Here is a 144,179-nt window from a genome sequence, read left to right as displayed (position 1 = left end):
TATTTATTTTTAAATATTTTATTTATTTATTCATGAGAGACACAGAAAGAGAGAGAGGCAGAGACACAGGCAGAGGGAGAAGCAGGCTCCACGCAGGGAGCCTGACGTGGGACCCGATCCCGGGTCTCCAGGATCACGCCCTGGGCCAAAGGCAGGCGCCAAACCGCTGAGCCACCCAGGTGTCCCCCCAGCTCCGATTTTTAAAGACAAACAGAAATTCAAAGACACTTCCCTGTCGGGGGGAATATAGATTTTATGTTACTTCTTTTTAGCCCTGGGTAGTTATCCAGCAGCACATGTTGTGATAGTTTATTTTTAGTTTGTGACGCTTCTATCAGTGGTTCTAGAATCCGTAGAACCACACACACACACACACACACACGTGGCGTGCATGAGTAACCTAGGTAATCTAGGGCTTTCTGAGCCTTTTTTCTGTGTCCGAGGCCTATTGATCTCTCGGATCCTTAGCAAAGTTGCAATCATTTTATGTTCTCTTTCTCCCTACCCGCATAAATTCTACTCCCCTTTCCTGCATAAGGACTGCCAGGAGACAACTTTGGCCATTTGGAAGCTGGTCTTGTGAGAAGACCCCAAGAGATCTCCCTGGGCCGTTGGCTATATCTATCCCTCCTCCACTTTCATTCACTGAGGACTGTGGTCTCCTCTCGGGAGCACAGAAGGGCCACGTCCAGAGATGAACACACCAATCGCTTCTTCCAACATGTAGACGCTGTAGGCCCAGGCCTGCTTGGTATTGCGACATGCCGTGCCTCACATTGGTGTCTCAGGATGGGACCGGCTCATTGACCTCTGATCTAGGCTTCCAGATGTTCCAGGACAAGAGGAAGGGCAAGATCTCTGATGGGATGGCTGAGCTCCGAGCTGGGGATTCTCCAGGCCTTATCGCTTGGAAGCCCTACAGAAAGCAGCCCTCGCTCTGGGAGCCCATCATGGGATGCAGGAAGCCCTAACAGAAAGCGAATGTCTACTTGGGCCATGGCCACAGCTGACGTCAGTTTGTTTTCCTCGCCACTGCTAATGGGAAAAAAAAAAAAAAAAAGGTATAACAAGCCAGTTCTGTGGAATATGCTAAATACCAAATTGTTGTGTGTGACTTTGATCATTCGTGCTTCCTAAGACACACAGCATATGGCAGCAACCTTAGCCTGTGACTGTAGCAAGTGATTGGTTTAAATATCTCTTCCACAAAACTTGATCGGCTGGGGAAGAAGATGCCAAGGGACCAAAACCAAATAGAGTTACTCCAGCAAAGACACGAATATATGTTTGAAATGATACAATAAACTCGATTCCATTTGTAACCCTGGTGCCCCCCCCCACCCCCATTCTCGTGGTTTCTGGTGCTATTATACTTTAACATGCAAATGAGATGGCTGGAACCCCCAGCACCCATGCTGCGGGAAGTCTCCCTCCAGTCTCCCCCCGGGATTATTGGAGAGCAGAGGGGAGATTCTCATTCTCTGGACGGGTCCTGGCTGCAGCCCTCTTTCTGGCCATCACATGCAGTCCTACAGCTGTCACCTTCTTCCACTAGCCTCTGGTTTTGTTTTTAAGATTTTATTTATTTATTCATGAGAGACACAAAGAGAGAGGCAGAGATACAGGCAGAGGGAGAAGCAGGCTCCCTGCAGGGAGCTGATGCAGGACTCGATCCCAGGATCCCGGGATCATGATCTGAGCCAAAGGCAGACGCTCAACCACTGAGCCACCCAGGTACCCCCGGTTGTGTTCTTTCCCTTAGACTGTAGCTTGTCACCAATTTCTTGGCTTCCTTTACCAGTCTGAGACCTACCTTCAACTCTAGCTCCCAGCCTAACCCTCCTAAACAGTGTTTATTTTTTGACAGAAAGCCATTACTTTGTCTACTGTGGTGCATGCCTGTGCACACATACAAATGCACAATCATTCTCTGAGTCTGATTTTGCAATTCTAATACCCTCACTTATGTGCGCTCTTCTAAACAAAGGATCACCTGCTCTAAGGCTCCACTTTTTCATAGCAGAAAGCCCTCACAGAAGCTTCCAAGTTCCAGATTTCCATTACCTGGTCATATCCTTATTGATTATTATTATTATTATTATTATTATTATTATTAGGAGAGGATTTTGGGCAGTAAAATGCATGCAACATAAGATTTACCATTTAACTGAATTTTACCGTTCTGTGGCATTAGGAACATTCACATTATTGTACAACCATGACTACTCTCCTTTTCCAGAACATTTCATTATTCCTAACTAAAACTCCCCATTCCAACCCCTTTTCCCCAGCCCTTGGTAACCACTATCCCATTTCCTGTCTCTGTGAATTTGACTACTGTAGCTACTTCGCAGTAACATGTATCAGAATTTCATTTTTTTTATGAGGCTAAATAATGTTCCATTGTATGTTTGCACCACATTTTGTTTACCCATTCATCCATCAACGGACATTTGGGTTGTTTCCACTCTTTGGCTATTACGAATCATGCTGCTATGAACGTGCGGTACGCAAGCATCTGTTCAAATCCCTGCTTTTCAGTTCTTTCCAGAAATGGAACTGCTGCATCATGGTAATTCTGTTTAACTTTTCGAGGAACCATCATAGTGTTTTCCACAGCAGCTGTACTATTTCACATTTCCAAAGGCAATGTGCAAGTGTTCTAATTTCTCCATATCCTCTCCAACACTTACATTTTATTTTTTAATAGTAGCATCTTTGTGTGTAAGAAGTGCTATCTCATTGTGGTTTTCGACTTGAATTTCCCAAATTATAGCGATGTTGCGTATGTTTATATATACTTACTGACCATTTGTATATCTTCTTTGGGAAAATATCTACTCAAGCCTATTTGCTCCTTTTTAAATTGGGTGGGTTATTTGTTTTTGTTGTTGAACTGTAGTTTCTATACGTCCTGGCTATTAGCCCCTCATCGTATGTATGATTTGCAAACATTTTCTCCCATTCTGTAGACAGTTTTTTCATTCTTGATGGTGTCATTTGATGTAGAAAGGTTTTAATTTTGATGATGTCCAATTTATTTTTTTCTTTTGTCGTCTGTGCTTTGGTGTCATACCCAAGAAATTATTGCCAAATCCAATGTCATGAAGATTTTTCCCTAAGAGTTGTTTCCTCCTAAGAGTTGATAGTTTTAGCTCTTATGTTTAAGTCGTTGATCCATTTTGTGTTAATTTTTCTTGTAGTGAGATTCTATCTTTATTCTTTTGCATATGGGTACCCAGCTTTTCCACGTACCATTTGTCAAAAAACTGTCTTTTCAGGTCACCTGGGTGGCTCAGTGGTTGAGTATCTGCCTTTGGCTCGGATCGTGATCCCGGGGTCCTGGGATCGAGTCCCACATCAAGTTCCCTGCAGGGAGCCTGCTTCTCCCTCTGCCTATGACTCTGCCTCTCTGTGTCTCTCATGAGTAAATAAATAAAATCTTTAAAAAGAAAGAAAGTAGAAAGAAAAGAAAAGAAAGAAAGAAAGAAAGAAAGAAAGAAAGAAAGAAAGAAAGAAAGAAAAAAGCCTTTTCTCCCACCGAATGGGCTTCGCACCTTTGCTGAAAGTCATTTGACCAAATATGCAACGTTTATTTCTGGGCTCAACCATTTTTACAAATCTTCCTAGATTTACAAAGAACAAATATTTTTTATAAATCTTCCTAGAGGAATTAAAATGAACACTAAATAATCCTATGTGAGTACTGACAATTTTTCCTTTTCATGAAGTAGTTGCTGCTTCTAAAATTTGGGAAGAAGTCATATTATTTGTTTAACTTTATTTTTAAAATATGATTTAATTGATCAAAAATATTTTTTTCAAATTATTGAGTCCAACTATAGCCAAGACCAATGTCTTACCGTTAGCAGCAGAATCAGATTAAAATACATTAGACACCTTCAACTGAACAGAAATCGGTTATCAATGTGATGGCAGTGACACTAGAATCTTCTCAGAGGCCTTCTGTGGAAAGAGTTATGGTTCAATAGCTATATCTGGCTTCACTGCTCTATTCAGTTTATCAGAATGAAATTTTCAGAATATGCATTTATTTCCTATGTAATTGCATATTCCCATGCAACAAATCCCTTTAAAAGGTTCATTATAGCTGTTGAAGGACTTCTACATTAAATTAGCTTGAAATTTTAAATTCAGAAAGTCAAAAAATACCATTGATTTTTTTAATAGCCTAAGATAAGTTAGGCTACCTAGAGTTTGTGGAATGTGCTAAGTTAACCTATGCAAATATCCACAAAAGCAAATAATTTTTGACATCTGCAATTCCTGCAGCCTCCTGAAGATTCATTTTTCTAGCAGCTCCAAAGAGAAAAACCAGCAAGGAAAGAACCATCATAATCTCAGGGAGAACATTTCACAGCTTATGTTTCATTTCGGTTATCTCTTTGCTTCCTGTGGATGTTTGATCTATTACTGCTGTCAAGAAAACTACTCGATTTCCAGTAAGACGCGGAAGAAAGCCTGAGCCGCCCACATCCCAGATGTCCAAGGTTCCAGCCACATGGCATCTGTGAAAATATGAATGATAAAGTTCTGCTTTCCAATTTTAGTTGAGGAAAATCAAGCTTTCAATTTTTCCTATTCATCCATTGACCATATCCTTTTTGAAACTCACAGTTTAAAATAATAATTCCAAGAATATTATAAACCAAGGAGCCAAAGAATTTATTTGAGAAAATAAAATTCTTTTAAAAATATTATTCCACACATAATAACAATCCCCCAAATCCCTATGAAGCAGATTTAGTAAAATGATCCAATCTCAAATATCCCGAAGTCTCAAGAAATAAAACATCTTTTTCCCAGATGGAGAAAGATATATCTGAAAGAAAGTCTATATTCAAAAATTTTCATATATGTTCACTGCAGCATTATTTACAATAGCCAAGATATAGAAACAATCTAAGTCTATCAGTGCATGAAGGAAATCTTGCCATTTGCAAGAACATAGATGGACCTCAATAGCATTATGCTAAGTGAAATAAGAGAAAAGACAAATACTGTATGATCTCTTTTATATGTAGAATCTAAAAAGAAAGAAGAAAGAAAGAAAGAAAGAAAGAAAGAAAGAAAGAAGAAGAAAGAAAGAAAGAAAGAAAGAAAGAAAGAAAGAAAGAAAGAAAGAAAAGAAAAGAAGCAAGTTCATAGATACAATGAATAGGTTGATGGTTGCCAGATGTAGGGGGTGGAAGAGGGAAGAAATTTAAAATATATTAAAGCAATAAAAAAGAGATTTATAAAATGTAAAACAATTTCATTCTTCCCACTAAATTTTTGTTTTGATAAATACAGTATTTTGAAATAAAAAATGTGTTATTTATGTTAAAAAATAATTTTTTTCAATATGAAGCATACTGGCTAAATTAAGCCTCAGAAGTTCATAAAGAAGAATTTGTATCTACTAATTATAGCCATCAAGTTTCCAGATGGTCTACAATTTTGGATTTTGTGAGAAAGTTTGCAGGTTTGAATGTATTCTTGGCAATACTGGGACACAATCTTAGTTGTGAGGTCATATAGGGAGACCATGATTGGAGATCAATGAATATAAACCTTAGGGAGTTTTACAAATGGTTCTAGAATCTCTGCATGCCTGAAGTAGATATTGTTGGTTTCCTACACAGAACTCTTTTCTCCTTCCTTCTTACCAGCTGAGGCTGAGCTCCCCTAGAAGGAGACCCTGAGGCAAGGATCTGAGGGTAAGTTGTTTGTCCAAAGGATGATACCAGGCATCACTGACACTACCTGAGGAAGTGACATAGGAAAGGAAGGAAGTCAGTACAGAGTAGGTATGCGAGCAGATTATCACTGTAGGCAACTGGAGCTCAGTGTTATTGGGAGCCTAAAGGAGATGGGGTAAAAAACCTCCAAGTTTTCCCACCAAGGGGCAAATTCAGTTCTCCTCCATCATTGATTGACAGCCACTTCCAGGATCATAAACTTCTCAGCACTTTCCAGGCTGTCCCACACACAAGCCAAGCAAGTTTCTGTGAAATCCCTGAGAGAAAGGAAATCCCAGAGAAATCTCAGAAAGAAAAAGAGAGAAAAACAGACACTTGCAACAGAAACTGTGCATAACAAGAAGACAAGGGCAGGTACCAATGGCCTTTGTTATACTAAACAAACTTCAGTTTTGTCCAAGTATCTACTTCTCCCCCAGAAACTTGCTTCAGGAGAATGAGGCATCTCCAGCTCCAAGGATGAGCCAGATTGATATAAAATAATCTCATTTATATTTACAGCGTTTCAGAAATGGACATGCAGCTTAAGTCTGGCCAGTAGGTATGGTCAGAGGTCATTAGGACAGAAGGAAGATTCTGGGAAAAGTTTCCTTCTCCTAAAACAGACTGTTCAAAATACATTCTGTTCTTTTTCCTCAGACATTGTCATGTCTGGAGGTGAGTGCTGGTGCCCCTCAGCCATCCTGCTGCATAACTGAAGGGAAGCCAACATTGAGGACAGATGTAAGGAACCTGGGTTCTAAAGAAGACATCCAGATGGCCAACAGACACATGAAAAGATGCTCAATATCACTCATCATCAGGGAAAGGCAAATCAAACCAGCAATGAGATATCACCTCATACCTGTCAGAAGGGCTAAAATCAAACAATGGGTTTTAGAGAAGCTGTGGAGAAAAAGGAACCCTCTTGCTCTGTCAGTAGGAATGCAACTGGCGCAGCAACTGTGGAAAACAGGATGAAAGCTCCTCAAAAAATTAAAAATAGAATTACCATATGATCCACTAATTCCATTACCAGGTATTTACCCAAAGAAGATGAAAACACTAATTCAAAAAGATATATACATTCCTGTGTTTTTTAAGCATTATTTACAATAGCTAAATTATGGAAGCAGCGCAAGTGTCCATCAGTAGATGAAAGGGTAGAGAAGATGTGGTGTAGATATACCATGGAATATTATTCAGCCATAAAAAGAATGAAATTTTGCCATTTGCAACAATATGGAGGGATCGAGAGAGTATTATGCTAAGTGAAATAAGTCAGTCAGAGGAAGATAAATACCATATGATTTCATCCATATGCAGAATTTAAGAAACAAAACAAATGAACAGAGAAAAAAGAAACAAACCCAGAAACAGACTCTTAGCTATAGAGAACAAACAGATGGTTACCAGAGAAGTGGGGGGGATAAACAAAACAGGTGAAGGAGATTAAGAATACACTTATCATGATGAGCCCTGTGTAAGGTATAGAACCACTCGATTGTAAGCCTAAAACTAATATAACACTGTATATTAACCAACTGCAATTAAAATTGAAGAAAAAAGAAGAGCCTAAATCCTGATATCATTGAGCATGAGAATCAACCAAGCCTGAATCCTCTCTTACTTCTGTACAGGCTATAAGTGTGATATTGTATTTCTTCGTATTTAGGCCAGTGTGTTTCAAGTTTTCTGTTACTTGTAGCAAAAAAGCATCTCAACACCAGTTTCCATAGACTGAATGGGTAATACAATTAGCCACAAAAGTTCCACTGTTTCCACCGTTCCCATGATTGAAAAGTATTCATTCACAAAATATTCATTCACAATATTCATTCAGTCATTGAAGTATCCATACTATCTATCCCATTTATTCCATCAATCAAGAGATAATAAAAAAATATCACCAAGCATATTTTTTATCTTAAACAAGGATCTTTGTACTCTAAAAAAATGTTTTATATGGCTGATGATAATAAGAAATATGCTATTTTATGATTAGAGAAAGCCAACCCATTGTTAACATTGTAAGACTTTTCTCATTTATAAAGCATTTTTACACCTAAAAGAACCCAAAGCTAGGGGATCCCTGGGTGGTGCAGCGGTTTAGCGCCTGCCTTTGGCCCAGGGCGCGATCCCGGAGACCCGGGATCGAATCCCACATCGGGCTCCCGGTGCATGGAGCCTGCTTCTCCCTCTGCCTGTGTCTCTGCCTCTCTCTCTCTCTGTGACTATCATACATAAATAATAATAAAAAATTTAAAAAAAAACCCGAAGCTAGTATTTTTGTCCTGCCCAAGTTATACATAAGGAAACAGGGATTCTAAAACGGTAAGTAACCCATCTGCAGTCTTATGTCTATGAGGAGCTTACTCTAAGTCTTAAATCCAGCTCATCTGATACCAAGACGTCTTGTCTTCTTAGCTGCAAAGCCTGAGATCGAGTGAAACCTTATGCATTCCATATTCTGCCCATACTGCCAAAAAAAATTACACACCATTCTTAGGTAGCAAGGATGGGATCCTATGAAGAAATGAAACCCAAATAGAAGCATGGAGTAGTACAAATGAATCTCTAGGCCATTCTGGTAAGCAATTATACTTAAAAAGGCTGCTTTGAAAAAATAAAAAAAAAGGCTGCTTTGAGCAACACTGGAGTGTTCAACAGCCACCAACTTGCTTTCTGGAAATCATGTGCCGTGGGGAAGTTTTCATGAAATTTTCAAATAAACAAAAAAGTCCAACTTAACAAGCAGATTTTTTTCTTTTATTTAGGCTCACCCTGGGTTTACATTTCTGCATTGTTCCGTAATACTTTAATTGCCTTGGTGTTGTTTTTGTCTTATAATTCAAAGGGTAACACATACTTGAAACACACAATATGTAAAACAAAGATAAAAACAGTCTTTGAGGATTTTTCAAATGCTTATTGTAACATCAAAGAAGGCACGAATAAGTGAAAGCGCCGAGCGTGTTCCTGGTTGGGAAGACAATATTGCTAAGAAGTCAATTCCCCATAAATTAATATATGACTTCAGTGTCATTTCCAATTGGAATCTCAACAGGATTTATTTTTGTCAAAATAATTCTGTAGTTTATGTCAGTCAGGATTAAGTTGAGTTCTGAGTAATAGAAAAATCCAAAATAACAGTGGCAAAAACAAAATTTAAAAAAATATAAAAGCCTATTTCTCCCTCAAGTAAGTGTAGTCCAGAGGTGATGGCAAAGGGCTGGAATCATTCCTCTTCTCTCTGAGAACCTGGCTCCTCTCATCATCTTGCTCTGCCATTTCCAGACCTGGCTTCCACCTCTGATCCACGCTGTGTGCTCAAGCTCCAACAATGGTGTCTACATGGGGAAAAGAAAGGAAAAGGACAAGAACAAGCTCCTTTCCTTAAAGAACTCCTCCCAGAGGTTGGAGACACCACTTCCACTTAGAATCCGTTGGCCAGACACCGATCACGTAGCCACACTTCCAGGGAGATTTGGAAATGTAGTCACTATACTTGGCAGCAGCGCTCATCTTAACACTGAGCTTTAAATGCATAAAAGAAGGTGAGAATGGGTTTTGAAGAGCCACTAGCAATGTCTAACGCATCATTTGCCTTCTTATATACTAAACAGCTACAATTATTAAGGTATATCCATGCTTCCTGTAGAATAAAAGAACAGAGACGTAGATCAAAATATAAAGCACAAGAGTAGGAAAGAATTTAGTATATGACAAAAAGGGGCAGCTGAAATTACAATCCTGGGTTGGAGAAAGACTTTAAAGTACGACATCAATGTCAGAAACAATGAAATACTGCTAAATTTGACTATATAAAATTTAACACAGGATTCCTATACACAAGACCATCAAATAAAACAAAACAAAACTGAGAAGGGAAAAAAAAAATCCAACATAGGGGATGGGAAAAAAAAGTTAACTACTTCTAATATGTAAAGAGTTCTTTAAAACGAATGATGCCAGACCCCCACTTGCAGCGAGGATGGAGTAACAAAGATCAGGTTTATATTCTCCTACATGAAACAATTAAAGACCTGGACAGATATAGGACATAATAGTTTTCAATTGTACATTTGTGCATCACATGACAAAGGACAGTGATCCTTGGGGGACGAGACATAAGCAAGGTGAGCCTGAAAGTTGCCCCAGATAGAGGGCAACTACAACAACCTTGGTAGAGTTTCCAGACTGCAGCAGGGCCAGGGGAAAACCAAGTGGAGCCCAGGGTTAAGGAGACAGAGATGAGAGACAGGAAAGACCCAGGAAGCTGGTGTCCACAAGGCAGAGGACCTAGACGAGAGAGGTACACAAAGACGTTGGAGGAGATGTAGAAGATCCCCTCAAGGAGGCAAGAGTACTGCTCAGTGGATGTCTTTGAGGAAGCGACCTGAGCCTGAGGAATGAGGCACCAAAAGAATCTGAGGTCACAGCATTCGGAGCCCACAGAAGCAGTTGTGCCCATTCTTGTCAACTAAATTGAGAATCCAAGTAATTCATCAAGCAGGTGAGCCCTAGAACAAACGATGCCCTGCACCCTCCTAACAAATCCCAAAAGCAAGCCCGCAAGGTTCAAACCGTTTGCCGTTAACTACATCTCAAAACAAAGTTCAAGAACGTTCATAAGAGTGTAAAGACACGCAGCACCCGGTGAGTTAAAATACAAAATGTTCAGCATCTCTTAAAATTACGAGGCAGACCAAGAAGCAGGCAAATATGACCCAGGGTGAAGAAAAAAAAAGTCAAAACCAAAACTGACACAGGTGAAGGCATTAGCAGACAAAGACATGAAAGCAATTATTGTGACCCTACTCCATATGTTCAAAAGCTAGAGGAAAGACAGGATACGCTAAGTGGAGACACAAAAGATAATTTTAGAGACTCAAAATTCTACAGGTGCAAACTAAAATGCCTGGGATGGAATACAGACTGGATGGGATTAACAGCCAGTTAGACATTGCAGAAGAAAATATTAATAACCATTAATATTTTATGGGGTTTTCTTGAAACCTCCCATAAAATGTTATGGAAGGCACTATCCAAGATGAAAACTATAAACCCACCAATCTGAAGCTCAAAGAGCCTCCTACACAAGAAGGAAATTTACTTACAACCAATAATAAAGAGAAAAGTCTTAAAAGTAGACTTGACCCTCCGGGGCAGTACCGCAAAGGAGCCCGGCCTTCAGCCTGGCAGGCTCAAAAGGTGATTCTCCTGTGCCCTCCCTGTGATGGGAGCCAGAGAGCAGGAATGACATCAGTCAAGCTTCTGAGAGTCCTTCAAATAAACTCTGTGCTCAGGGCAGGGCATCTCACGCAGTTCACTCTGAGTAAGCGTTGCTCAGGAAACACCAAGCTTTGAGGTAGGCTGATCCTGAGTTTCCATTTTGTCATGATATTAGATCCAGGGTTGGACTTAGATAAATGAGTGTTCTGGCCACTTTTTGGATAATATTCTTTCATTTGCAGTTTATGAAAAGCCATTTGGACTGTTTTCAGTGGCAAGAATAGTTAACGCGGACCTGAGACAGAGCATGATGTACTTCCTCACTCCTTGGTTGTAAGCCTCCCAAAAGCACAGAGTGTTTCCTCCTTTTCACCTTTGAGAAGGACCATTGGACGTGGCAATATCTAGAGTGGAAGAGTTTTCTTCTGGTGATGCCAAAAGAAATAGATGGCGATGCCCTCAAAGGCTCAGGTATTGCCATTAAAAACCCTTTCCATGCCCAAGGTAGCAGCTGCATTGACTTTGGCCTCGACTTGGCCTCAGGACTTGGTTCAGGGATCCAGGATGGGGACCGCACCCTCTGTCAGCAAGCAACCCCACCAGGCCCAAAAGAGCCAACACTGCCAGGGCTCTCCTACTACCCATGGCCGTTGCTCAACAGCCAAGGTGAAGGAAAGGAAAGGAAAGAGCCATGGAGGGGCCTCCCCAGGAGGAAAGCCACACACATTTCCCTTCACACGAGCTGGAAAGGATGCTGCTTTCTTCTCTGGTTCCCACCAGGATCCAAGGACAACCTGCAAACACTTTCATGAATACTTTCCCTTGACCTTAGTCTCTCATAGGCCCCACTGATTTCTGGTTGAGAACAGAACCCCAAATCAAAGCACTAGCTGCCCTGTCTTAACCTGCCATTCATTTATTCTTTCAACAAATATTTCCTGAGCACTTATTATGAGTCGAGAACTCTATTGGGAATTCAGTGTGTGCAAAATCAGGTATGCTCTCTCCCCTCGGGAAGGGTGGGGGGTTTATAGTCCAGTGAGAGAGAAACACATGAATCAAACTATTGCACAAAATGATGTAAGATGGCACTGGCGATGGGCACGGTGAAATGTGCAGGTGGTATGAGAGCAGTTGAACAAGTGTGAGTGGGAAAAGGACCGATATTGGTGTTACGCACTTATGGCACATGAGTTATTTCATAATACGTGTTTGTCACATTTATGCAAACAGTGGCACATGAGGTTCAAATGAAACCTTGTGATTTTTAGCTGTGCGTCAACGGGACACTATCAAGAAAGATCTGTAGTCAGAAGACTCGAGCTTGTGTTCTAGCTCTGCCATTTGTTAGATACGTACTCACAGATAAGCTTTGCGTTCCTCTTCCCCTGTGTACAAAATATAAATAATAATACTATCTGTTCTCCCTAAATTACAGATTTATTGAAGAAATAAATGTGCAAAAGCCATCTATAAACTCTGTATGGTTTCAGAAAGATTCTTTTTTATGAACATATTTTTAATAATATAGGATCACATGGAACATATCACTTTGCAATCTAAGTTTCACTTAATAAAGGGGGGGAATAATAAGACCTAAAACTTTATCAGTGGTATATGTTGGTCAGTCCTTTAAAATTTTGGTCTCTTGTTGACAGATTCGTTTTTATATTTTTCAATGATGCTTATATCTCTTGGCTTTGTCATTATCTAAGTACATGAAGGATTACATGTTGAGGAATACATGTTGAGGTGATAAATTCGGGATTTTCTCTTCCAGAATGAAGGATATCCATATGAACCAAGTCTCCTTTAAAATGAATTTGCTTTTCCTTTATTTGGCTCATAAAATCTGCATCCTTGGGGGAAAGCCTGACTTTATCATCTAGAAAGAAACCAAAGGGGGGGAGATGTTCCAGTCAAAGAGTCAGAGGGTTTTGAGACATGATGTCCTTCTGCAACCTCACTGCCTGCTGAGGGAACACCCTCAACCCCCTCCTCTACCCCAGGCCCTGGAGAGCAGCCCCAGACTCCAGGAGAGGAGGTGGAGGAGCAAAGGGAACATGAACCTCAGGCAAGCCTTAGATGAGAAACAAAACAGGTCAAACCAAGAGTGAGGCTCACTCAGAAATCAAAGGAAAAATCTCAGCAGGGATGTCATCAGGAGCAACCCGGATGCCAGCCAAAGAAAAAACAAGAAAGGATTATAGGCTTGTGTTAAAATAAATCCACACGAGTAAGCAGATCTATTTTTCCTAATGAGAAGATGGTGGTAGCAGTGCTGCCTTGGTTCATTCAGAAACATCCCACTCACTCCAGCTCACTTCACAGGGGAAGGATGTCTCATCACTATGCCTTGCAGCACCAAGCGTAACCACACACATTTGTTGTGTGAGTCTAATTGAGCCCAATAACTCAGGTGGACAAAAAGAAATCACTAACATTATCTGAGCACACACCACGCATGATGAACTTGGCAAGGTGTGTACAAGGTACAACTACGAAGCAAAGAGGCAGACTTCCTAGTGCCGTCAGTGTCTTACGGTTCCATTTCATGCTTAATCCACACCAAGCTTTGTTTTGTTGCAAGAACTGGGGGCCTCATTTGAAGATAAAAATGCCTGAGAACATCAAGAACCCTCTTCAACGACCTTGGGCTTAAAGATCAGCCCTATTTCCCTTTTCGGGCTAAAGCACATCCTATTTGACAAATGAGGAAACTGGGCCAGGTAGCCACATGATGAAATCGGATTCAAACTCAAGTGTGTTAGATCCCAGGGTTATACGGACCACTAGGGAGCCTCTGGCATAGAGCAGAGGACCGAGGAAGGAGGGCCACTAGGTCATGTCCTCTGACCTGAGAATACCCTCCAAATAGATTTGAGCACACAGAAGCAGCAGCACTCTGGCCAACAGAAGGTGACATCCAAGCAGCTTGACTCTGCTGTAGGGATGAAGCTGAGGGACCTGCCCATGCAGGTTCTGGGTTCTTGGGAGGGTCTTCTAATGATCCACCTCTCATGGCCCACTTCTTCCATCCAAAAGTTCCTTCTTCTTGAATATCTCCTTAAATATCTACAGGTTAGGAATGACTGTAGCTGTATTCCAGAAGGTATTCTAATGTCTAGGAACCAGGAGTATGTGATCTTCTGGTTGCTCAGACTCAGGGAGCACATGCCAATCATTGGAACCAGGAGTTTGTCAACAACACCCAAACCAACTAGAAGCTATTTCCAGAAGAACAGAAGTAATGGAATAGAGGAAGAGGAAATGGATGTTGGAAGGAGGGAAGCAACAAGCATCTACTACACTGACTGGTGAGTAAGTTGCATACAGTCTCACTCCTCAGTCCGTGGGAAGGTAGTACAGGCCTAGACAGAGAAATAAAATGAACAGGAACAACAAACTTCCTCATTGGTTTCTGGTGGAAGATAATTCTATGCTTCCTTTCTTTTTTGGCTACCTTCAACATTGAAGGTATTTTTTACATTTATATATTTTTTTCTCAAATAATTGTGCAAATTCTGGATTGAGGGCTTGGAGTAGAACATGTTTAAAAATGGCTTCTTCAATCTTGGGGTAGTGAACATCTGTCCATTTTTTTATCAGATTGTTTTCCATTGCTCCCCACCTGCACCTTATCCCCAGTGAGGGGGGTTGGCTGGTTGTATAATCTTGGCTCAGCTATTAATACACCCCTTTTGGGACACTACAGCATAGGTAGAGGTGACTTTGTGCTGTTGGTAGCCATATCCAGCTCACAAAGCAGCAATAGCATACCTGGCACTGGGGAGTAGTGCCCTCAGATTCAGGCAGATGAAACTCTACCCTAGGCCCCAGTTTAAGGGACCCCATTCTGGCTATCTTCTTGCTGTCCTTCTCCCATGCAAGGAATCTACAAGTCCAATAGGATACACCCACTCAGAGCCTAAACTCCATCCCTGATTTTCGACTACACTCCAAATACACAGGTCCCTAGAATTCTCTGCCTAAATGACTCCAAGGATATTTCCAGAACCTGTGTGGTCCTCTTCCCTGTATCCATCCCCCTGAAAGGAGACCAGTCACACTTCTAGACTCAAAGAGTGGTCAAGAGAGGACTTTTGCAGGAGATGTGGATGGTGCTTATATGTTCAGGCTGAAGTAGGGGGAGAAAAGAAGGATGCGCTAGGGTGTGGGGGACAGGAGCCAAGGGCTGGATTTCAACCCACGGAATTCTAAGGAGTCAAGAATTCTAATTATGAGGTTGACTTTTCAGTTGACTATGAATGTATATTTGTCAAAGAAGGAGGATTTAACATATTTCATTTAACAGATTATTCATTTGATTTATAACTTATTTATAATTTTTAAATATTTAGACATATAGTACTGGGCCTCCATCTATATTCTTGCCACGGGTCCTGCAACTCTTAAGGAAAGGCTTGGCCTTTGTCACCAGAGGTAGGGCAAATCAGAGGAACCAGATTGTTCCTAGGGCATGGTTTTGCTAACGTTCTCTACCTGTCTTCCTTTGCTGCCTATCTTCTGAATCTTATTCTCTCAACTTGCCAGACATTGTCTTTTAGTAATGCTTTTGTCAGTATTTTTTTTTTCCTTTCATCAGTTTGTTGAATGCAACTAAGCACACCAAATGAAGAAAAAAATTTTTTCAGTGGCCTGAAAATTAGCTGAATGGCATGAACTATCTAAAGTAGACCCTCCTAACAAATAATCTAATTTTAAGATGAGCAGAGGACCCAAATAGTCATTTTTCCAAAGGAGACACACAGATGACCAACAGACATATGAAAAGATGCTCAACATTACTCATCATCAGGGAAATGCCAATGAAAACCACAATGAGATACCACTTCACACCTGTCAGAATGGCTAGGACCAAAAAGACAACAAATACTAAGTATTGGCAAAGATGTGAAGAAAAGGGAACCCTCGTGCACTGCTGATGGGAAGGTAAATTGGTGCAACCACTTTGGAAAAACAGTATGGAGGTTCCTCAAAAAATTAGAAATGGAAATGCCATATGATCAATTCAAAGGAAATGAAAACATTAGTTTGAAAAGATACATGTACCCCTATGTTCATGTACCCCCAGCTATTTACAACAGCCAAGTTATGGACCAACCTAAGTGTCTGTCCATAGATGAATGGATAAAGAAGATGTGACAGAGGAAGACATAGACCTGGCCAACAAGCACATGAGAAAATGCTCTGCATCACTGGCCATCAGGGAAATACAAATCAAAACCACAATGAGATCCCACCTCACACCAGTGAGAATGGGGAAAATTAACAAGGTAGGAAACAACGAATGTTGGAGAGGATGTGGAGAAAAGAGAACCCACTTGCACTGTTGGTGGGAGTGTGAACTGGTGCAGCCACTCTGGAAAACTGTGTGGAGGTTCCTCAAAGAGTTAAAAATAGACCTGCCCTATGACCTAGCAATTGCACTGCTGAGGATTTACCCCAAAGATACAGATGCAGTGAAATGCCGGGACACCTGCACCCCGATGTTTCTAGCAGCAATGGCCACAATAGCCAAACTGTGGAAGGAACCTCGGTATCCATCGAAAGATGAATGGAGTCCAACGAAAGCTGAAGGGATAAAGAAGATGTGGTTTATGTATACAATGGAATATTCCTCAGCTATTAGAAATGACAAATACCCACCATTTGCTTCAACGTGGATGGAACTGGAGGGTATTATGCTGAGTGAAGTAAGTCAGTCGGAGAAGGACAAACATTATATGGTCTCATTTATTTGGGGAATATAAATAATAGTGAAAGGGAATAAAAGGGAAGGGAGAAGAAATGTGCAGGAAATATCAGAAAGGGAGACAGAACGTAAAGACTGCTAACTCTGGGAAACGAACTAGGGGTGGTAGAAGGGGAGGAGGGCGGGGGGTGGGAGTGAATGGGTGACGGGCACTGGGGGTTATTCTGTATGTTAGTAAATTGAACACCAATAAAAAATAAATTTAAAAAATTTATTAAAAAAAAAGAAAGATGAATGGATAAAGAAGCTGTGGTTATGTATACAATGGAATATTCCTCAGCCATTAGAAACTACAAATACCCACCATTTGCTTTGACGTAGAGGGACCTGGAGGGTATTATGCTGAGTGAAGTAAGTCAATCAGAAAAGGACAAACATTATATGGTCTCATTCATTTGGGGAATATAAAAGTTAGTGAAAGGGAATAAAGGGAAAGGGGAAAAAATGAGTGGAAAATATCAGAAAGGGAGACAGAACATGAGAGACTCCTAACTCTGGGAAATGAACAAGGGGTAGTGGAAGGGGAAGTGGGCGGGGGGTTGGGGTGACTGGATGATGATCACTGAGGGGCACTTGGCGGATGAGCACTGGGTGTTATGCTATATGTTGGCAAATTGAACCCCAATAAAAAAAGAAGATGTGACATACAGATATATGTACAATGGAAAATAATCCTCAACTTTAAAAAAGAATTAGTTCTTGCATTTTTTGACAACATGGTTGGAACTACTGGGTATCAGGCTAAGTGAAAGAAGTCAGAGAAAGACAAATGTTATAATATTTCACGTACATGTGGAATATAAAAAACAAAACAAATGAACAAACAAACAGAACCATAAATACAGGGAACACACTGGTGGTTGCCAAAGGGATGGGCTCGTAGGAATTGGCAATATAGGTGAAGAGGATTAAAAGGTGCAAACTTCTAGTTTTTAAAATAAGTAAATCATGGGGATGAAAAGCACAGCATAAGGAATCTGGTCAATAATACTGTAGTAACTCTATACAGCAACTACACTTATTGCGGAGAGGATAGTATAATGTGTTGAAATGTCGGATCACTATGTCGCACACCTGAAATTAATAATAACGTTGTATGTGGACTAGACTTCAGTAAAAAATAGTATATCCTCCCCTTCTGCTAGCTGCCTCTCCCTAGGATCCTTACTCTCAATTTATGAAAAACCTGGCCTTTCTAGCACTCACATGTTCCAGAGAGAGCAAACTGTTCTCAATAATCACAGCCACAGTTAGGGGGCCTCTGGGGATTATAACCCACACAGCTGTGGGTCTGGGAAATATTGTTCTGATTGTTTCCAACCCAGGTCTTAAGCTTGAGTCACCTTTGGGACTATTATGCAAAGGATCGCTCTCCAATCACAGGTCCAGGATCTGGTCTCTAGGGATTTCACAAAGGTGAAAAGCTGGAGACTTAGCTCCAGAAGAAAAAACAATTTATAAGAGCATACCGTGTCTTGGTAGGGGCCCCTCCAACCCAGATTCAATAAAGTTATTAGGGTTTCCCCAACTGTGCCATGATTGCAAATGTAGTAGGAATCTATCTTATGGCATTATAAACTATTCTAGAATTATACATCACACGTGTGCACACCCACCCACACCCACTCACAGATCACATCATCCACACATGAACACAAGTCACATTATGCTCACATAAATGCACATATATACTTTATTTGTATAGGGAGAAGGCAAAGGCCATCAGGATAGTCATCTGTATGTTCACTGAGATTATTGATTAGTGGTAAGATTATAGGTTTTTTTTCTTTCTGCTTACTTACATTTCCTATTTTTTCAACAACAAACAGATTTTATTTGTGTAATTAAAATCCAACAAGCGTGAGAAAGAAAGAAAGAAAATTGCTGCGAAAATGTTCAAATTTTAAAACTGAAAGCTTCAGGTTTACACGGAAGTAGTACGAGGTTAAGGCTCATGAGTCTCCCCTATTGAGAAAACTCAGTCAAAATCTTATGAGTGTTACTTGATGAGAATGTCAGAATTATAACAGACTCAAAGTTTCCCCTGGAATCAACCCCTAAACTGTGTGTTAATAATCCCCTTAAACAAGTATTTAATAAGTTTGTCTCTATTTTTGTGTCATTTGTGCTGGCCTGAGTGTCTTTCCATTCTGTGGTGTTTTGTTGAGGATTCCTGGAACCACTATAAACACGCATCAGTAGATCTCCCAGTAGAGAAAACTTCTTGCCAGTTTTTACATAAAGGCTGGAAGCAGATTTGAAATTTGGACCTCATTTCTCCTTCCATTCAAACTGTAGGGACATCTTCACATTGTCCTCAAAGAGAGCTAATTTTTTTTTTCTTTTTCTTCTTATTTCAAAGAATTTGCCATCATTTGGTCAAAGCTAATATGTTTATGATAGAAATGCATTATTTTGTAAATTCTCGGCCTAAATTTGCTTCTTTGTTTGTGGGAACAAAAAGTTAGGATCCCAAATAAACAGCTATTCTGTACAGAAGGAAAATCTGAAGTCGATGTCTAATATTATGGAGACTGCAGAGTTCTCCATGTGGTACTCGTTAGAGGGAGAATGAAAAGTCCAGAAGAATAAGTAACTGCAGAAGGTGGGCAAAAGGCAAAAGCAAGTCAGTTTTCGGTTTCCTTCAAGAAGCAAGAGTTAGATGTAAAAGGTCCACAGAGAGACTGGTTAAAAGCTTACTTTGGGCAACCAAACAGATCTGAATGCAAATCCCAATCCCAGCATGTATATTCATTCGCTTTATGATCTTGAAGAAACTAATGTCTCCGTATCCTGATCTCTTCATCTATAAAAAAAAAAATGAATTCTAGTAGTATCTACTTCATAGCTCCTTCTTTCCTTGTTTTTCTTGTACATTTTTGTTTTGTTTGGGGGGATTAACTAAGATTTAGCCTGTAAAATACCAAGCGTCATATCCGAGACAGGTTCCCCATAAAGACCAGCCTTTCAAAGTCTATCTGGGGGATACTTCCAGCCAACAATGGAGTAGCAGAACCAGATTTACCATCCTGTCTGGACAATTTAAAAACCAGGCAAAGTATATGAAGCAAAATTTTTCAAGACATTGGACATCAGGCAATGAAGGACAATGATCCCTAAGAGATGAGAAACAAATGAACCAAGGTTTTTAATTTCCCCAGCTTACTAGCTGGAAGGAGTTTCCAGACCACAAAGCAGGGACGGGGAAACCAGGTACAATTTGGTAATCTCTCTCTGTTGAGACAGAGTTGAATGTCTGAGGAGAGAGCTGCACGGAGTGAGAAGTCTGGAGGTCTGCAGAGGGTCCCCCAGGGTCTCCAGGGGAACACCAGTCAGCACATACGTGTGAGGAAGCTGCTCAAAGTCAGGAAAAGAACCGCTTGAAAGAATTAAAGTGAACAGACCCCAAAGATCACACCAGGCATAGCTCATGTTCCTACCAGCCAGAGGGACAAAACCTCATAATTCATGGGCATTAGGTAGAGTACGCAGAAGGGCTTTGCCTCAATAATGGGACAAAATTATCCCTACACTAACTGCTGCTTTGGTATCACTTAGTAAAGTGATAGTAAAGCTTAAAAGTAAGCCCCAGAAGGATCAAACTGCTTACCAAGTAACTTAACTAACATTTTAGTTTCTGTTCCCTCATTAAAAATTACCCTAAAACTTAGTGGCTTGAAACAAAAGTGAATATTATCATCTTACACTATTTCTGTGGACCAGGAATCCAGGAAAGACATGTATGATGTAGAGAAATTTAAGTCAGGATTATCTTCTGGCAATCAGCAACCACAAGTGAATACTAATTGAGGTTTTTGATGCTTAAAGAGCTTAAATGTAAAACCTAAATTCTAGGAGAATATCGAAGAGAAAATATTTGTGATCATGGGTTAGACTGAGATTTCTTAGATAACATCAAAGGCATGAGCCTTAAAAAGAACACAAATTTATAACTTGTTATAATTTATAACAATATCAAAATTGCAGATGTCTGTCCTTTGAAAGACATTCATAAAAGGACGAAAAGAAAATTCACAGATTGAGAGAAAATATTTTCAGATTATATATCTGATAAGGAACTTGTGTCCACAGTTTAAAAAAGATCCTTGAAACTAAGCAATAAGAATACAAACAAATGAAAAAAATTAAATTAAATTAAATTTAAAAATAAAATAAATTTTAAAAAGAATACAAACAAATGGAAACTGAGCAAAAAATTTAAATAGACACCATCAAAGAAGATATATGGATGATAAAAAAAAGAAAAGTATAATCTCAGCTTCATTTGTCGTTAGCAAAATGCAATTTAAAATCACAATGACATACTATCACTACACATCTACTAGGATAACTAGAACAAAAAAGATTGACTATACTAAGTGTTGGCAAGAATATGGTGCAACTGGAACTCCCATACATTGCTCAGGAGAATGTCAGATGGCCTAACACCTTGGAAAATAATTTGCTAGTTTCTTAAAATTTTTGCTATTGGGAAATCATAAGACCCAGACGTTCCACCCCTAACTATTTACCTAAGAGAAATGAAATCATATGTTCCCATGAAGACTTATACACAAATATTCATAGTCGCTTTACTTATAAGAGCCCCAAACTGGAAACAATCAAAATGTTCATCAAGTGAGTAGATAAACAAATTGTGCTACATCCATACAATGGAATACTAGTCTGCAATAAAAAGAAGGTACTATTGATATACACAATGAATGAATCTCATAATAATAATACTGAGTAAAAGAAGCTTGTCTAAAAAAAAAATATATATATATATATATACTGCATGATTCATTTATATGAAATTCTAAAAATGCAAATGAATTTATAACAGAAAGCAGATAGGTGTTGTCTGGGTGTGTGGGAAAGGGTCCTGACAGAGGGACTATAAAGGGGCACGAGGAAGCTTTGGGAATTAATGAAAATACTCATTATCTTGATTGTGTTGATAGTCTCATGGAAGGGTCAAAACATAGTCAAAACTGAGTCAAAAACTCACCAAATTGTATACTTTAAATAACTGCCCTTGACTGTTAATTATATCTCAATAATGATGTCCTTTTTTAACTGAAGAATAATTAACATACAGTGTTATATTAGTTTCAGGTGTGCAACATAATGATTCAACAATTCTACACATTACTCAGAGCTCCTCAGGTGTAGTCACCATCTGTCACCAATGTTAGTACAGTATTATTGACTGTATTGCCCATGCTGTACTTTTCATCTCTGTGACTTATTTATTTTGTAACTGGAAGTTTCTACCTGTTAATCTCCTTATCTCTTTCATCCATTCCCCCATCCACCTCTTCTGTGGCCACCAGCACTTTGTTCTCTGTATCAAAGAGCCTGGGTCTTTTTGTCTCTCTTTTTTATTTGCTTGTTTGTTAACTTCCACATATGAGTGAAATCCTGTGGTGTTTGTCTTTATAAGACTCATTTTACTTGCCATTATACCCTCTAGGTCCACCCATATTTTTGCAAATGGCAGGATTTCAAAAAAGATAATCTTAAAAACTCAAGTCTAGGGGACACCTGGGTGGCTTAGCAGTTGAGCCTCTGCCTTTGGCCCAGGGCGTGATCCCAGGATCTGGGATAGAGTCCCACGTCGGGCTCCTTGCATGGAGCCTGCTTCTCCCTCTGCCTAGGTCTCTACCTCTCTCTCTATCTGTGTCTCTCATGAATAAATAAATAAATAAAATCTTTTTAAAAAGAAACCAAAAACCTCAAGTCTAATCTTAAAAAAAAAAAAAAGTTTGCATGATAAATAATTCCTATCCAACTTATTCATTGCCACATTCTTTTTATATATTTTTAATTTTTGTACATCAGAAAATTGAAACAAGCCGTACCATATCTGGATAAACATGCCATGGTACATTCATACAATGTAAAAAAACAAACAAACAAAAAACAAATAAACAAAAAAAACCGTGAAGAATATCTCTATGTACTGATATGGAAAGATCTCCAAGATGCTCTGATAAGGAAAAACAGAACAAAACAAAAAATATGATGCAGAACACTCTCCTAGAGGCCTCTCGAGTAGACATTCTTGTTCCCTCCTGTGTGCCCAGTGGAAAGTCTGGAGGTTTTAGAGTACTGGGAAACTGTATCCAAGTGTTTATTTAGAAATGTCAGTTGATTTTGGATTCTGACTTTTGTCCTGCAATTTAAATTAGAATTTTATTTTTGCATGTGGGTACTTAAAGGGTGAAAATAAGAATGTGTATTCATATGTCCTCATGTATGCATAAAGACATGCTGGGAGGATACCAAAAAATGGAAAACTGTAGAAGAGAATGGGCAGAGGAGAGAACAAGTATAGCTGGGAACTTTTTAAAGTTAAATTGGAAGTCTGTATCAAAATCTTCAGTACAATTTTTTTCATTGAAAAATCTGTCTAGGGACTGAACGAAAGGAGAATTTCTGCTGATGACTGAGAAGACTTATTTATTCGGTAATCCAGAATGAAGACTTCACATCTTCTCCAACCAACAACCAAAAAGAAGGTGAAATAAATAAACTTTAAAGATATAGACTCCATTTAAGAACGTTTTCCCAGTTTCTTAGACCTCTTGCTGAGTTTCACAAAGCTTATTTCAGTTCCAGTTTTCTGGTATATGTTTAGTCTTACAATACCTTCATAAGTGGATTAAAACAGTTAATTTCATAATTATGTTTGTAACATAATTTCATAATTAAACAGTTAATTTCAAATTTTTGTTGGTGTATTTTTAACAGATAATAATCAACTGTTCAAGATATTCACAGGACATTTAGCTGTTCTCTTTCTCTCTTTCCTTCTTCACAGCCCCATCCTCTTTTCTTTTAGGTCACATTATCAAATAGTGAATGTCGAAAGTCACTAGAAGGTTAACAAGGAAACAAAATAATTTGTTTAGTTTTTTTTTTCAACCAACTATTTAGTGCTAGAATCCACGTGCAGATAAGTGGTTAACTGTGTTTGATCTTATTAAGTGAAAAAAGAAAGGATATTGAAAGCACTACACATACAAAAATAAAGGAATTATTAAGTCTCATTTATAACACAATGAAATCTACACAATCCAGCTGAGAAATATTTGCCTATGGATGGCTGCCTCATTGTGAACAGATGTTGCCTTCAAAGAATTTTAGACAACAATGAGTGAAGAGCTTTCTTTTTTTTTTATTTTTTTGTTGGAGTGAAGAGCTTTCTAAATATAATTTAAATATATATATATCTATATATATATATATAAATATATATCTTTATATGTATATGCCTTTATATTTACATATTTATTTATATGTTACCCAATGGTCCAGTAGCATAGATCCATTTTTTTTAGTTGAGATTCAATTTCCTCTGACTGCCTTGATCTATCTAATAAGTTTTAAGTAATCGTGACTTTCACCATCTCCCAAAACTGAACGAATTTGGCAAGAAATAAATATAACTTTGATTTTCTCTTCATCTACTCATCAAGGTTATTATTTACTCTTTGTTCATTTCTTTATTCCTCTAGCTCAAAATCTGTTTTATTGGAAAGACATGCATGATGTAGAGAAATTTAAGCCAGGATTATCTTCTGGCAATCAGCAACCAAAAATGAACACTAGGTTAGTTAGGTTTTTGATGCTTAAAGAGCATTTGATGGAAAGAGTATTTCTTTTTCTTATTTCATTTGTGGAAAATTCAAAAGTAGAGCCTGGAAGATTGTCTCCTCTGACACTTAGGTTTTTCTTTCTCTGTGAATCTCGTGGAGGTTGCAACATTTCAGCTGAGATGGCCCATACACAGCTTCGTAAAGGGACAATTCTAAGTTTCTTAAATGGATTTCTTCATCATAAATAGTCCCTTTTCTTCTTTTAAGAAAACAAATTTCATTGGCTTTTCCAGACAAGAAACTATCAACTTGCTTTGTATATGTATTCTTCCAAACACCTAGTAGTTTCTATAATTTGGTTCCAGAGCCAGCCTCATGAGTGTGTGATCTGGGCCATGGCACAGCTCTGCCCTCAACTCTGAGGGGCCCAATGCTTGGTTTAACACTCTACTGTCGCCATCTTGAAATGTTTAATAATAATTGAAAAGGAGAACCCACGTTTCAAGTTCTGCTGAGTCCAGGTAATCAATCATCAAAACTCAAGTAGAAGAGTATCATGGGCCTTATAGGGTATAATAATAATAGAGAAGGTTGGTTGAGGATTATGTGCTATTCTAAGAACTTTATGAGTATTAACTAATTTGAGCCTTGAGAAGACCACTGCAAGGGAAATGTTATTATTTGCCTCATTTTGCAGATGGGGAAATTGAAACACAAAGGTTAATAAAATTAATCACTCACTCAGTTAATTAAGGGACCAGAATTAGGCCCCAGACAGCCTGACTCCAAAGTCTGCTATATTAAACATAGTGAGAGCAGTTAAAGACGACTTTAGAATCACCTGGCTTCCATAACACACTCCCTACCCCAGAAACTTGTAAAGCCAATCTTACTTTGTGCTTCTATTTCCACTGCTCCCCCACCAGTTTCAGACTTTATCTGAGTTTTAGCAGAATTTATAGGATGCCCCCTATTTTTTTTTTGATCCGTGAGGTATGCACCCATGCATACCTCATGATCCCATGCACCAAAGAACCACATTTTAATTCTTCTGGGAGCATCCATGTTACCTTCAATGCATTGGGTGGGGGGGGGGGGGTGGTTAAGGTCGATTTCCTAACTCATGTATTTGTTAACCCAAGAGATACTCTTACTTTCTACTTAAGATGGGCTCAGTGCCTTGGCCGAACTAAAAATGCATTTTGCCCCATAAAACTCGCTCCAACAGACTTCTAATTAGTTTGCCTTCTGTCAGCAATGGGGAAACCAGCTTCTGGACACTAATATATTTCAGGCAGGGAAGGTCATAAAATCTGGCAGTTAGCATCTATGAGTAAAAACAAAAGAAAGCAGAAAGGAATTCCCATTTTGTGAGACATGGCAATAACTCACAACCAAAACATCTATGCAATAAGTGATTTATTTAAAAGTATTTTTAAACAAAGAAAAAAAAGTGTAGCATAAATACGTCACTGGAAGGAATACGACTGAAGATGATAGAAAGGACTGCCAACATATACCCCAGAAAAGACAGTGAGAAGAATTTAGAATGAGCTCTGGAGCCTGAAGATCTGGCTTTAAATCCCGGCTCTACCACAGAGTGATCTGCACTGGGATGTCCATTCTGGTTTCTGAGACCTTACTCCCAATGACAGATAGAGCTCACTTTTCACTTAAGCACTTCTCAGGAAGGGGGTCTTTCTTTCTTTCTAATATGTTCCAAAGACATTTGCTATGGCTTTATGATGCTGGAGCTCGCTGTGCCTCTAACCTGAGCGTTACTGCGTCCGGGATCCCTGTGCAGAACGATTCCAGCCACCTGCAGAAATGTGAAGGTGTAGCTAAGCCTTTGTTGACAAGAGTGACTTTCCACCGAGCATCTAAGCTGAGAACAATGCTGCATTGTGAAAACATGCATCACTCTGGTCAACATCAGGAAACATCCCCCGTATAAACACGTTGCCCCTTAGCAACTGTGTATTTGATATCCACTACCAGGTAGACTCGTATTTCCAAGGAATTTAAGGTGTAGCATGAACACGTGAAGCCTCAGGAAGTCATCTTCCTGAAGCATCGATTCACTCAAAGACCTAGGAAGGAAACGTACATTTGGCATTTTTATATTCTTAGACTTATGAATCTCAGTTACCAAAATCTGACATCAATACAGTAGAGAAACCACCAAATGTGCAAGGTTAGTTCTTTCCATTCAATCCAGTTCCCCAAATTGATAGACTTAATATATCTCATCCTCTGACCAGCAGGACAATTAGGAATTGTTTAGGGGCTCTGAAAATAAAGTTGGAGCTCTCCAAGCTTCACGCTTCAGCTACCTTTACAGACTCGGCAGGCGTGATATGATAGGATTGTATGGTAATTCTTTCTTGTGTTCTTAGATATTTCAATGAATAATATGAGAAAAACATTGATCTGGGTTATCCTTATGCACTGTGGGTATTTTTGATTCTCACAACACCAAAGGTAACACTAGAATTTTCAATCTACTGGAAACCTTAGAAACTATCTTCCCTACGGGTTCTTCCAACTATACTTGGGGTCCACAGTGGAGGATGAAGTGAGGCTTCAACCCCTCTCCCCATTACCCCTTGCCCCCATCAATCACATCGATGGGCTCCACTTTGATCTTATTTTCATTTGTCCAGAATTTCCAAGTAAGATTTGATTTAAGGGAGAGCTTCCAAGAAAAGAAAAGAGTTGAAAGTAGCCAATCTGACCCTAATTTTTCATTTATTTTTTCATATTACTGAAGTCACATTAGGCCCGACCCAGCCCCGCCCATCCCAACCTGAAACCAGTAAGCATCCCGCTTTAGGGCTAGGCAAGAATCTCCAGTTTCATTTATGTTGGTGTCGCCAGGATTCTTTGATGAAGCATTATGGTCAATCAGCAAATTGAGTGAGTTTAAGGAAGTACTGCTTCCCGTTCATTTGTGTCAGTTGGTGTGTGGTTTCCCATCATTAGGAAAAGGGAGGTGTGGCCCTTCCTCCCTTTAGGAAACAGCCATCACCCTTCTCTCTTCCAGGCTCCACCCTACTTCAGAGCCTAGACTCTGACAGCTTGTGATAAACTGAGTGTTTCCCTAAACTCCAGTCAGACATATACCATTTTTTATGATTTTCATTATACCTACATGTCCATTGCTCTTGATTGATTTAACATTTTCTTTAAATCAGCACACATCTTAATGTTAGCTGTGCCCAAAGCAATATCCATTAAATCATGAAAAAAAATGTGTCTTTTTACTAATGTAGTATAATTGTAGTATCATTAAAATCATATGAGACCATGTAGTATCATTAAAATAAAAAACTGCCAATTTGCTGGGTCAAATCCTCTCGTAGAGCATGCTTTGGAAAACACTCATCGAATTCAATCATTCAACAGAGTCACTGAATCTTTGTTCTCTGCCAGACAGTGTGCCAGGCATTAGATATACAAAAGTTAATAAGAAGGGGCACCTGGGTGGCTCAGTGGTTGAGCGTCTGCCTTTGGCTCAGGTCATGATCCCGGGGTCGTGGGATCGAGTCCCACGTTGGGCTCCCTGCATGGAGCCTGCTTCTCCCTCTGCCTGTGTCTCTGCCTCTCTCTGTGTGTGTCTCTCATGAATAAAGAAATAAAATCTTTAAAAACCACCACAACAACAAAACTTAGTGAGAGGTCATGGCCAGTGTGTTTTTTCTGCTAAGGTATACAAATGGTACAGGGGTCCCAGGTACCTAAAAGAGTTTCTTTGTCCCCATTTTGTTGCCCAGTGAAAACATGTGCCTTGAAAAGAATTTCAGTGTTGTGAGTGTGTTGTTTGGGGTTTTATTTGTTTGTTTTTACCATTATTCACACAACAAAGAGATACTGGCCTTGGAGACCCCTGTCTGAAATGAGAAGGGGTTGCATGCTCTGAAAGCAGGATTGTAAAGAAAGGGAGTGCCTAAACCCATGAGTCGGGGACGTAAGTGGTTGTTACAGATTGAATGCATGTGTTCTCCCAGAATTCATATATTGAACTCTTAACTCTGAACGTGATGATGGTTTTAGGAGGTGGGGCTCTGGGAGGTGAATAGGTCATATGACTGGAATTAGTGTCCTTATAAAAAAAAAAAAAAAAAAAAAAAAGACCCCAGAGAGCTCCCTCCTCCCACCTCCATATGAGGTTACAGAGAGAAGATGGCCATCTATGAACCAAGACAAAGGCCCCCACCTGCCATAGAATCTTCTGGCATCTTGATCTTAGGCATCTGTGAGAAATAAATGTTTACTAAGTGATCTAGTCTATGATAGTTCTGTTATAGTAGCCCAATGGACTGAGACAGTGGCCCAAACTCCCCCCCACTAGCTCTACGTTGATGTACAAGGAACTTAACACACTGTTTAAAGTATTAGGCAAAATAATAATAACTACCATATCATTATAACTATTCTTAAAATGATTCCCTGGGTAAACAAGTGGGAAATACTGAATTGACAAAAAAAAAAAGTATATTTCTTTACTGGGAAACTTCTCAGAGCTTTTACTTGCTAATCTCATTGCAGCCCTCCAAGAAAAGAATATGGTTTACATGGTTGCTCAATAATTATCTGACCATAGAACACTTTCTTGAGAATCATTTCATGAGACTTGTGTTACATGGAATATACTTTGGGCAACGCGATTCTAGAAACATCCAGAAGCAGTATCAGAGAAATGGGACTTCGTTGAGCGTTCACACCCTCCCCTAGCAGAATTGAAGAAGTGGATTATGAAGCACACTCAGAGACACCGCCCCCCCACCCCGGGAAATAAAAAGAGCTTCACCTCACTCAGAGGAGTCTCCTATACCTGGGGTCAAGAGAAGACAGACACATGGATGTCAGCTACACAATACTTGCCTTCAACCACTGATGGTGTTTGGGGTTCTTCCCTTGGAATATCTGAAGTACTGAGCCAATGAAGAGGATTCTGAATATTTTCTTAGGACTAGGACTGTAAACTCAGCTACAAAATTGGAAAATTTTCAAACCTATTTCTCCATAACGTGGGTGTTTGGGATTTTTAAAAATGCTTTTCTAGTAAATTGCGCACTACTTGTCCACAGAAGTAAATAGCAGCCCAAAGGCCCTTGGTCCATGAGTTGTAAGAATATTTCTCCTCAAACATCACTAAACATCTGCAGCCAAGTACAGCACAGCATGTGTGCTGTATTAACTCCCAGGGTAGCTTCTACCCTTTTTCCCGCCTGTAAAGGTTATGAGTCATGTTTGGGTGTCTTGGGGCTTTGTAAATTGTGGTAAATTGAGTCAAATTTTCTTTTTTCTGCTATAATTGAGCAACAAAAATGGTTGCTCTTGACAACAAAAAATTAGAGTTTGTCGACATGCTCACAGGGCATGTGACAGATCTGTAGGCCCCTTCCACAAGATCTTCCATATTTTAAGGTCCATGTTTTTCCAGTGGGTGCCAACTTGAATGATTCCTGTGTTCTTTTAGTCTCTCTGGATTACAATCATGGGCTCTGGTCAAGTTCAACTTTCCAATTCAAACTTCCAACTAAATGAAAGAAATGTGCCAGTGATATGGTCAGCTAAATCTGGGGCATGGTTGAGGAGTGACCTCCGAGGGGTAGGTAAGAAGCAAACTTCCATTATCATCAGTTTGGTAGCTTGTCAGGCGTGGCGGCGGCGGGGGGGGGGGCGTGGAATGGTTACAGTTATTCCTCTCTCTGTATCCATGCCCTTTGCAATATGATTGCAGTGCGGTATTGCAGCTGCTACCATCAAAGGCTATAGCTTGTTTCCCCAGTCCTCGGATCTGAGCTGGCCTTGTAACTGGCTTTGGCCACTAGAATGTGGAAGAAGGGTCAGTGTAGGAGTCCTTGCATACCTTGCCTCACTTTGACCCTGACTTCACCATGTGAACAAGCCTGAGTTAGCTTGATGGAGAATGAGAGGACATGTGGCCTATGTTCAGTCAGCCTGGTTGTACCAGCCGTGGTCCCAACTGGTACCTGTGACACTTGGTTCAAGAGCCCGATGTGACAAAGTCTAGCCAACACGAGCTTGGAGATCTGCAGCTGACTGTAGATGCATGAACAAGCCCAGCTGAGATGAGCCAGCCTTGGCCCAAATCGCCAGAACCTCCCGGCTACCCCATCAACTTGTGAGCAATAGTATATAGTTTATTGACTCACACCACCAAGGTTTGGGGTGGCTTGGTATGCAGCATGACTAACTGAGACAAGCGTAAGCACCATAATCTCTTCATCATCAATAATCATCATTTATTTTAACATTTTTTTCCATATAGTCTTTCAGCCTACCCTTCGTTTCTGCTATTATCAGCCTTCCGCATTAGCGTGGCACCTTGTTACAACTGATGAGCTAATACTGATACGTTATTATCAACTAAAGTCCTTTGTTATATTAGGAGTTCACTGTGTTGCACATTCTATCTGTTCGCTGTTTGACAAATGCATGACGACACGTATCTACCATCACAGTATCATACAGAAGAGCTTTGCCACCCTAAAAATCCCCTATATTTTACACATTCACCCCTCCTTCCCTCCCCCTAAACCCCTAGAAACCACTGATGTTTTTACTATCTCCATAGTTTTGTCTTTTCCAGATTGTCACATCATTGGAATCATAAAATACATATCCTTTCTGATTGGTTTATTTTAACATTTTCCGTGTGTCTAGCAGAGTGCTACTTTTCCCTAAATTAACGCGCTTACCCTACAGGGTGCTATTTTTTGCCCCGTTTACAGCTAAAAGAGCTGAGCTCATAGATGCTAAATTAGTTGGCCCACAGACAGCTAATAAATGCTAGAGTTTGAGAAACTCAGGCCTTTCTTACTGTAGGGCCAGAATGCTTCCCTACCCCAGGAGAAGCTGTGAAGTGGTGACCCAGAGGCCACATTCGGCCTACAGCTTTGTTTCTTTTGGCTCACCTACAATTTTACATACCGGAAAATTTTAGCTTTTCTTTTAAAAATTGTAAGGTGTGGCAATTATATGCCTGCCTTCTCACACAGCAATTGTCTTAGTTTGGGCTGCTATCACAAAATACCATCCATGGGGTGGTTTAAACAACAGACAAATATTATTTCTCACCTTCTGGAGGCTGGAAAGTTGCGATCAGGGTGCCAGCAGATTCAGTTCTTAGTGAGAACTCTCTGGCTTGCAGATGGCCAGCCACCTCCTCCCAGTGTCTTCAGGAGAGACAGGGAGCTCTACTCTCCTTTCTGCTTCTTTTAAGGACACCACTGAGCATACCGTGGGGACTTCACTCTCATGACCTCATCTAAACCTCATCACCTCCCAAGGACCCCAACTCCAAATATCATCACTTTGATGTTTACAGTGTCAACATATGAATGGAGGGGGCAGGGCACAAACTTTCAGTCCATAACAGCAATAATTGGCTAAAGCTAAATAATAGCTGCCTCATTAGGGCATGAGATTTTATTTCTCTAGAGTCTGCACTTCTTAATTATATCAGACCTAGTTCTATTCATTTATTTACACGGTCCCTTGGCCCCAGTAGTTTTTGAGTTTTCACTATACTCTGCCCAAGAGATGCTATTGACCCTGGCTGGGAGTCTTGCTGAGTTTTGGGTCTTGGAATAAAATGGTAAGGTAGATATCTTGCTGCCTCAGGACACTGCTGAACACAGGGGAAGTCCTGATGTAGACTATGAAGGACTTTAAATAATTGATAGACTGGACTAAATTAAAATAAAAAAAACTTCTGCTCTGCAAAAGACAACATCAAGAGAATGAGAAGACAAGCCACAGGCTGGGAGAAAACATTTGCAAAAGACACATCTGATGAAAGACTATTATCCAAAATATACAATAAACTCTTAATGCTCAATAAGAAAACAAATAACCTGATTTCAAAAATGGGGCAAAGACCTTAACAGACACCTCCCCAAGGACATATACAGATGGCAACTAAGCACATGAAAAGATGATCCACATCACATGTCATCAGGGAAATGAAAAAATGAGATATCGCTATACACTGCTTAGCCAAAATTCAGAACAACGGCAAATCCTGGCAAGGATGTAGAACTATAGGAACTGTCATTCACTGGTGGTGGGAATGCAAAATTGTACAGATACTTTGGAAGATAACCTGGCAATTTCTTATAAAACTAAACATATGCTTACCCTAAAACCCAGAAATAACACTCTATGGTATTTACCCAAAAGAGTTGAAAAAACGTGCGCACGGATGTTTGTAGCAGATTTATTCATAACTGCCAAAACCTGGGAGCAACCAAGATGTCCTTCAAGGTGAATGGATAAACTGAGGTACATCCAGGCATGGAATATTATTCAGTGCTAAGAGGAAATGAACTGAGGGCTCATCAGGCTCCCTGCTCAACGAAGAGTGTTTCCCCCTCTCCTTCTGCCCCTCCCCTTGCTCGTGCTCTCTCTCTCTCTCTCTCTCTCTCAAATAAACAAAATCCTTAAAAAATAATAATTTTAAAAAAAGGAACTGAGCCATCAGGTCATGAAAATGCATGGAAGAACCTTAAATGCACATTACTAAGTGAAAGAAGCTAAGTTGAAAAGGTTATTCCTTCAGTATATTTCCCACTATCTGACATTCTGGAAAAGACAAAACTATGGGAACAGTAAAAAGACCAGTCATTGCCAAGGGTGGGGGTTAGGGAGAAGAACAGAAGGAGCACAGATTTTTAGGACCTTGAAAATACTCTGGATGGTGTTATAATGATGGATACATGTCACTATATATTTGGTCAAACCTATAGAATGTACAACACCAAGAATGAACCCTAAGGAAAACTATGGATTTTAGGTGATTATGGTATTTCATTATGGTTCCATCCTTGGTTTAAAAAAAAAAAAAAAAAGGACCATTCTGGTAATAATGATATTGATAATGGGCGAGAACTTGGAAAACCAGAGGCAGAGATGACAGTGAATTGCAATATCTTGGATGGATATTGAATTTTATTTGAGGTCCTTTTCTGGAGGTCTAAGCCACTCTCATCTAGATCATAAGGGTCCAGGAGATCCCAGATCATATCCAAGCCTTTGCGTTTGATCAAGAGCTTCCCACTAAAATCTCCCATCTGGTTCCATTTGCCTACCCCAGGCAAATGCAAACCACAGGCATTTGACCCTAACTGAGGAACGGAGTGTCCAGACAAAATGAATGTATAGACCATGGTGTGTGCATTTTCCCAGCAGTCTCTGCAATTAGAGGACTTTGTAATTCAAGATTGGCATAGCAGTTGTATGAGAGAAAAAGGAATTTGTTTGTGGTTCCTAGATGAGGTACGAATAACATAAATCCCTAACTCACATTGAGCTTTTATTGAGCTTTACTTCTAAAAGTAATGTCTTTGGAATACAAGACACTTTGTCATCTTGACCCAGTGGAAATTTTGATCTCAAGCTCTTGACGCTAAGGACCATTTCTACCCATGTTTTAATTAGAAAGATATCGATATTGATGAAGAACCCATTTTTCAGAGCGAATACAATTAAGCCAGCCAATTAGTTAAGAATTATATTCAGCTGTGAGTAAACTGAGGCCTGAAAAAAATAGTGTGTGGATCACACAAGAGTTTATGCTCTCACGGGAAAGAAGTCTTGGAGAGAGTTTCTCCAGGGAAGAGACTAGGATTCTATGAAGTCATTAGGACCCCCGACTCTCCCATTGTCCTACTCCTCCATCCTTGGCCCATGGCTTCCATCTTTAAGGACTCATTCCAGCATAGGCTGCTGGCAATCCAGCTATGACAGAAGGAAAAAGGAAGAGCAAGGGCTAGTTACCTCTTCTTAATGAACCTCTTCAGAAACCCCACCTACCAACTCTGCTTATACATCATTGGGCACATCACAGACACTTAGCATCAAAAAAAAAAAACTGGGAAATGTAGTTTTTTGGCAGGGTACCTCACCCAGCATCCCCCTGAGAAAGTGGGGAAAACAGTTATGGAAGGCCACCTTTAATCCAACCACACCCGTTTAATTTTTTTATTAATTTTTGACTCATCATAGTTCAAAACTTCCAGTTTTTTCCATATTTTATTTTACTAAAATTATTTAATTCATATTAATTCCTTCTTTTTTTGAAATTTACAACAGAAATTTCATTCATTCCTACGTTTTAGTCTGTAACTAATTTTACGATCCACAGTTTATGCCATCGTGAGTCTCCCTTTGTGTATATTATTTCTGCCAAAGTAAAATTTTCTATTATCAAATATTGCACTTTTAAATTATCTCAAGAAAATTTTATTCTATTCCTACTGATATTGTGGAAAACAACATTGCTTTACCCTATGATTTTTCAAACCCCAGAATGTTTAAAATTACAAAGGTAACTACTGTTAAACATTTCTTGTGTATCCTTCCACAAAAAGCCAAATGTATATTATATTTATTTCTTAGCTAATCTGGGAGAAAATAGAGACTACTTCGGTAAAAGAGATCGTTAGAAAAGCAAAGAGAAGAAGACTGCGAAGAGAAGAGATCCACAGAAGAAGTTTGACCTGAGGAAGCCCAAGCAGACAGGAAGGGCAAGTGAAAGAAAAGCCTTCCCCATCAGTCCAAAAGGATTACAAGGTGAGGCAGGTGAGACAGAGGCTGGGGAGAGAGAAGGTGGAAATGTGCCCATCTCCCTGCTCCTGACTGGAGGGAAAGTATAGTAGGTAAGTCTGGAGGACCTCTTGCTTTGCAGGCCATTTGGACCTCGCTAGAGACTGCTCTGCAAGATTTGCCTGTACCCCTGGTGGCCTCTGTGACAACAGACAGAATGCTCAGGCAGAGATGGGATTTAGTTTGCCCTCCTGACCATCCCCTTGCTTTCTGTGTTTCCTGAATGCTAGATTGACCAGCTGGTCAGCGATGGTGCCCACCTTCTTGGGAGACCCACACTGCCCCTACTACAGGCTAAACAGCTGGACCAAGAACTGGATGGATCCATGGCAGGGACTCCCAAAGGGGGATGGAGATAAGGGAAGACAGGGGAGATCTTCTAGGTCCTAACCTGTCTGAGAAAGACTAGAGACTCTATACGTAGAACCCACAAACACCAACAGAGATACCAGTGGAACATTCAAGGCCAGGACCAGGCCAGCCGTATCTCAGGGGACACAAGCTGCACATAACAAAAGTCTAGCACAAGGTCACAAGACCCCTTTCCTATAGGACCATGAGGTTGTGGAAGCCTGTCTTCCACATACTCGGGTGCCATCTTGGAGAAGAGTAGAGGGAAAAGGGAAGAGATCTGAAATACTAGGAAAGTATCCTCCCGACACCCTGGATTGACCATGCATAACTTTAAAGTGTGGAATCAGACCAAGTTTTAAATTGAATTGGGTTAAATCAGTTCCCATTCCCCAAAGGAATGAGAGATGAGAGGAGTTCTCGAGGCAGGATTTATCAGTTATATTTAGCTCCATAAACTTTCTTTGCAAGTAGGATTAAGGAGAAGCCATCTGTGACTTCACCAGCGCTGGTAAATTCTTTAATAATCTGAGGGTCAAAACGTTCTGCTTCCTCCCATAACTGCTGTTGCATGTGAGCCTCACTTGAGGTAGGTCTGGAGACATTGTTACCTCCATAGACAAATAAAGAGAGACCAAGGAAGTGGGTCATAAAAGAGGAAGTAGTGGAAATGGTGGAAAGGGCACAGTTTCTCCAGAAAGTGCTCTTTCCACTGGGCAAATGAATGTGAGGCTCCAGATTCACCATCAAAGACCAAAACAAAAAGAAAGAAAGAAAGAAAGAAAGAAAGAAAGAAAGAAAGAAAGAAAGAAAAAGAAAGAAGAGAAAAAAAAGAAAAGAAAAGAAAAAAGAAAAGAAAGAAAAGAAAAGAAAGAAAAGAAAAGAAAAGAAAAGAAAAGAAAAGAAAAGAAAAGAAAAGAAAAAAGAAAAATCCAGTTTTTCAGGGCTAATGGTTATATCCCGGGCACTGCTCTCTAGATACAGTGAAGTTTCTCACTCCAGCCAAAGAGTAGGTTTTTGGACAGAGGAGCCCCCACACACCAAGGGGACCAAAGCAGCTGCCCTCCTTCTCAGTGTTCTGTGCTCCCCAGGCATTTACGAATTCTGTTAAAGCTCCAGACCGTGTTCCTCATTTCATTTTGTGCCAAGGACAATTTATTTGCAGCTTCCCCAGCTCCCACAAGACCTCACTGTACCTCCGTTGATCTGATTTAATTAAAATCAAATTTTGGAAAAGCTCACACACAGGATTTGACTTAGAACAATGTTCATTGTTCTTCCTTGCTAATTTACTGGAAAGCCATATTTAAGCCCCGTTGCACCCACTGACTGGAGACCCGACAATATATGATCATCCAAAGATCACTTCTAAAAAAAAACAAAAACAAAAACAAAAAAAAACAAAGATTCACTTCTCACTTCCTAAACTAGTTATATGGCCAGGCCCAGGTTCATAGGAAGCTCCGAGATCTCATGCACCTTTTCCAGGAGCCAGAGATTTGAGCTCTGTTTTCCTTTAAGATGCCCTGGAAATCTCAAGCATGGAGATGCTGTTTCTAAATCACATTCTCTCACTCTGTGGGCTCCAGCTGCTCAAGTTTCATGAGGATGACTTCTCAGGGCCTTCAGATCTTATTTCACATCCAGCTAAGTCTGGTCTTGATTAAAGTTGCAGTGGGGAAAGCATATGGCAGTCAGAGATGCAGAGACTGGCTAATAAGCCCCTGCAGGTTCACGCTGCAGAAAGTAGGAGCCCATAAACTGTCTGCCGTGCATTGAAGTTGGGCTCCAAATGAAACACGAGCTCGCACATTCCCTGTGTTTATATTTTGGGGTTAATTGAGTTCTTAATTATTAAAAGGGATTCCAGCCAGGCAAGGGATTTAGTGAACTAAGTATTAAAATAACACATCATCGAGGCAAATTTTCTCCAAAGTTCCCCTCATACAATAGGTTTGGAGACTCTCTGCTGTCCTATATTTTTACAGGAAAGGAGGGGTGGAGCTGAGACCATTCGAACTTCACTAAGCTTTTGCATCTGCAGAGTGGAAGGGATAATGCCTTTAGCCTTCGAACTCTGTTAGGACCAGACAAAAACACTTCTCGGAAACACTGGCATTTGCTGCAAGTACCAGCCATGCGAAGAGGAAATGGAGCCTCTCTTCCTGTCGTCAAAGTTCCAGGCCAGACCAGACCAGACCAGACCAGAAATTGCACTGGGCACTTCTACAGACGTGGCATGGGGACAGTCTTTGCAGAGAGATGTCCTGACGGAAGGGATAGGTACATGGTACTCTTTGTCCTAAATTCTGAGGAGCTCTTTAGGCTGTAGGAGAAAAGACTTAAGAGGCGAAGTTCCCCTGCTTCATAAATATTTTGCTTTTTTATTACAATCGTGTGGAATATTTCAAAATAGAAGGCTAGTCTTGCAGCAAGGCGCTCCTGGTTTTTAAGACGTCTGCTTCCTTTCCTGTTAAAATAATGTGCTAGTCAGTCTTTTTCTTCTTATGCGCAATTTTTAACCACCACTTTTCAAAAATGTTCCTTCCGAACAAAGAACAGTGATGTGTTTTCACTGCAGCCCATAGGACAACCAGGCTTGACCTGGTAACCCGTACACTCGACGGTGGATTTTTCTTGGCTACCAGGGTCCTGCCTTCGCTGGGCAGCTTTTCACAAGTCAAATCCCAGGATTTCTAGAAGTGTCCACAGTGACGCATGTCTGGGACCTGAAGGCCGGAAAACTGAAAACCTAAGAAGGAGGGAAAGGGAAAGGAGCCCCATCACTAGGGGAGAAAGGAACAGCACTGGGGGGGGGGGGTGCGGGGGAGGCAGGCAGACAAGTGAGATGCTCAACAGTTTCAGAGAGAGACAGCTTAACTTTGACAGCTGCAGTGTTGATGTTCTAAGGGAATCTGGGTTCTCAACACACCCATTTAGCACCTGCTCTACATAGTTTCAAGCTTAGTTCTCACGGAATCATCCCATTTTATCCATCAGGAAAGTGAGTCTGGAAGGTTAACTGACTTGCCCAAGTTTACAAAGGAAGCACAGGCACAGTAGGGATTTCCGTCCCAATGTCCAGTAGCCCAAGATCTGGGCACTTGTTCCACAGACCAAAGAACCTGATGATGCTGCCCAGAGGGTCAAGAGTTGGCTCTCCTTGAGCAATGGCATCACTCAGGGCTCTGCAGTTCTGGGGGCAGGGGTGGGGGAAGGAGACAAGAGGAACTGGACAGTTTGGCGGCCACCTCAAGGTAGAAGCAAATGGTGAGACCTCAGACCTACCCAGCTATTTGGTAGTTATTACCTACCCCTCTTATCTACCTATTTTCACTCCTACCAGCACTTTCTCTTCCCTCTCTCTCTCTACTACTGCCCCCCTTGAAATACATCTCTCTCACCCACACAATCACCTCTCTCCTTCCTCCCAGGGCCCAAAGGGAGCTCCCTCCTGCTGGCAGGATAGCCTAATTCTTCCTGGTTAGGGCAAAATCCCGAAAGAGAGAGAAGCAAGGAGAAGGAAGAGAAGAGAAGGAACCCAAACTGATGCCAGAGTGTCTTCAAGATGATCCCTTAGTAGGAGTTAGCAGGGGCCAGGGGGTCACTTTAGGTCCTCCTTCTGTATCCTCTTGTTCCCAACACATGTCCCTACAAGGCTCTGTGTGTCTCTACAGAACCCAGGCCCTGCAGAGCCTGGTGGCGCTCCTCCACCCCCAACACAGATGGAGGAATAGCCCTACAGATGGGACAATTCCTTTAACACGAGTAACACTCCCTGTGGGGCAATGGTGGGAGCTCTCGCCACCTGAATGTCTTCAGGTTGGAGATTCAGGGCACTGGGTGAGGTCTCCTGCCCCCTGAGATATGGGGCTGCCCCCGAGACCTGTCAGGAACCTCCCAAGCTCTGTGCCAAACTGCCTGAGCACAAAATGGCCCCTGAGCAAACTTGTTCTGGCAGGTGTGTGAAGGCCAGTCTCTTTTCTTCCTGGGAGGAAGAGAGCCCTCAGGTCACCTCTCAGAAAGCCAGGACACCACCACCACCCCCATCCCCAGCACTTCATTTGACATCAAGGGGGTGAACCTCTGGGGAGGGCAGGAGATTATTCTTCCCTCACAGGAATCATCAAAGCCTCCTTCTAAAGTTTCTGGCCTGAGTATTATTTCTAAACTGGCACCAACTCAACACTAAGGCTACTTTTCTAAGGTGCAAATGCTTTACTTCAGGAGGCACGCGTGACTTTTGTCGAAGACTCATGACCTGGTTGGAGTCCCCCCGGACGCTCCCTCTCTGAGGCAGAGTTCCAGCTTCAAGGCAACCTTCAAATATTCAAAGTCACGTTGCCCCCACCAAGAGTCCAGCCTTCATCAGCGGGTCCTTGTATGTGGCAGACGTGCGCTCACGTACAGTGGACAGAGTGTCTCCCCCAGGCTGGCTCTGGAAAGTCAGTCTATTGGTCAGAAGGTGGAAGGCCTGTCCTCCTGTCGGTTATGCTTCCAACGTCCCTCCTCAGCAGTGGCCCTATTGCATGGAACATCCAGAGTCCACTGCTCTGTAAGCTTAGCCAGAGGAGAAGTGATGAAGCAAGCAACCCAGCTCTCTTCTCTCAACCAAACCTGAGGAAGTGTTCTATCCATGGAGACAGCACCATACTGTCATCCCCATTCAGCTTCCACATTCTTCGGTGTGGTTCTGAGACGTGGCAGGCAAAGCTGCCTCTGTGGCTAGAACTCCCCCATCAGACAACCGTGGTACACCTGAAGTTTAGGACCATCTGCCTGGGACCCTGTGGAGGGGACTTCCTTTGTCAGTCGAGACCCTCGCTGGACATGGGCGAGAAGAAGCACATGAGTCTGTGGGCCCACATAGGCCCCCCAGGTCCTCTAAGGTCTTGGTTGATAGACAGGCTTCCCGTTGGACTCCCATAAGTGGTATTTTGCTCAAAGACTTGAACCTTGAAGAAATGAGTGTTCCATGCTCACACTTACTTATAACCCAATTCTTTCACTGCCAACCAAGCCTAAGGGAGCCCAGCAAAATGCTGATTTTTCCTAAAGCTACTTATTTAAAATAGCAGACCCTACATTGTTTTCTTTGAAGGGGGGTGAACTTGCATGGCTGATACCCTAGTTCATGTTAAGTCTGACCAGTGGCAGCCGAGGATTGCTCTTGGTCTTCTTTCCAATTTCAAAAATCAAAAGAGAACAGCGCTGCTCCGGGTTATAAGCATACACGGATCTGCAGGTTCATGGGAAGAAGGGGGAAAACAAGCCTTCTTTTGTTTTCAGGACTTCTATTATCATGATTAAGAATATTTAGAAATAAACAGCTTCAGTTAGAGGTAGTTCCTGCTCTTGGGAAAGAAGTCTTCCAACAGAGGAAGCTTACCGGGACAGCAGGAATATTTCCAAATGGAATGTCTTTTCCAAGTTTCTGCATAAAATTCTCATTGTTTTTCAAAGCAGAGAGCGCTCGAGTGCTAGTGAACACAGCACCATCCTGCAGTTGCTAGAACATTGACTTTAAAGCAACTCCCCAGTGTATAAAGACTGATGCCAAACAAGACAACATATTTCAGAGAGCTCCATCCAAGAAGGCACAACGGAATCGCATCCAATAATCAACAAACCCCCATTATCTTAGATTTCCCCAAGGAAGTGTCTGTCTGACTGACACAAGATGTTCTCTTTCAGTGTGAGCGAGAGAGACTCTATTCTGCTCAAATAAAACAGTTGCCTTGTTGAATCTCTTTAAATTGCTATCCACTGTACACTTGATTAGAGATGCGTTTTAGGTCCACCAGCATGATTGGCATGTATCAGACTGGCAATTCCATCCCTCAGTCCATACTGGTCGGAAACACTTCTAGGAATGAAAAGGAAGGGGATTGATCAGATCCGTGCAACACAGCTCATGTGAATAGAACCTGAAGTTCTCACTCTTTTTTCTTTTCTTTTTTTTTTTAGATTTTATTTGTTTATTTATTTATTTATTTATTTATTTATTTATTTATTTATTTAACAGAGAGAGAAAGCTCACAGGCAGGGGGGAGAGGCAAGGGGAGGAGAAACAAGCTCTCCACTGCACAAGGGAGCCCGATGCTGGGCTCGATCCCAAGAGCCCAGGATCATGACCTGCCCACGAGGCAGATGCTTAACCAACTGAGCCACACAGGTGCCCCCTCATTATGTCTTGGATTCAACATTTGTCGCTTTTATGGCTGACAGACAAAAGTTGCTGATGAATGTAATTTCGTCTGATACAAAAATTTTCTATCTTGGGTTTAGTTTTGTTTCCAATGTGATTTACTGAAAAAATATTGACTACAATGAGATTCTCTCATCAAAACCCAGCGATAGTAGCCATGTACTGCTTATCCTGTCTTTACTTAAAATGCTGACACTTTGTTCACCATAGTTTATTTTCTTCATTAACTTCGATTTTTAAGTGAAAGGCAATAAAGGGGAAAGGAGAGAAAATGAGTGGGAAATATTAGAAAGGGAGACAGAACATGGAAGACTCCTAACTCTGGGAAACGAACTAGGAGTGGTGGAAAGGGAGGTGGGCGGGGGGTGGGAGTGACTGGGTGACGGGCACTGAGGGGGGCACTTGATGGGATGAGCACTGAGTGTTATTCTATATGTTGGCAAATTGAACACCAATAAAAAATTAATTTATTGAAAAAAACTTCGATTTTTAAAAATATCACATTAAAATATTTTATTACTGAGGGTTTTTTGTTACCCAGTGCAACCGCATTACTTGCTAGATAGACCCTAGTCCAGATCCTGGTGCGTACTGCTCTTCCTAATGAATCTCAGAAGAAATGCAGAAGCCCTGTTTGAAGAATGCAGTTTATTTTCCCTCAGCAGGGGAACGGCAAAAATGGTTCTGACAGTGTCTTATATGAGGCTTTCCAAGAACTTTGAAGATGCCGTTAAACCGGTGCTACTGCTTCCTCTTCTCCCCAAGGTCCGATGCATAGTGTTGGGCAATGCACAATTCTAGGGGACATTGTTCTCATCATAGTCCAATCAGTGCTCTGCAGTGCTACCCACTGTCAGTCCACAAGCTGTTGGTCCTCGGTCCACCATTAAATAAAGAGCTTGCATCAGAATTTAAAACAACTGTGTCCCTAAGCACCTTGGTTAACTCTTTTTTTTTTTTTTTTATAGCAAGACTTTGTCCATGAAGGAATCGGTGCATTGATTTACATTCTGGTCCAAGTTCTCTGAAGACGGGGACTTTGAGTAGCACTAATCCAAGTGACAGGAGCTCCCTCAGACCATGGAAAGCAAAACGTGCACAGCTGAATGTGGACTTTCTCTTTTCACCTCTCCTGCCTTCGTGATAGATGCACCTCCAATAGCAAAACCTGTTCAACCTCTCCTTCAATCCTCACCCTCTTTTCCTAACATCTCCAACATTTGCAACGTTCTCTTTCCCTTTCCTGGATTGCTTGTGAGGTAAAGGTTGCAGGACACTGTTCTGGTTAAGAGAGAAAGCTACCTTACCCAGGAGGACTTCCACAATCTTGACACCCATACACAGCATCTATTTGTTAAAATTAAATATAAATAATGTAGAAGCTTTACTACACCGAGGAAGAGTTTCCTTTCTTTCAGACAACCAGTCACATTATCTTAAACTGTTATATCTCTGGAGATGCCAGAAAAATTGGGGATGGAGGCCCTTTCCCAAAAGTCTAACCCGGAGGTGCAGAGCCTAAAGAGCTGGGTGAAAGCCTCAGTGAGAAACTGGGGAAGAGGAAATCCTTTGTCCATTTTTGCCCTAAGACTAGTATTTTAACTTAAACTGTGGTGCGTGGCCATTGGCAGAAGGGATATTTAACTTATCAATTCACTGACTGTAAGGATATAAATTTAAAGATCGATGTTCTCTGACAAAGTATCTGGTTAAAAAACAAAATAGAAAAAAAAAAAAAATCAGGCTTGGAGAAGCCAAAATGGCAATCTTCATTTTTTGACAGGAAACATCTCTGCTTCTGAGACGTGATTTTAAAGGAAAGAAAATAGTTATTTAATGTTATACATTTTTCTTCCTTTCATCCGGAGTTGTGGCTTTTTCGAACACTAGCAATATTATTCCGATGAGTCTCTGCAATTTCTTAAGAGAGTTTCTTAGCAATATTACTCCATCTTCCAGGTGAAAACTAAAAGATTTGCTTAGAGTAACCCTAAGAGATGAGCACTGGGTGTTATTCTGTATGTTGGTAAATTGAGCACCAATAAAAAATACATTTATTATAAAAAAATAAAAAATAAAAAATTTCAAAAATAAATAAATAAATAAATAAATAAATAGAAAAGAGTAACCCGAAGAGTTTCTGAAACTGAGCTCCCTGGGGATTTGGGGCCATGGGAAATGCTAATAATTTGAAAAATATTGGACATCATAGAAGATCATTAAAGAAACTAAGTTCTCCTCTTCCCTGTTTAAAAGCAAAGAGCTTTGTTTAAAACATTTATTAACAAACTGAATTATATCTCAATAAGAACTCTTGGTTGACAGGGTGATGGTGTTAGGTTGCATAAGAGGAGATTAATATTAATACACACAAATTTTGTTCTCGCTGAGGAATTGCTTCCCAGGCCTTGGGTATTAAATGTCATATCCTTTATTAGGTACAATGATATAGTTATTTAACACTCACATTTTCTATCATACTCTTTGGATTTTATGCCTGGCTATCCTCCATTAATTTAAGTATTCTCCAAATTTATGGAGAGCTGTAAAACTAGTAATTAACTTATAGATTTTATCGAAGGAATTGCTATTTATTTCCCAGTTTGTCTTACCACCACTGGCATCCTCTCACTCCTTAAGCAACATTGCCATCTCGTGGCTAAACCCATAACTTCCCAGGGAAAAACACCAAGCCTAAATGAACTAAAGAGACCCAGAAAGCACCAAAGATTAGACTTGATTTACATCCCTAGAATTTCCTCCAATTGTGGATTGACTTGGTTAGGGAGGGAGAAATCATCTCAAGAAATTTTACAACTTGGCACACCTGCGTGGCTCAGTGGCTGAGCACCTGACTTTGGCTCAGGTTGTGATCCTGGAGTCCTGGGATCGAGTCCCACATCGGGCTCCCGGCAGGGAGTCTGCTTCCCCCTCTGCCTATATCTCTGCCCACTGTGTGTGTCTAAATTTTACAACTTTAGTTTCCAATAATCAATGCTGTTTTGTTTTACCACTATTTGGCTCTTCAATGAAGAAAAGCTGAATTCAGACAAGGAAAACTTCAAAAAAGAAAATAACTATCATTTCCGCCAAAGCATCTCCGCTAGAACTACCAGCCCACACATTTCAAATCCTGGCACATTCAAACTGAGGTTACACTTGGCCCATCTGAATCAATATTTCTTCTCTGGAGCTAGTTTAGAACCTGCTTTTCAACTCAGACACTGTCTTGATGAGAGAGTCATCAGGCTCTAAAAAGAAAAGACGTGCTTCGGTTTTCATGAATGGAAGTTGAAACAGGTTCACTAAAAAAGAAAAAAAGAAAAAGAAAAAGAAAAAAAAAGAAAGAAACAGGTTCACTTCCAATCTTCTCTTTGGGTCATTAGGGACTTTGCAAAGATAACTGAAAGAGTCAAATTTCCTCTGTTCAATGTTTGGGAAAATCCCAGTGGAGGTAGGCCATCTGTGAGGTCTAATATTTGGATGTCAGTTGCACTCTGTTTTCGATTTTTCTCTAGAGACTCATATGAATAATCATAAAGATGTTCTATGTCTGAAACATCCAGGTGACTAGCTGCATTTGGCAGACAATCATGACGAGGCAAACTATGGCCAATGGGGACTCATTCTTCTATGACTCTCTCAGTTACATACAGTGAACATAGATCTACAGGGTTGAAGGAAACAACTTAGGAGTTTGGTAAGAAATACACTTTCTGACAACTCAACAAGGAAGCTCTCCAAACATGAAACACAAGAGAGGACAATTTTAACCTCTAGGGAAGAAAAATAAAATTGCTCTTCTTTTTCATCTTTTCCTTTCATTGAAAATCTAACTGTATAGCCCATAATTGGCCATATTTTTATACGTGTGTGCAGAAAAAGAATGAATGTGCTAAATTTCCATAATTTACCTGTCACTGGAGTGTGACAAATAATTTAAAAATCTCAGAGGTTTTGAAATAAATACATTATTTTCCATTTAGAAAGTTAAGGACAGCATAATATGTGCAATAAATTATTTCTGTAGTATTTTGCTTATGGATCATTAGAGCCAGATATAGACTAGTGTTTTTCAAACTTGTCTGCTGATATTAAAAATACAGATGCCCCTGGAGATTCTGATTCAGACACTTGGACAGGAGCCCAACAATCCATCTCTGATAAACATGCCAAGTGATTGTCATCATCAAACAAATTTGGGAAATACTAGTCAACATTTTTATTGAAGCGACTTAAGAAACATAGACATGACCACAGTTCAGACTCACTGGAAGAATCATTTTAAGAATCGATTGTCATTTTTAATAACCCAAGTATTCCAAATTTTAGAAAATAATTATTTGAAATTTTCTTAGAAGTAATGCATTGTATAAATCAGGGTATGTGCATCTTTATATGGCACGCTGGTCAGTGTTTTAATTTTGAATAATATCCGCTTGTCTCTTTCATTGATTCGTAATGTCATTAAAGTTTAGGTGCCTGTTTTTAAGAAGTATAAATGATATGCATTAGGGATATTACCTAGGAAAACTGAAACTCTGATAAAGTAAAAGGGAACAAGAGAGAAAGTAGAAACGAAGCAGCAAAAGCATGACATGGTCAGAGATTTAAGGAAAAACACAAATGCTAAAAAAGACTCCCGGACATTGATATGGGGCTCAAGGGAATTCTATTTAATGATACCATTGATAGGAGAAGAAAATAAGACAAAGGAAAAGAGAAGCAGAGATATAAAGAGTAAAGATGGAGGCACTTGGGGGGCTCAGTCTGTTAAGCGTCTGACTCTTGATTTCAGCTCAGGTCATGGTCTTGAGGTTGTGAGAAGGAGCCCCAAGTCAGGCTCTGCACTGGGTGTGGAGCCTTGTTGAGACCCTCTCTCTCCCTCTCCCTGTGTCCCCCCAAAACTGATGTTCTCTCTCTCTCTCAAAAAAAAAAGGCAATAAATAAGAGATTTCCATTTAGGTATTTCTTTCTTTCTTTATTTATTTAATAATAAAATTTTTATTGGTGTTCAATTTGCCAACGTACAGAATAACACCCAGTGCTCATCCCGTCAAGTGCCCCCCTCAGTGCCCATCACCCAGTCACCCCATCCCCCACCCACCTCCCCTTCCACCACCCCTAGTTCGTTTCCCAGAGCTAGTAGTCTTCCATGTTCTGTCTCCCTTTCTGATATTTCCCACTTATTTTTTCTCCTTTCCCCTTTATTCCCTTTCACTATTATTTATATTCCCCAAATGAATGAGACCATATGATGTTTGTCCTTCTCCGACTGACTTATTTCACTCAGCATAATACCCTCCAGTTCCATCCACGTTGAAGCAAATGGTGGGTATTTGTCGCTTCTAATGGCTGAGGAATATTCCATTGTATACACAGACCACAGCTTCTCTATCCATCATCTGTCAATGGACACTGAAGCTCCTTCCACAGTTTGGCTATTGTGGCCATTGCTGCTATAAACATCGGGGTGCAGGTGTCCCGGGGTTTCATTGCATCTATATCTTTGGGGTAAATCCCCAACAGTGCAATTGCTGGGTCGTAGGGCAGGTCTATTTTTAACTCTTTGAGGAACCTCCACACAGTTTTCCAGAGTGGCTGCACCAGTTCACATTCCCACCAACAGTGCAAGCGGGTTCCCCTTTCTCCGCATCCTCTCCCACATTTGTGGTTTCCTGCCTTGTTAATTTTCCCCATTCTCACTGGTGTGAGGTGGTATCTCATTGTGGTTTTGATTTGTATTTCCCTGATGGCAAGTGATGCGGAGCATTTCCTCATGTGCATGTTGGCCATGTCTATGTCTTCCTCTGTGAGATTTCTCTTCATGTCTTTTGCCCATTTCATGATTGGATTGTTTGTTTCTTTGCTGTTGAGTTTAATAAGTTCTTTATAGATCTTGGAAACTAGCCCTTTATCTGATACGTCATTTGCAAATCTCTTCTCCCATTCTGTAGGTTGTCTTTTAGTTTTGTTGACTGTATCCTTTGCTGTGCAAAAGCTTCTTATCTTGATGAAGTCCCAATAGTTCATTTTTGCTTTTGTTTCTTTTGCTTTTGTGGATGTATCTTGCAAGCTCATGGATTGGCAGAATTAATATTGTGAAAATGTCAATGTTACCCAGGGCAATTTACACGTTTAATGCAATCCCTATCAAAATACCATGGCCTTTCTTCAGAGAGTTAGAACAAATTATTTTAAGATTTGTGTGGAATCAGAAAAGACCCCGAATAGCCAGGGGAATTTTAAAAAAGAAAACCATATCTGGGGGCATCACAATGCCAGATTTCAGGTTGTACTACAAAGCTGTGGTCATCAAGACAGTGTGGTCCTGGCACAAAAACAGACACATAGATCAATGGAACAGAATAGAGAATCCAGAAGTGGACCCTCAACTTTATGGTCAATTAATATTCGACAAAGGAGGAAAGACTATCCACTGGAAGAAAGACAGTCTCTTCAATAAATGGTGCTGGGAAAATTGGACAGTCACATGCAGAAGAATGAAACCAGACCACTGTCTTGCACCATACACAGAGATGAACTCAAAATGGATGAAAGATCTAAATGTGAGACAAGATTCCATCAAAATCCTAGAGGAGAACACAGGCAACACCCTTTCTGAACTCAGCCACAGTAACTTCTAGGCTTCTAATTTAAATAGGAACTTACTTATTGGGGAAAAGTCTTAATAGGTGATAAAATGAAGATTCTTCTTTCACTTGTAGAAGTTAAGAAAACGTGACTCCCAGTGGTCAGCAGCATTTATTCTAAAAAACAACAAATAGGTTCTAAAGAGGCATTTCCTGAAATGGGTCTTCTAGAACAATACCTTTACAAGAGCACCGTGAAACAAGGGTCTCATGGTGAAATAAATTTGCAGGTGCTGTATATGACATCCTCCCTGACGTTTCCCATGAACAGCAGGTGATGAAGAGCTCTTCAGGGTTTGGCAGCAAAGATCGGTTCAACTCAGCTTTTAACACCTTTTTCCAAATGGACAGGGCCACAGAATACTTTTTTTTCCCCACCCCATGTCTTTTAACATCCCACAGACTCAGTGAAGAGAGGGTGGGCTTAACATGAGAAAACGTGGCTTTGAGCTTTTGCTCCAACATTTACTAGCCTCCTGACCTGGGATTAGGTTACTTAATAACGGCCTAGAGACTTCACTTCTCCATCTGTAAAATAGGTTTAATAGCACTGAGTGCTTACCACAATGTCCGGCATACATATGTCAGATTAAGTACGTGTTATTAGTGTTCCACAGAGGATTTTCTGGGAAACTTAGGGTCTTCTTAAGCTTTCTGTCAAATTATCAATATAAAGGAATATTAAGAAAAATAAAGTGTAAATATTGAATTACACCATCGCTCTTAAAACATCCAGGAGAAATTTATTTTTCTAATCAAAGAAAACCCCCCAATGTCTCTTCTTGTTTTCCTCTCTACCCACTGACCCCCTCCTTTTTATTTTGTTAGGCAATTTCACATCAAACCAAGAAAGGTCAGTGATTTGCAGCAACAAGCTAGAGTATGCAAGCAGATGCATCTTGGATCAAAGGTAACCATTTTCTAAGTCTGTTCAGGATTCCGTAACAAAAATACCATAGAGTGGGTACTTTAGACAACAAGCATTTATTTCTTGTAGTCCTGGAGTGCAAGATTAGGGTGCCAGCAGATTTGGTGCCTGGTGAGGACCCACTTCATCGTCCTTCATCGACAGCTGTCTTCTTGCTGACGAGGTGGGAGGGATGGGGGATCGATCCCGGACTTCTTTTATAAGGGCACCAATCCTATTCATGAGGGCTCCACCCAAATGACCTAATCACCTCCCAAAGGCCCCCACCTCCCAATACCAACATTTTGGGGATTAGGTTGCAACATATGAATTTGCGGGGAGACAAATGCCCAGTCTGTAGCAACCATTTCTAAGGTGAAACTGCCTTTTAGAAAGAGAGCACTCTGGCCAATAAGACCGCTCATACCAAACACAGCAGTAGAAGAGGTAAACGCTGGTTTTCATGCCTTCGACCACCCCAATCAAAAGGAAAAACCTTGGCATTATATAACCTGCCAACACCCCACCTCAAGGCCCTCCTCGTCTGTCCCCCTATCCATATGACTTTCAGGAAAGAATCCAAAACTTCATTCAGATTCTGGGGTTACTGCTCCAAGTTATGTGCATTTGCCTTCTGGCATCCTTAAGAGTCCTCAATTTGAGTAAAGTTCTAAAACTGAAATGTCAAGAATCTGCCAATAAAGTGCAAGTAAGTAGGGAAGCCTTGCCAAGAGGGTTCCTAAAATGCTTCTGTGGAAAGTAGATTCTTCAGTCTTGACAACATGTCTTCTCTGGTTCTGATTCATGCCTCTTTCTAAGGGTGAGTACAAGGCCCTTTATGTCCTCCGTAACACTTCCGGTGTATTATTTTAAGCTGCATGTGTATCTCCTCGGGGTCATTCTCATTATATGTTACATGAAGCTGGGAAACCTCCCTCAATAAGTTAATACTGGGTGCTACATCTAGGCTTCTAGGTGACAGTGCCGTGGAAGATTGATTCAACCCACTATCAACATCATGGACTTAGGATGATCTCCCAAATAAGAGGTTATCTTGCACCATCTTTCAGAGAGATCACAGACCCATCCCATGTACATGCTGCCAAGGATGATTAAACACATTCTTTTCACGACTGAAAGTCTTGTTCCCCATTATATTCCCAGGGCCTAACACAGTGCCTGGCGCACCATTTGACAAGCATCGGCAAGTGCTTCTTAAGTGAAGGAATGATGAAACAACTAACATTTCCATTCTGGCTTCAACTTGTGACTCACTCAGCTGAGGCAATCCTAAACCCTCTTATTCTGAAGACATGGCTTGGAAACTTGTTCCCTGGTCTAAGAAGATAGCACTAAGTAGAAGAGAAATGTAAGGCCCCGCCCCAGCATCCCAAGAGCAGATATCAATCACTAAAGGGTTTGATTCATCGAGTGGTACTCAGGATCTTCTTCTGTCCATTGTCCAATTACTTCTAAATAAATATATACTTCTAAAATACATCTCACATCACATTTCAATACATTATTTTGGTTGTAGCACTAAAATTGTGGTTTAAACTCTATTGAAATAAATCTATTACATACCCATTTGTCATCTTCTTTTGTTCACCCAATAGAAAATAGAGTTAGCTGCCCAATTTTGATATACTAATTGCCAGTGATACTATGGAAAGTATAATATTCATGCTGGCACCTGGTGGGCAATTTTTTAAGCATAAAATTGTCCCATTACATTTCATTTTGAAATAAGAAAATTAGTTCCTGCTTTATTTTCAAGGCCCCTGTTCACTCACTGTATTAAGGCCAACACACTTCACTGCTTTGGTATTTAAATGGCATACACCGAATGTCACTTACCCATATGGTTCCTGGGCTCACATTTCAGTGACCTAATGCAGTTTGCAATACTAGCTTCTTAAAAGCTCCATAACACTTTGCCCTTAATTATAGGTGTGATATTATCTAAAGTCAGACTACGAAGAAATCTCTCACTCAACCCAAACTTTATAGAACACTGTTGGCAGCAATTCACCTCATGAAGGATGTGGGGTGCCTAGAAATGAATTATAATGGTCTGCAAATTGCCCTGGAGCTTGGGAATATAGCAGGTGGAGCACACAGCTGTGGTAATGGGAAGTGTCAGATCTGATCTTAGGAGTTCCTTCTCCCTCATTTTACTACTAATGATCCCAGGATCATAGGTTTAGTGGATACTTGTTAAGATTGAGTGATTCACCTGTGAATGACATAACTGAGTTACACTGAGTAACATTCTCTTATACAGTTCATCACATTTTTCCTACTGCCTGGCGTAACTTCCTTATATCTGCCTTCCCAATTAATGTATTTAAATTCTTCAACTGATATGCTGTGCTGATGTCATTTTTGTTTCTGTCTTCCATCATTATCTGCTCCCTATGACAAGAAAATCACCAAAGAATGCAACTGGACATGACATTAAGCTCCCCGAGGGCCAGAACCATGTCCATCACTATATCCCCAGTAGTAGGTACTGAATCTAGCACACTGGAGGGACTCACTGAGTAAGTATGCACGAGTGTATGAATGAATGAACCAATAAGCAAATGAAATGATGTTATAGGCTATGACAGAAAAAAAAAAAAAAGACAGAGTAGATTGATATTCTGAAAGAAAAGGCCTTGGAAGAAGATTGCATGGTGTATCGGAGGAACAGCTTCCTTACATATAAGTTGAAGACATGCCTGAATTTGCTGTAGGAGCAACTAAAATAATGTAAGTGCAAACTCCACAAAAATGGTAAAGCACTACTCAGAGACAGTATCTTGAATGTGATGACAATGGATTGTGAATAAAATTAACTAAAATTGGCAGTTAAACTACAGCATAAAATTGCAGCAACCACAAGGTCAACCCCAGAGCAGGGGTGGGAGTCCAGATTTACTGAATAAATTTGTGGGCCTGGTTCAGACCTTACAGAATGGAGATGGGCAAAGGATATCGCTGAAGGTGGGGATCTGGAAAGAAAGCATCTCAGTGCAAAGAACCTGCAGATAGAGAACCACTCTTTTTCTTGATTTTATTATTAGATGTTAGGCCAGTAATATAAAAATTGACATTTACCAGTTTACAAAGTAAGAGTTTTTCATATTTCAAAGTTACTAAAGTTAAGGTGCATGCCCAGATGAGATGAGTATAGGTCAGTCTCCTTGGCTTTTGTAGATTCTTCCCCCCAATTATTCTAGATTCTTCACCATTTCCTGTGTGGTTACAGTTCAAATTAGAGACTTGAGAAATGACAAGTGTCCAGACAGGGTACAGAGCAAATAAACTGAGGCTATGTGTGAACATTTTCCAAATCAGGGCTGAGTTACCCCGTTCAATTCCTAAAAATGAATTCTCATTGCTTAGTGAGATTTTAGAAAAGGTCTTTTAACATATAACAAAGTAATAGTTGCATGGTTTCAACGTACACCAACTTTTCCAGGGATGCACTTACTCTGCAGATCAAGGCATGACTAAGTTTTTTGTTCAAAACTCTATAAGGAGTTGTCCACCATTTCAGAATATCATACCCAATGCTGTTTATGATGTTGCCAGTCGAATACATATGGATCTGCACTTGTCACTCAAAACTCTACATACAGGTGTAAGCAACTAGTGACTTAATTTGACCTTCTTGGATGGCAATACCAAAGCCTTTTTACTGAAATGCATTTTATTAAAAACTGCTTTCCCTTTTTTTCTGCTTTGTATTAAAATCAGGATCCTAAGCTCATTATCTAAAAGCCTATATGCATTTGGATCGTATTAACATTGAATTCTATTTCAGAATGACCGGAATATTTGTCATAAAGGGGCACTGAATCTGGCAGCGTTGAGAGAATGTCTAGTCTCACCCAACCTCCACACTCTACAATGAAACTGAGACTCAGAGAGGTGAAGTCACTTGCTCAAGGCCACAAAGCAAACTGATGACCAAGTCAGAGCTGGAAATACCCAGACACCAAGGCCTCCCCAAAGCATGCTGCCTCCCCTTCATGTGATGACTGCATAAGAATACACAGAGGGAGAAAAACTAACCTCATGCTTCAGAATGAGTTGATGACCATTAGACCCAAGGGCCAGGGATGGAGGAGGTCACTCCCACCTCCATCTACCAACACAAGGGACAGGATGCTTTAGGGGGTTTTTTGCTTTGGGTTTTTTGTTTTTTGTTTTTTTCACCTAAAAAACATCAGGTGCTAGTTTGGCACTGAGTTTATACAGAAAGAGCTGTGGCCAATTCAGAGTTCCTCTCTAAAAGGCACATAGCAAAAACAGTCGTTTGTGAAGCTTGTGTTTAAGGCCACATCAAAGTGTGTGGGGGGTGGGGGTGGGGGGCATACAACACATTGCTTATCTTGGGAAAACTACATTCCATTATTACATAGAACTTGAATTTTTTCATCAGTCCTTCACAGTAATCAAGGTATATTCGCTCAGTTTAAAATCAATAAATGGTACCCCTAGTTTTAAACCTTGAGTTTAAGTATTTTTAATCAGATACAGTTCTTAGGACATCTGAATTTGCAAACAGCTAGAGGGAACAGATAAGGCACATGTCCAAGTCACTTCTATATTTAACATGTACCTTAAAACTGCACGACACATTCCCACAAGATAAACACGAGGCAATTGCCATTGATCTCAAAGCTGGTTCTAGCCAAATCACTTTGCATTTATGAAGCAACAACATTCTCGCAGGTAAGCAGCTTTGGCATTGGAACCCAACTAAAACCAAACTGGGCATCCTCAAAGTAGGAAAAGACAAGCAAGCCCATGATCTATAATCTCTGCAATCATCGCCATCTACCTGTAGCCTGAAGTCACTGCTACCACAAATTCCCCAGCCTAGGATTAGAGCTGTCCTCCAAACAAAAGAAAATTAAAACACTCAACATCGTTTTCTAGCCTTAAGCCCATACCAGCAATTACAATATTTATGACCAATCTGTAAACTAAACTGACTCTGTCTTTTGAACCCCACATGGTAAAGATCTTCCACTTTAATTTGTATGGTTGCCCTAAAAAGCCCTAGTCTCTGAAGATTAAAACCCTGAATCTCTGTGATGGACTTTGCTTCAAATGAATATGATCCTAAACACCTATGCAATCGTTTTTATCAAATTAATGGAATTTGTATCTATAAAATAAAATAAAATGCAGTATGTCTGACGTTACAAGCACGCTAAGCCAAAACATTTAACTCTCTGTGTGGAGTGATACACAGAATTGCGTTTTCACATTATCTTAAGTGAGTTCTGAGGCAGGCAGAGGAGATAGAGATGCTGGGAAAGTTGGCTGTTGCAGATGTACTGTGGCAAAGGAACATGTCGGGTGGCCTTAAAACCCTAGGGAGAAAAACAAACAGTTTGGGATTATGGTCACTTTCTTAGACTTTCTTTTGGAAGGACCTAAATGAAACTAGGGTGGTCAAGCTGGGTTTATAGGGATAAAGCCTCTCAAGTGGAGGCTTCTCCTGTGTCACCCATGGGACTTGCTTGGCCAGCATCAATGAGAAGCCCCAGAAATGAAAGGTGTGAGATGGAAGTTAGAGATGAGTTCCCTGGGAAGCAAAACATTCATTTTGGTCCCCAGTGCTGAGTGCTAAAAAGAGCATTAAAATGCAGAAAACTTGTTCCAGCTAAAGCATCCCACTTACTTGGCAATCCACATCTTATTGGAGAAGGGCTCCGGCTTCGAGATAGCTGAAAATATAAAAGAGTAACGTGAATGACACAGTAGGGGAAGCTCAAAGAATGAATCCCTGTGACATTTTATTCTAAAACCACTTAGCTAGTTGTTCTGAGGCACTTTAGAATGATGACATCACATCTAAGGTAGAACAATTCAATTCCTTTTATATGCCCTGAAGTATACGGGCACTCAATTTGGTTTAAATTATGTCATTCATTAAAATCTGAGCTCAGTGGCCTAAGTGTTTTTGTTTACTTGTTTGTTTGTTCGTTTGTTTGTTTTAATGGTGCCTGAAGACTTTGAGATTGGATGCACAGTGGCCATATTGAATTCAATGCTTTCCAGAAAATAATTATTAGTGGTAGTACAATGAACTAATTCAAGCTAAAATGATCAAATACTCTGTATCAGATTTTTATATGAATCCTGTCATGTGTCTGAAACCCTGTCCTATTAAGGAGGGTCACTGGGAAGCCAGGAAAGAATCACTTTCCAAATATCACATTTGCTTTCACTAAGCAAAAGCCACCACCTATACCTATAAACCTGTTACAGCTCAGAAATAAATGACTAGAAGCAATATTCTTGCTCTGAGCTTTCAAAAACTTTATATAAATAGACACTAACAAAGATGAAAGCTGTTCTGGATGCATCAAGACCTCAAATGCCAAAATCAGACTAACTATAAATATTTGTATTTTATTTTCCAGGTGTACCCAGTCATTGTAAGGAGAGGATGGTGGAAAGGGACAGAAAGTTGGCAACAGTCTCACCATTAATAATGTATTTTAGGGGCGCCTGCCTGGCTCAGTTGATAAAGCATGTGACTCTTGATCTCAGGTTCAGGAGTTCAAGCTCCACATTGGACATGGAGCCTACTTTAAAAAAAAAAAAAAAGAATATATTTTATTCTCATCTAAAGTTGAAATTATTTGGTTCTCCTTGGGCACAAAGCAGGAAAGAGAAAGAAGGGGTGGGAAACATGCATAAGGGCTTTATGTGAGGGATACTGCCCACCAACAAGCCATCCAGTGGGAGTCCAGAGGAAAAATTTGCCATGTCTGTAAGCACGATAGGTGTGTGATACTGGTTTTTGATAAGCCATGTCCTCTTAGAATAAGGAGATTGTGATTCTTCCAGGATAAAACTCTCAAGATTTCCTTTTTACTTATCAGTCCATTAAATGCACTATCCTTTTGCTTCTATCCACTGTAAATACTTATTCATGAATACGGATAAGTGAGTTGTATTAAAATTGCCAAGAGCAAAAGATCTGTGTCAGATACGTGCCTTTTCCATTCTCAGGCCATTTCCTTTTTCTGGATATTCCTTCTCAGTTTCCCAGCTCATTGAAATTCCACACATTCTAAAAAGCTAGATCAAGTACCAACTCGCCCACCTCACTACCAAGTCCAGAAAGAATCCCTACCTCCTTGCCTGGCTCTAGTCCTTCGCGCATCTGGTATGGATGGTGGCATATACTGCACTCAGTTACTTGGTTTAAATCATATTGATCTTCCTGTATGGAAAACCATTCAAGGAAGAGACCATGTTTTCATCATTGTTGTGTCCCCCCTCCAAATCTAGCATCCATCAGAAAAGGAAGGAATAGTTGATAAAGAGCATGCTGAAGTAATAGGTGCTCACTAAACTCAGAAAAGTAGATCTTATTAATGGAAGGTGGAGGGCAGTTGGTTTCATTTTGTTTTACAGAAGGAGTTTCAGAAGTTTATAGCTAGAGCTGCATTACTAGAGATAATTTCAGAGAAGTGGAACCCTGTCAGGTGTGATTCTCCTCCATCAGTCTCCCTAAAGCAAGATTGAACAAATATATAATGAATTTTTATTTGAAGGAACAGCAAATTTTTAGCCTATCTGGTGTCCAGGTGTCTTGGTCCAGCCCTGTATTCAAAAGGCATTGACTAAATATTATTTGTTGAATAAATCAACAGTGGTGAATCATAATAATGTTTTTGGTTTTTAGAAATGTTTTGGCTGCTATTTTTTTGACAGAGGTATTAATAATCCTCCCAAGAACTCATACACAAGGAGCCCAATGTTATTCTTCCTACTTTGAAGTGTGGAGGAAAATTAATACCTGCAATGCCCTATATACAGTATTGAAATCCAGACCATTTGAGGAATTTCTCCAAATTCACGAAATAAGTTGAAGAGGAACCAAGGATCTGTGTTTAGATCACTCCCATTCTCCATTCAGAAAACTAGATCTGTTGCTCATTCCAAAACAAAAATAAAACTACAAGATATGTAAAGTCTATTATTCTTTGTTTTTTTTTTTGTTTTTGTTTTTTTAATTTTTATTTATTTATGATAGTCACACAGAGAGAGAGAGAGAGAGGCAGAGACACAGGCAGAGGGAGAAGCAGGCTCCATGCACCGGGAGCCTGATGTGGGATTCGATCCCGGGTCTCCAGGATCGCACCCTGGGCCAAAGGCAGGCGCTAAACCACTGCGCCACCCAGGGATCCCCACTGCGCTACCCAGGGATCCCTATTCTTTGAAGTAAGTAAGAAAAACTCAACTTTTACTTCCTTCTTCCTTGAATGATACATTCCTTAGCCCAAGGGAGCATAAAAATCAGTTTGGGGTTATTGCAACCGGTTCTCTTTCTACCTATAGACCTATAATCACCTCTTTTATAGGTGACTACTGGAGATAGAAGTGTCAACTATAAGATGCTTTGTGTAAAATTATTAGATATATACCGTGCTTAAACCAATACGGCTACGGGGGCAGATGGGACTTAAACTCCTGCTTCGACATCGACTTACAGATCGCACTGAATTCCACTAAAAAAAAAGAGAGAAATAGTAGTTTGTGAAAGTTCACATGGCTTAAAACAATATGCATATCCCACAGACCAAGAGGTTTTGCTGATATGATTACACTTGCCCATTACTGGGCATCAATCACCATGGGATACACTCTTCATTTCTTACAGCTGCCCAATATTTGACAATAATTTTAAGGGCACTTCCCATTGCAACAGCTTTGGAATATTCAAATTCTTGGTGCTAGAATATTGTTTTGATGAATAAATTGTTAGAAATTACATTCAAGCATGCAAGTGTCAGAGAATGTAAGCCCCCTGAGGGCAGGGATTTGGATCTCTTTTGTTCATTGCTGAATCCCCAGCACCTAAACTATATATGCTTGGGTCACATATAACTATTGAATAAATAAATATTGTTGAATGAAATGAATTAATGACTGAGGAAGGGAGTGAATAAATAAGTGAATAAAAAACTAGATTCACTATAATGAGATTTTACTTGCAAAATCCTTCTTACAAATTTCCCTTCATTCAGTTTTTTCCTTTATTCCAAGTACTTCTTTTTAGGTTTTTCACATTTTGTCTTGGGAGTTTAAGCTGGGAAAAATGTTGGCAATATGCTTGAGGAGAGGAAGAAGGAAGTTAAAATGCCTATTTGACGTAGAATACATGAATAGTGGCTATTCCCTCTCCCTCCCTTCTGAATTGCACTACAGAGACTCTAAAATTTCAATTTCTTAACAGAAAGTGATAGTTGCAGGAGCTAGAAGCATGTTTTCCAAGCCCATTCATCATAGACAATGTGTGGCTGTCATATCAGCCCAACCTGATTTCTGTAGGTTCAACTTTCACAGCACAAAATATTTTATTGAGATACTGTTCACTATAGTGGGATGTTTAAGCTGAAAAAACCCTTAAGTTCTTTTAAAATATGCTGGTCCTGTACTCCCTTACATGTGTGAAATGTTTGCCATTGAAGCACTTTCCTACTTTCTCAAAGAGAACAGGAACTGAGACCAGCCAGATGGTGGCTTTGCACTGGACTGAAGAACTTCCCTTCAGAATTCTCTTAATTATTTCTAGGAAGGGCAGGATAAAAAAAACCCCATTGTGTATATTATACAGAATATTCAAGCCCCCATGGCCGCCCAACCCCCACAGGAACACACAGTAATACACTTTCATACATACAGTCCGTTTTGAAGGCTGCCCAAATTTTACCATGTTCAGAACACATCATACCAAGGAGAGAAAAACAGAGCAAATTCCTCTTTTCCAAAAATGGAATTTGTCAATAAAAATTTGGCCAATTGTATCCTGAAAGTTCATTGATCACTTCCAAATGCTTAGAATCATAGAGGGCTGCCAATAAGATGAGCTCAAGGAGGTTTGCCCTTATAATAGCATATTTCTAAGATGGAGGAGGCACATATGGCTTGTTCCATCTTATAAATAAAGCCAACAAAGAAGTTAATGCCCAAAAATTATGAAGAATCATGGAAGAATCAAAGAAAAGAATCTCTTTTTCCCAGCCAGTCCCTCTCCTCTCCTTTGTATGAAACGTTGTCAAGCAAGTCTTTAGACTTCCTCTATAGAATCTCTGGATTTATAAATGTTCTCGAACTTGTGAATCAAACACTGGGGATGAATTGTCACTATGCAAGGCCACCGTACAAAAGCCCCTCTCTTGGTGACAGCTTCTCCCTTCATAATGACACAGTCATTCTCCATGAGAGCAGGCCACACATGATAGAAGACCAAGGGAGCAGTGAAGTCAGAGTCATAGCTGCGACGGTACCTATTTTAAACACACAAAAGAACAAAGAAGAGACATTAAGCAATTGATGTAGCATAAAGGGAGGACATCAGTGTAAATTTTCATTTTTTATTACACTCAGACTAGATAAATATGGATCCTGATTGTGTTATTAAAGACATGATTCTGGGCTCTTAGAATAGGAACCAATGATAACACGGACCTAACATGGACTCACATAGAACAAGTCATGTTAGACGAAACTCGGTCCTTTCCTTCTCAGAATTACAAGTTACAGTTCAGGAACACCTGGGTGGCTCAGCAGTTGAGCGTCTGCCTTCAGCTCAGGGCGTGATCCTGTAGTACCGGGATCGAGTCCCACATCAGGCTCCCTGCATGGAACCTGCTTCTCCCTCTGCCTATGTCTCCACCCCCCTCTGTGTGTGTGTGTGTGTGTGTGTGTGTGTCTCATGAATAAACAAATAAAATCTTTTTTAAGAATTAAAAAATAAGTTACAGTTCAGGGAAACACTTGAGATGGAGACCATCTGAAGTCCTATAGGCATCCTGAAAGACTTCATATGCTATCTTTGTGGGCAAAATAAGAGAAAAAAAGGTGGATGATTGACTTAAGTAGGTCGATCAGAAACTGGTTCAATGATCTTATCCAAAGTGAAATAATTAGTGAGTCGATAAGACCTTGAATGAAGGTGCTCTCTCTCAATCTTTTTCTAAGTAACATGTTCATCAATGATCTGTGTGAACTATAGAAAAATCACTCAAAGGCTAGGGATGAGTAGGAAAGAAGAAACAAATGATAGTTTCAAAAAAAATAGCTCAACAGACAAGAACAATAAATTGAATCTAATAGGACACAACGTATGTGGATACATATGAGGTCCTAAAATTGAGTCTAAAAAGCGTATAATTGCACAGATAGAGGTGATAAAGGCTTAATCACACAAGCACAAGTAAAATAACAGGTTTCAGTTGAATTCAAAACAATCAACAACAGTGTTATACATCTAAAAAAAACTGGTACAAATTAGCTGGATTAATGGAGAATAAGAATGGCAAGAGTATTGGTCTCTCTAAGCTGCTCAGTTCAAAGCAGGGGACTACACTCAGTGTGGACACTTAAAAAGGAATACTCAGAAGAGCATGGAGCATAGGCCAAAGAAACTGATGTATCAAGAAGTCTCAAATCCCCTTTATATAGAAAAACCCAAAGCCATGAAACCAGAAGAAGGAAGATCTGAGTAATTGCTTCAAATACATGAAAGGGTGTCAGGGTTTAAAAAAAAAAAAAAAAGCATTAAAGTTGTTTTGTGAAGTCCTTGAAGTAGAACCAAATAGTCATCATTAGGAACTCTAGATTCAGCTCTACAGTCTTCCAGATGTACAGGCTACAGAGTGCCCCAAGAAGCAACAGGTTACATCTGATTAAAGTCATGGAAGCAGGAGGCCCTCACAGGCCCTCTGTGAAATGTGCAGGTTCCATAAACTAAAGTGGGTACACATTTCTGAGTGGTTCTATGCATTCTACAAAGGAGAAAGGAATAAAGGAAGAGGGAATAAGATAACATGTTCTGTAAAGAAATCAAAAAGATCAATTGCAGTGTAATGTTCGAATACCAGCTCTTCCATGAGTGGACACATGTTAGGAGCAATGATCTGAAAGAAAATAGAAACAGGGCAATGGCAGGAAAATATGGCAAGCTAAAAGGCAATTGGAAACACCATCACTGTGAATTTGATAAGCAAAAGAAAGGTATGTAGTCTCTGTCATCAATAGCTTGTAGGGACTGGGTCACCGCCCCATTAACTCTGCAGACTGAACAAACACCAAAAGCTAACATTTCCTGAGAGCTCACTACATGCCAAGCAGCGTCTAAGTATTTTATCTGAATGAAGTCAACTGACCTTCTCCAGCCCTAGGAAACAGGTATCATTATTTCCCCTATATGACAAAGAGGGAACTAAGCAACAGACAAATTAGATAGCATGCCCCGAGTTACAGAGCTAATTGGTGGTAAAGCTGGGATTTGAACCCAAGCAGCCTGATACCAGAGCCTCAAGCCTCAGAGTGTTCTTAACCACTAGCTTGCCCTCTTCCCAATAATCTCTAGCTGTATCATGAGATCCCATAAAATTTCAGTAAAATGTTTTAAATTAATTTCTTCTAATTTATAAAGGAAACATGTACCATGTAAAAGTTGATAGAAATCTAATGGTCCTAGAGAGTCTAGAGCACACATTCTCAAATGCTTGTGTGATAAGGAACACCTAGGTGTTTGTTAAATGGCAGACTCTTGAGCCCCACCCCAGACCTACTGCATAAAATATCATAGAGTGTGATCCAGGAACCTGCCTTTTTAACAAGATTTGAGTAATTCTGACACAAGTGATCTATATGCCATACTTTGAGAAACATGGCCTAAATAATGCAGTAGAAACCAATAAAAAGTAATACACATTTGTAGGTAGATAGCACCTTTTTAAAAAGTGTTCTAGACAGGCTCCAGGCATTCATTAGTTCTCCCCAAGACTAATGCATTCAATGAAAATGATAACATCACCTCTGAATTACATTTGACTGAGAAAGAAAGTGACCCCAGGAGAGGGGTCTGGCCTGTGGTACAGAGAAGTATAGAGCAGGCCCTGGAAGCCAGGTTCTTTCTGTTGATTTCCCCACCCAGAGTTCTTTTCCCTAAATTGTTTCCAGAAAATAGAGAAAAGATTATTTATTAAAAAGAAAAAAAACAACCCTTAGCTTCTGCTCTTATGTCTCTTACTTGCAATCATTAAAAATTTCTCCATCTGCCCCAAATGCGATATCTAGGGGTGGGTCTAAAGTCTGCATTGCAAAGGCAATGCAGCATATCTCCTGGATGAAGTCACTGAGGAGACAAAAGTCAACTTCAGGAGGAAATGAAATCTTGGGATTGACATTCATGGCTCGGATTACATCCTGAAAAACAAAAAGATGGCATCGCCTTGTTACCAACCTGTGACAAGAAGCTCTGACACCCAAAGGGGGTTATGACCGGTGGGTGGTGGGAAAGAGCAAATGGGTCAGAATATCATAAACTAGAAAAGCCGCACATGTGCTGAAGCGAAAGACTCACTGATGGGAAAGGAGAAAAGATGATGCAGGGGACAAATGGCATGCTAAAAGCCAAGAGAGTCTCCCCCCAAAACTAAAGCAAACACCCTTAGTGGCTTTTATTTATTATTTCCTCATTTTTCTATTCTAGGCAAGTATAGGAACTCTGTGGGGTCATGACCATTGTTGCTCCCAACTAAAAACTGGAAAACTGGGACGCCTGGGTGGCTCAGTTGGTTAAGCATCTGCCTTGGGCTCAGGTCATGAGGCCACAGTCCTGGGATCCAGCCCCACATCAGGTTCCCTGCTTGGTGGGGGGTCTGCCTCTCTTCCCCTCTTCCCCTCTCCCAGCTCATGCTCACCCACACTCTCTGTCTCTCAAGTAAATAAATAAGTAAAATCTTAAAAATTAAAAAAAAATTAAAGACTGGAAAACTAAAGCACAAAGGTTAAGTAAATGTGCAAGGTCACATAGCTAGTAAGTGGCACAGCCAGGTTGCAAATCTATATTGTCCCTCAAGCCATTGCTCTTAAGCACTATGGCATTCTATCTCCAATCTTAAGAAACCATCTGAGGTGGGCACTTGACGGGATGAGCACTGGGTGTTATTCTGTATGTTGACAAATTGAACACCAATAAAAAATAAATTTATTTAAAAAAAAAAGAACCCATCTAAAAATAGAACTATAAAGGTTCCCCATAAAATGTCTAAGAAATATCCGTTAATGACTGCTTATACAAAGTCAATTGGATGCTCCTCATTTCTGCTATCCCATTACATACAAGAAATGCCGAGCATGGGATTTCTGAATTACTAGTATTCCACGTAAAGAGGAGCAGCAGCAAACCAGTCACGCCAAGAGACCCAGCACTTACGTTAACACTGCTTTGGGAATCATATAGATCAAGATGACAAATGATATAATCCAAGACGGCATCCTCAAAGTTATTCGACCCCGCCAGAGATGGTGTCAACGATTTCCTCACACGGATCTTGAAATGTCTAAATGCCATTTTAGCTACATGGAATGCCTCCTGCAGGTAAAAATGCAGCAAATTTATTAGGTAGAAGAAGAGGAGGGAAGAGGTCCGAGGCAAGGAATGAAGAAAGACTACTCACCAAAAATTCAACATCACATGGGTCTTCTGAACACTAAATACAGTTGGTCAAAACTAATTTTAATCTTGGAGAAAACGCAGATCTCAATTTTGAAAAGTACATAAATACATATACAACTATGCATGTTCACTAATTTCAAGACATTTGCTCATTGCTCTGCTAATTCTGAGTGTGGGAGGCAGGACAGTGCAGAGGTTCAAGGAAACAGATCATCTGTGGTTGCATCAACACTTAAAAAGTGCTGGTTAGGAGCACCTGCATGGCTCAGTCAGTCAAGCATCAGACTTTTAATTTTGGCTCAGGTCATGATCTCAGGGTCGTGGGATCGGGTCCCGCGTGGGGCTCCATGCTTAGTGGAGCTTGCTTCTCTCCCTCTTTCTCTGCCCTTCCCCATGCTTGCGCTCTCTCTCGCTCTCTCTCTCTCTCTTTCTCTCTCTCAAATAAGTAAATCTTTAAAAAATAATAATAAAAGTGCTGGTTGATCCTATGATCCTACAGCAATGTCATCTTACTGGTCCAGAAAAGAAATTATCAGTGTTTATGTTATACAAAGACACTTATCAAGCATCTGGCATGTTCCCTGGCATATATTAATTCAACAAGCATTTATTAAATGTCTGTTATATAGTAGGCACCAAGGAAACTCAGTTACACGTGAAAGACATGCCCCTTAAGCTTACAGAACCTTAGCCGACCTCTTAATGAGATAAACCAGGGTTGGCAAACTTTTTTCGCAAAGAGCCAGAGAATAAATATCTCAGTCTTGCCTAAAATACATACAGTCTCTTGTCACATTTTTTTTTTTGACAATCATTTAAAAATGTAAAGCCATTCTTCATATTCTTAGCTCTCAGGTGGGATTTTTCTTAGAAATACAGGCCAGGACTAGCTCTGGCCCATGGGTCCTAGTCTGCTGAACCCTGAAATAAATGAATACTACAGGATAAAGTTCAGAAGGCTCTGATAATTCTGTTCTCATCCCAGTAGGTTTTGTTTTGTTTTTAAATATGGATAGTTAAAATAAATAAATAAATAAATAAATAAATAAATAAATAGATAGATAGATAAATAAATAAATAAATAAATAAATAAATAAATAAATAAACATGGATTGTTCTCGTGTCTCATAACGGACCCTTCGTATCTCAGTACTCACAAAACAAATACCTTTGGCTTTGAGAATTAAGGTTTATGTATGAGCATCTTCAACCTGCCATACTCAAGGAGCCGATGTACTAGCAATTTTAGTAACTACTCCTACTTAAATAAACAGAAGAGTTAACACAAGCACAGCCTTCTGAGGTTTTGGAGAATGAGAGGAAATAGCAATCAAACGATAGCCATAGCTGCACCATCTCAATAGTGTACATATGCACACATTGGAGGGCCCAGCGCAAATCAATATAGGATACAGGCATTTGAGATAATCCTATACTTATGGATCCATCTGCTATGACAAATGTCTGGTCGACACAAATATTCATAGACCCGAGTTGTTCTTGATTGTGAGTAACTGTTCATCCCAAATATTTGTAATGGAAGGAAGGAAGAAGCAAAGAAGCCAACAGGCAAGGAAGGAAGCAGATGGAAATCCCCCCCTCCTCCCTCTGCGACCTCAGGGTCAACGGGTCCTTCCCGGCTGTATGCTCGGGTCACCCAAGCGCTGTCTGCCCGTGGCGCAGGTGTCACCTACCACGGTGGCGATGTAGATGATCCTCTGCACCGTCTCAGCCTTGTCGATGCAGCGCCGCAGCAGGCACTGCGCATCCAGGCGGGCCTGGGAGTAGGCGTCGCTGAACCGGGACAGGAGGGCAGCCTTGCGGGCCACACTGGACAGTTTGGCGTGATTCGGGGACGGGGTCCTGATCTTGGCCACGGCGGTGGAGGGGCTGGTGGACCGGCTGCGGCTCTGGCTGCGGCTGCGGCTGTGAGGGGCAGGGCTGGGCGTCCGGCTCCTGGCCGACCTGTTGGCAAGAACCGGTGGGAGAGGCAGGCTGATGCGCTCCTCCCTCCTCCCCGGCCACCTGAACTGCCAGTGATGCCCGTCAGCCGTGCAGGGGAAGCAGGTGCCCCCCAGACCTCTCCGCCAGGCATCCAGTACATTTGCGGTCAGATGCTCTAAATAAGCATGGGGAACTGGCACCCCAGGTTATTCTTTCAGCGGCCCTGCAAGCTCAACATTGATCGCTGGCCCTGTTAGGGCTGCGGAGCTCTGAGGCTCAGAAGAGTCAATAGGGTCCCCAAGTAAAGTGGCACTGCTAGCAAGAGCCAGCATTAAAGAGATCAGTTGACTTCTTACCCCAGCCTTGGGGGTACGAACAGATCACGGGCCATATGGTCTAAACAGGATGACCACTGAACAATGAGAAAGATCTGAGTTCTCCTTCTATCGCAGTGGCACCGTTGGCTCGCCTCTCCAAAGCCTAAGTTCTCACCCACAATGTGTTCGCCCTATTTCTGGGTGGGAGTGGAGCTAAGAATAGATGTGCAAGTACTGGGTGAATGTAAAGCAGGGTATCAATGAACGGCATCAAAGGCAATGGACGGGGCGCCTGGGTGGCTCAGTGGTTGAGCATCTTCCTTTGGCTCAGGTCATGATCCCGGGGTCCAGGGATCGAGCCCCGCATCAGGCTTCCTATAGGGAGCCTGCTTCTCCCTGTCTCTGTGTCTCTCATGAATAAATAAATAAAATCCTAAAAAAGGGGGGGGGGGCACTGGGCCCCCAAGGAGGGAGGTGTAGAAGAAACTATGGAGCAAACAGTAATACAAAGCCCACTCTGAAGGAGGGACAGAGGGAAAGCCCTCCAGTGTGGTTTGACAATTTCCAGGGTGCAGGAAATACTGCCACCAGGGCCAATTTCCAGCTACTAATGTGACATCACATTGAACTCAGAATTAGGCAGACTTGCACAGAATCGGTCCTTGGGAGCCAAGACAAGCTGGTATCAGCACAGCATGCCAGACTGACTCCCAAAACCAAGAAAGGCCAAGGTGGCATATAGGGGGATTGGGGACCAGGTGTGGGGGTGCCTTTGACAGTTTGGATCAGGGCATGTTGTGGGGCTGAGGGAGGTGGTGGGTGTTAAAAAGAACAAGGAAAATGCTCCAAGAGAAACATCCTGCTTTGTCCTCACTTAACTCCGAACGACCTGTCTTAACCTTCTGTCCATCCGTAGAAAGAGATGTCACGAGAACACTTACCTACACACTCCATCAAATGAAATGAGATACAGGAAGTAAAATGACAGATGGCCATCCCAGAGGGAGGACTCCCAGGCCTCAGAGAACAGGACCCTCATATTATGGAATATTCTCTCAGCATGGGTATGGCCCATGCATGACAGGTGCACCCAGATCTGCTCTCGAGCCAAAGAACCATCCTCTCCTCTTGCCTAGCTCTCAGTTTCATTCCTTGCGCTTCCACGTCAGCCCCAAATTAATTAGTGTCCAAGCAGAGGTATTCTCTCTCTCTCTAGAAGGGTGCAGTTAGAGAAAATAATCCCTCTACAATTCAAATATTGTGGGGGTTTGGGTTCTGGATGTCATTTCACTTTTTTTCCAAGCCACGCTTTTACCACTACTGAAAGGAACTGAAATGAAAAGATCTGTAAGTATTTGTCAGACCTTCCTTGAAGCACAGATTTTTCAGCAGACAGAACAGCTATCTCATCCTTCAGGGTTCGGAGCTGTTTCTCATAATCAAAAATCACTTCGGTCCGCTGGTCTGGGTTCCTCTTGTCGATGCTTCGCTGGTCCAACTTCCTCTGCTCTGAGGCTCGAGGCTCTGCACCCCGCAGCTCCACACTTTTATGCTCTGTGCTTCTGTGGCGGGAGTCCTCCTGGGCTTGAAGAGATTTAAGCCTGGGCAGAAAACAAAAATTAAGGAGGAAAGAAAAGAGAAAGAGGGAAGAATGGAGGAAAGGTAATAGCAACAACTGGCATATGTGGTAACAGAGGCTACTCTACTTAGCAATGCCATTACTGCGCTGGAAAACTCACAAGCAACCAACACAAATCAGAAAGGAGCAGACTGCCAGGGTCAGAATGCCACCCATGTCTGCAGCTTGCACGCAAAAAAGGCTCCAGGGGGCTCCCGGCGGCTCAGTGGTTGAGCATCGGCCTTTGGTTCAGCTTGTGATCCCAGATGGAGTCCCACATTGAGCTTCCTGCAGGAGCCTGCTTCTCCCTCTGCCTATGTCTCTCCCTCTCTCTCTGTGTCTCTCATGAATAAATATTCATAAATAAATAAAATATTTAAAAAGAAAGAAAAAAGAGAAGAAGGCTTCTGAAAAAGGAATATGTATGCAGATCCTCTAGCAAAAGCAGAGTGGGCCTATAGTCACCCTGGTTTCTATTAGGCTGGTCTTAACTGCATAGAACTCTGGAAGCATTTGACCTTCAAAACCTAGGTCCAGAAGCTGGCCAGAGAAGCAATCTCCTAGCTCTTGGATTCTCTGGACAGGTGGAATATGGGAGGAAATGACAATACAGAAGTGGAAGGGTGAATTTACAAAAATAATGTATTCTAGAAACAAAGCTTCGGAAATAAAGTTGTCATCCTTGTAAAGACACAAAAAGGTGTGACTCCCTAAAAGATACAAAAAGGTTTGACTCCCTAAAACAGCAAAGCCACACAAAGAGAAGGTGCTGTGATGAAAAGGACAATGATATAAGATGAAAAAATAAGGGCTAAGATTAAGGAGGACACAGAGAAGCTAACGATGCAATAGCAGAATTAAAAGCTGCTGCAAACAGTAAAGAACAGAATCGCTACTACAGGAAATCATCGAATTATAGGATCAAAGAAATTGAGAAGGTCTATCAAGTAGGAAATAAGAGATGAACATGACAGTGAGAGTTCTTCTCCTAAGCAGGCTGGGGTGACCTCTGAAAATGGTTCGCTAGTCACTTGACCCAGAAAAACCTGCAAAATCATGCAAATCAAGAGGTTCAGATCTTTCTATTCACTTTAGGAACCCACATGAAGCTGCCCAGGCCATCAAGGGCATGCATCTCCAAAAAGCCACCAAGTATCTGAAGATATCACTTTGCAGAAGCAGCATGTGCCATGCTGTCACTACACTGGTGGAGTTGGCAGGTGTGCCCGGGCCAAAGAGTTGGGCTAGACACTGGGCTGGTGGCTCAAGAAGAGTTCTGAATTTTTATACTTAAAAATGCAGAGAATAATGCTGAACTGAAGGGTTTTGATGGAGATTCTCTGGGCTTTGAGCCCATCCAGGTGAACAAAACCCCCAAGATGAGGCATAGAACTTAACGAGACTTGTGGTCGGATCCACCCATACGTGAGCTCTCCCAGCCACATTGAGATGGTCCTTACTGGAAAAGAGCAGACTGTTCCTAAGCCAGAAGAGAAGGTTACACAGAAGAAAAAGATATCCTAGAAGAAACTGAAGAAACAGAAACTGGTTCGGGAGTAAATTCTGCATAGAATAAATGCAAATAAAGATAAAAAGAGTAAAAAAGAAAGAGAATGATGGTGAGAGGGGAGATAGAAGTGGAAAACAGAAAACTACTCCCAGCTACAATGTTGGTGGTGGTGTTCCCAAAGAAATCAGAACAATGGAACATGTGTGAAGGCAGCAAAAAAGGTCTTCGTGTGTGTGTGTGTTTTAATATAACTCTCCACTTGCTTTTGGGAGGAAAAATCAAAATTAAAATCAAGGAAGGTATATCACCTTATACCTGTCAGATTGGCTGGAATGAAAAAGACAAGAAATAACAAATGCTGGCAAGGACATGGAGATAAGGGAACCTTTGTGCACTGCTGGTAGGAATGTAAATTGGTGCAGCCACTGTGGAAAACACTATGGAATCTCCTCAAAAAATTAAATATTGAAATGTAGTAATTCCTCTACTGGGTATTTACCTAAAGATAACAAAAACACTAATTTGAAAAGATATATGCACGTCTATATTTATCGCAGCATTATCTACAATAGCCAAGATATGGAAGCAACCCATGTCCATTGATAGATAAATGGATCAAGATGTGGTATATGTATATGTGGTGTGATGTGATATGATATGATATCAACATATATGCACATGTATATATACATACATATGTATATGCACACATTAGATATACACACACATATACAATGGAATATTACTCGGCCATAAAAAAGAACTAAATCTTGCCCTCTGTGACAACATGGATAGACCTAGAGGGTATTATTCCAAGTGACATAAGTCAGAAAGAGAAAGGTAAATATGAGAAGACTTCAGTTACATGTGAAATTTTAAAAAGCAAAACAAATGAATAAACAAACAAGTAGAAACAGACCCATAAATACAGAGAACAAAGTGGTTCTGTCAGAGAGAAGAAGTGTGGGAGACGAGCAAAGGGGATGAAGGGGAAAGGGAAGTATAGGCTTCCACATCTGAAATAAATAAGTCACAGGAACAAAAGGCACAGCATAGGGAATATAGTCACTGACATTATAATAGCATTGAAGGGTGACAGATGGGAGCTACACTTGTGGCGAACCTAGCATAAGGCACAGAGTTGTCGAGTCACTATGTTATACATCTGAAACTGGTGGGACACTCAGTGTCAACTATACATTGAATTAAAAAATTCAAGGAAAGTATAACCTTAAAGCATGTGTTTATGTTCTCCTTCTAGGAATTTATGGTTAGAGAATAATCAGAAATTTAAACTAAGACCTGCCACAACAATTATCACAGTTGTTATCTCCAATGTTTAAAATCAGTACCAAGGTAAAATATTCAATATTAGGGAGATATCTAAATAGTATAACATGGTGCATCTATTTAAAACTAAGTTTTGCAGTATTTTTTTCTTAGCAATAGAAAAAAAACAAGGTTAAGTGAAAAGATGGTATCTAAAATTGTATACTTAGGCCTATTTTGCAGCAATAACTCTATTTTTCAATGTATCCGGTGGAATAAATTGCAAAATGGTAACAGTAACTGGCTCTGGAATTACGAGAGGGTCTTTGGGTTCCTTTTACACTCTATTATACTTTGAAAATGTTCTATAGTAGATAGCTAATGTTTTTGTAGTAAGAAAAAAATACATTAAACATTAATAAAAATATTGCTGCCTTTCCTCTCTGTGAACAGCTTCTTTCATATTATAATGGAGCACCAAAAAGCTAAATTCAAAGATCAATCAGCAGCCTACAATAATCCTGTCATTTTTTTTTTCTTACTGCTTTCTTAGCTGATTTATTTCCTCCTCTGCAGCCAAAAGGGATATGGCCGATCTGTTCTTGGTTTCTTCAAGAGTCTTTTCAGTTTCAGCCAGACTGTAAGAGAAATCAATAACTAAAGACAGATTTTTTCCAAAATTGGCAGACTTTCCAAATCAAGGCATAGGTTCTCCCAGGAACTTTTGGCATATGATATAAATTCAACATAAACAAGATCAAATTATGAGACATCTGCATCCAATCAGATGCTATTGCAAATATTATGGTGCACTTGTATGCAAAAACATGCTAGCGCTCTTTCTCAATGTCAAACACAAAGACATTACAGAGCAACTACCATTAAAAGGCTATGTAATAATTATTAACATTAGAATGCAAAGGGCAAAGAAACTTGTTCTCCTTCATCTCCCCCTCCTAATTTATCTGCTCTAATCACACCAAATCCTCAAGCTGCCTCTCCCTATAAAATCTCCATTTTCTGCAATATAATACCATTTTCTGCAGTAGTTTCATTACTTTGCACCGTAGAGTTGCATTTGACTTAATTTTCCCAGGCTTCCTAAATATAAAAAAAAAAAATTATTTGCCCACCTACAAGGAAAGTCTTCCATAATCACACTTGACTACCAAGTATTTCATGTCTTCCTGCCTCTGACTTCCACCACTTATTAGCATGATTTTCCTGAGTTTTTCAACATAGCTAGGTCATTGCTAGCTTCAAGGACTCTCTTCATTGTAGGCAAATCATAACAAATCATATTATTTCTTTAGGTCTATCTAAAATTAAAAAAGAAATGGAAGTATGTGGATGACATGGGATGGAGCAGTGATTCCCAATCAAGTTGCCCTAGTCCAGCAAGAGATCATAGGGTGGGCAAAGGTTTCGTGACTTCTCGGACCCTACTTCCTTAACTATCCAGGCTCTTCCATCACAGTTGTCCTGAGGCTAAGAGAGTGCAGTTGCTATCTAAACACCTGTCTTCTTCCTTCCTTTTAGATGGAAGAATCAAAGGCCCAACACTTGAGTCCTTCCCTAGACAGTGAAGAAGATTGAGAAATAAGAGGCTAGCAGGATCCCTACCAAGTCCCCACAGATTCCAGCCAACCAGGCAGTACAAGAGGTGTTGTGATTACCCAAAGTTCCTTCGGGTCTCCTCCTTCTCCTCGCCACCTAACAAGTGCCCACACATCCTGTGAGTGCTTTCTAGTACAAATGCCGCCCCTGACTCTCTCAATCCGAGTGTGTCTCCCCTTCTCCCGAGTGCCTCCAACACTTGGTTCACACTTACAATCTCATTACAAACACACTGTGAACTACTTAAGGGTGAGAATTTTCTTTAATTCATCTTTTTTCCCCAGCACCTAAGACAGTGCCTGTAACACAGAAGATATTTTTTAAGCTGAGAAATGAATGAACAAAACGTCTAAAGTCTTTTTTAAAATGCCAAAGTAGCAGTAACTTCATAATAGGACTACTGGAGATTAAGAGGAAATTGCTGTGATTTAATTCAAAGGTGAATATGTTACAGGTTTTTTAAAGGATACATGGAGGGGGAAAAATGAATGTTTTTGTCAAGAGAAAAATTAAAAGAAGCAAACAGACCAAGAAAGGAAGGAGAGTATGAACAGGAATAAAGTAGTTATTTTTTTTTCTCAAGACATGGTACACATGTGTGAACACATATACATACAACCAAATGTACATGCTAATTTGGCACTCTTGAGTGATATACAGAGAGAAGAAAAGGAGGTACATCTGTGTGCCAAGCATTCTTTTAAGCAAGTTAACATATTTTATTTATTTTTTATTAGAGATTTATTCATTCATTGAGAATATACCATGTGACAGGCATAATGTTGGGTGCTGGAGATACAAAAGTGTCAGAATAGCAAATACAAGACGGAAACCCTTTGGGGCTTCCAGTCTGGTGGATCAGAACATGCCAACTGATATTTTACAGTTTCAAATTGTGGTAAGTGCCATTCTCATATCACTGTGAACTATGGGAAGGGAAGGAAAGACCTTTTGATATACCTGGTCATGGACAGACTCTGAGAAAGTCACATTTCCGCTGACACCTGAAAGATAATAAAGAACCAGCCATGCAAAGAGCCAGAGAAAGACTTCCATTTTTCTGAAAGAGCACAGGCAAAGGCTTCAAGGTGAGAAAGGGGACCACAGACTAAATGAGGGGAGCCTGGCATGAGACGAGGGTGGAGAGAGAAGTAGGCCCAGATCACACAGGGCTGGAGAGTCCTGGTAAGGAGATTAGAATTTTTTTCCCAACAGTAAAAGGAGGCCACTAACAGTTTTTAAGTAGGAGTCTGATTTTATAAATTTCTGTGTGTAAAATGGACTGTAGTCGAGCAAGAATGGAATCAGGGTAGCCAATTGGAAGGCGACCGGTATTAGAGCCTTGAACAAGGGTGATGGTGGTTGAATAGAAAGGGACAAGGGTGGAAGATGTTTAGGAGGTAGATCCAACTGGATTTGCCAGTAGATTGGATATAGGAAATGAAGACATATGCAATCCATAACTGGAGACCAAGTATAAAATCTAAAAGTCTTCCTTTGTTGAGGATTCATCAAACTTGGACAGACCTGTCCCCATTCAGCACTGTATTAGAATTTGCGCATTTGAAATTGAGTCAAAACCAATCTGGTCTCCACAAGATTAGACATGGGGAATCTCCTTGGTGGGCCATTCATTCCACAGCAGGTAGCATCCTGATCAAAAGGCTGGTAGAGTAAGGAGAAAAGAGAGACCTAGCTATCATAGAATATGGGGGACAGAGAACACAATTTGTGATGCCTTAAAAAAAATAAAAGCCACAGGTGGGTTAAAACAAACTAGGAAATCTGAAGTAAAGGAGCAAATATCTTCCTCTGTGCAACTTTCAAATGAGATATACAGGGTTTGGCTGTGGGAGGGGGTGTATATATAGACACAAATGATAAAGAGAATATGGTGAATGATCATGTCTATGGGTGTTCTTAGCACTATTCTTATAAATGTTCTGTTGGAAAATATTTCCAAAGAAAAAAACTTTTTAAAAAGCATGTGGTCATAGTTTTCTTGACCCCTGATGCTCCTTATGGGTATTTAGAGAGCCATAATGATAAGAGAGGGAAGTAGGAATTCCTGGCTCCTCTTGGTGCTGATAGAAGTAAAAAACCAACAAAGTCTTGAAGCCCTGCTTCACAGCCAGTGGCAAATGGGAGGGCCTGGCCAGCAGCACTTGCCAGCAAATTCTCCAGAAGACTTAACCAGACAAGCCACAAATCAGCAACCCTTACTTGGCACAAAACTCTAGTGCCCAGGAGGAAACAAGGCAGCAAGAACTCATAGGGTAGAACCAGATCAAAAGTCCCTCCTTTCCAGCACAAGCCATCCCTCATGAGCATGCAAGCATCCCTCTACTTCCAGATGCCAGTCTAAGGAAGGAGGAGGGCCCAGGGGACTCCTGGAGAGAAGGGAGAGAAAGCGCCCCCAACAGAAGTTTGAACTTGGAATTAACTGAATATTCACAGGAAAAGGCCTATAGTAAACCAGAAGAGAAGTGGTAAATTTAATTATCCTCCTCACCTCATTCCAAAGCAGCTGATATTAGTTGAAATCAGTTGTAGAAATTCAGAGGAATTGTGTTTTTGCACATTACATTGGTAAATTTTGACCGTTGCAGCCATTAAATTGCTCATTGACAACAGTTCCAACTGGAAAATGCACAAGGGGTGTGGAGGTAACCCTGTGTGTGTGTGTGTGTGTGTGTGTGTGTGTGTGTGTGTTCATGTGCACGTGCATGCAAGCACACACAAAGAAAAATGTCTGGAGTAAAATCAACCAAAATGTTAGCAGGGATGAGATAACAGGTGATTTTCATCTTTACACTTGTATTTATTGTATGCATTTTGAGTTAGCGACAATCGTGCCTCAGATAAACCTCCTTGGCTATAGTACTGCCACTGCACAAAGCTGTTGTATGCATTTTGAGAAGGGAATGTTTATTACTTTTATGTTTTCCTGAAAAGGAAATCTCATCAGAGAACAAGGCAGCATGCCACACCCTATTCCATCACAAGTCCTTAAAGAATTCCTTGCTGCCCCATCCATGTCAGCAATGGAGCAGGGCTCCAAATGGAGAAACACCCAATTGATGGGTTTGGGTGACGTCGGCTGAGTGCAGTTTCATACACAGTTGTCTGCCTTCCTCAAGTGCAAACCCAAGGCTTGCACTTCTTTGCAGTGATTCCTTGACCTTGCTACCCTGGCTTTGCCTTGATCTCTGCTGCTGCCTTGCATTGCTTAACTTTTTTTTTTTTTCATTGCTTAACTTTTTAAAAAAACTTTTCCTATCTACTAATTGTTCCAAAATCTTGAAACGCTCATTCTTTAAAGAGTCTGACTTCTCAGCCAAGCGTCTATACTCCCTAAATGAACACGTCTGACAGATGGATGCAGCCTCTTCATCTTACTCTTGCTCTCTTTTCTTAATTTTACTCTTTGTCTGACTTTCTTTAACCCTCTCCCTTTTGCATCTTGTTTTTCTTTCAAAAGATAGATTATCACGTGACAATATTCCCCTGTTTATATATATAAGCTGATAATAGGCCTCTAGAGAAGAAGGAGCCCCAGGGATGGAGCCAAGGGGACTAGGGTCTTAGGTATCCTATTATAATATAAAAATCTTATCCCCAGAGTCAAAGACATTGCTCTCTGCTCTCTCTTCTCTCTCTCTCTCTCTCTCTCTCTCTCACACACACACACACACACACATACACACACACAGTAGTTATTTGCAGATGTCTACATTTTACATGAGCCACTATTCTCCTTTTAAACTTAAAAATTAAGAACAAACAATGCTTTTTGGAAAAAGATAACTTGCATTCCTCTTACTCGTCTTGAACCTGGTTGAGTTGACTACGAGTTGAATTCAACTCAGCATCTATTTGTTGAATGTCCTGATCCCGAACACCAGACTCTTTATGTTTCTCCTTATCAAATGTGTCCTGGAATGATACACAAATCAAAAATAGTCTTGAATATATGAAATAGCATGATGGGTTGCAACACATTGCACTGAGCAAAAGAAAAACAAGCACAAAAGTACACAAATCCATAGTTCCATTTATAGGCTGTTCTAGTGCAAGCAAAATTAATCTAGAATGATAAAACTCAGAAGAGTGGTTGCCTGATGGGGAGGGATAGGTGACTGGGAAGTGACACAGGAAATGCTCTGGAGAGATGGAAATATTTTAGAACCTAATAGGGTATGGGTTACATGGATATCATCAACCTATGGATTTCACTGCAAGTAAATGATACCTCAATTTTTTTATGGCACATCATTTTTTTTAAAAGCCATTGGAATATCATCCCATATCTTCATACTCAGAATAGTACCCACAGGGTAAAAATCTAAGTAGCATGTGAAAATCCCCAGGGAAGAAAAATTTGCTTAGAAACAACTGCTATCTATGGTTAGATATGCTAACATATCTAACCTTATGTTAGTTGTTCCTGCACGTTTATCACATTTAATTCTCAAAATGGCCCTATTGGGTCAACAAAAGCATTGCCTCCACTCAGCAAGCGAGACAACCTACCCAGAACCCTAGAAGAATGACAAGAATTCTGCCCTGTGACCTCCAAGCAGGAACCCTTCTGCCCCTGCCCCCTAAGGCTGCTAAGAAAAGACTGCTCTACATGCCTTAATTTTAGAAAAGACTTCATCTAAATCCACATAAATGTTCACAATCAAGGTTACCAACGTTTAGAGATGTTAATGCCTTAAGCAAGGTGTGTGTTTCCTTCCAGTCTGGGCTTCAACTGTCTAAAAGCTGACCCCATTGCACAGAAATCACCCCCCTATCAACTGCAAGTGAGGATACTCTGTCAGTCTCTAAGAACTAAGTTTCCACTGGGTGTTATACTATACGTTGGCAAGTCAAACTTCAATAAAAAATATATTTTAAAAAAAGAAGTTTTCAATTAGTTTCACTTCATTCTTTCAGAATATGGAGCTTTCCCCCACCTCATGGTCTCTTTCTGCGGCCCCATGGTACCCTAAGTGTCTGTGTGCCTACTCTGTCATTCCAAAGCTCTTATTTAGTGCCTAGGGTGGGCAATGTCCCAGATGTGGAACATCACCAGGGCCTTCTTACAGCTGAGGAAGCAGAGGTTCACTGATTTGCCTCAGGTCATACCCTGGGAAAGAGACAAAGCTGAGAGTTGAACGCAGGTCTGTTTGAAGACAAAGCTCAAGCCGTTGTGCCACATACTACTGCACCCAGAAACTCACCTTGTGTACCTGTGTCCCCGTTCCCCAAGTAGAGCAGAGTCCCTCAGTAGGGTAAAAGCCATATCTTAGATATGTTCCCGGAGCCAGATTGGGTTGCTGAAAGTCAAGGGTGATCCTTGAGCATCCCTACCTGCAGAGAGGGGACCTTGCTGTCAACAGGTTTTCCCAGGGAAGCTGCAGTAAAGGAGGCTTCCAGCCAAGGCAGTAGGCGCGATTTGATTATTTCCACACCATCATAATGACCGCCTAAAAGAACCCACAAATCGGGGCAGGGAGAGAAGTTCAGCCACACAGTGTGAAAGCACAAAGAACAAAAGTAAAAGAAGGGAGAGCCCGACGGGAAAGCACGGGCCCTTCTCACCTTCTTGGGCTGCAGCGGTGAGGATCCTAAAGAGCTGTCCTTGCACTTTGGAAATTTGTTCGATGAACTCAAGGCATTGACAGAGATTTTGATCACATGTGTTTGTCTACAAAAATCAAAACAGAAAATCAGTGCCTTTCCTTTCTACTGGGACCCTCTGCAGGTAGACAGAGGCCGCCTGGCTCCGGTATGCTCCCAGGCGCAGAGACTGCCCTTTGTCCATCAAAACGTCTTTTCCCTTTCCTCCTGGGCACACAGCTAGACCACTTTCCCCAGCTTTCCTGGCAGTTGGTGCAGCTGTGGAACTGAGTTCCAGTCCTTGGGACTAGAAGTGATATGTGCCATTTCCAGGTAGACCCAGAAAAAAGCCCCTTGAGTGATGCTCTTCTCTCTCTCCTTCCCCATCTTCCAGCCAGCTGCGGAGGGCCCAGCAGAGGACCCCAAGGGCATAAAGGGTGGTGGAGCCACAAGATTTGAAAGGCTACTCATTGAACACTTGCAATGACTGTCACATACTCAAGAAAGTGTATGTATATGTGCATGTGTCTCTGTGTGCATAAAGCCACAGAGATGTGTTTTAATAGCAATACCCCTGGACTTCCTTCCTACTCAATGGAACCCTGCAAAAAATCCTCTTATAAAGTGAATAGACGGGATCCCTGGGTGGCGCAGCGGTTTGGCGCCTGCCTTTGGCCCAGGGCGCTATCCTGGAGACCCGGGATCGAATCCTACGTCGGGCTCCCGGTGCATGGAGCCTGCTTCTCCCTCTGCCTGTGTCTCTGCCTCTCTCTCTCTCACTGTGTGCCTATCATAAATAAATAAAAGTTTAAAAAAAATTAAAAAAAATAAAGTGAATAGACCCTTTGTGACACAAACTACTGTGTCCTGATTTACCTGCTTTATGGATCCATGTCTTCTACCCAAGTTCATTATGGCCATAAAGAACACTACTCGTTAACAGTAAGAAGGTACTGGGGGGGTGAGGATACCATGGAGAAGAAGACAAAAGAGACGGCCGGGGCTCTATGGCACATGCAGACCGGGAGGGGAGGTAGCAGTGTAGATAGTTCCAGGCGATGGAAAATGTGAGCCACAGTCTACTCCAGGGCCTACAACCTGGGAAGTCAGGGAGTTCTGAGAGGAAGTGAAATCTAGGCAAGGAGAAAGCAAGCAGATTTGGGGGGTTTCGACATCCACAGAACATGGCGAAACCGAGAGCTGGGCCTTTAGCTATTATTCTTTCTCAAGCCATGGAAAGGCAGGATCTGTGGGTGCTGGGGATCCTGAGGCAGGAAGCAGGGCACCAGAAGGATAGAAATGAGAACAAAGAGGAAGAGCGACCTCCAGGCAAAATGCTACAAGTCAAATGCATGTGTGTGCCCTCAGGGGAAGTGGTGCAGGCAGGCCGTAAGCTCCTGCGGGCAGAGGCTGTGGGCCTGGTCTCTGGAGTCAAACCCAGTTAAGTACTGGACAACAAGAAGATTCACGTATTTTGTGTTCATCACATAACTCCTATGCACCAGGCATTTTTTTTTTTAAGACTTTATTTCTTTACTTGAGAGTGAGAGCTAGAGAGAGGGTGCAAGCACACACAGGGAGGGGAGAGAGAGAAGCAGACATCCTGCTGAGCAGGGAGCAGGTCCAGGCTTCATCCCAGGACCCTGGGATCATGACCTGAGCTGAAGGCAGAGGCCTAACTGACTAAGCCACCCGGGCGCCCCCACCCCAGGCTACTGGTGCCTTCCGTACAGAAGCTCAGTGAAGCTCCATAGCAATGCACTGTGAAGTAGGAGCAGCACTGTTATCACCCGCATTTTCAGATGACAAAACTGAGATGCAGAAAGGTTAAATAACCTGTTCAAGGTTACCTAGCCAGTAAAACAGCAGAACTGAACCTGGTGCCCATGCTCTGAAGATCATAATTAGTGCTGGGAGCAGAGGGAGGACAGGATGATGCGACATGAGTGAATGGGGAGGACCATCAGGAAAAGCTGCCCTGGAAGGGCAGGATTCAGAGTAGTAGAGAGAAGACGGTGATCCCCAGGGAGATCAGCAGGGGCAAAGGCCCTGTGGTGGGGACAGGAGTGAATTTAGTCACCTTGAGAACCAAAAGTAAGTGTGTAGGGTAAAAGCACAGAAGGTGAGAGAGGTTGGCAGGACAGGTCCCGGAGGACCTTGCAAGCCTGGGAAGGAGGCTGGATGGGGTGGACTCATGGCGCCCTAGGGCGAGCTGCGAGCTTAGGTCCACGCTGGTGACAGCACTGGTGACAAGCTCTGTTATGGCAGTTAAGTCTGATGCAGCCATTTGTCTCTGTGTCTCATCCTTCTATCTCCTTCTCCTAAAAAGACAAGGAGCTCTTTTTAAAAATCCCTTTGTCTCTTCTATGTCTCTATCGGTTGCCACTGGTATGTCTAACAAATCAAAGGGCTCCAAAGTATTTGACAAATGAATGAATGAACGAACGAATGAATGAATGAATGAATGACTTACCAGCGTAGTACTGACATCGTCAGAACATTTGGAACCCCCAGCTGAACAGCTGTGCCCATTCCTCCCTCGCTGAAGCCCTTGGCCTTGCCCATATGCCTGCACTTACCACGGTGAACCTGTTACAAACAGCTTTGGCCCCTGACTAGACCCCTGACAGGCTGAGTGTCCAGGAGCGGGCCTGAGGGTCCAACGGACCCGAATGATTACATCTCACCATTCTGGGCAATCCTACCCAGGTTACTTGACTTTCCTGAGCCCATTTCTTCTCCAGAAAAATGGGGATAATGCCTTGCAGAGGAGAATTAAACCCAAATATTGCATATCTAGCACCTCAGAGACAGAGGGCACTCCACAGTTGGTACCTAGGAGGTATTATGGGTTACTGAAAGGAGCAGTGGGCACAGAAATAAGGCAAACCTGGGTTCAAATACCGCGTCCCACGTATTTGCTGTATTCTCAGAAAAGGTATTTTATTTTATTATTTTTTTTTTTTTTAGAAAAGGTGTTTTAAATATGAGCCTCTGTTTACTCCTATTTAGTAACATGCTGGTCTCATGAGCTAACTTAGGTGCAGAGTAGAGGAGGGACAGAATAATTAAAAGTATTATTGTAGTATTACCACCATCTGCTTCTATGCCTTACCCAGTGCCTGGTACAAAGGAGGTGCCCAAAGGAATGTCTGTTAAGTGGATTTGTACACACAACTTAAATCACAGAAGAGAATATACAGTATAGGACAGCTCCTGCTCCCAAGACCTGTCACCACATGCTGCAGCTTCTCACACAAAGCATCACACAAGACACTCAAGTTGCAAGGGAGCCCATAAAATAAATAGAGCCAAGATACGAACTAATTATGCTGTTTCCTAAATTCCAATGTCCATGCCTTCATAAATCAGTGAGTTCCTATTCTTTGCAAGGCCTTGGGCTGAGCCCAGAAAATAAAGCTACTAAAAAAATTAAAAGTTGCCTATCAGTGAGCTCACCAGCTGGGGAAGAGGGGTGAAAAATGGGAGAGTACAGAGGATTAATAGTTATCTTCAAGTTTATTAAGTGCTCTAGGTGGGTCGTGAGCTGTAGGAGGAGCAAAGCATGCCCTAGTGCAGTGAAGGGCAAGAAATTAAGGTATTTCCAGAGAAGGAACAGCAGGTACCAAGGCAGGGAGCAGCAAGGTGTACCACAGAGGCAAGTGGGATACATTTGGTCCAGAGACCAAATAATGATAAACTTAATTTGCCACATGAAGGGCTCTGAGCTTTATCCTGCCACTGAGAGACTGGAGGGAGCAGATGGAGGAAAGTGGTGATGTCATCCAACTTACTCTGTGTTTTACAAAAATCGCTCTGGCAAAAGCCGATCACATAAAGTTCAGATGAGAGGGTGAGCCTGGTGGGAAGGGGGGCAGTTGTAAACATGTGGCTGAGAGATGCTGAGGGTTGTGGAGATGCCAAGGGCCCCCTAAAGGCCCTTCCCAGCCCTAAATCACATCTGTGTCAGCCAAGGTCCCATTGGTTCTAGCATTACCTACAGAGGATGTCAGAAGGTTTGAAATAGAAAAGAGGTGTCCGAGGGATGGGTTCTGTTCTCAGACAATGTAGGGGATCTGCAGAACATTCAGGGAGAGCTGTCTGGTAAAAGTACCTAACAACTCTTGAGCACTTACTTTGTGCTAGCCAAGCCCTGTGTTGAGAGCTTTGAATACAGTTTCACATAATCCTCAAAATAACCTTACAAACTGGATACCATCCATCATCCCTAATTCACCAATGAGGAAAATCAAGATCTTAAGCAATTTGGAGAAAAGGTGGTTGAGCTGGAAACTAAGCCTGTTCCTGCAGCCTTTGAGGCAGAGCCAGGCTCTCAACCATGGCACTGTACCCAGAATAGAAGGAAAAGACTCTGGATCTCAGCAGAGAGGTAGGGGCTGGAAGTGTGGTTCTGGAAGCTTCAGCAGATGGAGAGAGGGGAACCCATGTGCATAGATGAGATCCCCAGGGCAGGAGAAGGCAAAGGGCAGGGCTGAGGGCAGTTTTGCTGTTTCAGAAACTGGCTGAGGAAGAAGGGCCAGTAAATGAAAACAAAACAAGAGCAGTGAGAAATAAGAGGACAGCCAAGAAGGGAGGTAAAGAACCAGGAAACCAGAGATGGAGATGGTTTATTATCTGCTTCACTTATGCTTTTAGGCTCTCAACAAATTTTTATGGAGGAGACTACTGTGTGCCAGATTCTAGAAGTACCATGAAGGGTAAGAGAGCCTCTTCTCTCAAGGAATTTATAGTCTAAGAGAAACATGTAAATAAATGCAAAACCAGAATTACTTGCTATGATAAAAGTAGGTCTAGATTTCACAGGTGAGGCTCAAAAGAAGAAGTGGTGGGGGGCCAAGAAGATTCAGGAACGCCTTCACCTGAAGAGCTCTGTGGGCTCTCATTCCTATTTTCTAATTGCTCTAGTGTAAGGCCTGAGCATTGAAAAGTTTTTTTAAAGTTTTCTGAATGATTTTTATGGGCAACCAAAAGTGCAAACCACAGCTCGAATGGGAAGGGAGATCAATTTAATGAGTCTAGGGACGTTTAGGTGGCTCAGCAGTTGAGCGAAGGGAAAAATGGGGGCTACCTGACAGATATTTAACAGTAGAATCCTGAGGGTGTGATGAACCCATTTGTGAGGCATGGTGGAGAGAGGGGGCCCCAGGTTTCAGGCTTGGACCACAGCAGGCAATGCGGTGCCATTGCCCGACCACAGGACACAAGTGGAGAACCAGCAAGGTGAGAGAGGGGGAAACTAGTCCTGTTGGGTTGGTGTTGGGTTGGGGGATATCTAGAGCATCCACATGTTGCAAGCTGGAAGGCGGCTGGTTGGCTAGGTCGGGGGCTCTGAAGAAAGCCCAACCTGGAGATAGATTTCACGGTCACTCACATCGGGGAAGTAGCTAAAGCTATAGAACTTGGTGCATCAATTGCCTGCAGAAAATCCAAGGAGATAAGAACCAGGAAAAAGAAGTAGGGCTTGGCTATCAGGTGGCTTCTGGGGACCATGAGAGAACAGTGACAGCAGAATGGTGTGGGGTTACTTGATGTATTTCCACATTGCACGGGGTTGAGGGAGCAAATGGTAGCAAGGAAGGAGTAAAGACTATGAGGATAGATGAGTCTTTGAAGAAGTTCCTTGGTGCGGGAAGGAGAGCAATGGGACAGTGGCTTCATTCCCATCCTTTCAAGGTCCCCACTCTCTTGCCCAAACAAAAGTTCCCAATAATATCAAGCCTAAATATTGCCCCATTTCCCAATACCTTGCCAACATGCATCCACATGACTTGTCCAGCCTTACTTCCCTCTGCTCCCCCTCAGCAACTCTCTTCACTGCAGCCACACCCCTGCCTTGCCTTTGCACACGTAACATGTGTACTAGAACCACCACCAACCTTGATGCCTTTGACGTCCTTTACTTGGGAGCAGCTTTGACCTTACCATTTCTCCTTGTGACAGCCTGATCATCCAAGCCTCTACCAATGGGTCTTTCACATCTTTGATCCTATTCCTCACCTTGAATCACCTCCACAACATGGAAGAGAGAACACTTTTCATCATTACATTAATCAAATTTATCACTAAATATCCTTCATCAATTTGCAAGTTGGCTGGAAAAGCTATTTAAACCCATCGATTTCAGCACAAAATACAGTGATTTACATTTTAAGAAACCTCAGTCTAGGGACCCCTGGGTGGTTCAACAGCTGAGCGTCTGCCTTTGGCTCAGAGTGTGATCCTAGTCTGGGATCAAGCTCCACATCAGGCTTCCTGCAAGGAGCCTGCTTCTCCCTCTGCCTATGTCTCTGCCTCTCCCTCTGTGTCTCTCATGAATAAACAAATAAAAGCTTTAAAAAATAAAACCAAAATATTGAATTTTAGTTATAAGACAGCTTAAATATACCCCAACATTTTAGCAAAAGCTTCTATTTAGACCTCTCCACAGGATTTTAGCGTCTCAGCCTGTGGTTAATATCTCTATTGGATTTCTTTCATTAATTATTTTCCTTAAATATTAAGCAATGATGATATTTCCATTAACATGTTTGTCTAAGAAGAAGTGAAGAAAGGGAAATTAAAAAGATGATAGACCCTCTGTTAAAAATAATCTGTCTTAATCACTCGTCAATTTCTTTCCTAGCCATGAATTCCTCATTAGTAGCTGTGGCAGAAACAGTAGCACCAATCAAATATTCCACATGCTTTCCATTTCTCAGGCTCTTTTACGATTAGATTGGAGCCACATAACAATTCCGGCCTAGGGAAGATGAGTGAAAGTGATATACATAATTTAGGCGCTCTCTCTCTTCCCCTACTGACCTTTGAGATCCTGTGATGAGATGACTGGTCCACGAGGTAGAGGGCACCTGAACCCGAGCCAATTGTGGAAGAGAGTTTTCACTGGACTTTGCATGAATGAGAAATCTCTTTTATGCAGGTTTAGGCACTAAGATTTGGATTTTTATTCATTACTGCAGCATAGTAGTAAAAAGATAAAGGGAAGAAAATGTGTTTTCTATAAATTTACTAGATTGAATCCCCAGGAATGTAGAAATGTGTTGACTATGGGGAAGGGCAAAGGCAGCCAGGGAGTCTGTTTGAAGACACCATAGCAACTACAACAGCCCTTTTGTATTGACAGTCAGGGACATTTTGTCATATAGGCAACGTCTATTTCAACCACAAAGAGTATCCTATGACAGAGGGACTCCTCCCTGAGATCTCCTTTTTATGTACTAATATTGAATATGCTGTTTTCACTTAAGAGGGCAGCTTTCTATAGCACAAGGGAGTCATGCAAGAGGATGCATCATCAGCTTTCTCTATCATCCCCACTCACATATCAGATAATCAAAAGTTTCCAGAATGTAATGTCCTGGTGTCTATTATCAAGAAGTGGAATCCTATTCTCTCTTAGGGATGGGTGATCAAGGGTATAGTAAGGTCTTACCATTTGCTCCTCTAATTATATATAGTACATTTTAAAAAGTAATAAATCGCAGAGCATCTGACCAAAGGCATCTCCCTAGTCCACAAGACTCTGGGTAGAAACAAAAGAATCTCAGGAGGAGGAGCATTTCAGCCCAGAGCTGACCTTCTCCAGGTACTGCTAACATTGGAAGGAAGTTAACTCTTCTTCTTAACATCTCTATGGGTTAATTAGGTCATCAGAACCCAGTTCTGCATAGGTGGTGATTTGACCTTTTGTAGAGTTGACCAAGAGGACCATATAGATGTTGCATGATCAACTGGGGGCATTTTGGGGCAGCATACTCCTTCTTACTTGAAGGATGCTTCTCAGAGTCTGACCTTGTTTATAGGTCTCCAAAAAGCATGACGCTTTTGGTTTCCCCCACCCCCACCCCCACCATTGCTCTTAAGATAAAGTCCAAACTCCTTAATATACCACCCAAAGTCTCTACCCTCTGGCCCAACAACCCCACCTCCTCAGCCTCATCTCACTTCCACTCCTTGCCTTGAACCATTCACAGGCTTCCCCAAATAGGCCAGCTTCTTCATGCCTCCCTGCTTTTTACACATGCTGTTTCCTTTACCCTTCATCCTCTTCTCCAACTGGAAGTCTATCATTAAGATGCAACTGACATTTCTAGTCCCAGCACTGAGCACAGACACATCATAAACTCTGAAAAAACTATTAAGTTAATCAATAAATGTACATTGCCAAATGTGTAAATATAGTGTCTAGTCCAATAACCATTTATTGAGTGAATTATTAAGCTCTTAATAATTGGCTCAGTTCTTGGTTGAACAATAAGAGATTTTCTATGGCTTTTTCACCAACATACTCAATAACCACAAAGACGGAAAAACAATTTTGAAGGTACATGTTTGTACCAAGCTGTCCCTGAACAGCCAATGGAATCCAAGTTTTAAAGACCAAGTAATACAATAATTCAACTTCTCTTTAGTAACTAAAAGAAAGTGAATTGACAGTGTTTGCTGTTGCATTTATTAGGTTTCTCTAGTGGGGTTTTGAAAAATATCCCTCCTCATAATTTGTTTTTAATGAATAAATTTTTTTAAAAAAATCAAGCAAGTTGTGATTCTGCCTAGGGCCCAGAAGATTATTAGATGTTGTAAGATTAAAATCCAGCCAACAAATAAAAATCAAAAGCTTTGGGGCAGAAAATTACATTTTTAAAAAATTTACTGTGTCTGACAACATACATAGGACACGATGAAAAGATGGTGGTGATGGACAGATTAAGGCAGAGGAAATGGGAATCCATATGAAGGAAATTATAGGACAGAAAGAAGAAAAACTAAATAGGATCTGTTAATCCAAATGAAGGAAAATGAAAATTTTGCATTGTGTTTTAGAACTAATCTATTCAAGTTATTGATCTTTTTCACTGAAAATAAATTGTTTCACAAGGGGATGATTTTAATCACATTCTTAATTCTAGTGTAGTATTTATGGTCTTTTATTTTGCTTGAGTTTAGTTAGAACTAAATCAATGTGGTCACAGTCAACAAAATCAACTTTCCGTAACAAACATAATTTAAAGCTTTTAATGAAAAAACCTCTACAACCAACACTTTAATAATGTAGTTTGCTACAATGACTATTCTGTATCTCAAGATTTCAAGGAAAAAGTCTTTGGAACTAGTAAAACAAACTTGCAGTATTACAGGAAACATCTTAGCAGTTGACCAAAACCCACACTGTAGGTGACAAGTTACTAAATAAGTCTAGATGTAACCTAAATTTTGGTAGGTGGCTTATAGATATTTTCTTATCCTCTGCCTTTCACCACATACACACACACCAAAAACAACAACAACAACAACAACAACAACAAAAACTATTAAAAACACTTGCATCCTCTCAATTGTGCCCCTACTTGGAAATCATGGCTTTTGGTTTCAATTCCAATTTCAATAAAGGCTGAAATAAAGATACTGGAGGACCATCTTTAATTCTACACTGGATATGAGGTTTTTAAGAAGAGAAATGAGTCCAAGAACCCAGATGTCTGGGAGAATGGTGGTGGCACTCAGTCAGTCATCATTTTCTGAGCACTACTAGGAGGCAGGCATTATTCTAAGTGCCGGAAATACAGTGATGAGCAGGAAAAGGGAGAAATCTTGGCCCTCTGGAGCTTACCTTTTAGTGGGAAGAGGAGAAGGAAAGATTGACAATTCAGTAAAAGAATAAGTAAAAATGAGAAGATGTAGCTATCACAGAAGTAATAAAGCAGAAAAGGGACACAGTGAGTGCCAGCGGCAGGGGTGGGAGATGGTAATTGTGAACAGAGTGGTTTCTCCTGAGAAGGTGACATTTAAACAAAGACTTAAGGAGGAGAGAAAGTGAAAATGTTGATATCTTACTTAAATATCCACAGGCAAAAGTTTTCCAGGCAGAGGGGAACAGAGAGTGCAAAACGTCCTGAAACAGGAGACTGGCTGGTATGCTCTAGACTTCTGTCCAATAGAGTAGCTACTATCCATATGTGACTATCTGGGTTTAAATTAATTAAACTTTAATGAAATTTACTTTTTAAAATTTAAATGAAACTTAAAATTCAGTTCCTTAATTTGCACTTGCCACAATTCTAGTACCAAATAACCACCATATTGGACAGTGCCTGTATAGACCATGTCCAATCCTAGAAAGTTCTATTGGACAGCTTTGCCAATAGAAAGAGCAACAAGACCAATATTGCTGCAGTAGATTAAGGGAGTAACAGATGAGGTCAGAGTTTAAAGGAGCACAATTGTGTAGGACTTTGATAGTCATTGTAGGAACTTTGGCTTTTATTCTAGGTGGGATAGAAAGTCTGAGGATTTTATCAGAGAGGTAACTTGATCTGACTTGACATTTAGGATAATCACTTTGAGATATTTTTATAATAATCTAGATGAACGATGATGGAAGGATGGTTATAGCAGAGGTGGTGAAAGGATTCTGTGTGCATTTTGAAGTAGGTGCCAACAGATTAAGCAGGTGAACTTGTTGTGAGGTGTGTCAAGATGAAGACAGTGAAGTCAAGAGGCCAGTGTTCATGGCATGGGCGAAGCTAAGTTAGATTTTAGACTGATTGGACTTCAAGATAATGATAGCAACAACTGAAAATGTCTAAAAGGCAATCGGAGAAGTGAGCTCAGATGAGAACAGGCCCTGAATACAGATATGAGATTCATGGGCTTATATGTGGGAGAGAAGCAAGGATGGAGGCCCAAGAGAAGATTGATAAAGTCTTGAATAATTACTATAGGAGGGAAGTGGACAAGGCAAGGAGACAAACTGTTAGAGCCTTAGAAGAATGGAGATGTCAACAGCCAAATGCAACAGAAACACTAGACAGCCCAGGAGAAATGATCATACAGAGAAATGGTCACAGATTTTTTTTAGAAAGGCATTGGTCTCTAAAAGTGCATTCTCTATGAAGGTGGGGGGATGAGCCTGGCATGGGGGAGAGAATCTAGATTGAAATAGTTTGTAGATAGACCACTGTTACTAAGAAAGGGAAGTGTAATAAACTTTGGCATGTCTTAGTACTTATGTGTAGTTTCTAAAACAATCATTTGATTCAGCGAAATGGTAGTGTCATTTATGTTAAACATGGTCTTGTGACAAACTGAATCTATTTTTTGTAAAAAAAAAAACCTTATTATTATATTTTTAAGTAATTGAGGCTTAAACTTACAACCCTAAGATCGAGAGCCTCAAGCTCTCTCTCCTGGCTGAGCCAGCCAGGCACCCCGAAAACTGAATGTACTTTTTAACATTCAGAGTTTACTTAGGTCACAGGGTAATAACAAGAAAAAGGATGGAAGGAGGGAAGGAAAGAAAGAAGGGAGGGAGGGAGGAAGGAAAGGAAAGGAAAGGAAAGGAAAGGAAAGGAAAGGAAAGGAAAGGAAAGGAAGACGGAAATGGAAGAAGGAAGGAAGAAAAAGAAAGGAAGGAAAAGAGAGGAGGGAGGGAGAAAAGAAAGAGAAGGAGGGGAGAAAAAAGGAAGGAAAGAAATAGAAAGAATATGCTATAAGATGTAGTAGGAGGTAAATGTCAATTTTCCTGCGATCTTATAAAATTAAATTAAAGTAAAATTAAAAAAAAAAAAAACCACAGACCACAAAAAAATGGGTGGCTCAGTGGTTTAGCACCTTCCTTCCGCCCAGGGTGTGATCCTGGCGTCCAGGGATCGAGTCCCACATCGGGCTCCCTGCGTGCAGCCTGCTACTCCCTCTGCCTGTGCCTCTGCCTCTCTCTCTCTCTCTCTCTCTCTGTCTCTCATGAATAAATAAAATAAAATAAAATAATTAAAAAAAAAACACTGTCCTGCAATCTTGATGGGGAAGGAATAGTCACAGTGCTCATTCTTTAAAAGTGGGCAGAGGTGGTAAATACTCAGCAGCAGAGAGGGGGGGCGAGGAGAAAGCTCTAAGTGCTGTTGGAGCTCCCCTCCACCACAGGAGCCCTGGTCCAAGGGGGAACGCGGAAGCCCAGAGACTCAGACGGCATCCAGTTGCATTTGTCCTGGTAGGATTTCAGAAACAAGCGGATTTAAATTCAAAAAAAAAAAAAAAAAAAAGAGAGAGAGAGAGAGAAATTTGAGATCCTAGAAAGAACTTCGCGTATCATCTGGTTGAGCGAGTCTCTCCTATTTAACAGACGAGGTACCGAGACGCACGGAGGGGACATGCATGGGCGCAGGCGCCTCCGCGGGTCTGTGCGGCGCCGGCCCTCGAACCCGCGGTGGCGGAGGGGGGCTGGGTGCAGGGCCGCAGGCGCCCCACGCTCCGCCCCGCCCTTCCACTCGCTGAACCTCTGCGCCTCCCCTGCTTAAGACGCACGGGTCAACCTGAGCAGATGCAACACTGAGTTGCACTGGGTGGTGGTGGTGGTAGGTGGCGGCGGGGGGGGGGGGGGGCGATTAATGGGACTTAAGGAGCTCTATGGGTTCGATGCCAGAACGCCGGCTTCCTACAGAAGCCCTGGCCCCAGGCCTCCCGAAGTCGGCACATGCCTGAAGCCCGCAACGTTGACAAGTGTCCATGTCACTGCCATCTGGGGGTATTTTTTATAAAAAGTCATTTGGGGAATATAAATAATAGTGAAAGGGAATAGAAGGGAAGGGAGAAGAAATGGGTAGGAAATATCAGAAAGGGAGACAGAACATGAAGACTCCTAACTCTGGGAAACGAACTAGGGGTGATGGAAGGGGAGGAGGGCGGGGGGTGGGGGTGAGTGGGTGACGGGCACTGAGGGGGGCACTTGACGGGATGAGCACTGGGTGTTATTCTGTATGTTGGCAAATTGAACACCAATAAAAAATAAATTTATTATTAAAAAATAATAATAATAAAACAAAATAATAAAATAAAATAAAATAAAATAAAATAAAATATCACCGCGAGACAACCCCTGCTGCCCCCGAGCCTCGCGGGGAGGCAGGACCAGGGCTGCGCTGCGAGCTGGGGACCCGGACGCGCCCCGTTGCTAGGGCCGCCAGCGTCCTTGGTTACCGCGCGGGGGTGGGGCGGGGAGGGCGCCCTGGGACCCGCGGGGCGTCTGCGGCCCCGCGCCCCCCCCACCCCCGCCATCCGGGTCCCGGGCGGCCCCCGAGCGAGCCCCAGGAGGCCCCCGCCGGGACAGGAGCGCCCCCGCCCCGCCCGACTCACGCTGTACTCCGTCCGCCAGCGCTCCAGCTGCTCGTGCAGGGTCCGGAGCGGCTCGCCGGAGACCAGCCTCCTGAGGTTCTCTGCCATCGCTCCCTCCTCCCCGCGGCCGCGCGCTGGGCGGCGGAGACCGAGCGCAGGACGGCGGGCGGGTGGCCGGTGCGGCGGGAGGCGTGTTCTCTCTCCGGGGGGGCGGGGGGCTCAGAGCGCGGCGGGAGCTTCCATCCTCCCCGCTCGGGTCAGACGGGGCAGGGTGCCCTGGGCCACAGCCGCCGCGCCTCAGCCGCTGCCCCCGCCGCCGCCCAGAGTCCCCCCGCCCCCCAAATACCGGGCGATTATTAAACAAACCTTGACGTGGGCGGCCGGCTGCTAGGGACGCGCACTGCGCAAGCCTTGGCAACGCCGGGCGCGGCGGCCCGCGGGGACTGCAATTCCCACCCGCCTACCCCCCACCTCCCACCTCCCACCCCCCACCCCCGGGGCCGGGCACCTGCCCTGGAGCGCCCTGGCGCTGCTCTTGCTGCTGCTGCTGCTGCTCCTGCTGCTGCTGCTCCTGCTCGCGGATGGCTAGGCTGCCCGAGGCCGCGCACACTCCGCGCGTGGCCCGGGCCGGGGTGCCGAGACTACCGAGGGCGCCCACTCCACCCCTTGATGGACCAAGACTCGCCTGCAGTGTGGGATGGGGGCTCCCCGAGGCCTCCTGCCTGGAAAAGCAAAGGTGGTTTCTCCGTGGACAGTTTGGTTAGGCAGTAGGTAAGCACCTAGCCTAGGCGGTAGGTAAGCACCTATTTGGCGCCTAGGCAGTAGGTAAAGCAGTAGGTAAGCACCTAGCCTAGGCAGTAGGTTAGCACCTACCTGGCACCTTCCTCGGTCCTCTAACTTCTCAGGCCTTCAGTGCTTCCCTTGTAATACTTAGGATCTGCAGGGTGCCCGAGTCAGTAGATTGGAAGCTCCGGGAATGTTCACAAATCCAAGGTGATCCCTCGGGTTTGGACATTATTTGGTGTCGTTTTAGGATCACTGATCGCTCTCAAGTTTCACTTACTTCTCATTCTCTAACAAACTTTGTGAAAGTTTCAGACCCCGTTTGGCACTATTTCAAAAGGGTGTGTTAATGCCACAGTGATCGTTTAAACTGCTTAAGAAATGAAACAATTTAAACCATCATTAAGCAGTTTAGAAGCCCTTATTTTATATGCTTCAAATGATGAGCTGATTGCAAATCGTCCTTATCTAGTCATTAAAACAGCAGGAATGGATCGGAGCCTCAGGTAGCCAGCTCGTTTAATTCAGTTCCATTTCTTTAGGTACTTGAAAATATATGAACATTGCACATGTACAAATATGATAATATTCAAAATTATACCACTTTTTTTAAAATTTCTCTTCATTACCGTGGTTTTACTGTCCTCCAGTAAAAATGAGAGGCTTATTTCTGGAGCCTGTGTTGCTACCATCTTCTGTAGACTACAAAATAAGAACTATAAAAGTTCTCATCACAAGGAAAAAAAATTGTGGCTATGTGTAGTAATGGATGGAGTATTGTGTTGGTCATTTCACATTATATGCAAATATTGAATCATTATGTTGTACACGTGAAACTAATATAATTACCTTTGTCATTTATATCTCAATAAAAACAAAAACATAAGGACCATAAAGGTACATGACACATTTTATCATAGTAGAGCAATAATTACTAAAGTAAGAGAAAAAATCAGAAAACCTAAGTATTCATTAGTTCCTTCCTTTAAAAAATATATTAAGAAGAAGGAAAGGGATGGAGAAAAATTCCACAGCTCTCTTAATTTGGAGCTAATAATTGCATATTTCAATAGGCGGTTGGCATCTTTGAGCAGTCCTACTTATTTATTCATAAAAAACAAGATGCAATATTTGCTTATGTCAGATTACTGGTTAAGTCCTCTTCCTTGCTGTGGGCTCTTTAACTGCTACTCCTTGGTTACATTATAAACAAGGAACAATAGTTCTTACTTCACAGGATTATTGTGAGACTAAATTTTAAAAATTCCTGTGAAGTGTTTAACAGTGTATTATTACTACAATGTAGATCACAGTATTGTATTTAACGGTGATAACTAGTTTGGAAACAATCTAAATCAACAATACAGTGACGGTTGAGCAAATCCTTCCATTCAATGTTGCACAATGCAAATCTCGTTACTGAAGAATATCTAGTATCTAGGAATTCTCACTATAAAGTTAAGTGAAAAAAAGCAGGAACACTAAATTATATATATATTGTTATACAGTATGAACCCAAAGCATGATTATCAACTACTTTGCTCCTTTACACTTTTCTGATTTTCCGAATTTCTACCATGAACACTGATTGCTTTTATGAAAACTTATTCAGAAGCAGAATTACCCAAAGGATCTTACCACCTTCAGAAAAATGTTAGCCCAAATATCAATATTAAGTTGACTCAAAACAGAATGTGCTTTGACCAGATGTCCAAATTACTAATTGAATAGTCTTAGAGTCTTAGAATAGAATGGATCTTTGAAATCACTTTAGAGTTTGCTACCTGAAACTGTTTATCTCTACATATGCTCTAGCCCCACAGCTGGATTCAAGACCCTTACAGCCTGGAGTCATTTCGTGTACCACTTGGTTTCCCCAGAACTCTGCAGCACGTGCGCCATGTGTAGCAGGAACTTCACGTTTATCAATAACAAAGCATCATAGTCAACAATGACTCAAAACAAAGTGTTTTAGAAATTTATTCATTATTTATTCCCTGCTACTTCCAAAGGAGGATCTGAGATAACTTATAGTAAAACACTTGTAGAAAATATCATTGTTAGATCAGAAATATTTTTGTAGTGCAAAAAGCAAATATGCCCCCAGTGTAAGCCTATGTATTAAGATTGAGCTTTATTTAACATTTAACCTGCACTTTATGAAAGCCATGCAGAAAGGAAAATGACTTTTATGATTATTGTTATTTGAGTTTAAAAGTACACAACCACTTCTTTTAATGGAAACACATTTTCCTGGTACCAATTCCAAAATACGTTTATTCTTTTCTAAAGAGCCTAGAATAATACAGATGACAGTGTACCTCCCCCACTTTTCTTTTCTTTTCTTTCTTTTCTTTTTTTTTTTTTTTTTTTTTTTTACCAAATACAGCAAGAGTCTTGATGTGATTGTTTCTTGTGGTCACCTTTGATCAATGCTGAGGGGGTGACACTAGAACACATGTCATCAAAGAGAGGGCCAAGCAATTGATACCCCATTTCTTAGCTCTCTAGTGATGCTACCCAGTAACAAACTTAGAACTTCCATACTGGTAGGAATAAGTGGACATCCTCATAAGTGCCCTTAATAATGGTCCCCTCCACAGAGCTTCTGTTGGGTGCTGGATAGCAATCAATTTAAGAGGGAGCTGAAGCCTGGAGTGCATAATAGTCTGTGTTGCAGATGAAAGAAGAAGCCATATGCCTCATATCACAAGCGTGAAGCCAACAAGGTTGAGATTCTATTTTAAAAGTCTACTTTTGGGGGATCCCCGGGTGGCTCAGTGGTTTAGCGCCTGCCTCCGGCCCAGGTCATGATCCTGGAGTCCCAGGATCAAGTCCCAAGATCAAGTCCCACATCGGGCTCCCTGCGTGGAGTCTGCTTCTCCCTCTGCCTTTGTCTCTGCCTCTCTCTCTCTCTCTCATGAATAAATAAATAAAGTCTTTTTTAAAAAAGCCTACTTTTTTATACCAATGGAAGAAAACATCAGATTAGTAAAGGCTTTATTTGGAAAATATTTTTTGTCTCAATTCGATTCTTTTAGGATACTATCACTAGGCAATTATTTGGGAAGAAAAGATAAAATCAAATTTTTCTTTTGTGGTACACAATAAAGTATATTGCAGAAGTTGAAAAAACAATAAACTTGGATCATGATGGACACTCTTGCTTTATCTCACCCTCTGCCAGTTAGTGGTTTCTTGTGATTTTACAGAAGTCTTTAATCACCCTGAACTTCACTTTTATTCCATCTACATAATGAAAAACATGGACTAGATCAGCTCTAAGCAATCTCTTGCACTTCTGACGTTCTTTAATGCTGGTTGTTTCCTTTGTTTGCTTCTTTTAACATACTGGTTGTAGTTGAGATTGAGCAAATCATGCCCTTTATTTCAATTCTTGGTTCACAGTTCAGCTTGGGTCAATTCTTGCATACAATTTATCCTGCAGGGTTGCAGGAAGAACTAGTGCACTTAACCTCCAGGAAATAAGCAAGGGGTTTCTCTATAGTTGCACTTTTAATAAATTTAAACCTACCTAAAACTGACAAAATCTTCCTAACTCCAACCCCCCACCCCTACCCCAGGCTCTCAGAGCTCATCCCTGCTCTTGTTTATGCTCTTTCTCCTCTCACTTTTGGAGGTGTTGATATTGTTGCAATTATCACATTATATTAAACTTATTTGTCTGCCTCCTGTATAAGCTTGTAAGCTTCCTGAATAGAGGGAGGTTTATTTGGCTTTCCTCCACATAGGAACGGACACATTCTAGGCCCTCTATAAAAGTTTGTTGAACCAAACTGCTAATAAGTGAAAGAAAGAAAAAAAGAAAGGAGGAAAGGAGGAGAGGATTGGCTGCTTTATATCTGATGTCATAATCCTGTTGAGGCAAGAGACAGCAAATTTAACAGCCAGTTGGTGGTTCTTATGGCATCATAATTCCACCACTAGCTAGGAGCCATTTGTTCTAGAGAAGTGTCATGTGATAAAAGTCTGGACGGATTAGGAAAAGTCCATAATTTGGCCCACTCTGAATTTTACCTGCATCAGTCAACTGGAAAGATTTTTAGTTAGAGATTTTTAAGAAACCAATAAAAGATTAACTGAATCCACTCAGTGTCATGAGAGGTGTGTATATACATAGTTCAACACTACATGAAACATAAATATATACAACAAACTGCAAGGATATACAGTGGAATCCTCATGATTTTCAGTTCTTCCTCATTAAGTACAGTTGCATTTAGCCAGTGTGGTTACAAGAATCACTCTGTTCAGCTCTGGCCTGGACGCTTTTACCGGTGCCCCAGATACTAATCTGTGTGCCATGCTATTCTTGTCCTACAGCTGTCTGTGTTAGGACATTGCTCCTTTAGGGTAGGGCCTATTGGCATCAGAAGAGAATCTTTTAACCTTTTCTCACCCACTGGCATGAAGCTTCCTTTAAATCCAGTTGTCATTGGTGGTATTGCTCAGATGCTTTGTCTCCACTCGCAGGTAGCAAAATACTCATTTATCCATTTACTTCGTGTTCTTCAGTCTGAGTGCTCCCTATACGCATTTTATCAGCTTCATTGGGCCCTTTTTGTTCTTTGCTACATTGCAAGAAAGGAAAAGATTTGAAGAGTTTAAGGGGCATCTGGGTGGCTCAGTCAGTTAGGTATCTACCTTCGGCTCAGGTCATGATCCCATCCCTGCTGAGAGCCTCCTTCTCCCTTCCCCTCTCTCCCTCCTCACTGTGCTGGCTTTCGCTTAGATAAAATATTTTTAAAAGTAAAAGATTTTAAAAGAAAAAAAAACACCACCCATTGGAGAAAGAACTAATTGGTTGGGATCTGAACTGAAGGCAGGTTCCCCCACTGCACAGAAGCAGGGATGCTGTTTCCTGTGTCATACCAATAAGCATTCCCTGCTCAAAGCAACAGTTCAGGATTTTTCTGTAAAATTATTTCATGCCCCTTATTGGTTAAACTATAAAAACAAGAGGAAAATTTTAATATCGCAACTGTATCACCTTAGCACCTAAACTATAGAGCTTTTGTAGCAAATACAGATAAGAAGGGGGGGGGAGCCAATTCAGTGCGAGTTTTGAGAGCCACAAGGTAGCCCTCCTATCTCAACCCAGGTCTTAATTATCATTGTGATGGAATATTGAGGCATCCTTGTCCTCAATGTTTTCAGCTCTGCTAGCTAAATGCAATGGCAAACACTTGGCTCTGAAAATGGCCATCGAAGGGGTTCACTTAGGATATTTTAAGCTGTTGCAAATGTGCACTGGGTGTGATCTACACTGTAGGATGTCCTTAAGCATCCTGGGAGAGGACCTGGGACAGCATGAGGGCGGTCCCTAAGATGAAGGATGTTGAAATAGGTTTTTTCATCACATTTGATAAACATTTACTGAATTTCTAGGCAACAGAAACATTTACCATAATCATAAGGCAAGATTAGACTTGATCTCTGCTCCCTAGCATCTCATAATCTATTCAGAAAAGAGATACATAACCATAGATCAATGTGAAAGTTGTAACAGTAAATATAAAATTCTCTGGAAACACTATCCTTCCCCTACTTCCTCCTCTAGCTTCTTGAAGAAAGGGCCAGAGGAAGTTACAGAAGAGACTGACATTTAGAGTCAGATCTGGAAGGATGGAGAGGAGTTTCACCAGGAAGAGATGGAACAGAATGGACAGTAGCAAAGAGGCATGAAATCGCATGGAGAGGCAGGGAAGGATGAATGCTAGTCCAGTGTGACTGTAGGGAATTCAGGGAATCAGAGCCAAGACTGGGAAGATAATCCTGGGTTCAACTGTGATTCAGTCTTGTATATCAGGCTGAAGTCGATCATTATTTTGTAGGCAATAGGGAAGCAGCACAGGGCTATAAACAGAAAAAATGGTCTTTTTGATATCATGTTGGTGCTCGTAGAGGTGAAGTTTGGAGCTGGGCTGGACCCAGAAAGAGCTCTTAGGAGACAAGATTTGAGAGTTATTGAGGCTCTTCCATGGAGTAATGCATGGTGAACATTAGAGTGGACATGTATCAGAGACATTCAGATGTTAGTAATATTTTTTACCCAGCAGAAGAAAATTAATCCAGCATTCATTCATCAGAATTATTAAGTACATTTACTTGGATCCTATAGTATGTTCAGGATTTGGAGCACAGAAGTGGTAACACATTGACACTGCTTTGTAAGGAACTTACAGTACACTCTGGGACAAACTGTACATGCATGAAAAGTAAAATAACACGCTAGCGTATTATGGAGTATCCAAAGGGCATCATAGCAAATCAGTGCAATAACAACTACTGAGGGCCAGAGATATCAGAAATTTGGGATGAGGAGAAAAATTATGAAGGGCTTCCCAGAAAAGATATCCTTTGAGCTGAGTCCTTGTAGACAAGTAGAAGAATAGCTAGATAAAATAGAGAAATAGCCACATGTGCAAAAGCACAGACATTAAGAACTTGATGCACTCAGGCAAATACATGGGAACTACAAATACTACACATGGCTGGAGAGAAGATGAGTTTGTAAAGGGGCAGGAAAGGAGGATAGAAAGAGGTAGACAGGGACCAAAAAGTACAGAACTGTATGTGCTAAGATAGACTTTCATTGTAAAAGTTATCGGAGGATTTTAAAGTTCAAAGAGTATCATGATCGGGTTTGTATTTTTTTTAAGATTTTTATTTATTTACTCATGAGAGACACAGAGAGAGAGAGAGAGAGAGAGGCAGAGACACAGGCAGAGGGAGAAGCAGGCTCCATGCAGGGAGCCTGATGTGGGACTCGATCCCCGGTCTCCAGGATCAGGCCTAGGCTAAAGGCAGGCGCTAAACCGCTAGGCCACCCAAGCATCCCTGGGTTTGTCTGTTTTTTTTTCTTAAAAATCACACTACAAATAGTATAGAATGACTTTGCAAGTTTCTGACTGGATGGTGGTATCATTCACTAAGGGAACATGCAAAGAGCAGATGAAGGGGAAAGATTTTAAGCCCAATTTTTTGACTTGTTGGGCTTGAAGTGTAAGTTTCCCAAGGGCTACTGTAACAAATCTGATAGCCTCCAAGAACAGAAATTTATTTTCTCACAGTTCTGGAGGTTAGAACTCAGAAAATCAGCAGGGTTCCTTCTGGAAGCTCTCTGGGAGAATCTGATCCATGCCTCTCTCCTAGCGTCTGGCGACAAGTTTTGGCATTTCTTGCCTCGTAGAAACATTACTCTGATCTCTGCCTCTGTCTTCACATGGTCTTCTTCTCTGCCTGTGCCTTTGTCCTCTCCTCTTTGAAGGACACCAGTCATGAGATTTAGACCCCAACCCAAATCCAGGGTGATCTCTCTTGAGATCCTCAACTTATTTATATCTGCAAAGACCCTATTTCAAAATTCAAAATAACATCACATGTATAGGTCCTGGTGATTAGGATTTGGATATATTTTTGCGTGGGGGGGGGACAGTATTTAATGTGTTATAAAGCGAATGAAGGAATAGCTGTCTTCATAATCTGATTAATACTCTAGCTTTAGTGTGCATGTCCAAAGGTAAAAGGAAATGCAGAATTAAAGACAAGAGTTAAGGGGCAGACCAGCAAAAAAACTGCCTGTGGGAGTCTGATAAGGCTTTAGAGAGAATGTGACATTGGAACAGATTCTTGGAGGTTGAATAAGCGTGTGCTTGCCAGAGAGAGCAAAAGAGAAACTCTTCCCCAGCAGAGGAAAAAAAGAGGCAAAGCATCGATAGGGAGGACTGTGGTGGTACCAGAACTGGAAACAGGAACTGAGGATCAATCAAAAGCCCTGTTATCTGAGCTGATAAATGGGAGCAGAGCCAGAGCACAGACAGACTTACTGCTGACTCCCAAAGCCTTGGGCTACAATTGACAGTCAGTTGTCCCAGCTAAGATGCAGGATGTGCCGGAGCGCCCGGCGGGGCTGAGCACGGGGATGGGTCAGTGGTTCCAGCATTTGGGAAAGAAGATGCACAGAGATGGACATCAGCCAAACTCCAGAGGGAAGGGAAACGTTTAGGAGGGATTTCTTATGCATCAGATGATCTAGTTTAAACTTCACAGCCAAGTCTGATGTAAAGCAGACAGGGCAGGGACATCACACCTCCAGCCACCAAGAAAGCGAACACCGCGGACGTCGCAGCTCGGGAACGCACCAGCCCTGCGGGGAGGGACGGAGGGCCACGGGGGAGGCGTCGTCCCCTCTCGGAGCGCCCTTTCGGGAGGAGGAGAGGCGGCCCGAGCTCGCGGGAACCAGGCGCACCCGCGGCCACTGCGCCGGGCGCAGGCAGTGGAGCGCAGCGGAGACAGGAGGCGGCGGCGACCACGAGCTGGGAACCCGCCCCCCATCCCTCCAGTGCGCAGGCGCGCGGGGTGCAGCGACGGCGAGCTGGGAACCGTCCCCCCATCCCTCCAGTGCGCAGGCGCGCGGGGTGCAGCGGCGGCGAGCTGGGAACCGTACCCCCCCATCCCTCCAGGGCTCAGGCGCGCGGGGTGCAGCGGCGGCGCTCTGGGAACCGCCCCCATCCCTCCAGTGCGCAGGCGCGCGGGGTGCAGCGGCGGCGGCGAGCTGGGACCCGCCCCCCATCCCTCCAGGGCGCAGGCGCGCGAGGTGTAGCGGCGCCGAGCTGGGACCCGCCCCCCATCCCTCCAGTGCGCAGGCGCGCGGGGTGCAGCGGCGGCGAGCTGGGAACCGTCCCCCCATCCCTCCAGTGCGCAGGCGCGCGGGGTGCAGCGGCGGCGGCTAGCTGGGACCCGCCCCCCCATCCCTCCAGGGCGCAGGCGCGCGAGGTGTAGCGGCGCCGAGCTGGGAACCGCCCCCCCCATCCCTCCAGTGCGCAGGCGCAGGAAGATGGCGGCGGCGGCAGCGGCGGCGGCGGCCGAGCAGGTCTGGGAGCCCCGCCGCGGCCGGGGGCCAGAGGGGCAGGGGAGGCCGGGACCTCGCCGTGGGGCCCGCCGTGGGGCCTGCCGCAGGGCGTCGGGGCGCGAGGGCGTGCTCCGGGGGGCGGGAGGGGCTGTCCGCAGCCAGGGCTGCCGGCGAGGGCGGGGCGGGCCTGCGGGCGGGGGCTCCGGGGCGGGGACGGGGCGGGTCGCCAGCTGCGGGGGGCAGGCGGCCGGGGGCAGCGGCGGCTCGTGCCGGGTTCGGTGGCCCGCGGAGCTGCGGGTAAAAATAGCGTCAGCCGGCGCGGGCGGGGGGGCTCCCGGACCGCAGCCAGGACCGCGGGCGGTGGCCTGGGTGTCGGCCTGGGGCCGCTGGTGTCCGCCCCCCGCGGGCAGCAGGCAGCAGGCAGCTCTGCGCGCTTTGGTTTTGCAGCTCGAGTCCGCAGTTTAAGACCGCCTCCCGTCCGCTTGGTCTACGATCATTTCTTAATGCTTTAGCAGGAATTTCCTGATCCTCCCCCCAAAAAAGCAAGCCATGCATACGCATACCTGCTTGCATGTGTTGCATACGAACCTAGAGGTGCGACGGCATTTGGTTGTAATAAAAATAATTTCCATAGTCATTTTACCCCCTTAACTGTTATCTTCCTCTACAAAACTATATGACCGTTTTTTTTCTTTTATATATATATGACCGTTTCTTTTGAAAAAAAGTGTCATTCTCCAACATTGCTGAAGAAGTGAATGCAAGTCAAGATGCCAGTGTTCTCAGAAAATACTTTCTTGACTAATTAACTGCTTTTAGAGATGTATTTATGTCTATATGTATTTCACTGGAACAGTCATTCAAAAGGACACAAATAGAAGCTATGAAACCCACCTTCAAGGAGCTTTAAACCCAGACTGTCAAACGCAGAAAAATCAGCTAAGGGGGGGGAGGTGGGGGCACGCTACAGATGGTGGCAGGAAAATAAAAACTAAAGGAATGAGTGAAAGTAAAAGGAGACAAAGCTCCTTGGAGTTACTGAGATAAAAATTAATTGTTCCTTGGCTTTCCTGATCTCCCTCCTGGCTTATCAGCTCTTGTTTTAGGTGGTTCTCTTTTCATCCATATCACCTGTTGATGATGCTCCAGAGGTGCCGCCAAGGTTCCGTTCTCACTTTACACCTAAGCTGGGTAATCTGGTCCATTCCTTAGTTTCCACTTGAGAGTTAAAAACATTGACGTCTTCAGCCTGTACTGAATTTTTCCCACAGGCCCCTCAAACTCAAACAGGTACAAACTGGGTGGCATCGTGTTTACCATTAAAAGGGCTCCAACCATCCATTCGCTAGGTTAACCCCACTAGAAAATTGAGAGCCGGACCAGCTCCAGGGAGCTCAGAAGGGACTCACACTTGCTCTCATGCTCTGCTCTCCCAAGTGTGACATTTGAACAAAGGGTCCCACGTTTTCTTTTTCCTCCATACTCCATATGTAATTAGCAGGTCTCTACCTGGGAGTCATCTTAGATCCCCTCTGGGTCACACAGCCCATCAGTCAGCAGGTTCTGTAGTTCTTCTTTTTGATGCCTCTCCCCATCTTTTCATCTAAAGCTCAGTCAAGTCCTCCTTTGGAGATACATCAACCTGCTCTTGATGTATCTTCATGTCTAAACTCTTCTGTCTCTTTTTGGTACATGTCTTTGATTTTGCTGTAATGCAAATCTGATGGTATCACCTATTTTAGATTTTCAGTAGTTCCCTATCACCTTCAGGATAAAGTCCATTGTTCTTGACACAGTACTTATGTCCGCTCCTTAACTGGCCCCTAACCATATCTCTGATCTTATTTTTTGCCCCATTTCTGTACTCATCCTTTTCACCATCCACAGAAACTTCCAAAATTGGTTCACAGAGAGATAACTTGTACTCAGGGTTTCCATGCTGTTCCCTTTGCCTGGAATGCCTTTCTCTGTGCTTTTGCCTGGCTAACTCCTATTTATCCTCCCAAGTTTCAAATGAAATCTCAGCCTTTCTTAAAAACCTTCACCTGATGCCCTTGCTTGGTACGTAGAGTTACATTCCTCTTCTGTACCCTCCCAATATTGTGTGCATTTGCCATGTTGAACTGCCATTGTTAGTGACCCTGTCTATCTACTCTCCTGGCCCGTAAGGAAGTTCATTGAGGGTTAAGTGCTGTGTCTTGTCTTGGTGGTCTGGAGCATTTGGCATATAGTAACTCTTCAATAAATCATAAATACGTCAAGTTGAATATAATAATGGACATGAATTGGCGAAGAAGAGTGAAGAATGCATCCTAGGAGAGAACAGTTTTGTCCTTTCTTTTATGTAAACCTTTATTCAAGCTCTGACTTTAAAATTGCCCACGATGTGTCTGTGAAAATTAGAAGAAAGCATACCTCCCTTAAGGTATCATATACCTTCAGCCAAAAAGTATCAAAATGCATATTGCACTCCAAGTCATCTGCGGTATCAATGTACCCCTCATAGATGTTGCACCTCATGCAGACACAACCTATACAACTGTACTCAACTACCTGTTATATGAAAAAAATCTGATGGATGGATTGAATTGTATTCTATAGGCCTTCCACACTGCTCTGTGGAATTAAAAAATTGTATCTGTTACATTACAATAATTATTCGCATCTTTTTCCATTTTTCCTTAAGCCTTTAACCAGCCCACTACCTCTGCCACCGTAAGATTGTAGTAGCTCTCTCCACTCTTTATTTTCAGATGACCTTTCCTTTTACATCCCGAAGAAAAAAGAGTGTTTTCTCTTCTGAGTGTGAACTGTTTCACCAAAGTGGGAGCCTATCTTTAAATTTAAAGCCTATTCTTTTCTCATATCCTCTGTATCACTTTCTTTCCTGCTTCTTAAAGGGTCTCATTCCCTGTATTATCCTGCCCCCATCTGAGGTCTTTGGTCTTTGCCCCTCTTGGCATCTTTCCTTCTGCCGTCAAACATACAAGTCTTTCCCCCAAATTGTGAGGCGGGGAGGCTGGGGTTGGTTTACTAACAGCAACATGAAAAGCACAGTTTCCTCTGACAGTACATAATTCTTTAGCTACAGTCTTCTCTCTTTCCTCTTTTCTCTTTCTGGACTGGAAAATAGATGTTTACATGTGGTATTTTTTCTTCAGACTGCAGCTTCGCATTTTTTTTTTTAAAGATTTTATTTATTCATGAGAGACAGAGAGAGGCAGAGACACAGGCAGAGGTAGAAGCAGGCTCCATAGAAGGAGCCCGACGTGGGACTCGATTCCAGGTCTCCAGGATCATGCCCTGGGTTCAAGGTGGCGCTAAACCGCTGAGCTACCCAGGCTGCCCTCCAGCTTCACATTTTGCTGGAAGAGTTCCCCTTTGAAGGTTATGGAAGCACTTTTGAACAAAGCAAGTTCAGCGACACTGCCCGTCCTTGGTTTTCTTACCATTCATTGTATTTCTCATTTTCCACTGTAGCTGCACATTTAAATTTCTCCAAGACTATGTGCTTGGCTCTTTGTTCTCTTTCCTGTATGCAGTTTTTCACAGTAAACTGATGTACTCTCATGAATTTAATTTACCTTGAGGCTAAGGACTCTCAAATCTTTATCTCTAGTCCTGACTGATCTAATATCCATTCCATCCTTCCCCTTGCCTTTGAGTCATATGGTTATTTCTCATTTAGTTTAAGTGCAACATATGTAGAATCTTCCTCCTTCATTCCCCATATTTAGCTAGTCACCATTCAGTAAACACGAGATTCTTTGAAGTTGGCTGCAAATTCAGTCCACTCTTCTCACGGAGTATATTTTTAATCTATCCTTTTTCATCCCACCTCGTTATCTCATTACCTCGAACCTCCATTATGACAACATCCCCAACAGCCTACTTACTGTTATTCCTGTCTCCTCTCCTACAAACATCCACACATTTAGCATCCTGAAATATATGTCATTCATGTTTACAAACCTCCAGTGATTCCCAGTTAAACAGACAAAAAGACTGGGATTTGTACCCAGCAGTCCAAACATTTTCTCAGCCTACCCTACTCTGCAACTTTATTCTCCCCCCTGTTACGAGCTCTGATCCATCTACTTCTTGTTTCGTTGAAAACAAATCCAAAGCCATCCCGTCTCTCCTCCCGTTGAGCTCCATGGCATGTATTGGCCAAAGTATTGAGATTCTGGCACCTAAACATACAGAATACTCTATTGCATTGCTAATTATTTTATACCCAAATTATATTTGGGTATAAATCTAGAGAATATGGGCAGCCCAAGTAGCTCAGCGGTTTAGCGCTGCCTTCAGCCCAGGGTGTGATCCTGGAGTCCCGGGATTGAGTTCCACATTGGGCTCCCTGCATGGAGCCTGCTTCTCCCTCTGCCTGTGTCTCTGCCTCTCTCTCTCTCTCTCTGTCTCCTCTCTCTCTCTGTCTCTCATGAATAAATAAAATCTTAAAAAATAAATAAAAATCTGGAGAATGAGGATCCTGTCCTATATTTCCTATTTGTGGTATTAGTGTTTAGCATAAAGTGTTTAATAATTTTTTTCCTTGAGCTCCAAAATCTATGTAAGTTGGACAGTATCCATTTCTACCGTTCAGTGTTCATGATATATTACCAAAAATGTTATTTATTCAACCATAGTCTTAAGTTAGACGTTCTCAAACTTTTTGGTCTTGGGTTATCTTTATGCCCTTAAAGGTGACTGAGGATCCCAAAGAACTTTTGTTTACGTGGGTTGGTATTTATTGATATTTACCACATTAGAAATTAAACCTGAGAAAATTGGAAACACAGGAATACACAAGCACATATTCCATTCGCTGTTAGAGCATTGATGTCATCCCATACACTTAGCCTCTGGAAAACTCCACTGAACATTCATGAGAGGGGGAGAGTGAATAACGTCTTGGTGTTATTTTGAACATAGTTTGTCCTCTCCAGATTCCTCTAAGCGTTGAAGCAGTTCCTCCAGTTCTCCCCGGCCCTGACTTTGAAAACTGCAGATGTAGGATAATGTCAGCTTTAGCCAGTTGGGGTGACAAAAAGCAAAATGTGTCAACCTTTACAAATTCCTGTAAATGAAAAAACTTTATATAATCTCTATCTATATATATAATGAAATAAATCACTATAAATCATTAATAAAAAAAAGATAACACACCATGGAATGTGTATGTCAACTTTTCCCCCAAGTGAGCTAGCTGTACACACTAGGACTATTCAAAGCAGAGAGTGGAAATGTGTCACCATATAGTCACACTAAAGGTTCTTCTCCTCTCTAAGCATAGTAATGTCATGACTTGGAGCCTGCAACTCAATGTGACTTAAAGTTTATTCATGGAAAATATATCACTAACCCGTTCAGCTTTCTTTGATTAGGAGTTTGCACTTCATCAATAAATGCCTTGAAAAGAGTGAGTATGGCGGTTCCACTGTGCTGTCCTTTGTTTTTAGCAAAGTTCCAATGGTCCTGTAAAGAAGTCCATGCGTGAGAAAGCCGTCGAGAGAAGGAATGTCAATAAGGAGCACAATAGTAATTTCAAAGCTGGATATATTCCAATTGATGAAGATCGCCTCCATAAAACGGGATTGAGAGGAAGAAAGGGCAACCTGGCCATCTGTGTCATTATCCTCTTGTTTATCTTGGCTGTCATCAATTTAATTGTAAGTATATGGTACAGAATTTCCTTCTTTTAATTACCTTAGGGATTTTTCAGTGAAATCGCAGACTTTGTTTCTATAACTTCTTTTGAAATCCTCTTACTTTCTGCTTTTCTGTACATGTTTTATCTCTTAAGTTCTTTTAAATGCACAATTACCTTTGACACTGTGTGCAGAGAGCCCCTGACTTGCCTACTGTCCAATATATTGTCTAACAGAAACCTGTCTTCCTAATTTCATGACCAAGAGGGCATCTTATCAGATGTTTTTTCCTCTGATGTATACTTTGAAAAACAACAGGAGATTCTGTCTTTTACACACTTACAGAAAAGACCCACTGGCCTTTTTAAAAATTTATTTATTTGTTTGTTTGTTTATTTATTTGTTTGTTTATTTATTTTTTTATTTTTATCCATGAGAGAGAGGCAGAGACACAGACAGAGGGAGAAGCAGGCTCCATGCAGGGAGCCCGAGGTTGGACTCGATCCTGGGACTCTGGGATCACGCCCTGGGTGGAAGTGAGACATTAAACCACTGAGCCACCCAGGCATCCCTAAAAATTTATTTTTAAAGTGCAGTTAACATACAGTAGATTAGCTTCAGATGTACAACAGGGGGATTTGACAGTTCTGTAGATTACTCAGTGCTCACTGTAAGTGTAGTCACCATCTGTCACTATACAACGTTATTACGATGTTATTGACTATATTCCCTGTGCTGTACTTTTCATCTCTGTGACTTACTCATTTCATAACTAAGTCTGTACCTCTACTCATTGAGTTGTCTTAAATATGTCATATATTTTAAAAACCTAGTATGCTAATATTGACACGTATTAATTTTATTTAGAAGAAAATGTGCATGGAAAGTTCCCTTTAAAGAACTTAACTTTTGGAAGGGTAGAGTCAACTTGGTCAGGAGAGACCTTTGCCATCATGACTTTATTGCCTTTACCTCTCCTAAAAAATACAATCCTCTCTGTTTTCATGCAGTCCTAAACCTAAATTTAGTCCTAAACCTTCTCAACCGGAATTTTTTTCTTTCTTCTTTTTTTTTTTTTTAATTTTTTTCTAAGATTTATTTATTTATTTATGAGAGATACAGAGAGAGAGAGGGAGAGACAGAGGCAGAGGGAGAAGCCTGATGGAGGACTCGATCCCGGATCCCAGGATCATGACCCGAGCCGAAGGCAGGCACCCAACCACGCCACGCAGGAGGCGCCACACAGGTGTCCCTCCTCAACCAGATTTTACAATTGCAAACCCTTATTTGACAGCAAACAGTTATATCTATAGTCTTAAATCTCTGTTGTCAAATGGGAGGATCTGGTAGGCCAGTTTACACTAAGGTGCTAAAGACTTAGTATGTTGCCTTTTCCAAAGATACTTGATTTTCTAAAGAAGAAGACTTAATCCAAGGTTGTAACAATCTGAGGGCTACACCTGAACCCCTCTGGCATGTGTGTAGATGACATATTGAGAGGGTAGTTATTGGTATACCCAAGACTGATGATCATGGGCTACATTGGTTCTAACCTTGATTCCATTTAGTTTATTTTTGACTTCTAATATTTTTAATCCCATCTTTTGTATTTTATGTACATTCAAAACATTTGTGTCTAATTCTTCCCTTACATTGAAAAGACTTCATACTATAAATAGCTTTACTAAGAGCGCATGTTCTGACTTTATAATTTTTTTGTTGTTGGAAACTTTTGGTTAAGATGGCAGAATGGGGACATTTTTGTCCCCTTCCTCTTTAAAAAGCTCATCCCAAGGTGACAATGTCAAGAGATAGAAATATCTTGAAAGAACGTGGGAGGCACCTAAAATCCTAAATTTGGCCCTATAAAGAAGCAGGAGGAGAAATGGCAGATTTCTCTGCATGTGTGCTGGGGAGGGGGCTGCAGGGCGTGTTGGTGAAAGTGCCTTGCAGAATCGTCAGGAATTGGAAATACAAGTGCCATGAAAAGCAGGACTGAGGCAGGAACTGAAAACAGCTTCTTTGAAAAACCTGTAGGAGCCTTGAGATCCCTAGCCTCACTCTCCCTTCCAGCCAGCAGTTGGGCAACTATGCCTCCTAACCCCACACAGTATGTTATGGAAGGGAGACAATTCTTCCTGCCTGAGGATACTGCACAGAGCAGGTGGGGATGGGTTTCCATGCTGGAAGCAGAGAAGTCTGAATCCTGAGCACTGAGACTCCGTTTCCCAGCTCTCTTCTCATCCTCTGACTCCAGCTCCCTGGCACCAGGCTTATGTCCTTGAGGCAAGAGATGAAGTAGTCTGCTCCAGAAAAACTGAAGCATCTGGGAGAAAAAATCTGTAGATACTGACACTTGGCAGGTCCCAGTGAGACAGCCACCCTCTCTCCTACTGTGAAGCCTGTCTGTCACAACCACCCCACACAGAGAACTTTCTGTGCACTTTTTTAAACCTCACTGTTAAATATGAACACTGAGCTATCAGAGATAATGGAGTTTTTTGGAAAGCTCCCAGATTTGAAAAATGATGAGCACCAAATCACCCAAACCGTGGGGAAACTAGGAATTCAGGGAGACAGAGAAAATAGAATGAATGACAGAAAACTTAAAAAATTAAAATCAGTATTTTCAGAGAAATGAGACGATATTACATCCATGAAACAAGGATAACATGCCATTAAAAAGGAGCAACTAAGGAATAAGGAAGAACTTAAAGAAATACATAGGGATGGATGGATAGATGGAAAGAGAAGGAGAGAGATTGGAAGATAAAAGGAACCCGTCCAGAAAGCTCAACAAAATTGAAGAATCAGTCCAGGAAGTGGAACATTCTGTTAATAGGAGTTTCACAAATTGATAAGAAGGAACACTGGGGATAAAATTACCAAATAAATTAACCAAGAAAGTTTCCTGGAACAGATTGAAAACTACCATTCTAGGTCCAGTGTCATGCACAAAAACTCACACCAAGGCCATTACTGTGAAATTGAAGAGAACCTGGGATAAAGGGAAGATCTTAAAACCTTCCAGAGGAAGTGAAAAAAAAAAAAAAAAAAGGTTGCATATGAAGAATACAAAATCGGAGGCATCAGACTTTTCAAATGCAACCCTGGAGACCAGAAAGCAAGAATACAAGGGCCTTCAACATTCAGAGAGAGAATAGCACCAAACCTAGAAGTTATCAAGCTCGACTGTTAAATGTGAGGGCTTATAAAGACATTTTTAAACCATATATACTCTCAAATTTTACTTCGCATATATTTTTTCTAAGGAGGCCACTGGAGGAGGTGCTCACCACAAGAAGGAGCTGACTCCCAGAAGGCTGAAGACAAGGATACAGGAAACAGTATCTATCTAGTGCAGGAGAAAGAAGGAAGTTCCAGCATGAAAATGAAGGACAAGTTCACGGTTACAGTTATGTAGCCGACCCAGCAGTGACCACCCAGATTGGAGCAAGAAGATCAGAGTTGCAGCAAGATCGCCTGGGAGAGAAAAATTAATAGAAAAAATTGTTAAAGAGGTTTGGACTTTTAGAACATTTTATCAAGGGACATTTTACAGAAACATGGGAGGTTTTGAAAAAATTCAGTCAAGTTTTCGAATGAAAACTTGAGCAAAATTTGAGTAAGCAAATTTGGTCCAGTGCCAAAAAAAAAAAAAAAAAAAGAATATGAAACCATAAGACAGAGTACAAGAAAGGAACTGCTCTCTTAGTTACAGTATTTGGCTAATACTTATATGGTTACAATACTAAAAATACTGAACCTGGATCTAATCTAGCCAGCACTTGAAACCTATTTCCATTTCAGGATTGGAAACACAATAAATTCTCATCTGCTAAAGTATGAAAATAATAGATAAAACCTCAAACTGATGTGTCAAGAAATAATGTATCACCTAAAAATCTGGGATAAATTCTAGATGAAATACCTAAAGTGGTTGTCCCAGGATGAGATGTAGAGGGAGCAAAAGGAAGAAGAAACTGCTCTTGTAGCACTTTTTGACTTTTAGCTATTTGCCTCTAATACCGTGATAAAAATAAAACTGGTTCTGTTTATAAGTGGAAAACCAACTGATGTGTTCATACCACTGATGAGACATCTCAGGAAGTTTAATGCTTCGGCAATTATCTTCTGTTTGGTTTCTAATTATGTTGAATATATGCTACCCATTCGCAGGGGATTGTTTTCTTTTTTAGATAACACTTGTTATCTGGGCTGTGATTCGCATTGGACCAAATGGCTGTGACAGCATGGAGTTTCATGAAAGTGGCCTGCTTCGGTTTAAGCAAGTATCTGACATGGGAGTTATACATCCTCTTTACAAGAGCACGGTGGGAGGAAGGCGAAATGAAAATTTGGTTATCACCGGCAACAACCAGCCTGTAAGTTACCACTTTAGTCAAGGGACAGTAGAGAAATTTTCCTTGTTAAAAAACTAGAGTTGATTATTGGAAATGGATATTTTCCTTGAGAGAATATTCATCAGCACATTTAATAATATTGCGGGTCTTATAATCCATTAATGTTATTTGCTTTCTTAATACAGATTAATTATTCTAAGAATACAGAATATCCTCTATCTCCTCCACACAAAATAACCAGCAAACAAAGCACCTTCCCAGGTTGGAATACCCTGTACTTTCTGGGAGTCTAGAGAAGAATATGCCAATCTAGTCCATGGCAGCCTGTGCCCCATGGCTGCTGCAGTGTAGGTTTTCAATGACATAGAACCTAAAGGTGTTCTTACCACCTCCTGCCCATGTGACCCATGGATTTGTGCAGAGCAGTGTAAGCAAACCAGCATATAAGCCCTCTTTTTAAAGAATTCTTCCCAAGTGGATAGAGAGGGGACAGACCAATGCAGTTAAAATTCTTTGAAGTTAGTCTATTATTTTAAAGTGTTTTTGATAATGTTCTTGATGAATTTTGGCTGCAGTCTCCTTTGAAAACATACTCATGATAAAGTGTTTTTCTGAAGATTGTCTTTCAGCAAGGGACAACAAAGCTCAGTGTAGAAAAGAACAAAACTTCTATTACAAGTGACATTGGTATGCAGTTTTTTGACCCGAGGACTCAGAATATCTTATTCAGCACAGACTATGAAACTCATGAGTTTCATTTGCCAAGTGGAGTGAAAAGTTTGAACGTTCAAAAAGCTTCTACTGAAAGGGTATGATTTATTTTGTTTGCTTTATTACTGGAAGAGAATTGCTGTCTAAATTTACAAAGTGGGAGGGGAGTTTTGCTGTTTTATAAGTGATGGGAAAGAATAAATTATGGAAAAGTGGGAAGGATTGATTAGTTCTGGATTTGTAATCTGATCATTATCATGCCACATCTCTGTCTCAACACCTATAAAACGTGACAGGAAACCCTTGCCTTTCATATTCTATGGCTGAAACTCCTGTTTCTGTCTCTAATAATTTTCACTTTAATTTAGAAACACTTTTTATTACTTTTTTTAATTTTCAGATTACCAGCAATGCTACTAGTGACTTAAATATAAAGGTTGATGGGCGTGCTATTGTGCGTGGAAATGAAGGCGTATTCATTATGGGCAAAACCATTGAATTTCATATGGGTGGTAATATGGAGTTGAAGGCAGTAAGTATTCCTTAAGAGTTTAAGAGAATTATTAGATTCTTGGGCACATGAATCTATATGTAGAATAGTATACAATTATTAAAAATGGTACTATAGTTGTATATTTTTTGACCTGGTAGTGAAAGAGAGTTACAATTTGTGAAATAAATTGTTTTTATTTTTCAAAACATAACTATGTTTATAAAAACCTGGAAGGGTGTGCCAGATGTCAACAGCGGTTGGCTGTGGGTAGCAGGGTAACAGGTGACTTAATTTTTCTTTCTGCTTGCCTCTTGTTTTCTAAAAAAAAAATTTTTTTTTTTTTTTACAAAATGATACCTTTGTTATTCCTTTGTTATTTTAAAAAGCAAAAATGAATAAACTTCCAGAATTCTGGAAGATTTTCAAAGTAAGAATTATCAAAGTAGTGTCCATTCCCTGAAGTTGTTGGGGTTTGTTTTTTTTTCACTTAAAGATTTTCCATATCCTTTACTGAGTTTTATATCCAGTGATGTGAAAATCAATTAGCAGATGTAAGAAATGTATTTTATTTACCCATCTATTATTAACTACAAAAGAAAAAGATTTTGCCTTTATTTTAGCTATTGAAAAGTGAAGTTTTGTCCTTTACAGTTTATATCTGAACTTCAATAGGTAACATATATAAGGGAGCCAGAAGTCCAAAAACAGTTTACCTGCTCACAATTTTAGTCGAAGCATATTTATTCAAAATGTCTTCCTTTGGTCGCCTGCTATATGCTACTTAACTAAAGCTAATTAAATTGATTTTACCAAGCATCATATGCGACAAAAATAAACTGAAACCTAAGGATTTGTATTTTTACCTAAATTTAATTTCATAGTTCTAGAAAAAATTTCATAGTTCTTTAAAAAATTAAGTTTTCCATTTTCTTAAATAGCTTTCTCCCTTAAGCACACATTCTAATTTCTAAATAATAAAGATGACATAAAATGTGTTTCTTGCCAGAAACTCAATAGCAATACTGAGTATTTTTTGCATGTATTGTAGTAAGAAGCCATTCCTCTAAAAGAATAGTGTTGAAGAACCGTCACTGTGGGGCTATTGTTCTCAGCACTGGAAACTCAAAGAAGCAAGAGGTGTGATAGATTTGTATATAGCCATTAGCAAGTTACGTAAATCTTTTCTTTTTTTCTACCTGAAAACTCTATCTGTTGTTAGAGAAATACTAAGATTCTTTGAAATACACATACATACGTTTCAGTTTCTCCACAGTTAAAGAAAAACAGGCCAGTACTGAAAATAATTAGCTTTACAATCTAGTTAATATCAGCAATTAGTTTTTAAGCATATAGCTAATGATAAGAATTTTGTTTAAAAAAATAATTTTATCAGTTAAACTGTTTTTAAAGAAATCAAATTCTTTAGCAGTTTTAAAGAAAGTAAAATTAAATGACCACAAGATGGCAACATTGGAACAAAATTTCAAAATTCATCACTTAGGGATTCTATTTCCATATACATACTAATTAATACTGCATAGTACATTAGCTATTTCCATTTCTTCATACCCAGCTTTGTCTTATTGCTTTAAATGTCTTCTGTAACCTGATGACTCTCAAATTTGGAACTCCTGCTTTAATCTCTCCTCCAATCTAAGACTCACATACCCCGCCGACTTACCTTCTCCACTCCAGGACAGAACAGGCATCTCAAATTAGCAAGTCTAAAATCTTCATACCCTTCCTCCCTCCCCAGTCATGCTTCTCTTTCAGTGTTCCCATCTCGTTAAATGGTGTCTATCAGTTCATCAGCAGCCTTCTTGCTCTACCTTCAAGAGATAGAGCCTGGCTGCTTCTCACTGCCTCCCCCACCACCCATGCTATAAAGCACCACCGTGTCCTGCTGCACTGTTGGAAAGGCCTCCTATGCGCTCTGGCTGCTTCCTCATTCACCCCTGTGATTAGTTTCCTGAGCAGCAGCCAGAGCAGTCCTTCCTCAGAGATCACATCACTTCCATATTCATATCCCTCCAAGTGGCTTCTCCTCTAACTGGGGATAAAATTCAAAGTCCATTTCCTTCGACTCCTCTCCTACCAGTTGACTCCCTTGTGCCTTCTGCTGTAGCCACACTGGCTTCCACCTGTTCTCAAGCACCTAGCACATCTTCACACTGTGGCCTGTTGTGTCCTCTGCTTCAGGTGCCTCTCCCCAGTTGCCCACATGGCTTATTTGTGTCATCCCATTTCCGCTGCACTGTGACCTCATCGGAGAGGCCTTCCTTGACCACCCTATGTAAATAGAGCCCCGGCCTGCTCACTGTCTCTCTGCTTACCTTATTTCTCTCCGGTGAGGTTTTATTTATTTTACCTGTTCACATGTTTATTGTCTGCCCCTCCCCATTAAAATGTCAACTGTATGAGAACTTGGACTTGCCTGTCTGTTGATCGCTGTACCCTCAGCACCTAGAATAGTATCTAACATGTAGCAGACATTTAATAATTATTTGTGGAGTGAATGGGAAAAAAAAAAAAAAAGGAGAGAGAGGGTTAGGAGTTCCCAAAAAGAAAAAGGCCACAATAACAAGAATATTCCTGAAATAGTGGGCTTGAAGAAGAGAACCTCCAGGCTCTCTTTCTTTGAGTGCCTGGTCTTTAAAATTCATTTTCTGTAGGAGAAAAACAGTTCTTTTTTTCTTCTCATCATCAGAAATATACCAGTCAGTAACTTTGTAAAAACTCTTAGGAAGTAACAAATGATCTCTATCAGTCTCATGCAGGTAGGATTGATGAATATTAGGTATCAATACACATTATGAACTAGAGGCCACTAGCTGAATCTCGACACTGGTTTTAATTTCCTTTGTTGTTGTTTTGGTCATGACTTTACTGTTTTTCGTTACCTATTTTTCTTGTTAACATTCTAAGTTTTGTGTATTCATCTCGTCCTGTCAACACTTGTAGAGGCAAATCAATCATACTATTATCTGTTACTCTCCTGATAGGAAAACAGCATCATCCTAAATGGAACTGTGATGGTCAGCACAACTCGCCTACCTAGCTCCTCCAGCGGAGACCAGTTTGGTGCCGGTGACTGGGTGCGCTACAAGCTCTGTATGTGTGCAGACGGAACTCTCTTCAAAGTACAAGTAACAGGCCAGAACATGGGCTGCCAGACCTCAGACAACCCCTGTGGAAACACTCACTAGAAGAACCCGAGAGGTCACCAGTGTGTTCATACCTTGACTTGACTTTTTTCTTAAGAGTGTGCATGCAAGTCATGTTTTTAGAGAGTTTGCAGTCACTCTTATTTTATCTACAGAGCACTACGTACCTATACTACAATCTCCATATTTTAAAAGATTCTCAGCCTGAATTTTAATACATTTCATTAAGTTGCACTGATCTTCAAATTAGAGTTCTAAACTAATTATCAGAAGTGAATACAACCAAAATTAATCTTTAAAGAAGTGTTTTTAAAATTCCACTGTTCCTTGTCTCTAAAAGGGTAAAGGGCTGAAGCAACTGTTCAGACTCACTATAAGTAAATTTTGGTAACTAATGGGGTTACACCCACTTAAGATGTTTGAAAGGTACACCGTTAATATGTGTTGCACATTCTGTCTTTGGGCTTCTAAGAGGAAAGATAGATTTTTAGTGCATTAATTTTCAGCTATATTCTCAATGCAAGTGAAGTCATTAGAGAACTTCACATATGTAAGCTGGTAAGAAACCATGGTTTCTTAGTTTTACACTAGTATGAAAACACTTTGTAAAGAACGTTTACCTGTTAAATATTGTTAAGTATGAAGTGTTAATGTGGTAAAAAATTGAAACACAGTCTCAGCTTTAACTATGAAATAATAATGATAGCTGTCATTTACTGAGCATCTTACACATCCTGGGCACTGTCCCAGGCGCTGCATGTGTAATATCTCTTAATTCTCCCCACAGCTCTGTATGTCGGTGGTATTACCCCAGTTTTACCCATTAGGAAGTTAAGAAACTTAAGTAATGTCACATAGGAGATAGCCAGGTTGGGATTGGAATTCACATGTGATTCAAGCCTATATGTACCTGTTTCCAAATACTGTGTTCTTTTTACTATTTGCGCTGAAGTCTTAATACTTAAAACTCTAGAAAAATGGAAACGACTAATTCAAACCCCTAAGCAGAGAAGATTCAAATCAGTCATGCTTACTCTAGTTTAAAAAAAAAACAATCTCATGTCCAAAAAATGGCTAGCTGCTATAATCAGGTTTTAAACTAGCTTAAGCCAATTCCAAAATATTACACTATAGAGAGGTCAAATTAGCCTCATTATGGGTTAGTCCAGTTTCCTAGCCAGTGGACCTTGGCCCCTTGGAGCACCTGAATTGGATAGAAGGGTTCCTAAGATATTTATACCCTCAGCCCCCGGGCGATGCAGTGAGAAGTGGGAGGCCGTGGCCCCAGGCAAATCCTCGGGGCTGGGAGTGGTTGGTAAGTTTACCCCAGTGTGCCATTTAAACAGTACCCATTTTAGTGTTCGCCAAGCCTTGAACAAAGTTGGGAAGCACTGGAGTAAAGGGTGCTGATACAGGAAATAATTTTTAAGTAAATTTTGAGTAAGTATGAGAACTGATCTCTGCTCCTCCTTATCACAATCCCATTGTAACAATTTACAATCCTCCAGCCGGTTGATTTTTAATGTTTTTTATATTTGACTTAAAAGGAATTCTCTGATATTATTAATCATACACACAGCGTCAGGGGCAGGTGTTTTCAACATAGTTTGCTGCAAAATAAGCAGTAGAGATAAATCATAAGCCGTACTCTGCATTCAAGTATAACAGTATCCTGTCGTGGTCAGTTAGAACAATGTAGATTAGAAAATCAATACAAAAAACAATCTGCATTCAATACAGTCACAGTTCTCTCTGATAGAACAACCAAATGCCTTAGAGATTATGAATAATCATTAAAGTAAACTAACAGATCGACTTATTATCTAACTGAAGTTTTTAAATGAAGGAAAGAAAGAACTTTATGACCGCTGAGTGCTATTAATTGATGTGATATTCAGATCCTAGTTGAATATAATCAGTGTCACTTAATATTTGAATGATATTCAAAAAAACCCATTGGTATTTTCATTCAGATGCTTAGTATATTTTTAATTTTACATTCTTTACTTGTCTGCTCTATTTAGATTTGTTCTGAAAGTCTCTTTAAATATTTTTGTAAAAACCACAAAACGCTGTTACAAAGTATTATTTATTGAATATAATTCATGAAGCAATCTATTTTTACTCCTCCTTGAGAAATACTTGTGTTTTTGATACATCTCCATTAAGTGCTTTTGACACGAGAGGATATTTTGATGTTTTTATAGAACTGATTGTAAAGGTAACAGGTCTTGTATTTTAGGACACTGTGCAGGTAGCCCTTGCCTTTTCACTGATGTGTAGACCTGGAACACTCACTGAAAATGAGATGAAGAACAAACCGTCCACTTCACCTGTGATCTGTTTTTGCATAATGGTAAAGCTTCAGCTACTCCTCCTCATCACCAGATGGTATTTCTCAAAAACTGAAATGTTGACTTTGCCCCTTTCTGCTGGCTGTTCCTGCCCTGCTCGGAGCACAGATACGATAAGCAGCAGACTCAGGGAAGGTAGACAGGCAAAGACAGGATCCCAGGAGAGCGGGGTGGATACATGCTTGCTTAAATAACCCCAGTACTTCCCAGATAGGTTGCAATGACAAGGGGACAAGTGAAATAAAAACAGAGCATTTCAGAAACCGTCCAATGGGCAGCTAGGAAAATGCGAAACAACTCAAGGGGGACTGCCTATACACGGTCTGCAAGATTTAAAAATATACCTACTTGTGTTCTTTCTGCATTATGAAAAAAATGAAATACTTTTTGTGTGATAATTTTGATGATGAAAAGTGAAAGTTCCACCTAGTTTCGAATGAATTTTTTTTTTTAAGAGGATAAGAACGTTCTGGTGCTAAACTTGACAAAAAAGAGACTATTGAAATGCTGATAATTTCAGTAGTCTTAAAAAGTGTTGAGAGGGCAAAGACTACAAATTATGGCATATAAAAAGAAACCTGTAACTCGTTTCAGATTGTTAACCTGAGTTTCAGTTTGTTCAATTTGTAATAACTATTAATGATCTCTGTTTACAATAAAGACTCCATAAATTGTTTGCTGTTGGTTTTTTAATGGTTAAAAACCTGAGCACAGGTGTCTTCTTAATCATACAAACATGATGTATTTAAATACAGCTTGGTGATGCTTAACTACGTGGGTGTTTATGTAATCTGTCTGGAGTCCTGGCGATCGTAGTTCGAAGCTGTACAGTTGTTCCTGTTGGGATAGTCCTGCCTTCTGTGCATTGCAGACTCTCTCTCCCTCTTTAGTGGCTCCTCCCTCAGTGTCTCGGGGGAATGTGCGTGCTGTCACAGTGGCAAGAGGCCAGAGCCTGAAGAGGAAAGGGCGAAGGTTCGCCAGGGACCGGCAGGTTCCGGGGGCAGATGGGTGGAGCCTCAGAGGCTCAGGTCTAAATTCCCACCTGGCTAGATCTAGACAGAGACCCATTTGAAAAGGACCTAAGGACCATAAAGGTATGCCTTAGAAACTGTTACTCTTGTGTTCTTCCTGCATCTTGCCAAACATAACCCCCTTCTGCTTTTTTTCTTCTAATTGTTATAACTTCTCTTTTATAGAAGAATGAATGGCCTCTTGGTTTCCATTGTGCTTTTCTGGGGTTTTTTCTACTGCCTTCTCCCTATCTCACTCTCTGACACACACACACCCCCCCCAATATCTCTAACTGCTTCCTCATACTTAGGCTTGAATATATGTGTCCATATAAAGACTGACATTTTACCCAATGTTTCCTGATTTCCTTAGAAAGTTTTTCTGGAGTTCTCAGGGGTTCTTTACCTAGTACATAAAAGTTTGTATGTAGTATACATAATTTTTCTTTAAAAATCAGCATTTCATTTTAAGACCTAAAATTATCTTACCTACTTTTTTAACTCAAATCTGTTAGTTAAATGTATAAATCTCTTCAACTTAAAAAGAACTAGGTCAATGAAAATCTTTAACTTCTGCCCTCCTAAGTATTTTTCAATCATATGTTTCTCTTCAATACTGCATAGTAATGTGCCTGTGAATGATGACATTTTTTGGTGGTTCATATTAAAATTAACTTGGTATACAATTATATTTATAATGATTGCAGCTTTGAATATAGAAACAAATACCTTTCTGGCTGTACAAATTAATTTCAAGTTCTGGTATTGTGTAAGAGGCACACTATAAAAATAAATCACTCCTCCACACTGTAGGGCACCTTTACGGTCCATGGCCATGTGTACCTGGATTTAGGTGCCCTTCAAAATGTAGCAGAATTGACCTTGTATAAAACCAAAGTTTAAAAGTTACATGTTGGGATCCCTGGGTGGCGCAGCGGTTTGGCGCCTGCCTTTGGCCCAGGGTGCGATCCTGGAGACCCTGGATCAAATCCCACGTCGGGCTCCCGGTGCATGGGGCCTGCTTCTCCCTCTGCCTGTGTCTCTGCCTCTCTCTCTCTTTCTCTCTCTCTGTGTGTGACTATCATAAATAAATAAAAATTAAAAGAAAAAAAAGTTTAAAAGTTACATGTTAAATTTCATTCTTTCCATGCATTTTTTTATCCAAGCAACATAGCCCTAAGACAGACTACAGACTATTGAAAATATTAGACATGGGAGAAGAATTTTATATACATAGTATATATATCTACACACATATATATGTAGTTCTAGTCATTTTAAAAAAATAAGTCTCTTGTGAGTTGAACTTCCTATATATATCTATATAAAATTTCCGTGTGTGTGAGTGTGTATTTGGAAAACCTGACTCTTCTGGGAGCTTACAGTCTTTGGGGAAGTTTACTGTCCATTTTCTTTTAAAATTTTTTGCGTATACATTCAGCCATTGTAGATACTTATTTTAAAATTTTCGATTGCTTCTCCATCTTTGATGAAAAAGATACTTGATGTTTCTGTATCACATCTTTATGGTTCTGATGCAGAACATCCTTTTTATGACCCACATTGTTCAAAGTTTTAAGTCACAAAAAATGTAAATTTATTTATAAAAAATCAAGAGTCTCCTTTGTGAATTGAACCTTCCCTCCATACAGTTCACAGTTTAGTGTAACTGGATGGCTTGTCACTCACATAATAAACCACGTAGCTGATTACAGGTTGTAGATAAGCATAATAGACTTTGCTCAGTACTAATGACCAGTAAGAAAACAGAGAAGTCTTTAATCTTGGTAGGTTTCTCTCCAAAGCAGACTGCCCAGTGAATATTCCTGGAACAGCAGACACGAGGTGAGGCCCAAGTGAATATGTATTTTCTGAAAAATCAGGGGAGTTCTTTCTTTAATGACATAAATGTAATTGTATACTATAGCTTTACCATTTTTTAAAAGACTTTTTGAGAGAGCACAAGCACGAGGTAGTGGCATAGGGGCAGAGGGAGGGGGCAAAGCAGACTCTCCACTAAGCAGGGACCCTGACCCTGGTGGGACCCCAGGATCCTGACCCGAGCTGAGGCGGAAGCTTAACAGATTGAGCTATGAGCTACCCAGGCGCCCCGTAGCTTTACCAATTTTTAGCTACATTTAATGCCCCAATTTCTAAGAAATCAAACATGCACTTAAGCTGGCAATCAAGGCAAGATAATTTTCCTAAATCTTAAATTGAAAATTGAATTTTCTGTGCATTTGCTGTTAATTATTACATTATTTTGAATAAATCATTTTCCTTTCTCTAGGCATTATGAAAAACCTACACTTCAGAGTCATAACAATGCTAATAAGTCTTTATTTTAGTGGAACAATGACCAACCCACCCAGAGAAAACAGTATTTTATTCAAATCTGAGTGCCAATGGAATGGGCATCATCTGACAAATTGTTCTTTTACCGGAAAGCATGATGTACCTGCGGACACACCGCAGGCAGCAGCCACAGTGGACTCAAGTGCCAGTTTCCTTAGGGTTCTCTTACAGTCTCCTATGAGAAGAGAAGACTGGAATACAAAGCATCTGGACCTCAGTAACCATCTCATTTCGAACATCACCTTAAGTCCTCTTGCACACTTCCGTGCTTTGGAAATACTAAACCTCAGCAACAGTTCCCTCCGCTCCATCTCGTTGGATCTACCCAGTGCTAAGTCCTTGTGGGGGAAACGCCACAGAAGCCACTTGAGAAATAGGCTTCCAAGTCTAAAGCTGTTAATTCTTCGAAGAAACAGCCTCAGTGACATCCCCGAGGGTAAGGCCAATTTTAAAAGATGGACTAGACCAAAGAATGAGATGTTTGTTTCCATGTTTGTTTTCAGTGTTGAGGAAATAGCTGAAAGGAAAGCAATTTTATCAGAACAAATAAATGAGTTTCTAAGTGGAATTTCAAGTTATAATATGTGGAATTCATAGTGCAATTAATCTCCCATTACTATAACTTAATTTGTCGAGAGACAAGTATTTAAGTGCTGAATAATAATGCATGATTTCAAATAACCTACTTTGATTATCATATTTGTTACTAAAAATAGAAAAGCACTAAAAAATAACTAGTTCATGTACTTTCAATATGCAGCACAATTCAAATTAAGTTGCTATATTTATAATTTTTGTTTTGTTCAAATGCATTTTGCATCTATTTGTCTAATTGTCCTCCAAATGTAGACTAGAAATATGTTATTGATATATAACCAATATGTAAATTCCCATCTATTCTGGTATCTAGTAATCTACACAACCAATATTTTATTAAGAAAATGTATCAGATTCATAATCCATAGCCTCCTTTGCCTTTTTTTTTTTTTTGCCTTTTTTCTTTTTTGCCTTTTTTAATATTCAAGAGTGCTAGACAATTTCATTTGGCTTTTTAGTCTTGGTCACTATATGCTAAGTATTTATATAAGACATTCTGCTAAAAAAGAAAATGTAAAGATACTGTCTTTTTTTTCTTCATCCCAAATTATGCATAGTTTTTCTTATTTTCAGTTCTTTCATATTTTTATTGTCTTGCTTTTTCTCCAGCTTTTGGTCTTGTTTTAAGCATCGTTTTGACAATAGCCTGCCAGGTGAAGGAATGACTATCCCAGTCACCATATCAACAAAATGGTGAGAGAAGGGGAGGAGCCTTCTCTTCCTAAGCTTGTCCATAAAAGCAATGTGCAGGATTATTTTCAGTGTAAAGCATAAAATAATTGCATCTTATTTTATAATTTTATTGTATTCTTATTTTTAGAAACCTGTTATTTGTAGATCATTGGTAATTGAAGAAAAATTTAAAGGAAGACACTAGTCCTTCATGTAATACAGTTGACCCTTGTGCAGGTCCACTTGTACGTGGATTTTTTTTTTAACAAATACAATACTGTAAATATATTTTCTTTTCCTTCTGATTGTCTTAATAACATTATCTTTCCTCTAGCTTACTTTATTATAGTAATATAGTATATAATGTTTATAATATACAACGTATTTGTTCATTGACTTTTTGTTATGGGTAAGGCTTCTGGTCAACAGTAGGCTTTTTTTTTTAATGATTTTATTTATTTATTCATGAGAGATACAGAGAAAGAGGTAGAGACATAGGAAGAAGCAGGCTTCCTGCTGGGAGCCCAATGTGGGACTCGATTCCAGGCCCTTTGCCTGAGCCAAAGGCAGAAGCTCAACCACTGAGCCACCCAGGTGCCGAACAGTAGGCTTTTTAGTTTTGGGGAAGCTGAAGTTATATATAAATTTTTTACTGTGGGATGGGATCCCTGGGTGGCGCAGCGGTTTGGCGCCTGCCTTTGGCCCAGGGCGCGATCCTGGAGACCCGGGATCGAGTCCCACATCGGGCTCCCGGTGCATGGAGCCTGCTTCTCCCTCTGTCTGTGTCTCTGCCTCTCTCTCTCTCTCTGTAACTATCATAAATAAATAAAAAAAAAAAAAATTTTTTTACTGTGGGAGGTCAGCACCCCTAAACCCTGTGTTGTTCAAAGATCAACTGTATATATTCTTTATGCCTTTGTACATATTTTTCTTTCAAAACTGGATCATACTTTCCATAATATTTCATAATTTGTATTTTCATATCAGTATATTTTGGACATCTTTATATAATTAAGCAATGTCATAAATAATATTTTAAATAGTTGAATAGCTTTTATATCCATATACATATGTTATAATTGAGTTAATCAAACAACATTTGGACTTTCCATTTTGTTTGCTTTAACTTTTTTTTTTTGCTTTAACTTTTTAATGATCATCATTATAGCTACACGTATCCCTACAATATAACATTTTTTAAATAGTATGGTAGATGTGAATATCAACCCATAAATTCAAATATACTAGAGCTATAACCTTCTATTGTCTATAACTCAACATAATTTCTGAGCCCCCATTCTAGTAGGGTCTGTTGGGGATTGGGTGTAGATACTTGTACTTAACATCAGTCTTTCATGGGCTTTCTTTTGCTTTCCCCAAATTTGTGCCACAGCTGTAAAATCGTATACCCTGAAAAGGCATCAAAGTGTGTATGCATGTGCATGCATGTGCTTGTGTGTGTGTGTGTGTGTGTGTGTGTGTGTGTACGTCCCTTACACCTGCCAGCCAGAGAACATTTCCTTTCAGTTTTTTCAGTTTGGAGAAAATCCTTCCCATTTTTTGTTTCTTCAAAACCCTCTGTCTAAATCTACAAATTCCTTTCCTTTAAAGGTTTAGGCCTTTGGAAAACAAAAGCCAGAAAGACTTGTAGTCTCCTCTGTTTTCTGCCCTGCACTGCGCCTTCCCTAGGGTAATTAACACAGAGCCTACTTTCTGCTTGCATGGGAAGAAATGGAAAGAGAGAAATAGAGTTAAAAGATTAATAGGTCAAAATATCCTACCACTGAACATATTTCCTTAAGGCAGATGAATTCCCCAGAGCTAGCTGGAAGTCAGAGGGAATACAATTCCATTTAAGGACCAGACACCCCTTATAAAATGCACATCCATCCCCACCTTTCTTTTCCAAGTTGCACTTCTGCCTCCCCAAATATCAGGAAAAATGTTAAACTTGGAAAAGAGAAGAAAAAGTGAAATGCGCAAATTGTATATCTGAAATTCTACTAGAATTCTAGCAAATGAAGCCAGAGAGAGATGAATGAAACCAACAGGTGGGGGATGGAAGGCCAGTATAAGCCCTGAATCTAATTGGATATAATTCAGAGTTCTTTTATCCATAGCATTTTGTGATTTGAATTATTTTCCTCTAATCATCATATATTTCAGCTGAGCCTCTGTAACATCCCTCTGCCATTCAGTGATTCTGTGACCGTGGCTCAGTCACTTTGACTTTGAAATCCCATTTTGGAGAGAAAGAGCTGATAAAGAAGTGCTGCCTGGAGTACCATTCTGTTTCTGACCTTCCCTTTGTTCTTGGATTCCTTTGTAACTAAGCCTGTTTATAGGCAATTTTGGGGGGCCCCTGGCTGGCTCAGTACAGCATGCCGCTCTTGATCTTGGGGTTGTGAATTTGAACCCCACATTGGGGGTACAGTTTACTTCAAAAAAACTTTTTTAAAAGGGTAACATCTTGATAATGTAAGATTTACACATAGAATTGTTGTGAGGATTAAAGGAAAAATGTATTTCAAGAGCCTAATGTAACGTAGCACTTGGCATAATAGATGGTAGCTATTAAAATATGTGAAAAGTACTTTGTATACTTGTAAAGTACTTTGCAAATATTAGTTATTTTTACTCTCTTGGCACAAATTGAGAATAGCAGTCTATTTAGAAACAAATTATAAATTCCGTTTTGTCTAAATCTCAAGTTATCTTTTAAAATGTTAAATAACTACTGCAGTAGATGGAACTCCTAGCCCACGATAATTCCTGAGCAGAGACTCATTTGTATCCACCTGTTTATATAAGTGCTTGTGCTCCTCTAAAATAATATTCGAGATTCTCACAAAGTGGCAGTCAAGCAACTGGCCTTGCAGCACATGTGTACTTTTATAAATCACGGCCCCCGTCTTAAAATGGTGACAGCTTAAAGAAGCAACAGAAAGTTGCTTTCACCCCGGAAAGCCCACCTCTGTAAGAGTGACAGATCACAGTGACTCACTCAGTGTTAACTGATCCCGTATCATCAGAGTCAGCTGCGATGTCACCAATAAGCTTCATGTTGGGAAAATACCCAGAGGAGGTGCCAGTCAATGCAATTTACCAGTTAGCCAGCTATGAATTTAACCTTACTGATGATTCCACCTTCCTCACATATTTCTGGAGTGCAGCGTTAATAACAGAAAATCAGTTTCAAAACATTTAAAACAACGGGATCAATCTCCAGTTAAACTGTCCTACCTTCATCAAGCAACATTTTTGGAGTACCCGTAGAGCCCCCGGAAGTGTAAAGGCCCGACATCTTACTGGGATTCCAACTAGGTTGACAGGCCAGATTTGACTGCCTGATACTGAACACACTAAATTCTGGAACCCAAGAGATAAATGTGTTGCAGATGAGAGGACGTAATCCCTGACTTCTGAAACTGGTGGAGGAAAAAAATATATATATATATATAACCAGTGTATGGTAAAAAACAAAAATATTTTGTATTCTTTTTTTTTTTCAGGGAATTAAATATTTCCTCCTGGTTGCTATTAGATTTTAAAAATACCAATAACCTGCGTTCTCAAAACCAGGTCAGGTTCTAAAATAACAGCATGAATGTATGCCAGTAAGCTAAGAGGGTAAGGTCTTTGGCTCACCTATATAAGATTGACCACATTAAGGGCTACCCTTATGAATCAAATATCTTGTCTAGGACCATTCCAGACTCTTCTGATTCTTTTTTTTTTTTTAAGAGTTATACTGTTTTTTTTTATTATTATTATTTATGATAGTCACAGAGAGAGAGAGAGAGAGGCAGAGACACAGGCAGAGGGAGAAGCAGGCTCCATGCACCGAGAGCCCGATGTGGGATTCGATCCCGGGTCTCCAGGATCGCGCCCTGGGCCAAAGGCAGGCGCTAACCCGCTGCGCCACCCAGGGATCCCAACTCTTCTGATTCTTAATGCTCTTTGAACTTGAAGCCATAACCTCCTGAATGTCACTATTTATGTCACCAGGTTATCACTTTTAAGAGAACATTTAAGAAGTTCATAGTCCAAAGGAATGTTCCCAAGGCAGTTTAACGTCCGGGTGTACCCTCTGTGGCCTTTCTGCTAATAGGCACTGAGATAATTTCTTGGAAACAATAAAACGCCTTTGGCCACTTAAAGGCAAAGGCTAATCGGATTCTTGTCCCCCACGGCTTATGATCATAAGAAAGCAGTTCAATAATTAATCCCTTCTCCACAAAAGTGCCTCCACATTTTCCTCCCAGTGTTCAACCCCCCTCCCTTGAAACATGGCATCTACCCTCTGATGTCCAAGCCCCAGCCGTGAATGCCCCTCCCAACTTCTTTTGTTCACCTGAGTTCCCCCTCATCCTTGATGCACCACACAAAATCTCTAAAAGAACACATTTCTCCCCATTGAGAAACACAGCCAAGTGTCGTGGACAAGTTTACTCAAATTTCCCACCTCTATCCTGGGAGACCCCAAACAAACAACATCATTTCTAGGACCCCACCAGTTCCCTTCATACAATTAAACCTTAATTCTCTAACATTGGAAGTAGATGGAAATTTTTCATGTAGAAGGTGTAACTGAACTTAATTCCTATCTGAAGGTTTACCTTCCTCTTGGGGATCTTAGCTTGATACTAGGGAGTCAATTAAGGAGGTATCCTTGTAACTCTCTGCCTTCAAAGTCCCTACCCCCCATGCTTAGGATGTTCTGGTCCCATCCTTCTTATTTACTCTTTGTTTGTTTGGGGTGGTTTTTGGTTTTATTTAAATTCAATTAATTAACATTACCGTATTATTGGTTTCAGAAGTAGAGGTCAGTAATTCCTCAGTCTTATATAACACCCAGGGCTCATCGCATCACGTGCCCTCCTTAATGCCCTTCACCCAGTTACCCCGCCCCCTCACTCCTCTCCCCTCCAATGACCCTCAGTTTGTTTCCTATGATTAAGAGTCTCTTGTGGTTTGTCTCCCACTCTGATTTCATCTTGTTTTGTTTTTTTTTCCTCTCTTCCCCCACAATCCTCTGTTTCCTCTCTTAAATTCCCCATGAGTGAGATCCTTCTTATTTACTCTTATACTCTTCTTCTATACTCTTATACTTCTTGTATTATTCTATTTACCTGTTAATTGACCTTAAACAAGACACTTAACCTATCAAAAGCTGCCTGGTTCTTATTTTTAACTGCGGATGATGATGATGGCACCTACAGGAAGGATATGAGGGGTAGCGATAGTGTTTGTAAAAACTTTAACACAGAGAGTGCTGATACACGTAAAACATTTCTCATATAAAACATTTCTCATCTGGTACATAACAGGTGCTCAAAATGTCAGTTACCTTCTAGTGCCTTTGGACCACCCTGAGTCTCCAATTCTGTTCCCCATGCCAGTCTTTGCTATCATAGTCACTTCTGTGATTTGAGGTACAACGGGTAACTGTAGGTGGTTTCCGTTCTCTTTCTGCAGAAGTTCAGAGTTCATATGAAGTTCCGAGTACCCATCAACAATCCTGTTGCTACTGTTCAGGCTTCTGTAAGTCTGTACATTGTTGAGAGGCCCCTGCCTCTCTGTCATCTGAGCACACTTTGATCCTCCTTTGACTCTCTGAACCACACTGACCTGTGAGACCATCACCACTATCAAGATATAATGAACTATCCATACCCCTAAAAGCTTCCTCATGCCCCTTGTAATCTATCTTTCCCACCCATCCTCTCCCCTCAATCCAAGTGAACACTGACCTTTCTGATGCTATAGATTTGTTTGTATTTTCTATAATTTTATATTCATGCAATCATATGATATGTACTTTCATTTTTTGGGATAGATCCTTGCATTCAGCATAATTATTCTGAGATTCATCCACGGTGTTGTCTGTATTAAAATTTTGTTCCTTTTCATTGCCAGAATTCCATTGTATAGATATGCATTTACCTGTTACTGGACACTTAGGCTGTCTTTTTTGACTATTATAAATAAAGCTGCTAGCTAAAGGGATGGAGAAAGATAAACCATTACGTAAACACTAATCAAAAGAAGAGTGGAGTGGCTATATTAATTTCAGACAAAGTTTCCTTTAGAACCAGGAAACTATCAAGGTTAAATACAGCACTATATAAAGAGAATAAAGGGGTCAATTCTTGAAGACGACCTAATAATTTTAAACATAAATCCACCTAACAACAGAGTGTCAAAATATATGAGGAAAAACTGACAACTGAAAAGAGAATTAGAAAAATCCACTATAGTTGGTGACTCCCAGCACTCCCCGGTCAACTAACAGATTAAGCAGGCAGGTGATCAATAAGGATGTAGTTGACGTGAATATCACTCTCAATCAACTTGATCAAATTGGCATGTATAGAATACTCCCTCCAACAACAGTAGAATACACATTATTTCAAGCTTACATGAAATATTTACCAGGACAGACCTCGTTCTGGACCATAAAACACATCTTAACATATTTGAATAACAAATCATGCAAAGTATGTTCTCAGATTACAGTGGAATTAAGCTTGGAAATTAGCAACAGAAAGCTGCAAACCCCTCAAAGCTCTCGGAATTAAAATAACACATTTCTAGGTAACACATGTCACAGAAGAAATCTCAAGAGGGATTTGAAAATATTTTAAACTAAGTGAAAATGAAAATTCAGTTTGTCAAAATTTGCGGGATGTGGCAAAAGCAGTGGTTAGAGGGAAATGTATAGCATTAAAAGCATCCACTGGAAGAAAAGTCTAAAATCAATAACATAAGTTTCCTCCTTGGGAAAGTAAAGAAGTAAGAGCAATGTAAGCTTAAAGCAAACAGAAAAAAAGAAATCATAGAAATCCCAGCAGAGGGGCACCTGGTGACTTAGTGGTTGAGCATCTGCCTTCAGCTCAGCACGGGATCCCGGGATCCTGGGATGGAGTCCTGCATGGGGCTCCCTGCAGGGAGCCTGCTTCTCCCCCTGCCTATGTCTCTGCCTCTCTGTGTGTCTCTAACGACTAAATAAATAAAATCTAAAAAAAAAAAAAAAAAAGAAAGAAAAAAGACAAGAAAAATCGCAGCAGAAATCAGTGGAATTTAAAACAGGAAAAACAATAGATAAAATCAAAACCATAATGTTTCTTTGAAAAAAATAAAGCTAATAACCCTTTAGCCAAAAAGAAAAAAAAACAAGATGACACAAGTTGCCACTATCCGAGATAAAAGAGGGGTCATTGCTACTGTTCCTATCAACATTTAAAAAAATAATAAAACAGTCTTTATAGTAATACATGCTTTTGTTTCTCTTGGATGAATAACCTAGGTGTAGAATGGCTGAGCTGTATGTCAAGTAGATGTCTAACTTTTGAAGAAATTGCCAGTCCTGTGTGCAGTGGTCATATCATTTTAAATTCCCACCAGCATTGTGTAAGAATTTCAGTTGTCCTATATCCTTACCAGATATGGGCAATCTTTTTAATTTTAGTCATATTAATAGATGAAAGTGGTATATCATTGTGGTTTTAATTTGGATTTCCCAAATGACTAATGATATTGAATATCTTTCTGTGTGCTTATTTGCCATCTGTGTATCTCCGATGATGCATATAAATCTTTGGCCAATTTCTACTTTTTTTTAAATTATTGAGTTTTGGGGCACCTGGGTGGCCCAGTGGAATAACCATCTGCCTTCAGCTTAAAGGTCATGATCCCAGGGTCCTGAGATCAAGCCCTGCATTGGGCTCCTTTCTCAGAGGGGAGCTTGCTTCTCCCTCTCTTTCTATCACTCCCCCACTTGTGTTCTCTGTCAAAGAAATAAATAAAATATATTTTTTAAAAATCTATGAAAGAAGAGAAAAAATTTATTAAAAAATTATTGAGTTTTGAATGTTCTTTATATATTCTGGATACAAGACTTTTCAAGATATATCATTTGCAAATATTTTCTCCCAGATTATGGCTTGAGTATTTATTGTTTTAACAATGTCTTTCAAAGAGCAGAATTTTATTTATTTTTTTTAAAGATTTATTTATTTATTCATTCAGAGAGAGTGAGAGAGAGGCAGAGACACAGGCAGAGGGAGAAGCAGGCTCCATGCAGGAAGCCCAATGTGGGACTCGATCCCGGGTCTCCAGGATCACACCCTGGGCTGCAGGCGGCGCTAAACCGCTGCGCCACCAGGGCTACCCAAAGAGCAGAATTTTAAATTTTTGTGAAGTACAGTTCATCACTTTGTTAATGTATAATTTGTGTTTTGGTGTCATATCTAAGAAATCTTTGCCTAATCCAAAGTCACAAAGATTCTCTCCTATGTTTTCTTCTAGAAGTTTTATAACTTTACTTTTTTACATTTTATATATTAGGTTTATGATGTCTTTACATTTGGGTTTAAATTTAGGTTTATGATGTTTTAAAATAGTTCAAGTTAATTTTTTTGTACACGGTATGAATAACATATAGAAGTTTTAAAGATATGCAATTATTCCAGCACCATTTGTAGAAAAGACTATTTTTTTCCCCATCCTTTTACGTGTATCCTATCCATGTTTCTATATTTAAAGTGGATTTCTTGTAGGAATTATATAGCTGACTCTTGAATTTTTATCCAAACTTGGAATCTTTGCCATTTATTTGGTGTTTTAGGCTATTATTCATATCTATCATCTTGATTTTTTTTCTATTTGTTCCTTCTCTTCTTTGTTCCTTTTATCTTTTTTCTGCCTTTCTTGCATTCATTGCATATTTTTAAAAGTAATCCAATCTCCTTTGTAGGCTTACTAGCCATAATTCTTTGCTATTGCATTTTAGTGATTGCTTTGGGGTTTCCAATATACATCCTAACATCACAAGAAATTTTAACAATACTCTTCCACCTTTCTTCTATTGTTTGTGCTAGTATTGTCATACATTTTACCCCTACATATAAGTCTCACAATACATGTTAAATTTTTTACTTTAAACATGGGCCTGTCCATGTCTTTTTTTTTTTTTTTTTGGTATGAAATGTTCATGGTTAAACAGTAATGCTTACGAGATCTGAATTTCTTTTTTTTTTATTTAAATTTATTTTTTATTGGTGTTCAATTTGCCAACATATAGAATAACACCCAGTGCTCATCCCATCAAGTGTCTACCTCAGCGCCCGTCACCCAGTCACCCCATCCCCCACCCACCTCCCCTTCCACCACCCCTAGTTCGTTTCCCAGAGCTAATAGTCTTCCATGTTCTGTCTCCCTTTCTGATATTTCCCACTTATTTTTCTCCTTTCCCCTTTATTCCCTTTCACTATTATTTATATTCCCCAAATGAATGAGACCATATAATGTTTGTCCTTCTCTGATTGACTTATTTCACTCAGCATAATACCCTCCAGTTCCATCCGCGTTGAAGCAAATGGTGGGTATTTGTCGTTTCTAATGGCTGAGGAATACTCCGTTGTATACATAAACCACATCTTCTTTATGCATTCATCTTTCGATGGACACCGAGGCTCCTTCCACAGTTTGGCTATTGTGGCCATTGATGCTAGAAACATCGGGGTGCAGGTGTCCCGGCATTTCATTGCATCTGTATCTTTGGGGTAAATCCCCAACAGTGCAATTGCTGGGTTGTAGGGCAGATCTATTTTTAACTCTTTGAGGAACCTCCACACCGTTTTCCAGAGTGGCTGCACCGGTTCACATTCCTACCAACAACAGTGCAAGAGGGTTCCTCTCCACATCCTCTCCAACATTTGTGGTTTCCTGCTTTGTTAATTTTCCCCATTCTCACTGGTGTGAGGTCGGATCTCACTGTGGTTTTGATTTGTATTTCCCTGATGGCCAGTGATGCGGAACATTTCCTCATGTGCTTGTTGGCCATGTATGTGTCTTCCTCTGTGAGATTTCTCTTCATGTCTTGCCCATTTCATGGTTGGATTGTTTGTTTCTTTGGTGTTGAGTTTAAGAAGTTCTTTACAGATCTTGGAAACCAGCCCTTTATCTGATACGTCATTTGCAAATCTCTTCTCCCACTCTGTAGGTTGTCTTTGAGTTTTGTTGACCGGTATCTTTTGCTTTGCAAAACTTCTTATCTTGATGAAGTCCCAATAGTTCATTTTTGCTTTTGTTTCTCTTGCCTTCATGGATGAATCTTGCAAGAAGTTACTGTGGCCGAGTTCAAAAAGGGTGTTGCCTGTGTTCTCCTCTAGGATTTTGATGGAACCTTGTCTCACATTAAGATCTTTCATCCATTTTGAGTTTATCTCTGTGTATGGTGCAAGAGAGTGGTCTAGTTTCATTCTTCTGCATGGGGATGTCCAATTTTCCCAGCACCATTTATTGAAGAGACTTTTTTCCAGTGGATAGTCTTTCCTCCTTTGTCGAATATTAGTTGACCATAAAGTTGAGGGTCCACTTCTGGATTTTCTATTCTGTTCCATTGATCTATGTGTCTGTTTTTGTGCCAGTATGAATTTCAATCCTAGCTCCATAGCTCCACCTACCATGACGTGGGGCAACTTCTTAACTTCACTGCACCTAGGTTTTGCCATTTACAAGATGATAAAACCCTCAGGGCTCTAAAAGGATTAAAAGGAAATGTTGGGGGCACCTGGGTGGCTCAGTCAGTTAAACATCTGCCTTGGGCTCAGGTCCTGATCCCAGGACCCTGGGCTCAGGTCCTGATCCCAGGACCCTGGGATCAGGCCCCACGTTGGGCTCCCTGCTTGGCGGGGAGCCTGCTTCTCCTCCCTCTGCTGCTCCCCTGCTGGTGTGCTCGCTCTCTCTCTCTCTCTCAAATAAATAAATAAAATCTTTAAAAATAAAAAAAAATAAATCAAAGGAGATGTTTGTGAAGTGCTTAGAGCATAAAGTGAGTATATCATTAAATAGGAGTTTTAAAATGATTTCTTCCCTCCACTGAGCTCCTAGGGTCCATGTTAAGCAGTGAGATACTACAGAACTATGATCTCACACCCACCTAGAGGCAATGTTGAGGAAACCATAGCTTCTTTCATACTGGTGTCTTATGCTGCACTTTTTTCTCACAGACCCATATGTTGACATATTAAAAGGTGTAGGACTATTCTTCACAAAGAAACATATTTTCTCTAGGGGTTATATTCAAACTACTTTACAACTGGCCTGTAGCCTGGGCTTTCAGTTGTGTGCCTAGGGCAGTGGGGCTGCACACAAAGGCCCGGCCATGGTTATTTACAAACCAACATGGAAGTATTTCTTGCTAGCCTATGGCAGCTAAATTTCAGCCTGGGTTCTCTCCCATTTTTCTTAAACATGCCGCTTCTTGGCCTATCCTTTGTTTTCCTGCTTTTGATAGAGGCATGAGTACAAAGAAATCTTCTTCTGTAAGTGCCTGCCCCATCTAAAGCAGGCAGCCCTCATTCAGCTCTAGCCCAACATTGTCTTGTGCCTGTTGGGACTTCCAATTTTTCAAAGAGATGCTAGAAATGCAAATTTTTGCATTGAGTCTTTAATGTTAGCTCAGTAATTTTTAAATCTCTCTGCGGGTCACACACTGTGACCTCCAGCTTATTGAATACATACTATATTCCAGGCACTGCAAGAGTTAACAACACTATGAGTTCTGCCTCCAGAAGGTACTAAAGTATCTGATGGAAGAGGCAGGGAGGCAAACAACAGTTCATTTTACAGTAGGAGGGTGGGGGTGTAACTGCTTGTATGACCGGGAGCTTTTTCTTGTGTGTATGTCTTATCACTCCGACACAAGGATGCTATGCTCTATTTGTCCTCAGCACTAAGTGCCTAGCTCGTTATGTTGTGATTGAGTTGTCTAATGGTCTCTTACGTAATCCGTACAGCTGATATGAACCTATGATAACATCAATGTATGGCTTTTTACATTAAGTCATCATCTCTGCATAATCAGTCTGATAATGAGTGCCTTGCAGACCGTAGACAAGGAATAAACCCTTCTGGAATTGAACCAACCTGATCTCTTAAGTAGCAGTTGGTTAAAGACACAAACTACGTTCGAGGGGCGCCTGGGTGGCTCAGTTCAGCGCCTGTCCTGGGCTCAGGTTATGACCTGGGGGTCCTGGGGTCCAGCCTGCCAGGGACTCCCTGCTCAGTGAGGAGTCCGCTTCTTCCTCTCCCTCTGTCCCTCCCCCCTCACTCGTGATTTCTCTCTCTTTCAAATAAATAAATAAAACCCTTTAAAAAAAAAGAAAAAAGACACAAACTACATGTGAGAACAGAGCAGAAGGAAAATGTGAAAATGCAGGGCATCCTTGTGAGACTCATATGGGAAATCAGATTTGGAAGTCTGCTCTGACTGGCACCTCCTTCTCAGCCTTTATGTTCTGTGCCAAATGGGCCTCCTGGTTTACTCTCTGGAATCAAGTGAAATACAGAGACAGAGACCAAAACCACATTAGATTGTCTTGTCCGGAAACAAAACCTAGCTACAACTTATTATGTCTGGAAAATAGCAAGGCCTAGAAATGTTACAGCATCCACAGTAACTCTTGAGTGTTACTACCACTGATGGTTTAGTTCATCTCCTTCCCTCCCCTTGCTCAGAATGTCTGTATCTGTTTGCATGTGGCTCTTTCTCCCCCAAGAACGTTGGAATCATACTCTAGGCTGTTCTGCAACTGAACACTGTCCCTCCCAGGCGGGCCGTGGTTCCTGTACATCTCCCCTGGCTCTCTAAGCCTGGGGGATGCAGCGCAGGATCGCGTACCCTACCCCATTGAACCAGTCCTCCTTGGACGGCCACGCAGGGTGTCTCCATTGCTTCACCCTTATAAACAATGTTACAGTACATATCACCCATTTATATTTTAATGTGCTTTTTCATTTTAATAGGATTATGGAAACTGAAGTCATTACAGAGTCTGGATCTGTCGTTCAACAGGATATCGCAGATCGGTTTGTCTGACTTTCAGAACTGCCTGCGGCTGGAGAACCTCTACTTAAAGAGCAACAAGATAGTCCAGATTCATCCAGAAGCCTTCAAGGACCTCAAGAAGTTACAGGTTATAAAATGACTTTTAGAGCTTTTCCAATAGGCAGACATCTGGGCAATTACATTAAAAGAATATTTCTATTGAAGAGCTCCTCGCCCAGGAGTACTGGCTATTAGTCAAAATCTAGAGATTTTAGAGTCTGTTTTAAGACTCTGCTGAAATTGCTGAAGTCTCTCTCTTGCCTCAAAAATCAAATGCCTCAGTAATGGATGTGAGTTTTACTCGAACATAACACTCAGCAGCAAAAACTGGCACATTTTTCTAAATCAAATTAAACCCAACTCCAAGCTTCCACTTACCAGTTGGCAAGAAATTCCCTCTGAGTTATAAGTCGAGGCTCCCTCCCTGAGCTGCAGGGTGGGTCAAAGGTCCCTGGGGTCTTGTGCAGTCTGGAGCACTTGCGGAGGTTCCCCCTGCCCCCGGGGCAATGCTGAGCTGTCCGGAACCGGGCTATACAGGGCTCTGAAGGCCTGTGACACTGTTGCTTTCAAACCCAAACCCATTATTTTATTTCAAATAATAAAAATGATGATAATAACAGCTCATATCTGTAGAGTACTTACCACATGCCACCTACTGTTCTAAACAAATGTCGGACTCATCCTGGGGGCTCTGTGTCACATTTTGGAGCTGCAGTGCCTGTCTCTCAGGCACCTTGAGGTTTATCTCACTGAAGAACTGACAGCTGTGAAGGGGAGGATCCCCCGAAGCCCTGCTCCAGGCTGGGCAGCCTCAGCTCCTTCCCTCAGCACCTTCCTCCAACCTCCCCACAGTGTTCCTTTAGAAAGGCCTCCAGTGTGACATCTAGCGATGTCCTAGGTAAAGATTCAGTCCCCCATATCCTCCATCACACACCCTCACTCTGTATATAGGCCAGCATCGTTCAATAGAAACAAATTGTGAGCCGCACATGCAATTTTAGATGTTCTAGTAACTGGATTCAGAAAGGAAAAAATAAGCAGGTGCATTTCATGTAGTAACATATTTTGTAACCCACAATACCCAAATATTATCTCTTACCCATGTAACCAATATAAAAATTATTCATGAGATATTTTACATCATTTTTCACACTTAAGACTTCAAACCCTGGTGTATATTATACACACCCTTGTCCCAACATGACTAGTTATGTTTCAATGCTCGAAAGTCACGTGTGGCTAAGGGCCGTCATATTGGGCAGCATCGACATAGACAGCGGCTGTTTCCCAGTTTTATAAAAAGTGTTATTCAAGTACGGGTGCAAGACAAATTTCCAACTGCCACCTTTCAGCCAGCGCCCCCCGCCCCCCAGTCCCTCCGCTATTGAAGGGAGGAGAGTGAAGCAGTGGTAAGGTGGGTGGACTCTGGGCTCAGCTGCCTGGCTTGAGATCTAGGCTCTGCCCCTTTGCAGGCACACAATCTTGGGCAAGTCACCGTATCTCTCTGTGCCTCTGTTTTCTCGTCTGAAAAATGGAGGTAACTTCATTCCTTTCTCATAAATTAAATGTTTTAATGCATTCGCAGCACTTTAGTGCATAGTGCTTCGAATAGTACTTGGAATATAGCAAGCTCTTTATCAATACAGACTGCGTATAGAAATTCTCAAGTGGCCACAGCACCCTACTCTTGAACATACAAATCTGGTCATGCCACTTCTTGTTAAAAATCCTTCTAAGCAAAATAAATAAATAAATAAAATAAAAAACAATCCTTCTAAGCTTTCACAACAAGGGCCTGGCCCCTGCCTGTCTCTCCAACCTCTTTGCAAACCACTCTCCCTTGCTCACTGCACTCCTGCTTCTATCTTCACACCAAGGCTGAAAGAGCACACACGGATCCTCCTCTCCCTGGGAGAGCTAACTCTTACGAATCCTTCCAATGTCACTTCTTCAAGGAAGCCTTCCTGGGGCCTCCACATTGAATTAGCTGCCCTTTTATATACACTTATAATGTGCTATGCTTTTTCCTCATTGCAGTTCTCACAACTCAATTTATTTAATTATAGGTACGGTTCATTGTTAATGCCTATATCCCCATAATCTCTTTAAGGACATACATCATGATCTATCTTGTTTTAGTGCTTAGCTTATGTCTAATTCATAACACATTTAAAAATACTCGCTGAACAAAAATGGATGATGATCCTGAATAGGTACATTACAAATGACTACTAATTTAGCAGCCTAAAGCCACACACATATTATCTCATGATCTGGGGAGTCAGGAAGCCAGGCAAGGACCTGGGTCCTTTGCTAAGGGTATCTCAAGAGGCTGAAGTCAAGATGTTGGCCAGGGTTGGAGACTCACCTGAAGGCCCAGCTGGAGATGGACCCACTGCCAAGCTTACGCGGTTGTCAGCAAGACTCAGTTCCTTGTGGGCTATGGAAGTGAGGCTCGGTTCCTCACTGGCTGTCAGCCTTAGCCTGCCTTCAGGTCGTGTCACGTGGGCCTCTCCATAGGGCAGCTCACTTTAGAGCCCGAGTAGAGAGCCTGCTAACAAGAAAAACATTACAATCTAGATGATGTAATCACGGGAGTGACATCACATTGCTTTTGCCATACTCGATTGCTTAGAACCAAGTCATAGCCCCTGCCTACACTCTAAGGGAGGAGAGTCCTCAAGGGCATCAAGACCAGGTGGCAGGACCACTGGGGACCATCTTTGCCACGGTAATTATCAGAGCAGATGAGAAAGTCCACTCAACTTGGCAGTGCTCCCCAGCTCCCCACAAGTAGGCTGCTGGATTGCCTGGGAACCTCCCCTAGTATACTATACACTGATTATAAGTGTATTTGTGGGTGTGATTGCCCTGTGTCTGTTGTTACTTCCTATGCATTCTTACTGTGCTTCATAAGTGTTCTGTAGCTCACAGGTAAGAACTGCTACAGGCAAACTAAAAACCAGCCCCAAGAATATTTTAAATCATCTGTAATTCTCACTTCATCTGAACTGCCCAGAATCACACAATTCCTCCTTCTCCATGATCCCTTCTCCATGTTTGGCAATAACTCTAAAAACTGGTTTTGGAACTTGGTGAACATATTTGGTACCAGAAAGCTGAATATCAAAATAGATGTTGGGTTTTTTTTCCACTTTCAGGAGATGAATTTAGTACTTGCACTATGCTATGTGTCTTCCCATGTGGGAATCTTTTCAAAAGCCGGATAGATTTTTCGAAGCATAAATTCATCATTGTGTTTAGATCAAATGAAATAAGTTCCACCGACATTTCAAATTAGCATTCCTTTTCTTAATTGTTCCCATTCTTCTTAGAGGCAGTGATTTGTGTAGCAACATTAGATGCCTCTCCTAATCTTTTCTATAATGTACACCCCTCTCGGATGATGGTGGATGGCTTTTTCTTTAGGCAAATGAGACTGTTCTGCTTTCATCTTTCCTCAGAAATTATTCCTCCTAAATCATTCTATTAGCTTTCTGTTCCTGCTCCAGTTTTGTTTTTCAGTTCCATGATTTGTAATATAATAAGATGCTGGGATGAAGAAAATGCAGATATGCCCTAAAAGGCAAATAACTACCTGAAACACATCGGAGTGTTTCACTGTGTTGCTGAGGAGGGGTACATAAGGAAAGCTACTGATCCCAGGCAAGGCCTGGCCAAGTGAAGTGGCCTTTGCTCCCCTTACCTCCCCCACCTCCTAAGTCTCCTCCTTCCTGTTTCAGGCAACCTCCCTTTGGGCGTCAAGACTACTTGGTTGCTCAGTGCTGGAAAGGTCATCCTCACTACCTAAATTCAGGGAGAATTCTGATTCTATACTTTGTGGTCTTGGTCGTGGTGCTGTTTGATTGTTTGAATCATCTCTTCTTAGGAATTTATATAACCCAAGATGCCAGTGCTGTTTTTCCCCCTGATGTTTAAAAAACAATTGACCTGGATAACATTCAGCCTCTCTGGCTGTCATCCATGGCCCACTTTTTTTTTCCTTCCAGCAAGGTTTGCATTTTCTCTTTTATGATTTTCTCTTCTTCTGATTACCACCTGCCCCTCCCTAAGCCCCTTGACCCCACCCTGCTGCCTCCTGCCCCAGGCCTCCTCCACCCAGCCTGTTATTCCCGTGCAGTGAACCCAGGCTCCAAGAGGGCGTGTTCCAGAGTGGAAGGTACACAGCTGTGGAGCTAGATCACATTTCAACTCTGCCATTTCATTCATTCATTCATTCATTCATTCATTCATTCCCTTCTCCATTATTTACTGAGCGTTCACTGTGTACCAGGCCCTGGTTCTACAGGGGCTGTGTGGTATGCACTGTGTGACCTAGCCCAGTTTACTACTCTGTGAAAGGTGGGGAGGGGGAGGGAGAGGAAGCTTTTGGGAAGATTGGAGACAATATATGTGAAACACCCAGGAGAATGCCTGGTACACAGCAGCACTCTGCGAACAATAGCTAGAGCTACACCCAACTGCTTTCCCTGCTGTATCATGCCACTATCATATTCAACTTCAACAGATCCTGCTCTGTGTTTCTAGAGCCACTGAAGCTCTTGTTGTTCCCCAGGTTCCCGTTCATTTCTGATTAGACTAGCAAAATTAGTCATCTTGTGAATACTAGGTAGCTACGGATACTGATATCTCAGGGGGACCCTTGAGATCATCGCTGATGCAAAAGATCTCTGTCTTTGCTACTTCTGGTCAACCACGATTCTTACGTGTTCTATGTTCTCATCGTCTGGTATCTTTGGTTGCTTTCCAGATCACAGCGCTTCTAGAAATTCTAGACCTGGTATCTAATTCTAGACCTTGATAACAACAGGGAGTCTAGATTTTATTTAAAAGTAAAAATTAGGGATGCCTGGGGTGGCTCAGCGGTTGAGCACCTGCCTTTGGCTCAGGGCATGATCCCCCAGTCCCGGGATTGAGTCCCACGTTGGGCTCCCTGCATGGAGCCTGTTTCTCCCTCTGCCTGTGTCTCTGCCTCTCTCTCTCTGTGTCTCCCATGAATGAATAAATAAATAAAATCTTAAAAATAAATAAATAAATAAAAGTAAAAATTACAACTCATAGGAAAAAAGGAAGGGGAAATGGTTGGGCATCTAATATAGGCACCATACTTAAAGCTTTCACATACATTTAATCCTTAAAACAACCCTAGGAAGTAGGCTCTTAAAAAGTGAACCGTTTGCTGAGGCTCACAGATTCTCTAACTTCTCAAATCCGTGCTAAATTCCTGTTGCCTCCACAGCAATGTAAACAATATCTGTAACTATTATTTATTTTGTCTCTAAATGTCTTTATTCACAGGCTGTCCTCAATTTGTCTCTTCTCAAACAGGTTGTAGACCTCAGCGACAATGTTCTGACCACCATCCTACCAATGATGATCATTGCTCTCAAACTTCCCCGTCTGGAGGTGGACTTGGCTGATAACCCATGGCAGTGTGACTATAGCGTGGCAGCCTTTCAGAATGTCATTTCTGAATCCTGGAGGAAAACATGGAATGTAATCTGCAGCAAGTCTGTGGGTAAGTCAGTGGTGCCTCCTCTCTCTGAAACGGTTCCAGCTGAACTGAAAAAGCACATGAAAAATTTAGTCTCATTTGAAACCGTGACAGTCCCCGTGAAAGCGAGGGTGTTGATTATGGCATTAAGTCAGCCACGGGCTGTGTCACGGAGTAATCACTGGCGCCTAACTGCTTCCCTCAGTTCGCGAATGATTTTCTTCACACGGTCAAAGAAACCTAGCTCAAATAGCTCAGGAAGCAATTTGATTTGATCGAAGACAGAAGTTTCACAGGAAGACAAAGCCCCAAAAGGTCACATTTTTATTCTGATTCTTAACAAATAGCCGGTCAAAGAAAGAACTGAAATGCAAAACATGATTAAAGTACTTGCCCCTGAAAATAACACTATATTTTAACTATGCTAGAATTTAAATAAAGTGCTTGCTAACCCTCTGAAAGTATAATCCTATATATGTGTGTGTGTATGTACATACACACACCATACACATATTTCAAAAGTATACGTTGATTTGTTCCCTGATCTTCTCCCAAAATGCTAGACTATGTTACTAGAGTTGAACATTCTGGAAGACTTTTTTTTGGCCATTAACTATCTTGGCTAAATCTCAAACTCCTAACTGGGTCTCAGGGGGAGGGGGGTAGGGTTCTCTGTAATGAGTCCTGGACTCTGTTCTGCCCATGACCGCCACTGACGTAGAAACATCATGATGCTTACCAGGTTCTAAAGAAATCCATGAAGATCACAGAGAAGTCTTAACGTCAGCCATCCCATTTCATTCCTCTATAAAAGCCATAACTAGCCTCCTGGGTATGGAAAGCAGAAGGTCAGAAACCGGGAGAGAAACTTGAATGTTTGTTTACCACCGGTGGGGGTTGGGGGGTGAGACAATGATATGCACGTAGGTAAAGCCAGGGCAGGCTTTGGAGGTGGCTGATGGAATGTAGGAGGTGGAGGAGACGTGGAAGGAAAAGCGATGTCGATGTCGCGGTCCCCCGGCCTGGCTTCTGTCGCCCCATGGGCAACAGGCAGGCAGGAAGCCTAAGAAATGTACAGCTTCCCGGGCCTCTTGAGTAGCCGCCCTGGGCCCGACCGCCGGTGCCACAGTGCGCAGGGCCGCAGACCTAGTGTTGGCCTTGCCCAACCAACTGATCAACCGGTGAAGCCTCTCTTCCCGGCCTGACACCTCAGACACAGCTAGGGAAGGACTGAGGGGCCTCACAGAAGCTTTTAAAACCCTTGGAGGCTTACTCCAATGTCCACTCACTGTATTTCCCCCGCCCCACTTCCAGGGAGCGAGGAGGCCTACGGGTGGACCCCCCGAAGCCGGATGTCCAGGGAGACCCACCTCCCCGACAGTGCCCCCGAGGGGCCGCGGGCAGGCCCGCAGGAGCACGCCGGCACCCCGCGGAGGGGACACCCTGCGGGCGCCCAGGCCACCCGGAGGCCCAGCCGCCTGCGCAGGGGGGCCGGGAGCCCCAGGGATGCGCCGCCGGCCAGCAGAGCAAGGGACGCTGCCCAGGACCTCGCCCTGGCCGTCTGCCTGGCCGTGTTCATCACGTTCCTCGTGGCTTTCTGCCTGGGGGCTCTCGCCAGGCCTCTCGTGGACAGACTGTGGTTCCAGAGGTGCGGCCGCCAAAGGTCGGGCGTGGACCGTGCAGACTCCAACCAGGCTTCGGGCGGCGCTGCGGGGAGCCCCGGGCGCCCCGGCCCCGAGCCCGCCCCTCCGGCCTGGACTGCCGTGGAGGGCGGCGGGGAGCGCGGAGGGCCCGGGGCCGGGAGGGACGACCCGATGTCCAGGGACGGCGCGGCCCCCTCGGGCCTGCGGGGGCCGCCGAGCACCACCCTAGAGGGACCAGCCGGGGCGGGGCGGGACGGCCTCCCCAGCACCCATGTTCTTGCACAAGGCAGCTACGCACGTCTGGCCCTGGAAGGGTCTCCCGGGGCGCACCCCGCCGCGCCTGGCAGGTGCACGGCGGGCCCCGGGCCGGACTTAGACGGCCGAGCGGCGGCCTCCGTCCCCGAAGCGCCAGCGTGGCCCAGAGCAGCGCGGGCCCCGCCGGACGGGCCCTCACCTTCCGAGCATCCCGAGGCAATGCACGTGGGCGCTTACCTGAACTTGGGGGACTCACAGCAGCCGAGGCCCCGGGGGGCCAGCACCCCGGAAGGACTGTCCACCTGCATGGGAGCCGCGACGCCCGGCGACCCAGGAGCGCCCGGCCCGGCCCCAGCGGACCTTCTCTGGGATGCAGGCCACCACCTGCGCGTGGAACCGGGGCAGGAGCATGTCCCCTCCACGCTGGACAGCGACTCGGACTCTGAGGAAGGGTCCTTGTTCACCCTGAGTTCGCTGAGTTCAGACGATGCGGGAAATGCCGAAGAAGAGGCCCGTGAGTCCCCGGAGGACGAGGACTCGGGGATGAGGAAGGACAGGGTTGTGTCATTAGACGATGCTGAGGATGCCGAGGACAACAGCCCCCGCTGGGAGACTCTGGACAGGTGTGAGACTCCGGAGGAGCCTTTTGATAAACCTCTCATTTCGGGTCCAGACTCTGGCACCCAGCCGTCGGGGGACCCACTGACCCGGCCCGGGTCCCCGGGCAGTCCCGGGCCCTCCGGTGAGCAGGCCCCAGGCAGGGGCATTAGTGATTACGCCGCAGCGCGCCTCTCCGAGGCAGTGGAGTGGCGTTACTCACTCAGAGACCTAGAATTTTTAGCTGCGGATGCTGTACCGCAAACACCACCGCAGACTGCCGAAGTCCCCCCAGATCCCGCCCAGAGCGACTGTCGGGGAAGAGACCCGGGCGTTTATAAATACGAACCCCGCGTGCAGGAGGCAGACCCAGGCCCACGTGGTATTCCTCTCCGGATCGCTGCGGGTGAAAACTTAAGCCCCTCACAGCAAAATTCTGACGGGGGCAACCCGAATTCCCACCCGATGGACGCTGATGCAAATGGGGGGGTTGTATGTCCCCGTGAGGACTGTGATTCCAGAGGGGTTATAAGCCACACACAACTGTTACAACCCTGTAGTGATGAACCGGCTCTTTGGTGTGAAAGAGGACGAGGGGATGATGCCGAAAAGAGTGTCAAGAGCCAGGGGCCATTATTACAAGAGTTCCCAGAAGAAACCAGTTCACTGGGAACAGGGGAGCCCCTCGGTGGTAGAGACTGGGGTAAAGACTCAGAAGAGAATCTGTGGTGGTTAGAAAAAGAGCCTTCTAACTTCTATATTCAAAGGGAGAGCTGGGCCAGCATGTCGGGCGTTGACTCTCTGTACGAGGACCAGCTCTACTGCGACGAAGACAAGGATGCGGAACTTGGGAATCAAAGGGAATTCAAGTAAAACGTTTCGTAGAGATTGAAGCACTTCGATGGAACCGCTGAAAAGATGCTCAGCAAACTCTGCCCAGAGAACGGCACAGCTTTCTGGAGGTTGGTCGCGAAACTACAAAGCTGGGGCGATTCAGAGCAACTCTAAATATTTTTTCATAGGTTATGTTAAAGAGGAACCATTTTGTAGACCAAACTGTAGATTTTTTTTTAAAAAATCAGTCTTTTCAGAAGAGAAGTGTTTTGTTTTGTTTTGTTTTGTTTTTTTTTGGTAAAAGGCAAAGATGCTCTGCCATTATCCTCAATTAGCCCTTCCTGGCGTGACTCTCCAATCTGGGCTGTCAGGAGTTGTGTTCTTCTGTCTCTCCTCCTGCTTCTCTGGCATTTTCCCCTTTTCCTTCCTGACACCCCTCCCCCATCTCTGCTTGTCCTCTCCAGAGCATCCCTCCAAGATCTGTTCCCCGACTTTCTTCTGTACCGCTCGCTCTCCCTGGCCCCCACTGCCTCCCAACCAGCTCCATACGGACAGCGCCCGCATCCGCACCACGAGGCCCGGCCTCCCTCCCAAGCTCCAGACTCACATTTGCAACCCCAGTTGCCCAAATCCACCCAGATCATCCTGGGGCCGAAAATTCCTAATTTCCCTTCACAGGTATGATCTCCCACATTCTCTTTCCTGGCCTGATCATGACATCAACCCAGTAAAGCCAGTTGAAATTTCTTATCTCCGACTCCTTCTCTTTTATTTCCTGTATCTGAGTAGCCTGCAAG

At 41.6% G+C, this 144,179-nt stretch overlaps 3 protein-coding genes and 2 long non-coding RNA genes across 6 annotated transcripts; 3 read left to right on the top strand and 2 right to left on the bottom strand.

Annotated features, from left to right (window-relative positions):
• Positions 1-8,488: 8,488 nt before the first annotated feature.
• LOC119864672 lies at positions 8,489-11,114 on the bottom strand. The gene is made up of 2 exons (XR_005368371.1): positions 10,862-11,114; positions 8,489-9,091 (listed from the first exon to the last, which is right to left on the bottom strand). It is a non-coding gene; the product is annotated as an uncharacterized LOC119864672 (long non-coding RNA).
• Positions 11,115-52,215: 41,101 nt separating this feature from the next.
• On the bottom strand, positions 52,216-90,815 carry SPATA18 (spermatogenesis associated 18). Of its 2 annotated transcripts, XM_038556073.1 has the most exons (13): positions 90,636-90,805; positions 77,469-77,574; positions 77,238-77,353; positions 75,703-75,815; positions 70,805-70,900; positions 67,230-67,466; positions 65,299-65,569; positions 63,362-63,520; positions 62,174-62,349; positions 59,297-59,420; positions 57,555-57,638; positions 54,794-54,839; positions 52,216-54,482 (listed from the first exon to the last, which is right to left on the bottom strand). In XM_038556073.1, the coding sequence occupies exons 1-13, from the start codon at positions 90,720-90,722 to the stop codon at positions 54,475-54,477; spliced, it is 1,623 nt and encodes a 540-aa protein (XP_038412001.1). In that variant the 5' UTR covers positions 90,723-90,805; the 3' UTR covers positions 52,216-54,474. The 2 variants fall into 2 exon arrangements, with proteins under 2 accessions (XP_038412001.1, XP_038412002.1); XM_038556074.1 differs by lacking the exon at positions 70,805-70,900 and having other exon boundaries at positions 90,636-90,815.
• Positions 90,816-91,122: 307 nt separating this feature from the next.
• Positions 91,123-93,449, top strand: LOC106559657. Its single transcript, XR_005369010.1, has 2 exons — positions 91,123-91,385; positions 93,213-93,449. It is a non-coding gene; the product is annotated as an uncharacterized LOC106559657 (long non-coding RNA).
• Positions 93,450-100,175: 6,726 nt separating this feature from the next.
• SGCB (sarcoglycan beta) lies at positions 100,176-117,685 on the top strand. The gene is made up of 6 exons (XM_038556072.1): positions 100,176-100,293; positions 105,735-105,944; positions 110,123-110,308; positions 110,905-111,096; positions 111,399-111,530; positions 114,494-117,685. Exons 1-6 carry the CDS (start codon positions 100,258-100,260, stop codon positions 114,695-114,697), a joined length of 960 nt encoding a protein of 319 aa, XP_038412000.1. The 5' UTR covers positions 100,176-100,257; the 3' UTR covers positions 114,698-117,685.
• Positions 117,686-117,825: 140 nt separating this feature from the next.
• LRRC66 (leucine rich repeat containing 66) lies at positions 117,826-143,614 on the top strand. The gene is made up of 5 exons (XM_038555078.1): positions 117,826-118,103; positions 120,310-120,810; positions 134,457-134,626; positions 139,888-140,077; positions 141,368-143,614. Exons 2-5 carry the CDS (start codon positions 120,315-120,317, stop codon positions 143,419-143,421), a joined length of 2,910 nt encoding a protein of 969 aa, XP_038411006.1. The 5' UTR covers positions 117,826-118,103; positions 120,310-120,314; the 3' UTR covers positions 143,422-143,614.
• Positions 143,615-144,179: the final 565 nt, after the last annotated feature.

Source organism: Canis lupus, chromosome 13 (genome assembly GCF_011100685.1).
Source record: "Canis lupus familiaris isolate Mischka breed German Shepherd chromosome 13, alternate assembly UU_Cfam_GSD_1.0, whole genome shotgun sequence".
Taxonomy (NCBI): domain Eukaryota; kingdom Metazoa; phylum Chordata; class Mammalia; order Carnivora; family Canidae; genus Canis; species Canis lupus.
Note: the sequence above shows the minus strand (reverse complement) of the source record. Positions and strands in the feature narration are given on the sequence as shown.

Bases quoted from the DNA above. Each gene is read 5' to 3' on its own strand.
- LRRC66 (XM_038555078.1), top strand. From the start codon at position 120,315: ATGAAAAACCTACACTTCAGAGTCATAACAATGCTAATAAGTCTTTAT. The intron at 120,811-134,456 runs GTAAGGCCAATT...TCATTTTAATAG, and splicing joins CCTCAGTGACATCCCCGAGG to GATTATGGAAACTGAAGTCA. The intron at 134,627-139,887 runs GTTATAAAATGA...CTTCTCAAACAG, and splicing joins AGGACCTCAAGAAGTTACAG to GTTGTAGACCTCAGCGACAA.
- SPATA18 (XM_038556073.1), bottom strand. From the start codon at position 90,722: ATGGCAGAGAACCTCAGGAGGCTGGTCTCCGGCGAGCCGCTCCGGACC. The intron at 67,467-70,804 runs GTAAGAAAAAAA...TTTTCTGCCCAG, and splicing joins ATAAATCAGCTAAGAAAGCA to GCTTAAATCTCTTCAAGCCC. The intron at 65,570-67,229 runs GTCTGACAAATA...TCTTGCCAACAG, and splicing joins AAATCTGTGCTTCAAGGAAG to GTCGGCCAGGAGCCGGACGC.
- SGCB (XM_038556072.1), top strand. From the start codon at position 100,258: ATGGCGGCGGCGGCAGCGGCGGCGGCGGCCGAGCAG. The intron at 100,294-105,734 runs GTCTGGGAGCCC...CTTTGTTTTTAG, and splicing joins CGGCGGCGGCGGCCGAGCAG to CAAAGTTCCAATGGTCCTGT. The intron at 111,097-111,398 runs GTATGATTTATT...TTTAATTTTCAG, and splicing joins AAAAAGCTTCTACTGAAAGG to ATTACCAGCAATGCTACTAG.